Here is a 118,498-nt window from a genome sequence, read left to right as displayed (position 1 = left end):
ACTTTCTCTTTTAAATGACAACTCTTAAATAACAGTAAAATGACTCAAATGATTACCCTGAAGCTGCAAGGTTAAACATTTTATTCTAAAACTGTCCAACACTCTTGCTTGTTGATGTTAAGTCAAACCACATGTGTAGCGTCTTTTGAAGGCCTCACACAAATGAACACATAACATGGACACACGCACATACAATCATTACAGTACCAGTCTTCCTGTTGCCTCCTGTGAAAAGTGACGTTTCTAGGAAAGAGCACTGGTCCAAAACAAAGAAGGTGGAGTAGTAAACGCATTGTGCTCACTAATGAACATGAATATTCACAGGCCTCATTGACCCAAATGCATTAGTGATGATGTAATGGTTTCCCGACTGTGACCAATCAAAGGATGGGATGTCCGGGTCGTGGTGCTGCTGCCAGCCATTCAAACCAGCAGTGGGCTATCCACTCTCCATGACTGTCTAAAGTTTGGTTCAGTTTGGTTTGTGAAGGCAAATGTTCAATCCCAATTTGCCCTTAACTTTCCCACTCTTTCTCTCAGTCCCACCATTTTATCCAAGGGTGGTAGAGGTTACAAAAATGACATCACTCGTTCTCACGCTCTGTCTCTATCTAACCCCTCTCTTCCTCTGTGCTCTCCCTCCTCTAACCCTCCCATCCTCATGTTGTTCCCAGGGGCATTGTGGGCCTGTTGTTGATTTCCTGACCCAATTTCCCCCCCATGTGAATACAGTGGTACGTCCCAGGGACAAATCAAACACTAATTTGGAACTAGCGCTATTGGTGCTGTTCTTATTTGGGTGTTTGCTGTAACTAACCCTTTAAATCCCTAGAATCTCATACTAATATATTGGAAAATGAATGTCATTTCGATATTTCCGTGTTCTGATGGCAGTGGTTACCTCACCAGTCGTCCTTAAGCCATGTGTTTCATGAAATGTGTACAACTCATAGAACTGCATCATAACATTGTGTATATAAATCACAAGTAAAATGGAGAGGAAAATATGCTGCGGCCTAGCAGGGGGTGTAATGTCCTGTGATAATCTCTTTACAGTAATGTCCAGTTGATGTGGGAGTTAACTAGTGGCTGTTAATGGATGGTATTTGCAGTAATGTGTGTGCACGCGTGTGCGTGTGTGTGTGTGTTTAGTGAAAGTGTACAAGCACCCCCGACCTCTTAGCTTTCGCCCCAGCTGTGAGAGCAGGACACCAGGACACAGCCAGATGGTCCAATGGGACACTGGGGAAGGAGGGATCTGTGGAGGGATGGAGGGAGGAAGAGAGAAAATGAGAGTGAGAGAAGGAGGGGGGAAGGAGGGAGGGGGGGAAGGAGGGAGGGAGGGATTGAGACTGTTTTAATAGATGCTACGGCGCAGGGGGGAGTGAGGGGATGTGGTGGGCAGTCATCTGGCCGTGGGGAAAGAGAGAGCCTGAACAAAACCCACATGAGGGTATGAAGAACAATACAGACCTGCTAGCCTGACATTGCTCTCACATCCTGACACACACACACACACACATAAACTACACACACATAGAAGGATTAGGCTAATGACGTGTCAATATTTGATCCAGCGTGGATTTACCAGGCTTCACCATGGCTAAAACTGTGGAAAACACCAAATCTATAATCCGTGTGACAAACTAGGGTGAGTTGCCAGTCAATGATGCTACATTAACTTAACCCTTGTGTTCTCCTCGGGTCATTCTGACCCATCAGTCATTGTGACCCACCGTCGTTTGCAACAACTTTACCGCATACAAAAACAAAGTGAAGCATTTTCTTTTAACCGTTGGGCTGTCTCAGACCCCCCACATTGCGAAGGTTAAAATAAAAAAACATTTATTTGCTTTTTGTATTGGGTAAAATTGGGTAAACACAACAATGGTTCGTTATGAACCTTTTGGTCATATGACCCGAAGGCAGCACGAGGGTTAAGAGGTCTGCAGAATGGAATGGCCCTGGAGGCAAACGTTCTTGTTAAACATAAAATCAAAACTAAGAATGTAATTGGATGTGATTCATGAATAAAACGTTGTGAATGAGGATACCTGGCTGCCACCCCCTCCGAGAGCCATGCCATTCGTGATTGGTTCATTCTTCTTGTAAGTTATTGGTTTATATAGCCATCAAAGTAATTTCACTCCTCCAGAAATTATTCAATATGCACGCCCCTTTCTTGAAACCCCGCCTTGAGTCCGTATGTCTCTTTGGAGTTTGGGTGTTGTACCGACTGCCAATCAAAATCTTTCTTTTCGTAGCCACTCCCACTGCTTCTCTGTTGAGTGCGGTCGTTTGCGATGCTGCACCCCTCCCGAAGATTGACAGCTAATACCGCTTTCTCGTGGTGTGAGCGTGGAGAGTCGTGTTCGTAGTGAAATAAGAGAATTACCTCGCCTTTGTCGGATTTATTGTCGTACTTTTTAGGTTGTCTATCGGGGGGACAACATTTGGAAGTTGTATTTAAGGGCATGAAAGTAGAGAGAAGGCTTCAAAGAAAGTAACAAAGGAGGTATATCTATATTACATGGCTGCTGGGGATGGTGCCCAGCTGCCGGCGACAATAGCGGCCAGCCGGAGCGTGGAGAAGGCGCTCGAGGAGGCTGCTGCGAGCGGGGCTCTGAACTTGTCGAACCGTAAATTGAAGGAATTTCCCAGAACTGCCAGGAACCATGATTTATCAGATATTACTTATGCAGGTAAGTTGCTGTTTTTCTTCTTCTTTTGTTTCCCCAAACAATATGGTCAATTCAACACACAATAGCAGTCCACGAAGAAGCAAAATGGGCTGTCTTTTGTTTGTTGTCACCTGCTTTGCTTCCTCGAACGGTACATCCTGTGTTAACAGCTAGATACGGCATCTAGCTACACAGTTAAAACATCCATGAGCAGGTTCTGGCCTCCTCAACATATATTTTGTTTGAACATGTTCAACTAGGAAATGTACCTACAACTGAAACACAATATTTGATCAGTTTAATTATAATTGACAAACTTTGTTCTATCTTGTTTGTTTCCCGCAAGTTTTCGTCTTCTCTTCCTGTTAGTGACAGTCTTTGTTTTGTAAATTATTTCAGAGCATCTTGGCAACCCTTTTAGAAAGAAAAACATACTAGTTTAGTTTTTGTTGGAGTGACTGCGCATTATCAATACTATCTAGATGACAACCTTGCTGAGTTTTCGATAATTGTCTAAAATGGGCAGTATAATGCGTGCGGTTGAAAGTGTGGATTAGCAGAAGTAACTGGGCCTCGCTTTGTTGAAAGAGGATTAGCCAATCCAGGTTGTTGAAATCTATCTAGCTAGCAAGAGCTAGCTCTCGGTGATAATTATGACCATCTGCTAAAAGGTCCAAGCCCTGTTCTGGTGAGGACTGGAGAGCAGGCCTTGAAAACACACACATACACACAGACACACACACACACACACACAGCTGGCGCCCAAGCTGGCAAGCGGTACTGGATATTGAAGTGATTGATGCATCCAATTTCTCACGAAACACTATCTTGATGTGCAAATGTTTTTTTAAAGGGAGGTTAATCTCTGTATAAACCAAGAGAAAGTATGGCAAGCTGATATACTAACGTTTATTTTTGTTAATGGTGTTCAGAGTGCTTTCTGTCAACTCAACCACCTTTTTGATGTGAGATTGTTTACATTTAGTCATGGCAAAGCCTGTTCTACCTTTTGTCCACATACATTTGAGTCTGGGTGTCATCAGCGTGCATTTGAACCTGATAACATCCTGCTCCACTCTAAAGCATAGGCCTACCTTGTACGTGCACATTTAAGATACCAGCATACTTTCAGTTTCAATAAGTGTCTGCTTCTCCTGCACACACACACACACACACACACCACCTCCCTTTCCTGTCTCGTCGCACTATGGCACAGTGGTCCTGTCCTCATGTAAAAGCAGGAGTCGGCATCTTCTGGTTCAAACCGTTGTTTTGCTGCATGTGCAAGCTTGTAGGCCTACGTGTGTTCTGAAGCAAGACGACTTGGCTAATTTACCGAACCAACGAGAAATATGAGCGCTGTCCTGGCCTGTGCACCAGGTATGGCGTTCCCCCTGCGCAGGCGTCGTGCCAACATCTTTCCTTCTCGGATCCACAAAGCCATCGTTCCAACGGGACCTCAATGTGCATGATGGCTGCCATGGGCCTTCGAAGATGACAAAGTCCTACAAACCGTTTCAGATTTGATTAGCGAACACCTTAAGTGTTGAGCGATGGTGCCACCGTCTTTTGGAGCAACCTGCGGACATCTACAGAAAATTCACCGCCGGTTCCAAAGCTTTGACGTAGCAGAAATAGTGGAATCTGTCTTAAGCTGAATCTTGGCGTGAGGGGGAGAAAGCCCTATGGTATTTATGATAACAGTAGCTCTCTCTCCCTTCTCTGTCCCTCTCCCAGTGCTCTGTTCTGGAGGAACTTCCTGTCAGGAAGGTCAGAGGTTCACACACACACACACCCACACACACACACACACCCCCACACACACCCCTTGGCTCGACCGGAGAAGGCTTCTGCCAGTAAGCACAGTCGCGCCCCAGTGAACAAAGCCCAGCTGTGTGCATCCCTCCTGCCTTAGCCCCTCTCAAAACAGACCCCCAAAAACGACCACCACCGGGCTATGGCTGTTCAGTGGCATGCGGTGGGTTAATATAACCAAGACTAGGATGACATTGAAGAACAAAGAGGGGGAGGGGGAGGAATGATATTTAGGAAGCTTGTGGGGGGGGGGGGGGGGACACACAGTGTAGTTCTGAGTTATTTTCTGTTGTTGTTACTTTCCACTGTCTCCCCCACTGCACTGGGGACCATGTTGGTGCTGGGGGGAGGAGGGAGAAAGAGTGTGCGCAAAGTTAATAAATAAGCCTGCTTGTTTTTTTTTTTTTTTGCTTCTCAGACCTCCACTCATATGACCTCCTGGGGCGCTTGGAGACAAGAGCTTCTTGTTGAGAGAAAGGGGGGGAACAGGGAGAGAGTGAGGGGGGGGGGGACTGGGGAGCTAAGAGACACACCTCATACCACAACTAATCACCCTAGCAGCTGAGATATAAAATAATGAATGGGGGGGAGGGGGGTGGTGGCTTGGACGTCACTGCTTGCATTGTCATCCTGTTCCCGTAAAAGGGGTTTCATCACTTGAGCTGGAATCCCCTCTCTCTCTTCCCCCCTCACTTTCTCTTTGTTACCCCATTGCATTGTCTGAGTCATGCTTTTTATGTGTGTCTCTCTCTCTCTCTCTCTCTCTGTCTCTGTCTCTCTCTGTCTCTCTCTCTCTCTCCCCTCCTGTCCCCCGAGCCTGTCTGAGTCTGTAGTTCTCCACCTCTCTTACCCCCCCCCCTTCCTGCTCTGTCCTTCTCTCATTCGCTCCCTAACTGTCTCTATTTCCTTCGCCCATTCTCTCTCTTGTAGTTCTTACAATTATCTGTGCTTCTGTATACTATCTGTTCTATGTGCACGGCTATCTGTGCTGCCTAGGATTATCTGGACTACTATGCCTCTACAGTGTGGTCCTGTCTCGATGCACTGGCTCATGAGTTTTGACATTTTCCAATAAAATCAATCCTTTCGGTCAATCTGTCTCGTCCAAAGTGATGTCCTGTCTGCATGCTGGTGCTGGAGGGGAATCTAGGCTTTAGTCTGCCTGTAGTTGGCCTTCATTGAACTCCATTTGCATGCAATTCCAAATTAAGAGGGCCTGTATGTGATACTCTGTCTCTCTCTCTGTCTGTCTCTGTCTCTCTCTCATGATGTTTAAGTAGGTGTAAGTAAGTGTGTTTGCGTGTGTTTCATTTGAGAGACCAGACTGTTCTTGTGTTCCGGTTCCATGACTGCTGATAGCCCATACACACGGCAAGCTGTTGTCATGGGAACGTTGCCCACATGGAGGTGTGTGAACGCACATTAACATTCCAGGAGTTGTACAAACGCCTACAAGTAATGCTTCCCTGTCCAAAACAATTAAATTACTCTTAGCATTTCCCATCAGCGTGTTCACAGACAGCTCTTGAAAGGCTTGCTGGGTAGCAGTGGACTAGCGTAATGGCAAATTATGCAGATGGTGTTTTTAAAAGGTTGTGTGCATTTCCCTCGTCCAAATATTTCCTTTCAGCTTAGGCTTGTGTGAGTAATGATGATTCACCGCCCATTGAAATCAACTTGGTTAATAGGCCTCTATTTACTGTTGGCTGGGCAATGGGCAAACTAGAATATCTTAGTATGTTTTCTGGAAACATCTTCCTTATTGGAGGTTTCAATTGACCAAACTTTATTGATGACCCCAATAGGCGACTCAGAGTCCCTTCTAGAAGCAACGCTCACGTGATGTGTTTCTGTCTTGCCCTCTCTTTTCTATGTCACACCAGTGCCAGGACATTCTCCAGTCTCTCTGTCGCCATGGCCTTTGAAAGTGCTGTCACTTAGTCGAAGTTCTCCACTTTTCCCTCCCTCACCTAATTTGTTTTCCCAGTCCTGGCCTAAAACTTAACAAAATCGTGTGGTGTTCCAGACCCCACAGACTAGAAAGACTTTGTAATCCTGCTGGAGTTCAGCCCCCGTTTTTTCACTTCCTTTGAAAACTGGGATTCACTGGTTAAAACCATTTTGTAGCTTTTAATGATGTTGTGCAAGAGTCTCTGCTTGTTTTGAGCTTGCTGTGAACTCTGTGTGGTGTGTGTGTGTGTATGTGGGGGGGGTGCTCACTGTGTGTGTGTGTGTGGAGGGGGTGCTCACTGTGTGTGTGTGTGTGTGTGTGTGTGTGGAGGGGGTGCTCACTGTGTGTGTGTGTGTGTGTGTGTGTGTGTGTGTCTTGCATCATATACTCTGTGTGTGTCAGTTGTTTGCATCTGTTCTATGTCACTTTGAGTGCACGTGTGCGCGCATTCCGAGGCTGTGTGTGCGCGTGCGCATGCCTCGCTCTACTTGGAGCGAGGCCCCCCCCCCCCCCTCCACCCTCCTGCGGATGTGGTCGTGCTCGTTCTGTTTCTCACTCTCTCGCACACTTCTGCTTTCTCTGCTTCTTCCGAAGCCCGGTGCCACACACTCTGTCACCGTCTGCACTGTTCACTGTCTCTGTGAGGGCGTGGGTGTGGACAGGATTTCTACACTCACCCCCCCCCCCTTCCCTCTCTTCCCTCTCTCACACTCCCTCCCTCACTCCCTCTGTCTGTTTTTCTGGCTTCTCCCTCACCCGCCCTCTCTTCCTTCTCTGGCTCTCTCTCTCTCCCTCCCTCCCTCTAAGCCCTGTCGGTGTACTCTCTATCAGAGCAGATGGTGAAGGGAACCCCTCTTGTTCCCCTGGGAGAAATGAGGAAAAAGAGCAAGGGAAGGAGACCTGAGCACCGCAACAGCTTCTCCATTTCACTGTGAGCCTCAAAACCCCACAGAAAACACAGAGCGAGAGCCCACCGGCGTACCAAACGGCCTGCTACTTTAGCCGAGCTCATAAACATCCCCATAAAACCTCATCACTCCCTCTCTCAGCTTCTCTTGTGTGCTGTAGCCCAGCAGGGTTGCCAGGTTTGGAAAAAAGGTCACCACCCTCTGTTTGGCAACCAGAGATAATGGTGCACCCTGGGCTCCTCTGACTCACAACCAGAATTCAGGGTTGTCTGGCAACTGGCAGTCCAAACATGGCATTCTGACTGCTGTCTGGGCGTTGTACGTGTGCGTTGTGCGTGCGCGCGCGCGTGTGTGTGTGTGTCTAGGCCCGCACACCTCAGGGACTTTAGGAGAGTCAAAGGAACAGACAGTCTGTACTAGCTAGTCACAAACTTTTTGTGCTGACTCTCCGACATGTCATGAGCATAGGCTGTCACAAACGATGATGTGTGCTTGTGGGTTAGCCAACCCGGTTGTCACGTAATAACCCGTTAGTATCTTCCCATTCAAACACTGTCTGCTTCAACATAGCAGGTTGAGCAAAACAGCCAAACAACTTCCTCTAGTTTGGAGAGCCTGCTGCTGTACAGTTGATAAATGCAGTGACCTCACATTACCTTTTTCAGAATGTGTCAATACGCCCTATAATGTACATTCTCTTTACAAGCCTGTAGCCTCCATTATTGAGAGTGGATTACCAGCGTCCCTGCAGGCCTCTCAACTAACCATTAGGTAATAACCCTATCAGAGGGCCCGACCAGACGCCTGCCTGCGTTTGTCAGCGGCCCGCGTGTAGCGTTAGAAGAGCGTGTGTAAATAAGATAATGGCGTCAGTCGACCCCACGTCTGTTTGGTTGGCGAATAATGAAAGCGGGCTCTGCTCTCTCTGTGTGTGTGTGTGTGTCTGTCTTATGTAACAGAGAACCATTAGCTCCTGGGGTGTTGACTTTGGTGTGTCCAGATGGTTGATTCACTGGTCCCACTCTACATGAGGGAGTCTGCAGGGGGCCGGGCCTGGTCGGGCGAGAGACGGAGAGAGCATGTGTGTCGGTTGCGGAGAGCAAGGGTTGCATGTGTTTACGCGTGTCTGTGTGCCGTGTGTGTCCTTTGGTGTGTGTTGAGGGTGGAAGTGTGTGTGTGTGTGTGTGTGTGTGTGTGTGTGCGTGCGTGCCCCTGCCATAGCAGCCCCAGTGGCTTAGCCCAGTCAGACAGAACATTGAGGATTACAGGCTGCCACTGCCAGGATAATGAATTCACTTCAGTGTTCATCAAACCCCACCGATCCCTCACACTGGAACACTCTCTCTATAACTAGACTTGCATGGAAACTGAGGCAAGTTTCGGTGACCTTACAGTTTGGGCCGGCATCTGTTTTCCACTGAACCAGAACTTAACCCGCAAAGCTAAACCACGCCACTCCCATCGCAGACTGCCTAGGCTCTCCACAACAGTTTGTTGATTTGTAATGAAGTCACTCATTTCATCAGCCACCGCCGCCTCCCCCTTCAGTATATCTCGCCAAGCCAGTTGCTATAGCAATCAAAAGGACTTTTACACTTTCATTGAGTCATTCAGCAGACGCTCTTATCCAGAGCGACTTACAGTAAGTACAGGGACATTCCCCCCGAGGCAAGTAGGGTGCCTTGCCCAAGGACACAACATCATTTGGCACGGCGGGGAATCGATCCGGCAGCTTCTGATTACTAGCCCGACTCCCTCACCGCTCAGCCATCTGACTCCTAACTCTCCAGTTGCTATAGCGATCGAAAGGACTTTCACACTTTCCATGCAGACGTCCATCTGTTGGTCACATGCTCCTCTCCGGCGGCTGGAGCTCTGTTCTGGGGTGAAGCCCTCTCGGCCAGCGTGTGAGAGTTCACACATACAGCATGTGTTGACGACGAACGGGGCCAAATCCTGCTGGGTCTCTTTACTTCTATCTCTCTATATCCATCTCTGTTCTCTTGTGACTGTGGTGCTTTATGCTTGGGATCTTTGTGGAATATATCGTGCGTTAGAATGTTTTCTTTCTGCATGACACGCAGTTCCTCAAACTCGGATGTTCCTCAAACTCTTAACAGTTAAATGTGTACACTTGGACAAAAGTCACATGAGCAGTGGTGACTTCTCATCATCTGTCTGGCACACAGTGCTAGGAGCTAGGTCAGTTCCTGCTTCTCTCTCTCTGGTGTGGCGTGGCCAATCACCCTTTTGCATGGCAGAACTGAGGGCCTTTGCATATGGCAGCAAAAACAAGCCAAGGAGCGGAAGGAAGGAGGAAGGAGTGGTAAAGTTAAACAGGCGAAAGAGAGAAAGGGACTGAACAAATGAAGGGAAGGGGGAGGGTGATGTGGGGGAAGGAGAGGGGATGAAAGGGTAGAGAGGAGGAGGAGGAGGAGGAGGAGGGGTGCAGGTTTGCAAAGAGTTGGATGCCGAGGTTGCGGTTGTTTGGAAGGTTGAAATCCCCAAGCTTGACCCCGGCTGCCCCGTGACTGACGATCCAGTGAGGTCAAGCTGACTGGGGTTAGCTCAGCTCACCGCAGGGCCCCTGTCACCATGCGGGGATGGCTGGGCGACCGTGCACAATGAGACCACGCACACATGCTTGGAAAGGACCCACAGCTCACTGGGCTGAGGGCCACACGCAGCAGCCCCCGGTTCAGTTCCGGCTCTTTCCGCGTCTTGTCTTCTCCTCTCTTTCTCCCGTACACTTCCTGTCTGTGTGGTACTGTCGCTGTCCAAAAAGGCAAAAGAGACAAAATGACACGTGCTGGGGGTGTCACTTCACCCGCAGGTTCAGTATCATTCACATACACTCACTCACTCAAACACACACACAGATTCAAGGACATTTCCCCTGTGCAAATCGACTACTATGACTCACCAGCATGCATTTGCATACTCCTACGATAGGCTGATCACCTGAGTCTACCCCGTCCACACCGACCACGGCCTCACCACCTGAGGCACCTGCCATACACACTGACACACACTGACACACACTGAGTGTGTCACAATGCCGTCACACCGCCGGGACAGGAAGCTACAGCGCCACATCCTGTTTGGTAAAAGCACCTCGCATGGGGAGCTTTCTGAACGTCCGTGTTGTCGTTGGCAACGCTTGACACACGAGAGGTAAACACCAGCTGAGGAGATGGATCTCTCTTGTCACTCACTTGCACACACACACACACAATACACACGATACACACACACACGATACACACACACGCACACACACACTCGCTGTTGGAGAATAGGAGTCGGAGGAATCAAGTAGGTTTGGCAGAAGGGGATTTTTGAAATGACAGTGATTCTACATGATGATAGTCATCGCCCACCAGACGGCTTCAAGTCGTGGGGCGACTCCCCCCTAACGATCACCTATTAGCAGGGAAGCTTCGACACCCCCATTTTGTTTTGTGCAGCCATTTGTAAGACGGTCACTTAAGCCCGAGCGGTATCGTTTGATCTCCGTCGTGAAAGGGAAGCGGTGAGAAGGACTGTGGACTGGCAGCCCTCCCCCCCTCCGGCCTGAAGGATTCAGACCTGTCACCGACTGTGGAGTCATCCTCCTCCTCTCCCCGTTCTGTTGTGTTTGGGCAAGCCTAGCCTGTTGTGTTCTGCCCCTTTTTTCCTCCTCCTCCCTTTCTTTTTTCGGGCCTTTTGTCTGTGCCCTCGCACTGGCATTATCTCAGCTCTGTTGTTCAGTCCCTCCCTCCCTCCCTCCCTCCCTCCCTCCCTCCCTCCCTCCCTCCCTCCCTCCCTCCCTCCCTCCCTCCCTCCCTCCCTCCCTCCCTCCCTCCCTCCCTCCCTCCCTCCCTCCCTCCCTCCCAGATCCTTGCTCCTCCCCTCTTTCTCCCATCCCCCCCCCATGTCAAATAAGTACCTGATCTGTCTGTAAGTGTAACTCCCATACACTCAGACACACACACACTGATCCTCACTCCCGCAGTGAGGCCCTAGCTCTCCCCTTCTTCTTGGGTTTCAGGGTCGTGCTGAGGCCTGAGGAGTGTGAAGTTTCTTGGCGACGGGACGGAGAGTAAATCTCCCCCGATATGGACTCCAACACGGTTTCTGTTCTGGTCTATCATGACCAGGCCAGACACACACACACACACACACAGAGAGAGCTGAGCTGCACAGTGAGACTGGGAGAGTGAGTTCTTCAGCTCTGAGGCCTCTCGACGCACTAATCAGCTTTGAGTAATCATCCACCGGTCCGTTTGTGAGAGCAGAGCAGAGACACGAAGGTCTGAAAGTAGCAGGTGGGCTCTCTCTCTGTCTATCTCTCTCTGTCTCTCTCTCTCTGTCTCTGTCTCTCTGTCTCTGTCTCTCTCTCTCTGTCTCTCTCTCTGTCTCTCCCTCTCGTCATGAATCTCAGCTGCTGCGTGCTCCTCCAGCCCAGGTCCCGCAGCCTGTCTCTCCTCTCCAGTCCCAGAAGCAGCCCCACGCCGCTTCACAACCTTCCCTCCTTCCATTAGCGTTGTCGTACGCAGTCTTGCTGATACAGAAACTCACTCAGCGTTGTCATGCTTGAGAGGTGATGACACACACACAGGTGTGTGTGTGTGCGTGTGTGTGTGTGTGTGTGTGTGTGAGCCCTGGCCACGGGTTAACAGCCGCGCCAAGGGAGGGGAGGGTGTATTCGCCATGGCGACTAATTATCGCAAGAGCACCATAAGGGAGGGGAGTCCGGCTCTTCGTGCATGAGCAGCCCTGAGCCCGACAATCAACTCCACGGATGCCTGTCCATAATACCCCACGCTTAAAACACCTTCCTCAAATAGATTATCCGCTAATGTGCTTTGACAGCAAGGGGAAACTTCGTCCCAAACAAAGCGCCAGGCTATTAAAGAGGAACATGGGGGTTTTGAGAAGGCTTCAGCCGGATAAAGGCATCGAGGATTGTAGACGTGTGCGTGTCTTCCGACAACCAGCGTGCGAGTCATTAGCCCTCGGGTGTAGCCTTAGCATGTGGGCTGAAACGCCCCTCTTTCGCCCGTGATGTGCGATCGCTCGGGTTTGTTTCGCCTACATCTATGGGCCAGTTGAGGACGGTCCCGGGCTGGTTGTTTAAAGAGCGCAAGTTACCTCGGGCTCGGCGGCGTAGCCATCTGAACATGAGGGCTGTTTTGAAGCTGTAACTGGATCCCTGTGGTCTCGTTCTCTTATCTTCTCCCCTGAGGAATTCCACTGTTGTTTTGGTAACCCAACCTTGGTTGCGGTGTGTGTGTGTGTGTGTGTGGAAAGGGGGGGGGTGGGGGTGGAGGTTATAGGAGCTTCCAGGGACACATTCAGTGATGTCAGGTCCCTGGAATCCTTCAGTGTTCCCTACACACTGTAACCCCTCATTTAACACAGACGACTATGTCATTAGGTAATTGTGTAATTATCCCCTGTTGAATGAAACTCAATAAGAAAGATGATTATAGAAATGGCAATGGTTCAGGTTGTTCTGCATTATACAGGTAAGCAATAGGAGGGAGTTGTGTGTGTGAGTCCTTCTCTTGCTCGTTTGTCACCCTTTGTCTTAGAAGTTGCCAGATCAGCACGGTCACCATGGTTACCCATCGGGGGTCAGGAAAGGTCAGCTAAGCATCGAAGGTGCCTTTATGGATTTGTCTGTTCAGGCGTGAGGAGTTAAGCGCTAGCCAGTGGGACACGCATGTGTGCGTGCGTGCGTGTGTGTACGTCAAGATTAGCGGACGCCGGAGTGTGTTTGGCTCAGCTGAGTCACACCGATACTCAGTGACCAGCTCTTTCCATAGCCGGCTGTTCTGTTTTGGACACACTCGGAACAGATAAGCGATTCATTCCGTCTTACTAGGGAACTTGACTCTTGTCAATGTAGAGTCAATGTCTCCAGCTGGCTCCCATCCAGTCATGGATGACATCTGGGATTCCTTAAAGGAACGGTGTATTTCAGAAGTATCGATGGTTGTGCCGAACGTCGCAGTTCCTGTGTTGTTTAGGTCTTTCATTTTGGACGTTTCAGGCTCCGTGTGTGTGTGTGTGTGTGTTTGTTTTTGACGCAAAGACAAAGTGTGTTTCCAAACACTTCCTCGCCAAATCAACCAGGCGGACAAAAGAAGGCTGCCTCCGTATGAGAACTGGAGTCCTGGTCCAGGGATGGGGACTGAGAGGATGTGGGGGGAGGGGTTAAAGGAGAGGGGAGGGGTTAAAGAGGATGGGGGGGGAAGGGTAAAGGGGAGGGGAATGGAGAGGAATGAGGGAAGAGGAGTCGTCTTTTTGGCTGAAGGGAGAGAGCACACAGGATTACCCCCCACACAGCCACATACACACACACACAATCTATCCCTCCCTAACCCTTCGACCCATCATACACACCTCCCCTCATACCCTGTTCCATTGTTCAGCTAGCTCCCTCTGGCTACACGATAGGACAATGGAGCTGGGAAGACTGAGCCCATGGGCTCGTGTGCTACTGTACACACACCCTCTCTGCTTGCATAGCTACTGCAGACACACAAGCACACAAATCCCCATTGAATTCACACGCACACTTTCAAAATAAGTCCTTGCTAAGATATTTGAGATATGTTCCACACACTGACACAGTGTCCTCAGCTTCTGTGTGGACCACCAGAGCGCACACACCCAAACCCAAATTCAGGTTTTTGTTGGAATGTTGGCACACGCGCACTCTGTGCCGCTCTTTATCGGGGCATATGAACAGGGCATATGAACATTCTGCTGGCAGCAGAAGATAACGAAACACCTTTTTATTAAAGCCAGTAGCCCTGGAACACTCACACCCACAACACCAGACTACACCAAACCAGACTACACCAGACCAGACTACATTAGACTACACCAGACCAGACTGCACCAGACCAGACTGCACCAGACCAGACTGTACGCTCCACTTCACCACCACCATTCTAGTCCATCTGCTCCATCACCCACACTGCCTGGACGTCTGCAGCTATGTTTGCTGCGTATCGCTGGCGTCAAGAAGACAGAACAGAGGAAAAGGGTGTGTGTGTGTGGTTGGTGGATGAACGTGGAATTTCTCATTTTTTTGTCGTGGCTGCGTGCACGCACACGGATTCAGACACACAATCGCAGTCAACACACGCACACTCGCACGCCCTGTGTTGACGGGGTCAGGAGATATTTCTGGAGAGGGGACGAGATGCTAATTACAGGGCCTCCACGGAGCGCGCTCAGTGCGACCCGGGAATGCACCGCTGTCATTACAAGGAAAGGGGGGGAGACTTGCCACAGGGGAGGAGGGAGAGAGGGAGGGAGGGAGAGAGGGAGAGAGGGAAGTGCTGACAGAGGGAAAGAAGGAGAGGGGGAGGATGGAGCAGGCCGAGGGAAAAAAAGGGAAAAAAAAGGAAAGCCACGAAATGACATTAAAGGTGCAACGTGGTGCATGCATGAGAGTCATCAGTGTTGGAGTGGACTGGGGGAGGGGGAGAGGGAAAAGGGAAGGGCTCCGAAAAATAAAGAGAAAATAAGAAAGGTATAAAAGACAGGTAGAGGGAGAGAAAGGAGGCTGGCGATGGGGAAAGAGGAAAAGAGAGGATGGGAGGATGACCCGTGTGAACCTGAACATGTGTTCTTTCAGCAAGGTGGCCTAGATCAACCAGGAAATGATTCAAGACAAAGGGGGGGTTATTTATAGGAGAAACCTGGAACCGTCTGCGGTCGGAAATAGACTTGGTTCGGCTGGCCCGGATCTGTCTCTGTAATCTGTGTTTCTCTGAGCTCTTTTGTGTCTTTTTTTGGTCAGCGTTCATCGTTCCGTTTTTTTCTCCCTGCGTACACATTCATATTGTATGAGCGAACCGAAAACAACTGAGGGCCAAACTATGATTTTGACTGGCTGTGTGTGTGTGTGTGTGTGTGTGTGTGTGTGTGTGTGTGTGTGTGTGTGTGTGTGTGTGTGTGTGTGTGTGTGTGTGTGTGTGTGTGTGTGTGAGATGGAGAGAGAGACTGATACAGAGAGAAGCACAGAGAGAGAAAGACAGGTACAGAGAGACAGAGAGAAGCACAGAGAGAGAAAGACAGGTACAGAGAGACAGAGAGAAGCACAGAGAGAGAAAGACAGGTACAGAGAGACAGAGAGACAGAGAGACATGTCAGTACAAGCCTAGTGTGTGTGGCTGTGCTGTGTTTGCTCCACGCATGAGTCATCCATCCAGGACCCCAGGACAATGGAAGTGAATAATGACTGTGAGCTTTTGTCGCAATCCCCCTAATCGGATCCCTCGTACGCTACGCGACCGGTCGGATCACTTGTGCCTCAGCCGTGTGATCGGATGTGATGGTCTGACATGGTCGTCCCTGTGTTCCAGACCTTTCCAAGAACCGACTGTGCGAGCTGCCGGAGGAGCTGTGTCAGTTCATCTCCTTGGAGACGCTCAGCCTGTACCACAACTGTGCCCGCTCCCTCACCCCCAGCCTGGGGCACCTACAGGCCCTCACCTACCTCAACCTCAGGTAACACACACACACATGCTTACATACACACACGCACAGACAGCTGGTGTCACCTACAAGCCTTGACCTACCTCAATCTCAAGTAACACACACGCAAACACAAACGTGTGTCACCTACAAGCCCTCACCGACGCTAACCAAAGCTAACCTAAGCTGTGTGTGTGCGTCGTCCAGTCGTAACCTGCTCTCCAGCCTGCCTCCGTCGGTGTGTGACCTGCCCCTTCTGAGGGTGCTCATCGTCAGCAACAACAAGCTGTCCTCCCTGCCACCCTCCATACACACCCTCACACACCTCCGGCAGCTGGTACGTTCCCCTACACACACACACATGCCCACATGGTGGCTGTGCTCCGCCCCAGACCGACTGGTGTCAGGTTACGGGTGGAGTTGGGTTCTCCCCGGGCTCTGGATCCTCTTCTCTCTCTCTCTCCTCCACCCTCTCCCCCTGTGATCCTCTTCTCTCTCTCTCTCTCTCCTCCACCCTCTCCCCCTGTGATCCTCTTCTCTCTCTCTCTCCTCCACCCTCTCCCCCTGTGATCCTCTTCTCTCTCTCTCTCTCTTTCTCTCCTCCACCCTCTCCCCCTGTGATCCTCTTCTCTCTCTCTCTCTCTCTCCTCCACCCTCTCCCCCTGTGATCCTCTTCTCTCTCTCTCCTCCACCCTTTCCCCCTGTGATCCTCTTCTCTCTCTCTCCTCCACCCTCTCCCCCTGTCTTTCTCCCTCTCTCTGTACGTTTCCCTAACCCTATTTGAGGTTGTTTCTCTCGGTTTGACCTTTTTTGAAAACTTGCTTCCCCTCTTCTGTTGGTCTCACCCTTGATCCTCTTCTCCTTGACCCCCCCCCCCCCCCCCCCCCCCAGGATGTGAGCTGTAACGAGCTCCAGTCTTTGCCGGTGGAGCTGGGACAGCTGGAGTGTCTGAGAGACCTCAACCTGAGGAGGAACCAGCTGACCAAGCTGCCCCAAGGTACCCCCCCTACACACACACACACTGGACACACACACTGGACACACACACATACTACTCCACATCTGCACTTACACACACTATACACACATGTCCTATACACACCTGAACTCTCTCTCACACACACATACACATTTTGTACACACACCAGCACTCTCTTCAACTGTGACCCTGGAACGACCGCCCCCCCCCCAGCTGAAGCAGTATCCTGTCAGCCTGCAGCGACAGCCTTCCATTCGATCTGATTTCACTTCACACGGTCCAGTTTACAGTCCAGTAGCCGACAGTGCTCTCAACAGCCCGCTCAGCGACTTAAACCAACCCTTCTGTCGTCGTCGCCCCCTCCCCTCCCCGTCCCCCCAGAGCTGTCGGAGCTGCCGCTGGTGCGCCTCGACGTGTCGTGCAACCGCGTGTCCCACGTGCCCGTGTGCTACCGCCACCTGCGCCACCTGCAGAGCATCACCCTGGACAACAACCCGCTGCAGCAGCCGCCCGCCCAGATCTGCTCAAAGGGCAAGTACCACATCTTCAAGTACCTCAACATGGAGGCCTGCAAGCGGAGCCAGGAGGACATGGAGAGGGCCCTGCGGCCCACCGACTTCAAAAGCTGGTGAGAGACCAAGGGGGGGGAGATAGTGGAGGGCTGGCAGGAGGGATGGAGGGGGTGGGGGGGGGAAGGAGTCATGTATGGATTTATGAGGAGGGAAGGAAGGAAATGGTTGGATGGATGGGAGGATGTTCTTGGAAGGCGGAATAGAAAACTGGAATGGAAAGTTGTTTTGGAAAATTCCCTCCCCACCCCACTGGGCCTAGAACAGTGACGAGCAATTTAGTCTCTTTTTTTTTTGCAATGAAACTCACAGAGCAACAAGACCTTATCAGTTCTCAGAAAGAACCTCTCCTATGAGTGTGTGTGTGTAGTACTTGGTGTGTATTTCTAATGTGTATTTGTTCTTGATGTGCGTTTCCTGATGCGTGTGTGTGTGTGTCTGTCAGTCTGTCAGAGCAGGAGCTGTTTACAGGCCCGTATGGAGGTCTGGACTCTGGCTTCAACAGTGTGGACAGCGGAAGCAAGAGATGGTCAGGGAACGAGGTGAGTGTGTGTAGTGTGTTTGTGTGTGCCTGTTTGGGTGAGTGTCGTGTGTTTGTGTGTGTGTGCTTTGGTTGCTCTCAACTCTGCATATCTCTCCTGTAAGTGCTGTACGCCTGTCTCTGACGTCTTTCTCTCCCCTGCTTGCGTCACCAGTCTGCAGATGACTTCTCGGAGCGATCCGTCCGCTTGGCCGAGCTCACCAGAGACCACCGCAACCTGGAGGAGGAGGTGGAGGAGGAGGACTCCCCTCTGGAGCACCACGCAGGTGAGGGGCACACACACACACACACACACACACAAGCTTATATTAGATGTAATGAGGGCCTGTGTGCTTTCAAAGCTAGCTCACCAGGGTCATAAATCTCTCTCATATCCTCCCTGCCTCATCCTTTAATAAAGGGTGCACTGTTTGAATACACTCCCTAACATTCCTCTGTTATTGGACTGTCTGCAATATCTCCTCATTCTCTCTCTCTGTCTCTCTCTCCACTACCCTCTTCCTGTCTGTTTATCTCTCCCTCTTTTCTCTCCTACCGTCTCTCCCTTTCTTTCTGCGTTTGGCCTTCCTCCTCCTCTCTGACCTTGTCTTCCATTCTGCCGATCTCCTCCTCCCCCTCCGACCTTCTTCAACCCTCTCTCCTCCTCCCCCTCCGACCTTCTTCAACCCTCTCTCCTCCCCCTCCGACCTTCTCCATCCCTCTCTCCTCCCCCTCCGACCTTCTCCATCCCTCTCTCCTCCCCCTCCGCCCTTCTCCATCCCTCTCTCCTCCCCTCCGCCCTTCTCCATCCCTCTCTCCTCCCCCTCCAGTCAACGGCGAGGCGGAGCAGGTGGACTTCATCGACAGCAGTATGACGGAGGAGGAGGAGGGCAGGACGGCGCCGCCCACCCCGCCGCTCACAGCGCCCCCGCAGGTACGGAGGCCTCGCTCCAGTTTCAGGGTGTCTCACCGGCCCCCCATGTTTAAACACTGGGGGATTTCTGGTCCACTGGTCGAGTAAGTCGATGGCTTGACTTGCGTGCTCTGTTTTTGTTGTGCTTCCAGGAAAGGAACGAAAAGGGTCCGCCTTCCCCAACCGACTCTTCAATATGCAGGTGAGGCATGCGGGGGCACGGGCCACACATTCCAAAATGCAGCCTCAGCCAAAATGCCAGGGAGTGTTTGTGTGAGCGCCGTGCGCGTCGGTGCGGACCACCTGTCACTTCGCAGTTTCTGCGAGCGTTTCGGTTGGACGCTCAGCGGGTTTGGCGGTTGCGGCGTTCGAAACCATCAGCTCAAACACACACACACACACACACACTCCGAGTCTATGTCCAGTCAGTGCTGTAGAGTGGAAAAAGACACTTTGTTGGTTTTATGTACGTACACGATATACTGTGTCTCTCTCTCTCCCTCTATCACTCCCTCACCCGTCTGGGCAAGGTCAGATTCCTGGGTGTTTGAGGAGCTGGGAAAAGTCAACAGAGTGCAGTTCCCACTCCACACAGTGATCCGGTCCTCCACTGACGCCACCATAACCATGGAAAACATTTACTCGTATGCACTAACCCTACAGACTGCCACTCTGAACCTGCATGTGTAGCAACCGGGCTAGCACTCAAGTCTTCCAAACGTGTGGGGAGGGGGAGAGAATTGTTGTTTAACTGTTAACTTTGTGAACAGCTGTGTTTTCCAGCTACAGGCTATTCACATATGTCAACGCAAAGTAAACCAAACGCGTGTTCCTCTCCGCCTCCCCCCCTTCTCTTCTGGGCTCTGAACCCAGAACCTCCGTCTCCTGACCAATGGTCCATGTCGTGTCAGGCAGTGTGAAGGGCTCCTATTTCCAGACGCCTCGCGCGATCACATGACCGAAGCCCGCGGTCACGTGAGCGCACACCGCAGCCCCTGAGCGCTCACACACGATAGGTCTGGGGCGCCTCGCCGCGCCTCATGGTTCCCTGTTGGTGTAAAGCTGAATGGGAGCGATCTGGAGTTTGTTGACCCTGTACTCATGTTTCCCACACTGAGTCCCTTCCCTTTTAAGCAGATGAATGCCCCTGCGAACAGTCATCATTCATTTATATGAATAGGGATTGGTATAGGCCAGCATTCAAGCGTTTGACTGCACATCAAATTGATGTACAACGCGTCATTTTTTAAATCCTTTGCATTCTTCTCTCCTCCCATCTCTCCCTATCGCTTCACCTGTCTCTCTGTCTCTCTCTCTCTGTCTCTCTTTCTGTCTCTCTCTCCTGTCTCTCTGTCTCTCTCTCTCTGTCTCTCTCTCCTCTCTGTCTCTCCCTCCCTCCCAGGACCGCTGTGGAGATGGGGGCAGAGTCCCTGTTGTGGTCCAGCTCCTCCCCGTCCCCCTCCAGCCCCACCCTAGGAGAGGAGAGGAGGAAGCCAGGCACCCTGCTCATCTGGCAGGAGAGAGAGCGAGCCCAGCAGCAGCAGAGAGAGAGGGCCAAGGACAGCTGGTGAGGAAAGGGAGGGGCGACATCCTTGCAAGAGACAGGGTTCCGGCGAATAGCCTTCATGTAGAGTAAAGCAAGCTGGTGGCCCTACAGCGTGTGAGCCAGGGGGGATATTTGAGCAGAGGGGTTCACCTGGTGAACGAGAACACGGCCATGTTGGACACGGCAGTGGGCCCTGTGGCAGCTCTCTGTAGGAGCAGGGTTACTGGCAGCCCCCAGTGTTCGTGTCCCATATCTAACCAGAGGTTTCGAAACGTTTCAGTCTGAAGACGGCAGGCAAAACAGGAAGTCATGTGGCGACGCCGTCGCAGACAGGAAGCTGCACAGGGTAAGGCCATTTTACATCAGGAGGGATTCCAGCGAGAGAGGGAGAGATCCGAGGAGTGAAATGCTCCTAATGGATGTGAACCGTTCAGTGTTTATTTCCTTTCCCTGAGTGCTCTCCCTGGAAGATGAGACTGTGGGTGGAAGCTTTTAGTGACGGGGTTAGAGGTCCTGTGATGATCAATGTGCTGTCTTTGTCTCCATCTAGTGGTGGATCACCAGAGAACCACCACTCCCACAACGGCCTACGACAACGCTGTGCGGTGAGTCCCAGGAGTGCCCCGTGTGTGTGTGTGATGTATGTATGTTGATGATGTATGTCATGGATGCATTTTCTTCTTCTTCACAGAGTGCAGACCAGGTACCCTCTTTGGCTCATGGGCCTTTGATCCAGCGTTCGGTTAGCAGAGCAGGTAAAGCACACACACACACACACACACACACAGGCTGACCCACACTTCCCTGGATAGGAGTCAACACAGTGTTTTGTGTGTTTCTGTCAGACGTTCCGTGCACACCCAAAGCATCGTCTCCGCCCGGCCACGCCCACAAACCCAACAGCTTCCTGTTCCGGACTTCCTCCCGCTGCAGTGTCAAGACGTCTGGTACGCAGACAACCCCCCCCCCCCCACACACACGATGAATGTGTTGACTCATTGTTGTCCAGTTCCAGTACACAGCCTCTCTCTCTTCCTGTTAGGGTCTGTTCACAGTCTGCTGGAGGCTGGCCGGAGCGAGTCTCGCTCCGCGTTCCGGTCTCCCAGAGAAGAGAGACCGGACATCGTCCAGCTGCGCAAGGTACCGCCGGACGCCCCCCCCCCGCTCTGACGTACTCACCACCCTGTTGACGCGAGCCTCTGTGGTCGCTCTCTTGTGACCTCTCTCACTCTGAGACTGTGTGTATCTCTCCAGACTCTGGAGTCCAGGTTGAAGACCACCCTGCCTGAAGACCTGGGGGATGCCTTGTCCAATGGCACGATCCTGTGCCAGCTGGTCAATCAAGTGCGGCCGCGCGCCGTCTCAATCATCCACATCCCGTCTCCGGCAGTGGTGAGCCAATCACAGCCCCCAACACTTTTTTTATAACCAGTGATTGGTCATTGAGCATGGATGGATTCAACTTTTTTTCCCACCGTGGGTTGTGATGCGAGTGTGCACTGTTTCTCTTTACCTTCTCTCTCTCACCCCTTCTCTCTCTCTCTCTCTCTCCCCCCTCCTCCCCAGCCCAAGCTGAGCACCGCCAAGTGTCGCCTCAACATTGAGAACTTCCTTGCTGCCTGTCGGAAACTGGGGGTCCCGGAGGTAAGATCCATACCTCCCACGCCTTTCTCTCACTCGCTCTACCTTCGCCTTTTGTGTAACTGATTCCATCAGCAAGTCTGTGTGTTCCCTGCTGTTACCAGTCAGTCAACTACGTATGTTGTAATGTTGTCATGACGAGTGTTAACTGTCTTCTGTGTTCGAGCAGTTTTGGCGTTGTAACATGCTTTAAAGCTCATTGTTTGTCTCTCTTCTGCTATTTACTTTTCTTTCTCTCCATCCTTTTGTTCTCTACCATCTTGTTTCTTCTTTCTGCCCATTCTCACCCCCTCTCTCTCTATCCTCCCCTCTTTCACGCTCTCCTCGCCCCCCTCCAATCTGTTTCCCACTCACCCCCCCGCTCTCCTCTCCCCCCCCCCTCTCTCTCTCCATGTCCTCTCCCCCCCCTCTCTCTCTCCATGTCCTCTCCCCCCCCTCTCTCTCCCCATGTCCTCCCCCCCCCTCTCTCTCTCTGTCCTCTCTCCCCCCCCCCCCTCTCTCTCTCTCCATGTCCTCTCCCCCCCCTCTCTCTCTCTCCATGTCCTCTCCCCCCCCTCTCTCTCTCTATGTCCTCCCCCCCCCCTCTCTCTCCATGTCCTCTCCCCCCCCTCTCTCTCTCCCCCCCCCCCTCTCTCTCTCTCTCCCCCCCTCTCTCTCTCTCCATGTCCTCCCCCCCCCTCTCTCTCTCTCCATGTCCTCCCCCCCCCCTCTCTCTCTCTCCATGTCCTCCCCCCCCCTCTCTCTCTCTCCATGTCCTCCCCCCCCTCTCTCTCTCCATGTCCTCTCCCCCCCTCTCTCTCCATGTCCTCCCCCCCCCTCTCTCTCCATGTCCTCCCCCCCCCTCTCTCTCCATGTCCTCCCCCCCCCTCTCTCTCCATGTCCTCCCCCCCCCTCTCTCTCCATGTCTTCCCCCCCCCCTCTCTCCATGTCTTCCCCCCCCCCTCTCTCCATGTCCTCTTCCCCCCCCTCTCTCCATGTCCTCTTCCCCCCTCTCTCCATGTCCTCTCCCCCCCTCTCTCTCCATGTCCTCCCCCCCCCTCTCTCCATGTCCTCTCTCTCCATGTCCTCTCTCTCCATGTCCTCTCTCCCCCCCCCTCTCTCTCCATGTCCTCTCTCCCCCCCCCCCTCTCTCTCTCCATGTCCCCCCCCCACCTCTCTCAGATGGAGATGTGTGTGTGCTCTGACGTGTTGTTCTGTAAGCTGCCCGCCGTGCTGCGCTGCGTGGCCGCCCTGCTGGCCGTGCCTGTGGAGGCGGAGGGGACGGAGGGCCCCGGTAGAGCCCCCCTGGACCCCTGCGGCCACCCCTCCACCTCCTCGCTGCTCTCCACGGGCTTCCTGCTCTTCTACGGCCTGGCCATGGCCCTGCTCTACACCCTCTACTGCCACCTCACTGCGTAGACGGCAGTGTGTGTGTGTGTTTGCACACTGTCTGACATTAGCATACTGACTGACCCCTGATGTGAATCGGACCCCTGAATCTGAGGTTTAGACCCTCCCACCAACACACACACACTTGCAGCTGTTGAAGCATGTGGTATGCAGAGTCAGACACACACACAACTCAGTCCCTTCAGTCTACAGCTGCTCTCAGAACCGTGTGTGAGTACAGTACACGTAACCCACTCCGCCCACACAGCCCACATCACAGCACACTGTGTACTGATCCAACACAGCTGCTCTCCAAGGCCACAACACAGGGCAGGAGGACCTTAAACACAAACCACTTTGAAGTAGACGTGCCCTTTCAAGTATTCTACTCTCTTGGCACAGTCTAGGCACATAAATATACATTTAAGAGCCTCTTCTCTCCTTATATGGCAGTAAATGTAAAGGAATAGCATATGTATGTAAATGCCTCGATTGATAGGCATGGAGTCCTAACCATAAGGAAGTTCAATGGACTTCCCCCCCACGTCTGCCTTAGGCCAGCCTAGCCTTCAACACTGACGCACAGCATATCTTCATGCTCCACTCGCCTACAGAGGGACACCAAGCAGAAAAGAACTGTGAATGGGATTTAAAGCCCCCCCCACCCCACCCCAAGATACTGTAGTACGAACACGCATGTAAAGTTACCACAGTCAGGAACATGCATGCGTGTACAGACAGATTTTGTCACCCAAAGTAGCTACATGCAGGCCACATGCAGGCAGGTGATAAACCAGGTGCCTGTCGTTATCGACTGACAAACCACCACTAAAGACTTGTTCATTTGTCTGTCTGCAATGTTGACTATGACCAGTGGGGGGTGGTGTTGCACCACAGTCACCCCCCTGTATGTTGACGGTACAGGATCTTCATGAAGCTTAAGTGTGTATAGATTTGTGGCAAACCTCTTTTTGCTGTTGCTTTTTCTTTCTTCGGTCACTCCGGAGACCAGCGGCTTAACATGCTTTGTGTTTGTATAAATGTAAACAACAAATTAAGTTATTTGGGTTATTTTTATTTATTTTGATAAAGTTTTTGTTTTTCCCGCTACAGTGCTTGGGTGAAAGAAGTTTTCTTGCAGATTCCTTAAGCTAATACAAGTGAACAGGGTTAGTTTGCCTTTTAATGAACTGAATGGCTAATAACTTGAAACAAGGAGGCAACTCGTATACCACACACAGCTTTTTAAATTTCCAATCAATAAGCAATTGACTGGTAGTGTGTGAAATAGTAAACGCCCGATTGTCTTACCGTTTTGAAAGTTTCCCAGAAGCCACTTGGGATAGCACAGCTGGGGGAAGCATGCCCTTGGGAAATGGAGTTCTAGTGCATAATGAGGCCTCAGCTCGTTTGGCAGCACAGGTCGTGTCGTTGCTTCTGCTCTGGGGGAGAGAGAAGACGTTAGACACAGAGCAGGGTGAACCCTTGTCTTACACACTTCATTTGTATAAAAATTGGATTCTATTTTTGTAAGAAATGTACTGGATGTCGTTGGCGGTTTGCGCTAATTTCTTCCCCTATGTCCACACCTTTGTATTTGAGGTGTGTCTAAACACAGATTCTACCACTAGTGGTCATGACCCTCATAATACTTACACATGTTGACACTAGGGCTCTTTGACCTTCCATAGAGGCAGGAAAGAGCGGCCATCTTGTTGAGGTCAATGTCTGCTCACACCTATACTGTATTTAAAGAGTCACAGCCCTCGTCTATCTTGTCTGTTACACCAATTCAATGCATTTATCACTTACTCTGCTGTTGGCAATGAATTTGCAATAATGTTTCAACCAAAATGTACGTTTCATAGAAAAACAAATGTTTAAGAAAGATCCACATTTCCGCTTTAGAATGGCGTTCTCTTCTTAAGGGTGTAAACCGAATGGGAAGACTGTTGTATTTTGTAATATTTATACGATGCCTATGTATTTAATAAGACGACAAATTAGTTTATATAAGACAAATCTATATGTAAAGGTTTTTTCCCCCCCGTTGTAAAGAAATTATTAAAAAAAAGCAACATTGAACACGTTCAGTGCCCACGCCTGTCTTTTATGTCTGCTTTTGCTGCCATGTACGTTATCAATGGTTGTTCCCAAGCCTCGCTTCTCAAGCCCTCATCCCCTCAGCCTTGGGACAGCTTGCTGTAGCGCCCACCCAATGGAGAACAGACACGCATTCACACACTGGTCTGACTGAGGGGGGTGTGAGGTTGAGAAACACTGTTTGGAGCCAAAGAGCTCGTCACTATGCCTTCTGCTCTGCGCTTGAACTTTGCTGTGTCCCTCCAGTGGCACATTCTCCACAGTGTGACGGCTGTTCCTCCTGGGGGAAGGTGAGTACACCGTGGGGACCTGCTCAGGTGACTGACCTGGAGGCACCTTGCATGCTTACGTTGATGCTGAAGAAAACCTTTCTTCCCTTCTTTTACGTATTTTCTCTCCTCCCTTCCACAATGCATGGGGTCATGTATAGATGTTTTAGTATTGTGTGGAAGTACAGCAGCACCAAGTACAGCAATACTATACCTCAGTATGTGCTTATATTCTGAAGTCAACGATGACTTGCACAGGGATTTAAAGGGTTGCATGCTCACGTCACTAAATGTATAGCAGCATGAGTTTGTCTACTTAAATATGCCCTGATGATGTCCCAACTCTCCCCCCTCCCTCCCCCACCAGGATAACCTGTGTCCCCCCCAGCTGATCCTGGAGGAGGAGGGTTTGACTCGGATAGCCCAAACCGTCCAGGCCCTGGTGGAGCTCCCTGTGTCAGGACCCCGCCGATCCTCCCGCCAGGAGACCGCAGGGCTAACCCAACCACCGCCTGATCAAAACCCAACCACAACCCTATAGAAATCTAACTCTAGAGTTATCCAGGCAGCACCCAGTAGTGTTTATTTCCATGTATTGTTAAGTCATTTTTATGGTATTGTTCGAGTAACTTACTTTTTATAGCATCCAATGTGACTATGTACAGTGGCTGTACAATCATAGGCCTACAGCGATATTGACAGTGTCATTAAAACAGTGAGCTTCCATATCAAAAACAAAAACATGACATGAACAACTGCTTTTTGTAAAATTACATTTCCACTAGTCCACTAGTATTTTTTCAACATTTATCAATTGCAGCAATCAAGTCAACTACAATATCTGTAATTGTTATTCTTACGAGTGAAAAAATGAATTATTCATATCTATACTTAAATAGATGTAAATTAGGGGTGGGGGAAAAATCAATTCACGATTCAGTCTTCTAGCGGTTTACGTTGATTCACAAATTTCAAGCATGTAAGCATTTATTGAACCGAAATTAGATTAAAAAATTGTGAATTTTTAATGGAATTGTGAGGTACCAAACAATTCCCACCCCTAAGATGGTAAGCTGTACATTTCTGTTTAATATTTAATCGTGTTGCAGAAATAAATGCATCTATTCAAGAAAAGTCTACTTATCGTCACTGTTCGTGAACAAGTTCTTAGAAATCCTTCAGCAAACTTTCACTTGTTTTGCAAGTATGATAAGAAGGCAGAATATTCGGTTTTTCAGTTGCCATTAGGAGAAATTGTAGAAAGTATCTTGGCTCAGTGGCTCAGTATGTATACCACCATGCAGCCAAACACCATACCCCTGGTTCAAATCTTGCTCAAACCAATTGATAATTAATTTAACTGATATCAATTATGTAATATGTACAGTACCAGTCCAAAGTTTGTACAGATTTTCCCAAGTGTCCAAACTTTTGACTGGTACTGTACACACACACACACACACACACACACACACATGGTCTATGTGGGTTAAGAACAAGGTTTAAACCACAACCTGGGTTCAAAACCAGCACACAGCGCAGTCCCTGACTGTCCAGATCCCCTCTCCCAACTGTCCCATAGTGGAACCTTTCCTCCAGGACAGGCTCAAACAAGAGACTAAAAAGAAATGGACCTTTTATCAGTTTTATTTATAATAAGTCGAGTTCTATTTGTCGTAAAGCAAAAATGGAACTATAAGAAGATCCTTCAGCCAGATTTGAACACAAGACCACTCACACACTCCTTAACCACTGAGCTATCAGGGATCATAATCTCCACTCATCATTTAAATTAAACATTTAACCATCTAGTTGTTATCTGCAAAGTTGGGGTGTCAGAAAACTAGAAGAAAGCAGGGCTCCCCTGTTAGCTCACTGGCTTAGTGTGCATGCTCTGACAGCTGGGGCACTACTGCAACAGCCTGGGTTCAAATCCAGCCATCACCCTTTTCTGTTTTCTGCAAATCACATCAGCCTACAAAGCAGATACTATGAATATTTCATGTTATAATACATCTCATTCAAGTATTTTACATGTTTCCATTTTCCTATAAGCAAAGCCTCCTGTCAATAAAACAGAAACCGAACCAGTCCATGGATTAGTTACTGTTCATTAAAAGGGCACTGACTGACCATTCCCATGGAACTATTTTCTCCATATTTCAGAGGCTGGCTGAGTGGGTGCCTGCCTGCCAGGCATCCTCAGGTTACCTTTCCCTCACATTTCCCCCCTGATGAGACTCACAGAAAGAGAATAGTTCCACTGTATTAATCAGCCCTGGCTTTAATCAAGAACCAATTACCTCCGCCGCCTAATTGACTATCACGGTAATTGCTGCGCCACACTCCGATTGCAGAGCGGCCTGCCACCGCATCACCGACTAACGACACACACCCCACGGTGATGAGCACATGCGGCTGACCACACACACACACACACACACACTGTGAAAGGCCAGCATGTGTTGAGGACAAGCTATACAAATCGTCATTTGGCGAGGATCTCATACATGGTCTAATGGCCATACAAGCACTCATACAAGCACATATTTATGATTATACACGCTCACACACACAGAGCAGATCTGTCTAGGTCTATTCCCCTCACGTCAGGGCGTGAGCCCCCCCCCCCCCTTGGTGAGCCCCCCCAGGCCCCTCTCTAATGTGGCTTGAAGTCAAGGTTCTGTCTGACATTTATAAGCTATAATTGAAGCCCCAAAGGAACCTTGCCAACCCCCCCCCCCCCACACACACACACACACACTTTGCAGTCATGGAAACAGGCTGATTTGCTGATATCAAGGCGGTCGTCTGATTGGCTTGCAAGGCGCTTGGTCAAGTAAAGGGAGCACTCCATAGTTGGGGTGATGTGAATAACGATAAGGATGCTCTTTAATGGTTGCCACGGCGTGCCTGTTTGAAGGAGGCTGGGGCGTGAGGCATGTTTTTCAAACTCCTCAGTGTTTTAGAAGGTTAAGAGGTAAGTGGAGGGATATACAGAAACCTATGACTTAAGGTCAGTATTCACATACAATATGACAGAACTATGAAAGAGATTAGATGACACTGCATATCTCAAGTGCAAAATTATTTTGATTCCATAACCTACTATTATTATTTACTATACTTCAATTAAAATTAGTTAACAAAAGCAGATTCTTTCTCAGTGTTTTTAAAAATCATTTCAAACATTTTGTCTGGGCTTGGTCTGGTTAATGATGTCAGTGATTATACCTTACATCCTTGTGTGTGTGGCCTGGGGAGTACGTGTGTAGTAGGGAGGAACCCTTGCGTTGGCCTGACAGGCGTGGTGCCGCCATGTTGATCGTGTCCTGAGGTTCCTCTACCCATTGAACCGGGGGAGCGTAGGACCTGGGGGTGCAGGGGTTGAAGGGAGGCTGTCCACCAAAGCCTCCATCCAGAGCAGGGACAGAGAGTGGGTGGGTGTTACACACTGTACTTGACGTCTGCTAGCATCATAGTTCCCAGAACTTTTCTTTTAAAGTGCATTATTGGTCCTCCTACGGGTGCACTTGTGAGTAAGTGCACATTTGAGGGAACACAGTTCTATATTGATTTGCTCCTGTGCTCCCTCAAATACACACACTGTGCTCTTACCCCACCCAACAGCACCCACAGGCAGGCACACACCCACCATTAACGCCCTGGGTAGCCGATGAGGCTGGTGCACGTCATGGTGGGGGGCAGGGGGCCGATGGAAGTTGTTGTGGTAACGTGGGCCAAGACCACTGTCATTGGACCACTCCTGCTCTCTGTGGACGTGGGCGGGTCCTTCCTGTAGCATAGGTGGTGCTGAGGACCGAGGAAGACAAGCAACACCTCTAAATGTACGTGCTTTTGTGTTGTATAACCATTTGAACTGTTGGGCAAGAATGTGAAACTTATGAATGAAACTTATGAATGTGAAACTCAGATCTCACGGCGAAGGTAAACAGGTAGCATTTGTGTCGACAAGGAGTTACAAAGAATGACATCATACACAGGGAAACAAATCTACACATTTGTAGTTTTACATTTCCACCTCAGACACACTAAATGATCAATCTAATAATGGTAAGGTTTTACTGTCCATTTCTAGTCGTCATCACAAATATCCCTGTGCACTACGAGTATGCAAATGACCCCCTTAGTCCCTGGTTAGGGTCGAAAGAGGTGTCGGAAGATGGGCACCGGGCAGCAGTATTGACTAAATGCAGCTGCGTCTGTCATTGGCATGCTAATTCAAGACAGTTTTCAGGAGCTCTCAGAAGATTGTGAATCAGATATTGGTCCTGGTTTGTGGTGCTCTGCTGCTAGGCTAGCCGTGGCGTGTGAATGAGGGGGTGATTGCTTCTGTACACTCAAGCAATCACCAAACGGTTAGAGTGATTGCGGGTGCTTCTTATAAAAATTAAATAAAAAATAAAAGAAATTATATATATAAAAAAACCCTCAAAGGGGAAATCAAACTGTGTAAATATCTTGGATAGAGATGTAGCTAGTTTTGTGGTTTAGGAGAAAGAAATGGTGTGAAATGAGGCTAACTTTCTGTACCTTTGTAGCGGTGAGGTGCCGTGTGTGGAGAGGGGTATTGGCTCACCCCCCCAGAATGACGGGCCCTCATTCTGAGTCCACCCCTAGGGAGACAACAGAAGGGATCGCCGTCGACAGGCACACACAAGCAGTCAATCACCAACTGTTGTAGCACGTACGCAAGGAAAGGAGAAACAAAGCTAGGAGAGGAAAGGCTAGGAGGGGAGAGAGCAGGTCAGGAGAAGTGAGGAAAGGGATAAAGGACAAGATGGGAGGTGAAGGTGGGACAGACAGAAAATACCTGGCATGGTATTATACACGTGTTGTCATCAGGCCAGTGTTGTCTAACGTGGTTTTGCTTCCACTCTGGGTTCTGCCTGGGAATGCCTGAGTGAGCTGTTACCACACATTCACAGCACGATCACCCAGGTTGGCACCCATGGCAGAAACAACTCCCGCTCCCTTCACAACCAGTCAACCATTCGCACAACACTTACCACCTTCACCATGACCGGTCCAGCCACCTTCCAAATGCCGTTCGTTGTCGCCTCTTCCGCCATTCATTCAGTCACCTCTATACCACCGCCTCTGGAACCACCGCCTCTGGAACCTTCAAAACCTGAACTGACCCCCTTCCCTGCGGTTGCCTCCAGAGTCCAGGCTGTAAGGCCTGTAACCTCCACCCAGAGGACCCCCCTCACCCCGGGGCCTCTCCGCACCAAGGACCACGCCCCAGGCATTGGCCCATGTGACGCAGAAACAGGGAGGTTATGCGCCGGTGGGCCACAGCATCCCATTGGATCCCATTCTAGATCCACAACGACATACAAAAAGCTATTCCAACAGGAAAGCTTTTCAGAATAACATTCACATGTCCACATACAACTGGCCATAAAAGGAGGAGGTTGTATTTCATACAAATTCAAATGCCTCACATTTGCGCGGTTTTGCAGGTTTAGGCGGAACAGGAAGTGAAGGTCAAGCACATCCAAGTTGTAGGCCGCTGCTAAGGTGCCTGAGTAGAAGTTGGCTTCAATGACATTGTAGCGGAGTGTAGGCTATCTGGGGTGGAGATAAGTGGGGAACGGTAGATGAGGACAGGTGAATTAAATCCATAAGTTGCTGTTACACACTACCTGTATCGTAACATTTTGTTGTTTGTGACAACGCTTAAACCTGTAACCTTGAGTGCTAAACAGTTAATGACATGAGTCTGGCGTAGGTAAAAATCGTCTGCTTGATCAGAGCACCGACCCTAAAGTATGCGTATTCACTAGTCAGTAATTTATCTCTACTATAATATGGATTTAACCACCGACCTAGTAGGATATGTAAACTGATCACGCAGAGGCTCCGGTAAATTCCTTCAGAGCGTGGAGATCAACTGTAAGTGACTCAGAGGCCTTAAGTTAAAACCTACTCCAAAAGTCTATGTTTATAATCAGTTAGCCGCATCAACCAGACTAGATCAAAGTTTTCACCGCTGTAGCTCGATGCGTTTCATGGAGAACAAGTAACTTAAAACGCACAATAATAGTTTATTATCAAAATTTTAAGATAGTCAATACAATGATAATTAAATATCATCAAATCTAAAACATACCTTCAGAGCAATGGTTAACAAAGGTATTCACAATGAGGACTAGGCGCCTGACGCACCGGAGCTGTATCGTAAACAGAACTCAAAAGTGATTGGTAAAACCTTTTCCTATATACACCCAAACCTGACTAAAATGGGGACACCGTTCATATGACTGAAAAGTTGTCTAACGCATACAATTTCAAATTGGATCATTAAATCAAGGCTGCAGTAGACCAAGTGGTGCCCTTGCAAGACAAGGGAATATGTTAAACACATGTTGGTCTGCTGCAGGCACAAACTCTATAAAACCTGTACATGTTACAGTATTACAATTATTACTAGAATGTGATAAAATAAGAAACAAAATCATATCAAACATGACATTAAAAGCTGTTTAGAACGATATTTACAAGAATACAACTTTTAATGATAATTTCAGAGTCTTCCTCTGTCCACCTTCCTCTTCAACTATTGAGACCACCTCTCCAGAGGTGTGTCATTAAGGTGTGATTGTCATTTTAGCATTCATGCAAATCAACGACTGTCCCAAACGAGTGTCTGGGTGACCAGTGACAAAGGGGCTGCCAAAACAGCCCTACACGTCCAACATCTGTCTGACCTCACAAATGCACTTCTGGAAGAATGGTAAAAAATTCCCCAAAACACAGGCCTAAACCTTGTGGAAAGCCTTCCTGGAAGAGTTGAAGCTGCAAAAGCTGGGCCGACATCATATTAAATCCTATGGTTTGAGAATGGGATGTCACTCCCGTTCATATGCGTGCGGTGGACGAGCAAATATTTTTTGCAATATAGTGTACGATGACATGGAAAAAATCGATGTCGGTTTTAATGAGTCAGCAAAGATCTATTGAAAGGAGCAGATGGAAAAGTACTGCTCACACGCTCTACCCCATGGCTAATCCAGACATTCAATATTTATCCCCTTAGCTAGAGAATATTGTGGTGCAGAAACGAGTGGAGGGTATCTTATTTGATTCGCTCTTGATTTTCTCCAATCACGTCTTGCTAGCTGACTGTTATAAATCCCCATCCCATCCCATCCCCGCCTCCATCTTCACCCCCACCGCCATCTCCACCTGGTTGTGTGATTCCATTCACTCCCTCTACATAATTAATCACTTTCATCTCTCCTTCTCCCTTACTGTCAGAGGGAGGAAGGACCAAACTTTAATCAAGTCCAATAGAAACGAGTGGTGGCGGGGGAAAGATCTGCAAGGACAGCAAATGCAGTCAAATAAGCTGAGCTACATCTACGAAAAAAAAAAAAAAAAAATAAATAAATAAAACTTACTTCATCATGGAAATCAAACATTCACAGAAAACTTTAAAGACGGTGACTGACTAACTTTCGCAAAAATCTGTGGAGCTTAGATCTGTAGACTTCTAGTGTCTGCCGTCAGACATTCACTTACAGAAATATTTAGGCTTAATTTTTTTATTAATGTAATTTAATTACACATAGAATTTCCATTACAGTTTGAATTTACACAAACTAAAACTTAATGTGATTTTATTTGTCATTGTAATAAAACGTATTAGTTTGAAATGCATAAAAGCAGGTTTATGTTAATAAAGACTATTTGAAACGCATTATAGGAAGGTTAGAGAATAAACCATATTTATTCAAAATGGGTAAGATGCATGTACTTTTTATTAATAGCCGAAGGATTTTAAATCCCGTAAAATATGGGACACCAACAGAATGGATTAATTCATTTTCAATTCAATTTAACCATATTACATTTTATTTTAGGTACAATGTTTTGTTGGCTGTTAAAATAATTACTTGTATAGTACCCTACGTACAGTGCGAATTACAGGGGGGTTTGGGGGGGTCTGACCCCCCTAAAGGTCAAAAAAACAGGTCGGGGGGTTGGTACAGTTATATAGGCTTATCGTTCTTACCTGTAATCGTAATACTTTTACCATATTCATTCAATAACAGGTTGGCGATACACATGAAGTCAACAAATATTGACTTTTGAGGCCGAGAGAAAGAGGATTGAGTATTGCACTACAAGTCATTTTTTGATGAAGAAAAGAAAATCTACTGAGCTGTTGCTGAAGACTGCATCCAATAAACATGTGCATTTTTGAACAATGTAGTACCGTCTATATATGTACATCTGGTGACGGGGTGTAGCATGGGCCAACAATTCTGACCATGATTCGTCATTAGGCTCCTAACGATCACTGAAAAAGAGCTGCAGTTCCTGTGCAGAGACAGGAGAACCTAGCAGAACAACCATCTCTCCATCCTAACCATAGCCCACCTGAGAGGTCACGACAGCTAGCCAGACTCGTTAGATCAGAGAGGTATATTAACATCGCATCGTTTGAGTATCGTAAAAGTCGAGACTTCAGGACCCCGGGTTCTGGACTGGATAGAGTACTACAGAGATGGCGTTCTATCAGATTCTCCCATGTATGCACAGGAACACTGAACCCAACAGTCTCTTTTTAGTACAGGTTTACTGAGCAACACTAGTCCACTCCAATGGTAATACTTGGCTATAAAAATATAATTTGCATTCGCGCGGACCACAGCAGAATTAGCTAATAGTTAATCCTAAATTTGGAGCTGGCAAAAACCTACACATTTGTATGTATAATTTGAACAGTAGTTGCTGCGAATCTTTAGCTGAGGCAACATACTCTATAGACTATATGTTCCTATTTCACTGACGCCAGCCGCAAATTGGCCATCTCCTAGCTGAAGGTTCAAGCATGTGAGACTTAGCTATCAAACTAGACAAATGTTTGCAATCATGACGGATATACTGGATTTGATTATTCAAATTAGTGTAGTACGGTGTTAACTGCAGACGTAAAACATAAGTACGCACAGAGATTACTAGCAGATAAATTGGATGACTGCAGATAGTTTACCGTTACAAAGCAAAAGTCACGATCCTGGCAGCCAGCGCTGAGTGAGGTGAAATGGTGGAAAAGACAAACGGTCGGGAATGCGCAAATTCTGACGTAATTTCCACTAAAAACGATTTCACTTCCTGAAAATTGCATGTAGAACAATCGGGGTGTCCAAAACCGTCCTCGAGGGCCGCTGTCCTGCATGTTTGAGATGTTTCCCTGATCCAGTTCACCTGATTCTGATGAATGGTCCTTATAACAACCCATTTAATTGAATCAGGTGTGTTGGAGCAGGGAAACATCTAAAACATGCAGGACAGCGGCCCTCGAGGACCGGATTGGACACCCCTTAACCAATTGAATCTAGCTTGTTTCACAGCTAGTCATATTTAAAAAAAAATTGTAGGCCTATTGATTATGTTTAATATAGAAAAAAATAGACTTATGCTCATTCTAAGGAATTTTAATGAATATTTTCAGAACATTTCTATTTGAATAAAATCAAATAGATGTAAATAATTATAAAATAATCCATGGTTCATTTCTGTGAGTGCTCCTGTCGCTTTTGATTCTCACTCACATCAAAAATGATAAACAGACCGGCAGAGCAGAACTAAACAGAGTTGAGTAGAAAAGGTATGTAAGGGTGAAGTGCCAAACACCTACCTGGAGATGTCCCAGATACAGGAGTTGACGAGGATGACGTCAGGCTTGAGGCCGTGGCGGAGGTCTGACAGGATGCTCTGCATGAACGGTGATTAGATCAGGGTCAGGAAGTACAATCTGACCAGATGGTGATCCGACCAGTACTAGCGCACCTCCCAGTATTCTGTCCCGTTGGTAGGGCCATTGGTGCCCCCCTCCACCAAGCAATCTTGCTCAAAACAGACCTCCCCCTTGGCCACCAGGACAGAGAAAACAGAAAGGGAGAAAGGGTGAACAGAGGAAATGGTGACTCAATATTATTGCCTTCCTAGTATCCTTGCACATTGTGTGTGTGTGTCTTTGTGTGTGGTGTCATCTCGATCCCCCCCTCCTCCACAACCATCCATCACTATACAAATGTTGCAGTTGCTGGGAACTTATTAAAAGGGCCTACCTTGGACTTGTGCAGGGGTCAGGTACTTGTCCTTTTGAAGCAGCATGACAAGGTCTTTGTATCGAGCATTGCACTGGAACATCCACCCACGTGACCAAGCACACAGAATGTTAGCCTTGAGGATACGTCTTGACTAAATAAAATCAATGCATATAGCTACATCTTTACTGGCTTAATGCATACAATATGTTGGGATGCAGCCTATGAACAACAATAAAGCCACATCGAGGATCATGTTGGGGGGGGGGGGAGAGAAAACAATGCAATTTGCTTCTAGAAGTTCTAGCTAAGCGCATCTCACTTCCGCTAGCCTGTATACATCATCTACCACGTGGACAAACGAAGAAGCTTGTTCTCTAGCTAGTGTTTAAGTAGAAGTTGGCTGGTCTGTCTGTGCGTCACACCTTTCATGTGGGGGGGGGGGGGGGGGGGCATAGCTTTCTACTACAAGTTCTAGCTGAGTGCATCTCACTTCCGCTAGCCTGTGGCCGCATTTAACTTATATAAATCGTGTGAAATTGCGAGTTCGCAGATCGTTTCCATTTAATTTGAAAGATTAAATGATTTACCTTAAACTTCTCAAAACGTTTGAGCGATGTAGCCTATGCGAGTTTCCCACTCAAGCATATTACTTGCAACATTTCATTTAGTACTGCAGATGACCAAGCTAGCATAAGCTTCACGTATTTGTTACTACCACTAGAGGTCACTGTCACTTAACAGTACCCGACAAACGGTTGGCCAATAGATCAGGTTCAGAAGAATTTCGACTTCAGACTCAAAACCCATAGCCAAGGAGAAATGTCTCTATTGCTCTGTCCAAACCAACGCAAAAAACCAGTCTTCTCTAAAAACGTTGATAAATTATTAACCTCACTGCAATGGAACATTGAAGGTGATGCAGTAGAATAGAAATGAGAAAAATAAATGGGACCCCAGAGCTGTTTTCCTGCTACAGCTGATTCATCTATATCCCATTATGATTGAACCTGCCATATATTTACAGTAGATGGTGGGGGAAAAAACAACCTCTACCGCACCCAATAGTTACTTTCAATGACGAGTGATGATTCAAGTTCAACCCAAACTGCATCTCATCTTGTGTCTGTATAGCAGCCTGTTGTGTCGACTGTCTGTATCAGTCTTCCTGTGGAGAGGATGGCTGGAGAAAAGAGGCTACAGAACGAATTTATACACCTCCAAGTGGCCAACGTCGTCGGGGTGGAGGAGGTGGGGGCTATGATTTATAGACAGCCTCCGTGGAAAACCAGAGTGCATTTCATTTAGATCACGTCACGCGTCCGGCGCGGAATCCACCCTGCGGGGTTGTTTGAGCGCTACACGTCCTGGTAATGGGCTCGGAAAACGTCTGCATCGATATATCTCCCCGCGAGGCCGTTCTTCCTCCTTTGTCCGTTAACGCCGCCACTCCAGCCGCTCTCAGGGACACCTCTCCAAATACATTACTCACCAGAGATAAGTGTGCCCGGTTTGCAGATATCTCATTTTCATTCCGACCGGAGTCTATTGCCGGGACCGAGTAGCCTACAAAAGAATTTTCGTCCGGACCGGGCTAAAAGTAACATTAATGGGCAACTTCGTCTCATATCTCCCTCAATTTCCCATAGGCTACGTACACTCACACTGCATAGGCCTACTATACCCGACTGTCATAATTTAGGTCCAATTATTGGACTCCATAGTCGGAGAGTAAGCCCTTTACTGAAGTGATCCAGGTGAAGCTCAGGAGTCAAAGAGGTGCTCACTCAATGAACAGGCTAATCCATCTTTTAGTAGGCTGTACTACAGTGACAGTTAGTAGGCTATACTACAGTAACAGTTAGTAGGCTATACTACAGTGACAGTTAGTAGGCTATAGTAAACAGCAGGGCACATGGGTAAAGAATTGTGAACGTTAGTCCCCTGTAGCCCAATCATATAGTATAATATCCAGTATTTTTGTGAAGTGTTGTGAGAAGAGAACGTTCTTTTGGGATAATTACAACATGGTAGAAAGTGGAACTTAGCCAACGTCTCAACTCGGCCACCCCAGGACAAACACATTGGTTTATATTAACCTAATGAAAAACCATTTCCCCTCATTATGAGCTCGAGCAATTCTTGAATTTGTGCTTTGAAGGACCACTTATAAGACATACAACAGGTTGCCTATGGAGGAGCCACATGGTGCCTCACTAGTGCACTGCAGGGGCCCGGGTTCGATTCCAGACAGGTCATTTCCTGCATGCCCTCCCCTCTCTCTGTCCCCTACCTATGTGTCTCTATCTTAATAAAGCAGTAATGCCAATATACAATGGGAAAGGTTGACTTGGATGCTGTGTACATTTCATGAAGATGCCTCAAATCTGCATGCGAGATTTCCCTATTAAAAAGACGGTAGCCTTGGAGATAGATGTCGTTGAAGATTGAATGTAGTGTTGTGTGCTTGAATTTAAGATGATACAGTATCAGATGACTTTGGAGTGTTCAACCCTCTATCTTATCCCACAGCTGCTAAAATGTCTTGATAAATACCATATGTAGGCTATCAAATGAAAGATGTTGGCTGTTAGCTCTCTGAATGTTTTAGTAAGATGGAAATGTATAAGAACCACAGGGCAGTTTAGTAAAATGTGTTTTTTATGTAACAATTTAAAAGTCGTACACACAGCAAGAAACATTCAAATCAAATGAACATGAAGAGCCAGGGGTGCATTCAGGATTCAGCGTTGACTAAGCGCTCTACATTGTAAACAGCTTTGAAGAAAATGTTTGTAACACGGATTTCAAATTACTACTTGCGACAGTGCCTTTTTTTTTTAGAGATTAAAACTTCTTAATCTATCACTTTGTGCAAAAGTAAACATACCATATTTAAAACGTAAAACGTTTTAAGTAATTCAACGTATCGCATTCATACTGTCATACATAATTAAAAAAAATCTTTGAAACATTTATTCTCATTCTGAACACACCCCTGGGTTGATGAGACCTCTTTGGCACATGACATAAACTTTTCAAATAAAATAAAAAAAACAACAATAATAATAAAATAAAATAAATGCAAGCGTTCTATACACAGCGTGCGTAAACAAGATTGACAAACAATAAAAACTCAAATCAAGATTTTGGCAAAGTGACCACCCCACCCCGCCCCGCCCCCCAGCTATGCTGTAACATTTGATTCAGTCTGCAAATCCATGTCGTGCAAAACCTTGTCGTACTCTGGACGGAGGTCGAGGTTGTTTGTTTCAAGACGGACAGGGCTGACCCCTGGTTGGTTGTAGGACAGAGGTATGCATTACCCCAACCACCCCCATACGCCCAACACCACCTCTCCTTCTGCTCCCCTCCACCTCCCCTCATACCAGCCTCTCCATCAGGGTCTCTCTTTAGTGCAAATAGGCTGACTGATGCGCTGCTGCCGCCTGATAGGCTAACGGGACACTGCTGGTGCCTCTTCATTGGCTGAGACTCCCCGGGGTCATTTTCGGAAAGGTAACGAGGCTGTGTTTGGTTTCACTCCAGGGACTGGTCTGTGAACAGACAGACAGGGAGGGAAAACGTGTGTGAAGACGAGAGAGAGAGGGAGAGAGGGAGAGGGGGAGCGAGACGTTGCTGTTTATGACGCGCAGTCTGACTCTTAATTCCATCCAGTCCATCCTCACTGAACCAAACTATTCACAGGTAATAAGAAGGAGTGCATAACAGATCGATAATGGTCTACATTTACCATTGTGTCCCCCTGGGAGGATAGATGAATGGGACAGAGAGAGAGATAGATAGATTGATATATACTGTAGATAGAGAGAGAGAGAGAGAGAGAGAGAGAGAGAGAGAGAGAGAGAGAGAGAGAGAGGGAGGGATACAGTAAGAAACTGATCCAAATCTTCTCTCACTTCTCAAACCCACGTCAACAACCAAACCCAGGGTGCATCGCAACTACCTCCGTCACAAAAGTCCAGACGGCAAAATCAAACGGAGCGAGGCGCCGTTTCCTTTTATGTCCAAGAGAGGCAGGCCTCCTGCCACCTCATCACCGGCGCGTGGCCGGTTCTGTGAGCAGAACATCTGGGACGGCATGAAGCAAAAATTGATTGTCTAGGGCTGAGCTCAGAGACAGAGAGATCTGTGCTTGACAATGCCCATGCCGGCTTCTAAACCCTTCCTACCTGCCTGCGAGACATGCTGCTTATCTCGCACAACCCTAAGCTCTGAGAGACGAAGCTACACACACACACACACACAGACATTGACACACACACGAACACACACACCCCAATTCATCCAACCAACCACTCTCCTGGCTGTGACAGCTTTGCAAGCCGAGTTGAAAACAGAGTGAGGCGGTGAGATGGAGATATTGGAATCAGAGGAGGCTATATTTTTCAGTACTTACAACCCCCTCTACTTTTATTATGAAAGACTCGTAAAGAACATTGGAAGTGAGGGGGATTGGGTTGGAAAAACAACTTTAACAATAGCTACTTTATGAGCTTGAGTTTTCGTATTGCTTTTTCAAGATGGTATCAGGCAGGACAATGTTGGACTTGGGAGGTCAATTGAAAACCAAAACAGCAACGTTTGGAAATTTGGGGATTTTATTTGACCGGAAAAAATTGTTGATTTCATAAAACCCTGACCTCTGTTAGAAACAGTTATGCATATCGATCTGATAACCACTCATGTAGCCTCCAGTGTGTGTGTGTGTGTGTGTGTGTGTGTGTGAGTGTATGTGTCAAGACCCACCTGAGTGCTTTGAGAGGGGGAATAGCCGTGACCTTGCCCACTGGCTTGGGTCCGACTGTGGGAGGCATCATCACTAGCAGCCCATTGGAGGGTTTGGCGGGCCCCGCCCCTCGTGCTGGGCTCATGGGCAGAACTCCTCGGGGGGGGCTGAGGGGGAGGGGCCTCTGAGGCGGTGAGGGAGAGTGTCTGGGCTGGAGCTCTGACACCAGCTGGAAGAGAGAGAGAAATAGACATGCAGAGAAATGATAAGTAGAGAGAAACAGGGAAAGAGAATGTGTTCAAATTACAAAAAGGAAATGAAAAACAATCCCCCCCCCCCATCCAAATCCCCTGGTCTCCGTGCAGACCAAGAACACAGGAACGCAAGCACACTGGCAGTGGAACCTCTTCACCCTCTCTTACAATACCACTCAAGACGATACTAATCCCAGGGCTGGCAGTGCTGGGTTTGGCTGTGTTGTTACACCTCTGCCACTCTGCGTAGCTCCCAGGGAGAAACTAATTTTCACCCACAAACCCAGTGTGCAACATTGCACCCCAAGAAAACAAACCAAACAAATAAACATGATATACAGGATACTGCTTGTTCATCCGTCCCCGTTCCCCGTATTTAAATATACCTTAATAACATGGAGATGTACATGGTTTGAAAAGCTTGTGAATGATGCCAAGGCTGACAAGTCCGGAACTCACCAGTGGTGAGCGTGTCGGGTTGAGGGGGAGCGGCTTCTTGGGCGGAGTCAGTTTCTGAGGCATGCCGGGGGATTTGGGCGGGGCCGAGGGCGGCCTGCTGATGGGCAACGGCGGGCGGGGCACCTTGAAGTCCCGCGGCGTGCCGCGTGGCGAAGGGGAGGGCCTCAGGGGACGCACGATGTTGACCGGCTGGGCGCCATTGGGGATGGGGCCAGGGCGGAGAGGGAGGACCTCTTTACTGGTGTGAGGGAGCTGAGGAAGGAGGACACGGACGGATGAAACGAAAGAGTCGATAGTCAGTTCGTACTGAGGAGACGTGAGGCGTTGAGAGGAGAGGAGGGAGGATCAAGAGAGAGGAGAGGTGACAGAAAGCTATTACAGATGGTTAAGAATACGCAGGAGAAGAATAACTTAAGGTCACGATGCGCTGTTAGTGGGCTTTCGTCCGCCTGAGTTTGAGACGGCTGGAAGGCAAGGTCAGTCGTACAAGTCACCACAAACACACACACACACACTCACACACACTCACCCCCTTGTGACTGTGAGGTTTGTTTGCTGGCCCGACAACCTTGAGATGGAAGGCAGGGTTGAGATGTCCGTTCTTGCCCTTCTCAGCAGAGCTCTCCAGCCTGAGAGAGGGGTGAATAGGAATGCATGAAAGAGTATTCGGTCTGGTCAAACAATGAGACATCGACTAGACATAGCTCGCGTCGGCTCAATATTTGAAGGCCGTCTTGGTATTTCAGACATATTTTTCATCGTGATGAAGTCAGACGTCAGTTTGAGACCGCGTCCGCTGCCGATAGCACAATGCAGCCTGCTTAAACTTCTAGACACTTCCTTCTTTGAGAGAAGGAGATGGCGATAGTTTCTGGAAGGTTTAACTCTGCGTGTACATTTGAAGAGCTACAGTCTCACAACACGTGAGTACGCACACACACTCAATATCAAGGAAATGCTAAATGCCCCACACACACCATTACAGCACTGAACTGCAACTGAACTCAAATTGTCAGCCCAGAAAAGAAAATGAAAAAAAGAAATCCGGTGCAGCTGGTCCAGCTCAAAGCCCTTTAATCATCCAAACTATTAACTAGTCCGTCTTTCCCTTTGTATTTAAATATTCCCCTAGATTTTCTTCAGTCCTGTCTTTCCTTGGTCCAGCATCTATTTTCGCACCCCCCCCCCTTCTGTTTTCATTTAGAAGGTCAAGTGGCTGCCAAGGGCACTAGGGAATTAACTAGCTAACCGCCATTTTAGATGAGACCCAGTGTTTAGCCGAGTCTACACCCAGTAAAACAGCCTGTTTGGCTCGGTGTATTCACAGTAAAGCATGCTTTGCAGACAAAGCTATTTCCGAAGCTCTAACTTATTTTGGGTTATGACAACATTGCCTGTCTGTGTACTGTACACATCACTGATGTTAAGATAGAGCACCAGGCTTTTACAAGGGCTTGCTGTTTACACCAATAAAGGTGTGCCACGGGCAGATTTGACCTCCCTCCCTCCTTCTCTCCCTTCCAATTTACCCATTTGCTGCCTTTCTTTCTTTCTTTCTTTCTTCGTTACTTACTTCTCACATTAAGGATTCCCTCAGGCAAAGATGAAAAAAAAGAAGGATCCATTTGTGTTGGGAGCTGTACAACTGTATCAGGTCCAAAGGTTAGCATAGCTACCTGTTAGCCTTGTTCTTCTCCCTCTGGGAGAGCCACTTGTGGTACCAGGAGGACTTAATCTTGTAGCAGTAGAAAACCAATAGAACTCCAGGAAGCAGGACCAGGAAGGCAAACAGCAGACCCACCACCAAGCCCACTTGGCCTGGGGACGGGAGAGAGGAGAGGAGGGGGACGGGAAGGTGTTACGTTCATATACTTTTCATTTCATTCAAGAGAGAAAGAGAGAAAATTAGTCAAGACGGGCATTTCATTCACGGAGTACTTAGATAAAGGATAACTAGCATTATGCTAGTTTTGTTATCTATTACACAGAAGCTATTCAGAAAGACAGACTTGAAGGTGGATGAGTGAGTGAGTGAGTGAGTGAGAGAGTGAGAGAGAGTGAGTGAGTGAGTGGGACAGTAAGTGAGAGAGTGAGCACCTGCATGTGCACCTGTATGCCTGTGTGTGCACATGTGTTTGCGTGTGTGTGTTAAGGTCGACTCACTGTCGTACTGGACAGGCCCACTGTCCACACTGCCTCCCAACCCTGGCTTTTCACAGAAAGGTGGGGCCCACCCACGACTACAGTGACAGTTTCCATTGCTGTTACACACCTGTGGAAGAGAACACACACACACACATGTTGTGTCAGTACCTGATTTCCTCCCAAGTTAAACTGAGATGTCTGGCTAAATGCCAAACAAATTAAAATTGTTAAGTGCTTGTTTACAAACGGAACCAAGGTGTGGAAAATTCTGGATTTCTTTACTCTATGGACCAACACTGACATCCCGGAGTGAGAAATTTCTCACAAACTGTCTTTCTTTAACCCCAAATTGCATGATAGTGTTGCCAAATTTGGCAAATCAAAGATCTAAGTGTTGAAACTGCTTTGATTCGCCATCAAATCCTTCTGCAAGTGATTAACATTTTCCACCTGATTAGCATCTCCAGACGCCATGCTTCGCATTTGTTGTTTTCCCCTTCGATTATAAGAAGAGAAATGTGTCCATGCCTCAATGACACTGAGATCTACGGATCACATTAGTGAACATAATGGCTATTTACGCCTTATGAACATGTCATTAAAGAAGCAGAGTATCCATGAACCCCTGATAGTGGCATCATGTTGTTTATTTGCCTTCATTTGAACCTCTTTCTCTTTTCAATCTGGCAACTTTTGCCTGACAACGTGCTTTTTGAATATCTTTCATGCTTTTTTTGTTTTGTCTGAAAACTGAGCTGCACACAACGCCAGCAGAAACAACAGCTGCACGACACTGCAGCTCAGGGGTGACATGGTACCAACCGCCTGTTTTTTGAAATTTGTTTACATCCAACAGCCGCTCCCCCAAGCCACGGGATCAATACGAATCCAATGATAATGCAAATGAAAAGTCGGAAAAAGAGAGAGAGAGAGAGAGAGAGAGAGAGAGAGGGAGAGAAAAGGGAGGGTAGGGAGGCACAACTTTGCTTTAAATAATCCTTCCTCAGAGCCATTTCCATTTGCTGGCCTTTCGGAGCGAGAGAGCAAACAAAGGAAGACAAACAGAGAATTTTAAACGGGGTGGAGGGAGAGGGGATTAAAAGGAGGGGTGTATGTGTGTATGTGGTTTGTCTGTGGGCTAAGAAGGGGTTGGCAAAGGAGATTTGCAGTCCTAATCGAATGATAGTGCCAAGCTAATGGAACAACCCCAAACCCCCCCCCCCCTTCTCTCTCTCCTTAACAAGGGTAAATAGTTTCGTTTTTTTTATGACGAAACGGAAGAAGGAATGAAAGCAGGGAGAAATACGGAGAAAACAAAGATTTGCATCCGTATTCCATGCTCTTAACCTCGTAAGTCATTTCAAACATAACAGGTCGACAGGTTGTTAGAGGAGAGTGGGTTAGGGTTGGTGCCGATCTGGCTGAATGAATAAATCACTGCCCAACGTGGCCTTAAACCCAGTACCTAACTGCCAACACAAGACGGTGGATATTTATGTATTCATCTGTAATGACGACGACCATTGCCATCCTCCTCTGTCATGTAGCTGAGGGGGATAGAGGCTGGAAGTCCATCTACAATTCACTGAACTCCAGTCTCTTTATCACCCTCTCTATCAGAATATGTGTTATCAAAACAGTCGGTTAAGCACACACAAACAGCCGAGCTTGTTTATGGCCCTCATAAACACAGATATGATCCTCTCGGTTTGCTTCTGCCTCTGTTTTACCGCGGCAATCAATAAACAGTCACTCCAGGAGCTGTGCTCGAGTCATCTATTCTCTTTATTTGACAAGAGATGGGGTGACAATGCTGAATGCTCTACCTTCTGCCCAAGGACAGAAACTGACAATCCAACCCGAGCAGGAAAGAAGTAAGTGAGTTGCGTCTGACTGTCGGAGTGTGTGTGTGTGTGCTTACCCCATGCCTGTGACAGCGAGCAATGCAGGTCTCCAGGTGAGTGAACGAGGCATTTTGGCAACGGCGGTCTCGGCACACCTACAGGTACGGCAACACACACACACACAGATTTACGTACAGGTGAAACGAAAAACACAACAAAAGTTGTGTGCGTTCCGTCCTATGCATGCACCGTGTGTGCACAACCAAGCACGTGCGGTGGGAAGGAACACGTGTTGGGGTGCCTCGCTTCTTGCCTTGCCCTCGTCACACTTGGTGCCGGTCATGACCAGGCCCGGGTCGGGGAGGTCCCCCTGGCCGTCCTGGGTGGTGTAGACGTAGGTGCCCCGGCACTTCACCTCCATGCCGTCCGTCCGGATGGTGGTGTCGATGGACACGGCGTTGGTGCCCTTGGGCTTCTTGGCGGCACTTTGGCACTGGATCTTGCCGCACTTGGCATCGCTGTGGGCACCAAAAGCGCGCGCGCACACACACACGTCAAAAACGTTAGCGAGGACGCCCGTGGGTACACTCCATCTTAAGCATGCTGAACAAGGGAACAACACGAAGCCACCAAAAGAAGGGATTAGGAAATGGAATGAATTGAAAATCCGAGTTGAATACAGTAGATTATTGAAACAAGCTCTTGGATACGTGAGCAAGGCTTGTATATATGGCAGCTGGTCTATCCTCTACATCTTCTGATCCGGCAAGTCCGCCCCTAGAGTCCTTTATAATGGAGCTGGCTGACGGCATATCACGCACATACAGGACAGACGTCCACCTCCTTCAGCTCACTGCCTCATTAGCATAGCTAACATGCTAATTTGCCATTATTGATTGGCCATGGCGCCCCGCCATGAAAAACATCTCTAAAAGAGGAATTAAAGTCTGAGTCAAAGTCTGTGTGTGTGTGTGTGTGTGTGTCTGTGTGTGTGAGACAGAGATACCATGCGGGTTTGTTCGGCTACTTAACGAGGATGAAATGTTGAGAGTATGTTTGTGAGGGAAGCTGCTCTGGAGAGACTAAGTCAACAGTATTTCGTCTGAGTTCAAGTGTAACAAGACTGGCAATATGGAGAATATAAAATGAGGCAGTTCTAGAACATTTCAGCTGACTTGTTTGCGCCTGTGGTTAGGGTCGCACCTTTTCTCACACTTCATATAGTTGCCTTGAGAGTCCTTGCCACAGTTTCCAAAGGCATTCCCTGCTGCGTTGACATCCTGGAAGCAGGCATCGTGGGCAGGACTGGCACCTGAAGAAACCATCCGTTATGTAAATCATCTGGCGTTACCGTGGTAATCAATTCTCATTAAACATTCATGCTGTGGGTAATTCCAGTTCAGAGTTAAATTTAGAGCAAAAACTGCCAGATTTCAGTTTTAAGCAAAACTATAATTGGCAGTGAAAGGATATTTTGTAAAGGATCCGGTCAATAATAAAGTAAGTTCCTCTGAAGGTCCACCTTCTACATTTCAGTAGGGGACAGTAAACCCCCCTAATATGCCAACATCCACTGGTTTTGAAACAGGAACTAATAAGCACTGTTTATTTTAGTCAACTACAACCAGATGGATGGTCTGGCACAGGGGACCGTTCGGTTACTTTTCCAAAGACAGTCTTGATTGGCTTGGAGGCAGCCATGAACTTAGTCCAGTAATCCAGTTTGAAGGTGTCATTGTTATCCTGTCATGCATTATCCATGTAAATGAGCTGAGGCAGGATACTCAATGCTACCTACAGTATCATGTAAATGCAGGGGCAAAGGTCTTAAGATCCTTATCATTAATTATGCTAATAGTGTTCTGTGGAGGAGATATGAATCAAATGCCAGAGTTTCTCATGCTACTAATGTCAGAAGGTAGAGATGTGCGTCTGATACTAAGTCAGGTACTTGATTAAAGCATGTGACTAGGGTTATCAAGGAGCACACTGTATGCAGGGAGCAGGGTCAAGGGTTAGAGTGTGTACGGGAGAGGGTCTACATATAAGGGATACACGAACAAAACTCTATGACTTGACCGGTATTCAAATGCTCACCATAGCCCCATAGCTGTAGGCATTGCTGCTCGTGAGTGAGGCACATGCCGTTGTAGCAGTAGGCCAGCCCATACTGACAGGACGAGCCGTCCAGCAGATAAACGTTAGCGGGGCAGTAGGGAGAGCCACCCGTGCAGTACTCTGGCAGGTCGCACGCCCCCGCGGGCCCACGACACATGGTACCTGCCTGCTTCAACTGGACGGGAGGTGGACACAACCATTCACGGAAGGAGGGGTGAGAAAGTGAAGAAATGCTTGAGTGTGTTTACATGGTTACTGGGGCACTCTATTCGTGTAGCATTTCAGTAAATGAAGTGAAATGCAGCATAGGTGCCAAAATGCTTATGTAATTGCCAAATGAGTTATAGCAATGTGACAAGCGTACTTTAACGTCGCCTTGTTTACGGGTCCACAGATTGCATTGAAACACTAAATGGAGTCAGCTTTGGCTGACACAAATGTGTGTGTCTTACTTTACAGTCCTTGCAGCAGACACCGTGGGCACATTCTGCCTCCTCTTTCAGGGTGCAGTTGTTGGCATTGCAGCAGTTGTTGGTACACTCCTGTGCGTACGCACACACACACACACACACACACACACACACACACACACACACACACACGGAACACACAAGCACCCTCTTAGTAATCTTACTGCACACATTGTCTATGCAGCACGACCCTGTGCCCACACATACGAGCACCTGTTCCTCTCGCATCCACTGATGCCTCTCGCTCACAGACACACAGACAAACACACAGACACATTCACTGATGCCTCTCGCTCACAGACACACAGACACACACACAGACACACTCTCTGCTCAGATCATCGCTCCTCAACTCTCTCTACTTCTCTTCTCAACGGAGGGTGCTAGTTCACAGGTGGGAGTCGGCGTGACAGCGCCGAACGACACGTCAAAAGTTTCGCGAAGGTGGCGGTGGTGGTGGGGGGGGGGACAAAAAAAAGCATGCAATCGTACTCGTGTCAGACGAAGATGACAATGACATCTCCCGTTGCCATGGCGCCCCGGTCGGGCTCGAGCCCAGACACTCTGAACCGACGTGGAAGCCGGGGGAGACAAAGAGGATCAGGACCTGCAACCATGGGAAGGGGCCCGACACCGACTTAAGATGAGAGCTTTCCGTTACTATGGAGTTTGGAGGGGAGTTCATCATCGAGTGCCTTCTCTGTAAACAATATGGCTGTGACTTTTGACTCCTGCAGGCGAAGAGACAGCTACAGGACCGTTCCAAATGAGTTTGATTGGCACAGTGAGCTGGAAAGGTTACAAAGCTGTATATGGAACTCTCATACTCTTGTTTGCATGAAGCTGTCAATTCTCCTCCAGGACTGGTATAGCTTGGTGAGGAAAAAAACGACGAAACCTTGTCAGCGGCCATAATACTTAAACAGGTGGCTTGTTAGATGGAGGTTCTATCCTCGCTGTGTACCTGTCAGTTGTGGTTTGAGTGGAAGTCAAAACAACCTCTGCATAGCCGGTGATTTTGTCAGCTTGCAATTAGCTTCTCTTGTTTTTCAATCTGCGTTGCTGGCAATTGAACCAAATGTAATTTACCTAACCGCATGTCCACCAGGCGTGAACACCTCGATTGTCCCTCACAAGAGACGTCTTGCGGAATATCTTAGCGCTCCTAGATCTTTACACAAACAAAACCAACGGAAAAAAAAACACACCGATACACCGCCAGTGACCTGATGAGAAGTGACGCAGACTCGCTTCTTACCTCCGGTTCACCGCAGTCGCACTCCTCTCCGTCTTCCACAAAGCCGTTGCCGCAGCGCTTGCCCCCCACCAGGTCCTTCATGTTGGGCATGTTGAAGAGGCACATCCCCCCTCCCTTCTGGAAGTAGCTGTCAAGGTCCCGCTTGCTGCAGCGGCTGAACACTCGTGGAAACGGATGCCTGTAATCCCCCCCCAAAAAAATAATAAGGCTCATTACAGTTGGACCGACTACTGCGTCCATTTTGTGTCCTCGGCGGACATTTTGTGTCTTCCTTACCCTGTTGCGGCGGCCATGACACAGCCGCCCTGCTCGGCTGAGGCCTCCACACAGCAGCCCTCGTGATCGTGGCTCATGCCAAAGTTGTGGCCTATCTCGTGGGCCATCGTAGCAGCTGCACCAATTGGCAAATCCGAATGATCCTGTGGAAGCATCAAAAGATTCCAATCTCTTCATCACACACGAAAATAAAAAAGTTTTTCGGAGCGGAAATTCAGACCGACGGCCAACTTGGCAACCACATCAGGAGCCATATCTCCAGATATAGCTTTTTTTCTGGTCTAATGAGGTTCTTATCGCTACACTCGTACATCAGAGGCCAGCGTGCCTTGATGCTGTTATTCCTAACAGGACATCAGCCGTTCTCTTGATCTCCGGGTCTCTCGCCCGCTCGTGGCTATCCACCTGCGGCGAGCGCTGTTCAATCTACTAGGTTGTTTTTATCCCCGTGTGCGAGTGTGTGTGCGCGCGCGTGTGTGTGTGTGCGTGTCCATTCACCGCTGCTGTTGCAGGATGGCCACATTAGGATTCTCAACCCGGCCTTAGGACCTAGGAGAGCTCATCTAATAGAAGCCTATTAGAAGCTAATCAAGCGTGGTGCGGCTATCGATCTGCTTGGCCTTCGCATCCACCTCACCACAACACCCATTGAGAGATGGGTAGGATCCACATGAGGGGACACATTGACACACACACACCGAGATGCACAGATAATCAACAAAACACACACAGGCCGATACAATCAATCCTACACACACGCCCAAGTTCAACACGACACACGCAAACACCTCAAAACAGCTCGACAAACAACACACATACACTCGCCAAAACAAATGCAGACAATCAGCACCACAATCATCTCCGGTCCTGACATACCACATTGATGCCTCCAGAGTTTTCCAGGCTGCACATGCCTTCCAATGGCGCCATCCCGATGGTGGTCCCTTTGAAAATCACACCCCTATAACACACACACACACAAGTAGGCACGTAAACACACACGCGAAAAGAAAATCACTTAACCTTAATCTCCACCGTATTGATGTGCAGCGGCTAGCTTTGTGGTGGATTCACATTGATTGCAGATACAAGCGTCTTGTAAGACAGGCAGACAGACAGACAGACAGGCGATGGCGAGGCCCGGGCATCCAGACATTACTCTGACTGCTGCTCGTGTCTCTCGGTAACAGTTGTCACTTAGCTTTCCAAACCTAATCAAACACATTCCGAAAAAACACTTCAACAACACGGGCCCTCCAGAACCCCCAAACTAATTACAACAAACAGAGCCCCCCCTCCCCCCCCAATTTGGGCTTTACGGATGTGTTGGCAGGCAAGCTGCGAGTGTGCCGCCCCGGCGCACCGAGGCGTGTCCTTCCAATTACACCTCGCCGAGATCTTTAAGTTAATAAAACCGCCGTTTAGCTAATCGTTTTATCAATCTGTTCCCTAACGAAGTCTGAAATTGTTACCGAGGACGCTAAGAGACGTGCGCGTGTGTCGTTTGTGTACGCCGCCGCGCGTGCGGGTGGCGTTTTATGTGCGAGAGTCGTGCGCTTGGGTGTTTCGCGTCTGCGCACGCACTGACATGTGCATGCATCTGCGCCCGCGTGTGTGTGTGTGTGTGTGCGCACGCGTGTTCGTGACCCATCACTCACGTCAGCAGCTGGGCATTGTCATGCTTCTTGCGAGACTTGAGTTTCTGCCTCCACTGTAGGAAGGACCAGAGGGTGGCATTGGGCTCCTCGCTCACGATACACTGGTCCCGTTCTGTCCACACCTCCAGACCAATCAAAGGCACCCGGATGTTCAGAGCCCTGTAGAACTGAAACGCACGCAACAACAAAACACCCGCAAAAACACTCAGACGCAGTTCATCTCACAACCATGTGATCGCATATATGCGAGGCACGCCCGATTCTCATCTGTGGGCCGTCCCTTCTGCACAGCTCACTAACTGGATAGCACAATGGATTGCTCCTTTGATCTCATTTGAATCAGCTATGGTCCCTACTCATTAAGGAAACGCAGTCACACAAGACAATGTCAACGCCCGCCTCAACCTTTCTGTATTAGCCATGTCCTTCCTAGTTGGAAGCGATACTTTTATCAAATCAGGTCTCCGCGTATGACCAGACAAATAGTTTGAAGCGGATTGTTAAATATGTGTCATTTTCAATCACTTTCATAGGACATTCTCATAGCCGGGCCAAAGCGAAATAACTTGAACAGACAAAATAGATAGAAAGTGTAAAGTAGCTCATTCTAAATAGCAGAGACTTACTGGTACACTGGTAATTTTGTTGGGGCAGACTACCGCCCATGCTCTGACAGAATCTATTATGCTGACACTGTCAAGCACAGGTTTGTTTATGCCTTCGGAAACAGCATTCAAGACTTGCAAAATACAGCTGGCTTACCTTATCCACATAATTGGCAATTTCCATTATCCTCAGTTTGGTCTTTTGATAGTCCTTATTCTGTCGTTTATACTATATCAAAAAGAGAAAAGTGTGAGTAGCACATACTAACGTGCGGCACTGTTGTTGTCAGTAAATATAACGAAAACATTTCAACATTCAAATTAAAGTGTGCCCCCCCTTCCCCAACCACACCCTAATCAACCTTCATAATATCCTCCCAAAAATCAACAACAATGCATGGATAGGATGCTGTGGTCCGGTTGGTCACCATGCACTGTTACCATGGCGTCGTCGCAGCCAATGGTAGCTAGCTAGAGCAGGAAATAGCCCCTCATAAAGATAAAACTTCTCTCGCCAAAGCCCAGTGTCTGTTTAGGAGAAGGTAATGAGCTCTTCTGCCATTAAACCCAACGAGAAACTTCTTCTCATTAGAATGACAAATCCTTCCCTCTAGTCGTCGTATGCTTGCCTACACAGCTACATTATTATCAGGCTGCTCTCCTCTCCCACGCGCTGCCCTGAGTTTAAGTGTGGAGGAAGCCAATTAGACTGCAAGCGATAATTGTTCGCATTGTTTTGCATTCAATTTTGACTGATGCTTCCATGGCTGCTTGACGTCATTGGATGAATGCGAGACGCCCCAGCTGCGCACGCTAAACAACGCACACGCACACCAAGAGCAGTTAGCAGGGATTGTTGGCTCACCAGTGTGCTGTCTGCAACAATGTAGAGCTCCATGTACTTGGTGGTCCCCCAGGCATTCCTCCTAACCTGGAGAAGTCAGACACAAGGGCGGGAGAGAACACAGCAAGGCCAATAGGTTACCGCTCTATTTGGGATACTGGACACATGATTGGACGTTTACAACATCACAGTTCCTGTCGCTCTGTGACCACCGGCCAGCCGATCATCGAATCATTTCAACGTTGTTATAAACAACAAGGTTATAAACCATGGTATCAGGCAACTTCTGGCAAATCTGGTACCAGTAGAAACAGCCATATTTGTCTGAAACCCTGTGAGTTTTTGTGCAACTCTTCAACATTCATCCGTATCTTTCCATCATTAATTTTCCGCTTTGCTAATACTTGATTTCAGCTATTAGGTAGAGGCTTTGTGGTTATTAAAAATCATTGATTTATGTGTTGAGGCATTGCAGCCAGAACGGGTCTAGACTGAAGACCAATATCGTGGAGCAGCAGGGATGCAGGACCCCCTGCTGCTCCACACACACACACACACACACACACACACTCTCTCTCTCTCTCTCTCTCTCTCTCTCTCTCTCTCTCACACACACACACACACACTCACAGTTTGATTCAACTGTTTATTTGGGAAGCACAGAGTGGTCTGAGGGCGGTGTGTGTCTATTGCTGGTATTTCAGCATAACATCCCAGGATTCATGGCAGGCAGCTCAGGGAATAGGGAAGGAAAGTAGTAGAGCCACGTTAAGACGTAGAGGAGGAGAGAGGGTAGGGAAAGACAAACAACTGGGAGGAGTCAATGGAGGTTGGGCCAAACTGTTTGGAGACTGAGAGATGGTGTGAGTGAGAGAAATGGAGAGGAAGAGAGAGACGGGGAGAGAGAGAGAGAGAGAGAGAGAGAGAGAGAGAGAGAGAGAATGGCTCTCTTGGGCGTCCATGTCTAGACAGCTAAGGCCAGAATGACCCACTAAGGGGACATGTTCAGCATTCATGGCAACACTGGAGCAAATTGGTCGTCTGTTTAGACCTTTCTTCCCCCTCTACTGAGACACGCTAACACAGCACCACAAGGGACAGAGACAGACAAGGGCCATGGTGACCAAGCAAGCCCCATCATTAATCTAGCTTTCAGTCAGCACAGAGACGATTGTGTGCTCTAAAATGGCACTAAGAGAAATCCAATATTGCGTTTGTACCCATATGACAAAAAGATGTTCATTTCCTCTGCAGGAGAGAATACACTCGTCGAGTGTGTGTGTGTGTGTGTGTGTGTGTGTGTGTGTGTGTGTATGTGCTGTACGCACGTGTTTGAGGAAAAAATGCTTGCCGTGTATGTGTGTTTTGTGTTGGAGTGTGAGAGCGAGGGGGGTTTAGTCAATAGCTATGTAATCATCTACGGCAAAAAGGGAATTATTACTCTGTCCATCACCACGGAGGTATAAATGAATCACACAAAGAACACCCGTCTCTTTGAGAGTATGATACCAGAAAACAGCCAGTCTCACAGCAAAGAGACAGTCGTTCAGTCATTGTGTTCCTTAAATGCCATATAAGGCATCTGTGAGCCACTGACACCTCATTATTGTTATAAAAAGGTACATCTTATAACTCTAATCAATCCGTTTGAGAACCGGCAAGGTATCCACCGTGCCGTTAGTATGAGTGATGTGCTTGCGGATAATTCCATTGGAATGTGTGATGTCTTCCTTCTCTCTATGCAAATACCCCAAAACATTCTTTCTTGCATCTCAGTTTGTGAAGCTCTCTGATGCGTCAGCACTGCCACTAGGAAGCCTACCATCTGTCAGACTCAAAGAAAACATGAACTTCTGCACCCACACATTGTCTTCCAGAAGAAAAGAAAAACATCTGTGTTGTTTTCTAATAAACCCAATCTTCTAACGTCGTCATCCATTTTGTTGTTGTTATAAATGCCATGGCTACAAATCCTTTTCATGCAGTTGGAAGACTTTGACTGTGTGTTGTGACTGAGGAGGGTTGATGTGTTCCAGATGGGTTTGACAGCTCACCCTTTGATGCAAAGGCTTGAGAAGGCTGGAGATGAGGTCGCGAGGGCGTCCCGTCTGGTGACCGTGTCCGCAGCTCCCGCCCGTGCCAGGGAGCTGCTCTGCACTGGAGAGCGAGTGGTGGAGAGAATCCAGCCCTCCGATTGGCTCAAGGTAGTACGTGTCGTTCCAGTTCAGGGATATCAGGCCCCTGTTTATTTGGATGAGGAGAGACGACAAGGATGAGACCATTCGACAGGTACGGGGTGTAAAAGGAGAAGAGGCCACGAGAAATCTCCTCGTGGGGGTCATTTGTTCCGCCTCTGATCAACGGATTCTTGAAGAAATACCAGAGCGCGGAACAGACATCAAACATTTCACGCATTCTATTAAAAAGTAAGTGACGTTAACATCCAGAGACGTACCCGAGAAACCCCCCCCCCCCTTGTCAAAAGTCAGGGCCAGTCTCCCAACCCTGTACTGGTCACGGGCCAGCAGGGGGCGCTGGCCCGTGGGGACACACAGGGGACACACAGGGCCTGGGAGTAGCTTCCTTGGCGCTTCTAACCACCTCTATTAAACGCTCCCCTCCTATGGTGGAGCAGGAGGAGAGCCAGGCCCAGAGGATATGAGGCTGTAAAAGGCAATTTAGTGACAAAGGGACTCGCTCTCCATCAGGCACCGTCACGAAGGCTATCCAAGCTGTCGGCGCGTGTGTGCTGTGTACGTGTGTGTCTGTCTGGGTGCCCTTTTTAACATCCACCTCACGCATTTAAGTGTGTGCTATGTGTTATACACACAAACACAAAAACACACACACACAGTCATTCGGGCAGGGAGGATGCTAACGACTCCTGGCTCTCTTTCTGACCTCAGTAGTCGGATAATTGGACGAGAGTGGTTGGAGCTTCACTTAGCCCATCCGTAATTGTGGGAATGCACTCAGTCATCAGGCTCAGTTGGAGGGAAACGTTAAAACAGAGAGTCGTCCAGAGCTACCTTTAAAGACCACTCCCCTATAAACCCAAGGGTCAAACGGTTATATTGAGAGTTGTTAAACACGACCAACTCCGTTCATTACGGGTACTTTGAAAACTCGGAGAATCAGCCCCGATGGAACTCTTTTTTTACACTTATTATTGATGTTTAAAATGACTTGAATGAAAAGCCGTGACCTTTTTTATTGAACCATTAAGCCGAGTCCTGGTCAGTGCGCTCTGAAGAGTTCAACACATGGGCACTGTGGACTGAGGTCCATTAAGGCCCATCTAATGTGTCTCGTCTTCAGAGCCCTTTGTGTGAGCTGATTTTGATTCTACCTCAGTATTCGCCACACACGTATTTGCTACAGACCAGGAACAAGTGTGCTATGAAACAACATGGCCGTGCCCATGTCGGCATTAGCACAGGGAAGGAACCGAACATCCATGCTTTTATTGGAAATGTGGCTGTAAACACAGGTTTGTAGTTGTAGTTGTGGTGGAAGGTTCTGGCACTGTGCTGTGACTGAATTTCATCCAGTGGTGATAAAATAACACTGTTGCTTATTAGCATGTGCACCAGAGTGAAACCTGATTCGGGAGGTGCACACTCAGGAACAGTAAATACACAGCAGCAACCAGAGTACCAGTCAGCGACGGAACATTCCGAACCAAAAGAAAACACTTTGACCCAGAATTGTCCTGCTGTTGCTCTCTAGAAAACAAGCTTTTTTCTACAGGGTGACCCTGCGATGAATGCGGTCTTAACCTCAACAGTCTCCACAGCATACGACCTAGAGAAATAGCTGACATTATTATGGATGTGTGCAAGCCAGCTTATTCCGGGTTGCTGTCAACAAAAGGGATTTGATTTAGATGGGATTAAGCTCGGTTGTAACAGTCTGCCGACCTCGAGTAACATTTTCATTTGGTTGAATTACAGTCTTTGATCTGTCCTCATGCCTTGCTTCCCCCCGATGGCTATCATTGAGGACCATCTCTCAGTATCTCCTCAATGAGATGCAAAACAAGAGCCTCAATGATCAACCGCTTTGGTGGATGTGGAGGACAGTGAGAGAGGAATACAGGATATCAGGGACAAATAAGGAAGTTCAATTAATAGTTCTCATGGGAGAAACTTAAACACCCATATCGGTGCAGATTCGCTGAGCAGGCTTTAGGAATTAATTTCAAATGTTAAAACTTTGGGTCTTCAACTGGATCAAATTCATGAATATTTTTTATTCGGGTGTACCTCTCTCTGTGGCCGTGGTATTCTTGCCATGAGAGTGCACCCATTTCAAAGCATTTGATATGCGAGACTCTACATTAAATTTGGTTCTGAGGCTGTGAAAAGACTTTTAAACTGCCAACTGTCTCAGAAAAGATTTGAGGAATTGAATTAATGAGTAACTTGCCTAGTGGCTCCCCAAAATCCCCTGTGTATCGTAAATGCCCAGAGAGCTATGATGATTTCAGGTTCAATTCTTTGTTATTAGAAGACTCAGTTCACTATTCCTATCATGCAGTGTTAAACAGTGTTTGAAAACTAACAGTGTAGTTATTTCGGTGGGGCGTCACGATTCATGAATAGCTACATAACTGCACTTCCTAGGACAGTGACACAGACATCCCTATTGGTCATTGCTAGAACCTGTTCTCACGTACCTCACTCCTGAGCAGGTGCTGAGGGCCACCCAGGAGTCTGTGTGTCCCCTCACACGGCCATGGTAGAAGCAGTGATCCTGGGAGAGAGAGAAAGAGACAGAGAGAGAGACAGAGAGAGAGACAGAGACAGAGACAGAGAGAGAGAGAGAGAGAGAGAGAGAGAGAAAGAAACAGAAAGAGAGAGAGAGCCAGAGGGAGACAGAGAGAGACAGAGGCCGACGGAGGCAGGGGTGTGGGATCAAACAGAGAGAGACAGAGAGATGAGGCGGGAGAGAGAACGAGAGAGAGATCAATATATTTTTAAATCTCATTCCACGGCTTCCATACAAACACTTGACAATGTTTATGCACCCCAGTTCCTACAGTGCATCTCATTAATGAATGGCTCCATCCAGGCGATCAATATGACAGAGATGCAAGTAGGGGCCTTATACGCCAGCCATGTAAAAAACAACGTTTCATCGCCGCACGGCAGTTTCCCAAGATGCCTGTTGTCCAATCTTCAACAAATTGGTCCAGGGCGATCGATAATAACACATAATGCCCCCCTTGAGTGTGATTGTGTTTCAGTGTTGGCTGGAGATCCACCGTCACATCCCCGGCTCAACGTTTGCTGGAATGTTCCGACTCTGACGATGGGGTTTAGTGCAGATTGACTGTTGGATGATGGGTGGAGGCGAAAAGTTTGATAAGCACCGGCTGACCGCGACGTATGTGTCAAGGGTTATTTTAGTGTTGGGAGCAACACTGCTTTTCTGTGCAATCAAGGTTATTAAAATCTCTTTGTGCCTCTGTTACCATAGAGATCTTAACGTTCTTCTGACGTGCAAAGTCGCTGTACAGCTTGTACATTGCCTAGGTTTCGGTTTCCTGTTACAAATTTTCAGGATCGTAGAGGCACTGGCCCTTTAACAGAAAATCTGTTGAGTGAATCGTGAACATTCATACCCACTTTAATACATTCAGCTCAGACTGAGCTGGACTGCAAGTCCACAGAATAATTCAATAAGTATCGGAGCTCATATTTCCAAAGCATCCCTTTTCCGTAGTATGTTTATATGCATGTTTATTGAACTCAATGTTAATTTCTGTTTAACTTGTTCTCTTTGTCAGAAAACTAACTCCACGTTCCCTTTGAACAGGTGTAGGCCAAACAGGAAACCATGACACTGTGCCCAGGACGTGATGTCACAATGGTCAGGGAACAATGGCCCTTATTTGAGTTGTGATGTTTTTCAGCATCCCCAGACACATACAGAGATCCAAGCGTGGTGGAATTAATGCTCCAATTCATTTTTCTGAGCGGTCTTAAATTGTGCATAAATGACAATTCTCGACTATTTAAAAGACTCTGTCAGACCATCAGACCGTGAAATGAGCTCATTTATTTGAACAGCAGAGGCGATGGGGTACACTCATGCATGGCGAACATACAAATCAATTGTCAGTGAAAAAGTTCTCTGCCAATCTACGGCCCCTGTATTATTCTCATTCACAAATGCACATCCACACACATCAACACACATACCGTCACCCAGAATACAGTACCTGTGTTGCAGGTGTGAGAAAGAAAGGACTTGCCATCTGTGAAGGCATATGTATACAGTCATCAGATGCAGATAAACCACTGAGGCTTCTGCACAAACAAACTGAGGCCATGTTATCCCTTTCAGAGCACCCGTTGTGTTAACTTGAAAGGAAAAGGACAAGGTGGATTGTGCAAATTGGGTTTTGCAATTTCTGTGCTCTGTGTGGAAGAAAACTTCAATTTCTATTTTGTGTCGTGTTTGCATGTAGAGAGGTCTGCAGAGTTGTGGTCTACAAGTTTCATGCTACGTTTCTTGTGACCACAGGGGAAAGAGCAGTGGCCATGTCTCAGAATCCAGGAGACGACAATGAGAGACCCAGCAGGGGATTCAAAACCGAGGGGGAATTGCTTTTTCGAAAAACGCAGGCTTGTCATGCTTGTCGGTAACCCTTTTTTTTTTCTTCATACACTTAGACATCGTTTTACAGAATGTGTCGTACCAAATGTCTCCCTTGCAGTGACACACAAAGAAAAGGAAACACTGTGTGATTTTCTGCTCATTTGCATATCCACCAAATCGGCTGTCAAATTACGAAGGCAGCCACTGTTGCTCAATTTAAATATTGGGCAATTGTTTGGAACTAATGTTCTGTTAGGAGACAGGGCACTAACTATTTAGCCATTTTTATGTATAAAGTGTTGTAAAAATTCGCAACCCTATTATCCAATCAAATTCTCTATTTATTTCAAGACTCAAACAATCTAATCCATAATCTAGGGCACCAATTCAAAAAAATATATGGACAGTACATATAGAGTTTGTATTGGGCAGGCTAAGTAACACATGGGAGTACCTAGGATATACATTGTTTATAATGTCCTTTTTCCTTTTTGATACACTCCACTTATAAATAGCTCAAGCTGGGTATTGAACTTGTCATCCAAATAGTTATTTAAAGTGGTGGGTCACCTCCAGTTAACATGCATTAACCCCTAAACCCAGACGCCATTTAAAAAGCCTTATCTTTTGTTTAGCGATTCCCTGGTGGTTATGTTGGGTTTGGGATGAACCCTGACCACAACCACCAGAGTCAGGCTGTCCCAGGTCTAGACCACTCAGACCACTCACTCTCTCTCTGTCTCTCTCTGTCTCTCTCTGTCTCTCTCTGTCTCTCTCTGTCTCTCTCTGTCTCTCTGTGTCTCTCTGTGTCTCTCTGTGTCTCTCTGTGTCTCTCTGTGTCTCTCTCGCACAAGCAATTTTATGTTAATGAGTCCAATGGTTCCTTTTTAGGCTCGATAAAGATCAAAAGGTCAGGCGTTTAGTGAAGCTCCCCTACACTGCGTCCTTTTCTTATGTGTGTTTTGTCCATCTCTCTTTTCTCTCCATTTCCTCTTTCCTCTTCTTCCATAGAAGCGTCATGATGGCCTCAATCTTTACCTTGGCTTTTCATCACACCAGACCATCAACACATTCATCCAGTGATTGGACGACAGAGATTCTTTCATAGATATTGGCTGATGCTGGTGGCTGACCACGTGAGAGACCTAGCAAGGCAATCAATGTCAGGCCTGTGGTCCCCATTATCCGTGACCACAACATTGAATGGGGAGCCTGCACACAAGTGTGTGTGTGTGTGGCGCCATCTTCAGTATGTGTGCTTGTGAAAACAGTGTGTCTGCGTGCGTGTGTTTCTGAAGATTGAGTGTGTACAAACAGATACAGTGTGTGCCACTATGTGTGTGAAGATGCCTTTGGACGAGTGAATGTACTGTGAGCGTGGACAGCATGTGGTACTGTGTGTGCATGTGTACTGTGTGTGCGTGAATGCTTTTTTACAAGTTTGCGCGTGTGCGTTTGATTCGCTCAGTCAGAACTTGAAAGGGACGTCTGTTCCCCCACCTGAAGCGTCCTCCACTGGTGACTGATGCTTCCAAGAGGGGGCCCCGGCCCTTCAGGCTGTCAGTGTAGCCTTTCATATCCTCCCCAAACAGGCTAACATCTCCAGCTTTGACAGCAAGCTCAGGCCTACAGACCTGGGCATCCCAGCAGCATGTACAACTTGCCACCAACAGCAGCAGTACAGGCATTGCTCCTTTATGCAATCGCTCGTGTCACTGTGAAAGTGTGCCCCTGCCTTTCGTCGTGACAAAGTCAAAAAAAAAAGTAATAATCTTCCCTTATGAATTATACAGATGCAAAACATACCCGTATTGCAACAGTCTTTTTTTCCTCCATAATTCTGGTTTGCTTTCGTTTTCTTTCTTCTTTTTTTTTGCTTATTCTGTGTATTCCTCAATTTGTGAGATGTCAAATTCCGACAAACGTTTCACTTTCTAACCAATGCAGACTCAGCTAAAAGTGGAGTTAAGCCACACAATAGGTTACCACCTATACGAGTCTGTGATAAGTTCTATTGTTAACTGGAGAAATTACATACTGATTGCACACGACCTGGCAAGGCTTTCAAAAAAGCTACATTTCCCTGCCAATCACTTCAATTCAGGAAGAGAATATTTCACACAGTCATTACCTTCATTTCTATCCCTTGTATTGTGCAAGTATTCATAGTTAGGGCAAATGTAGTGTTAATCAGCAATGATGACAAAAATATGACAAAATTCAAAGATGTGATAAAAAAACGACTTTTTGGGAGGGGACACAACTTTTTGTTTATGCTAATCTGGAGAGGTGTACATATTGCACATACACACAAATACACATGCAGGTTGCATGTCCTTTGGTGGTTGTGTGCACGTGAGTGTGTGTGTGTGTTCTTGCCAATGTGCGTACAATATACATTTGCATCAGTATGTATACAGCATGCATGTGAGTACTGATAGTGTGTGTGTGTCATGTGGACTTGGCATGTGAGAGTAGCTGTGTTCGACTTCATGCAGCGCTGGAGGTGCCGACAGCCGGCTGCAGCCGTAGAACGCCATTGGCTGCTTCGAGTCAGCTGGGCGCCGGCGCTGCATGAAGTCGAACGCACCTATTGTCTAGGGAATAATCACATGACATGATCACATGATGTGATCACATGGCGTGATCACATGGCCTGATCACATGACCTGCACCCGCAGCCTCAGGGCTGTGAGGAGAGAATGAGTTTGAGGGTCAAGTGGGAGTGAGAGCGGGAGAAAACCAGAGAAGAAGACAAGAGTACAGAAAAATAAAGAAATAAATGGTGCCAGCGAGGGGAAACGGGGGAAGACCTGGAGGGGTGAAAGAATGAAAGAGAACATCAGAGAAAGAAAAGGAACATGGGAGTTGGAGGAGGAGAATGGGGAGGGGGGGGAGGAGAATGGGGAGGGGGGAGGAGGAGAGTTAGGGAGAGATTAAGTGAGACTCACAGTGTAATTGGTGGCCACAGTCACTGGCTGCCCATCTTCAGTGTAGTGGGTCTCTGTGAAGTCAGCACCAAGCAGGTCCCTGAGAGACAGACAGAAATAGCGAGAGTGAGAGAGAGCGAGAGAGAGCAAGACAGAATGAGAGAGAGAGAGAGAGAGAAGAGGAGACATTAAAAGGATTGAGAGTAATAAAAATGACGACCACCACAGTAACTTCTTCTATTTGTGGAACACCTCAGTCAGTAACAAATCTCTCCATCAGGACAAAAACATGGACTACACCTCATAACCTTATCACAGTCTCTTTCTCTATTATGCCGACAGCAGGGAACTTCAGAGCTTGAAACTATCTACGTTTTTAAAATGTTTGCTTCAAAGTGAAGACACGGTACAAAGCTGCACAGCTAATCACAACCTCATTCTGGGGGCCGTTTCCCCTTTTGAAGAAGAGAGAGCATTCTATCATCACTGTGAGGGATCGGCACATTTGATTTGGGGGGGGGGGGGGGTATCGGTACAATCTACTCAATTAAACACTGGATCGGGGGGCTTTGAAGGCCTTTTATCTTGATAGACACACATTGATGAAGGGGACACGTAGAGGGAGGCAGAGAGAAGAACAGGGAGGGAGGGATGACAGATTCAGACGTCTGAATCCTTCCCCCGTAATCTCATCATCTGAGATGGATCCGACAGTTGCACGTCTCACAGCCGGCCAAAACTTTTAACAGGCGTGTTCCTGCGAATCTTTTTTCCCTCGCTGTTCTATTGAAAGACCGCCAAAAGAACTGGGAAGGGAAAGATAAGGTGGAGTGTGTGTGTGTGTGTGTGTGTGTGTGGGGGGGGGGGGGGGGGGGAGGTCGCGGGCAAAGAGCACATCCATCTTCGTCTGTGAAAGGTCACCGAACAACTAAGATTCATGGGTCCATTTAGGACCACCGGAGAAATAGGTGACATTTGCCATCGTTGATGACAAAGGACCCAGATGTCAGGAGGTCCCAGCAGTGTCACTTGGATGTCATCAGTACTGTTTGTCAATACGGCTGTGTGGACCTGACGGGCTCCATGTGGCCTCCATGCTCCAGACTCCACGCCATTGAGAATCGTTAACAGCCCTTGGACCAATACCAGAGTTTCCTTCCCCACCCCCCCACCCCCACCACAGGGACACACAGCGAGACACAAGCGTAAAAAGATGCACACAATCTGAACTTGGCTCTAGTAGGCAAGTTTGCATTATGCAAGATCGAGAGGACACATTTTTCAGAGAGTTCATAACAGAGCTCTTGCTCTTCATATAATTCTCTGAATTTTCTTCCAGCTCGCTTTCTGGTGGGTTATTTGAGCCATTTTCTTCTCGGAGAAACATATGTTGATTACTTTCCTTCACGCGATAGTCCATTGAAGCATTCAAGAATGTAGAAAAATTTAAAGGGGGAATGTATAATTCACGTCAGACTATTATTGTCATGGGTGATGTAAAAGCTGGTCGACATCCATGCGATTTTGTCTTGAACACAAATGTGGGAGAACACGATGTCTGAGGGAAAACATTTGAGTGAAAAACAATATCAAACTACCTTACTTGAGAAGAGACCTTTTAGTGGATCTGCTGCACTAGGCTAGCCTATCCTTGTCAAGCCTGAGTAAGAAGTACTGAGGCCAAAGACCTTCCGTTGATGCCATCCTCAGCTTCGATGAATACAGTCAGATGCAACTTGATGAGTTTTTCAACCAGAGCTTCACCGAGCAGTAAGGCATTGGCATTTCAGGAAGGGGGATATAGATACCAGTTATCTATGGGGTTGATCCAGACTTTTCTATACTGTGAAAGAAAGAAAGAGAGAAGAAAAAAAGAGAAAGAATGATAAAAGGAGAAGGAAAGCCAGGATGGTATCATTGACAGTACATATGTGGCATTAGGCTTCCTCTTCCTGGGAAAACACACTCCTCAGAAATAGGATGCTAATTTCCAAGCCTCTCAAGTGGGTAAAATAAGGGAGATAATTGATTTCAGGACTCATCGCTGACAAAAAGCACCACCTATATGTGACTTAAATTGCGCCCTCCCACAACTGTGTACTCCTTACACTTTACATTTCAATCCCTGTAGCGCCCTTACTTGACAAAAGACCTTTAGTGAACCTGGTGCCCAAGGCTAATCGTTGTCTAGGCTGGGTGAGAAGCACTGAGGCCGAATGGTTTCCGTTGAACACCCAATCCTGCTGTTTTCCAAATGAGGAAGGCTCACGGAGAAAGGCAGCGGACAACACAATCTGTTTTGCACTCCTCTTCTGTCTCAATTAACGCCTGAGGCAAGTGTTTGGGGGAAAAAAAACATTTAAAAAAAAACATTTAAAAAATGGTGGGGTTTGGTAGATAGGTAGAGTGAGCTGAGAAATGGTCACCTGTGTATAAGTGAAAAAAAATCACCAGTTGTTTTTGGTGGGGGTTCGAGTACAGCAACCCATTTGTTTGAGCACTTATCCCCGTCTTCCACAGGCTACAAACTGTGCCAGCTAACATTATGATTTTCAAGTACGGTGGGGTTTCACAATGATTCCCACCCACACCCGCTAGGAACGGCTAACGTCAATGAATAATGCTCATTAAAAAGACTAGCGGCGAGCATGTCTCCCCTAACACCACTGTGCTGAATGCTAATACCAATCACACAGCCACAATCAGGCTTTTTTTTCTCTCTGTGGTAGTTTCAGTAGCCAAGAATACTTGGAGTTAGAGCTAGCTTTAATCTGGCTGATCATCATTTGTGCTAATGAGGAGGCCTAGTGAGAGATGTTGGACACAGAGCTGGATGGGAGTGTTTTGCGTGTAATCTCTTCTCCCTGTCACAGAGAGAGAGAGAGAGACAGAGACAGAGAGAGAGAGAGGGACCCCGAAAGAAGAGCCCAAGCCCACCAGGACTAAGTAAGGAAACCTGTGGACAACCTTGTTTATAGCCTGCAATGCTACATCAGCTCTGTGTCTCTGTGAGGAGAGACGCACAGCTGCAGGTGTGACAGCACAAATACTCCCCCAAGTACAATCACAACACGGAACATTCTATTTTCAGTCGTCGGTAACGTATTCACAGCATTTCATTGGAAGCAGTACAGGAAGGGTGTGTGACAACCAAACCCTGAAGACAAACCAAGAAATCCAACTGCCAACTGAATAAAATACACACAAATAATCTTCCTACAGCCGCTGTCTTTGTGTGGTTGGAAGAGGAGGGAAGAACCAGACAGACATTGCGGATTCGCAAATCCAAGCTGACAAACAGGTTTCATGGTCAAACATCATATTTACTTATGAAAAGGTTACTGTGTCTGGACAGTCCATATCCTTCGCTGAATAATGGCGTTAACGCCAAGTTCATGAAAAACATCTTGGAGGCTTGTCTGTGCAAACAAGTAAACCGCCCTGGCATTTCCATGTGTCGGCCTCCCTTGAGCTAATAATATAACAATGTGTCTCCAACAGTTTGAGCTCAACTGTGCCATCCCTGCTATCACGCGGACAATTAACAAAACAAGTCCTGGAGGTGTGAATGCTTGCAGGCACAGTTTGTATGTGTTTATACTAGTGCTGTCAGTTTAACAAGTTATTGACGGCGTTAACGCAAAGCCATTTTAACGGCGTAAATCTTTTTATCGCGCAATTAACGTTATTTTTGGCCAAGCCAAAAACTTTTTTGTTTTTTCACATGCTGTTGCAGCAACTACTCATGGTAGAAAAACTACAACACCACACCGGATCTAACTAGACCGGAAACACACGCTTGTTTGGGCTTGCGAGTCGGCTAAAGAGTAGTAGGCTAACGTTAGCTTTTGAGTGGATGGTGAGCGCGAGACGCCAAAATGGATGCCAACAAAATTCGGAATAGAAAATTTACTTTTAAAAAGTTGCCCAATGGTTCCATTGACAAGACCAAATTGATGTGTGTGTTTTGTTGTTGTAAACTGAGCTATCATCGCAGCACGTCCAGTCTGAAATACCACTTGATGGCCAAGCACACAGCTGATGGGAATTCTCCGCCCCCTTGTCAAAGCCAGGCAATTGCAATGTTGTTTTCAATAAAAAAATACATTTGCACTAAGCAATCCGATCCACTTTTCCATGTTGACAAAAAAATATATAAAAAAATAATGGGACAAAAAGAAATCAATGGACATTGAAAATAGATAAAAATGTGCGATTAATTGCGATTAATCGCGAGTTTATCTATGACATTAATGCGATTAATTGTGATTAAATATTTTAATTGTTTGACAGCACTAGTTTATACTAGTGCAGTGCCCATTTGAATGAAACACTTTCGTAATCTAGCAAACAGGGTGGATCTCAGAGCCTATCCTGCCGTACGGAAGGATACAATTCTGGAATGATCCATGGCTCCATCGCTTTGTGCAGCTCAACATGGCAGCAAAGGCGTTCATATTTATTTATTGCAAACTGCTCATGCAAATAACTACCCACCCTGCATGTGAGCGACACATCTGCATCCGACAACAGAAAACCACTGTGGTGCAGAAAGGTAACCGAAAAACCCTCACGATCGACGATAGCAGGGCATGAAGAAGAAGCAAGAACCAAAGTTGGTTAAACCCTCCGGCTCTTTAACCAACATCCACACATGATGTGTTTGGCAGTTGTGCTTCTCTTGGTTACCCGAGGTGCTTGTATACCAGACACGCTTAGCACCTTTCATGTTTACTGAAAGACATCTAGGCCTGGTGTTGAATATAAATCTCAGTTTCTAATTGGTTTCAGGTTTTTTTTTCCACTTTGGGTTGGCCAGCCTTGCAAAAGTGTTGAAATCATTTCTGGGACCATTACTTGACATTACATTACTTTCACAGAATATAGGCCACAGGAGTCAATGTGCTCCACTCACTGATGTGATAAATCAATTAATTTTGACTATTACAGTCAGCCAAGGAATAAAGCCTCAAAACTTACTTCACTAAAAGCAATCCAGGAAATATCTCTAGGTCCAATCAGGGTTGATCTATCACTGCAAGGTGATGTACAAAACAATTTGTTATTTTTTAAAGGCCTTTCCTTTCTTTTTTGAACGCGTACTAAACACTTTCAAAACTTTGCCTTTCATTCTTGAAAGCGAATGAGTCGTTGACCTTGTGGGAAAAAGTCCCATCTTCTTTACCGCGAACGCAAGCTGAGGCAGCAACAAGCAGCTTCGCCATAGCAACGACACAGCACTTTCAGGGATGGGATGGAGGGAGGGACGAGGGAAGGAACAGCAGCACAGGGGCCTGATGGAGATCGTGGTCACCACGTCCTCTCCTCTATGTGTGCTCCATCTCAAGTGTTTGCACTCTCTCGTCACTGGGGTGTCTGGTTTCCAAACACACCAGTGAGTCATAATGCTGGTTGACAGGATTTTAAGGAGTGTTTTTTGGGGACTGGGTTATTTAGAGTGGTGGAAAGTAGGGCTGTTAATCAGAGCTTTCTGCAGAGTCGGTTAGGAGTTTTAGGGTAGAAGTTATAACTGGGTCAACTGTGTGATATATTACAGACACAGATACACGCATGCACAAATTCTCACCGAAAAACAAATGAGAGGAAGTTATCATTCCAAAAACATCCAGCGCCTGTCTTGACCCCAGAACAATGAGCCAGCACAGCCTGCTGCTAAGCTGCTAGGTTTGTCATGGATGACATGGGGCCAAGAGCCCAACACATAGCTGCTAAATAGAGACTGGATGACCCACTGCCCCGCTGACAAGAAAGACACTTACACAAAACATCCAAATGCCCTTCCCCCCCTTCACATACAATTTAAGTATTTCCATATGTGGGCCATTACCTCATACAACTGACTCAAACTCTGACAGACCTGACACCCCCCCACCCTGCACACACACACACACACACACACACTCCCCCTTCTCTGCTCACAGAGGTCCAGACACGGCAGGAAGTTTCGAGTATAAAAATACTCTTTCGGTGACAGTCTTTCTCTCTCACTACTGCAGTTCCTCTGCTGCCCTTTGCAACCCACACCTGGCAGGCTGACACACACACACACACACGCACGCTCACCAGGAACACGCCTGCAGCCTTTGGATTGAGCTGACAACCGTGTGGGACATCTGGGAAAGGTAAACATTTAGCTATCATTTGACTCTTATCGCTGGTTAAAGACAGCCAAACGGCCATCCCCACGACATCACTAGTTCTGCATATAGGAAGTATGTCAGGACATAATACCATTTTTAAGACATATTCAAATCAACGGAATGATTTTGAGAGCGCCGTCACAGATACAAACAACGAACAGTGACATCATCACACAACCAAACAAAGCCCCCTAGCAACGTAGACAAAGAAAACCCATATCTCAGCCCCCTCCAATTGAAAACGTCTGTGCGTGAATCATTTGGATGGTGTGTGCGGATCTTGTGTATTGTTTGTCCTCGACACAGATGTACACTGGAGTAAAGGGCTCTGAAAGGGGACATTCATCACTCTGGCGAACAAGGTCAGACTGCATCCCTCACTGGGAGTGAGGTGATAAGACAACAGCAGATAACAGAAGGTGGCTTCAGCACAGGTTAGCCCAAAGCTATTTTAACCAACTGGACCCCCCCTTCCTAGACCCCTCCCCCCCCCACTCCTAGACCCCTCCCCCCCCCCCTTCCTAGACCGACGCGATAACAAAGATTACAATGCTTACAGAGTGTGTGTGTGCGCGCGCATGTGAGTGGGTGATTGTGTGTCTGTGTGAGCGTGGGTGAGCGCATGTGTGGACGCAGGCGTGTGTGTGTGTGTGTGTATGGGGGGGAGTTAAGAGGTAGATGCAGCCTGTGGAAAACATCAGCGGCGAAGCTAGCCCCGGCTAATGCAATTATCAGTGTGCCCCTCCATCCTCTGCAGGGCATCTGCGACAGCAGAGCTGGAGTCTGGGAGAGGGGCGGGGGGGAGGGAACGCATCGGAACAGCCCAATGGACTTAATGAAGGAAACAGAAGACCATTATTCTACACAGGCAACAAGATTTCCGCCAGACACACTGGCGGCTCCTATGGGCCATGTGACTGTGCGGAGCCCTGGGAAAGAAGCACCAAAAAGGTTCCCTCGCAGAACGCTGCGCTTTGCAACAAATCAGCATTCCCAACAAGCCGGTCAGAGTTCGAGATTCACCTGACAGCCACCGTCACACATTCCCCCCACCCACTGACAGCCAATCAGAGAGCTGACCTGACAAGCCACCTCGCGCCCAGCATCGACCGCCTGTCAACACGCTGCGGTCACACTCCCAGTCCGGTGAAAACGTGCACACACACACACACACACACACACTCTCCAAACACTGCAGAATTAACCGCACACACACTAATTGGCCACTGTGCACGTTCGCAGCCTGTCTTGACCCGTCACCCTACATCCAACTACGAGCCTCTCTGTGGTTTAGACTGGCTTGTTCGTCAGTTTGATGAATACTAGGCCTTCTTACCCTACTTGGGGGGGGGGAAATAATGAGCTTTCGGTTGCCTGCAACACATTGGATGTCGTACCTGTAAATGAATGAAGTCGGCACATATACTCCAATATTTGGTCTTGAGAAACAGAAAAGGTAGCGAGCCCTGGTGAGGCCTCGCTGCAGCGATCCATCACAGGCCTGGCCTCGGTCACTGACACCAAGTCCAGCAGGCTGGCCCGACCGACGTCTCGGTTGACGTTGCAAGGAAGTCTTTAGGGAGTAGAAGCATGCCAAGGACAGCTAGGGGATCATTCAGTGTGTGTGTGTGTGTGTGTGTGTGTGTGTGTATGCGTGATGTCTGAAGACGGGATGAGAACTGCAGGGGGCCACAGGCTCACACTGAAACCCCTCCATCCCTCCCTCCCTCCTCACAGCTATGTTTTGGAGAAGCTTTTCCATGTTTAGCCTCTCCTTCACCTCCTCTATGGACCGTTTATTACTTCTCTCGCTCCTTTCCTCATGTTGGGTCATCTGGGCAGACAGACAGACAGACAGACCTCGACCAGGAGCAGGACAACACTCTCTCATCTTCCTCCGCAGAGACAACCTCCCTGGATTAGGCCAGGTTACTGCGGATTACAGCAGATTTCCAGAACAAAGCTAGCCATCGATCCGGATCCCCAATTAAACCCTGTCCTCCCCCGCACGACCCCTCCCCTCCCCCGGCCCAACTCAAACAAACTCATTCGCCCGGATATCGATCTGCCTTCCGTGATAATGAAATTACTCAGAGCTGAGAGGGAGTCAAAAAAAAAAAAACTCAACTACTTCCCCAAACTACCACTCTCAGAGGTCTTAAACAAGCACTTAAGGTTATTTCGAAGCAGGCACGCTAGCCAGTCATCATTATGTGTAAATGTGTCATGTATATTTCCTACTGACATACAGCTATATGTATGATCCCTGAGGGGCGGAGAACATAATCAAGGCAAAAAGCACTCCATTAGCATAAACAGAGTTTACATTTAATCTAACTCGCAACAGAAATTTGAAATTAAAATTAAACGGCGTCTTTAAAATGTGCTCCACTCTTGTGTAAGTTTAACTTGGTTGATGTGTGTATTTGTCTTTGTGTGTGTCTGTGTGTCGTGTGTGTGTGTGCGTGCGCGTGCGCGTGTGTGTGTGTGTGTGTGTGTGTGTGTGTGTGTGTGTGTGTGTGTGTGTGTGTGTGTGTGTGTGTGTGTGTGTGTGTGCGCGTGTGTGTGTGTGTGCGTGCGTGCGTGCGTGCGTGTGTGTGTGTGTGTGTGTGTGCCTTCTGAACCCCCCTGAGGTTAGTAGACACAGAGATGGAGATGTAAGCGTAAGCGGGAGAAGCAAAACCAAATTAATTGAATGATACGGCCAATTGTTTTGATGATGCCAACATTAATATTTGATGGCTACCCTGTTGGTACTGCTTTAATAATGGATCACATTTCCATAGCACTCCCCCCTCGGCATAGAAAAAAACGACTCTCTCTCAAATGCAAAAACTATGAGAGAAAGGGAGAGCAGAAGTGGAGAGAGTCTCTTTCCAACACCAGAAGCATTGGCAACCCGTGGCAACCTGTTGACCTTGCAAGAGGTGGGGGTCACCAGAGTCAAACCTCGCCTATCCCATGCTTTTCCTATACTTTCTATACCCTAAGGGGTCTCTAAACACTATGTGCTGCTCTCTCCCCCGACTTTATCAGAATCAGAATCAGAATGGGATTTATTCGTCATGAAAGTTTGCACAGACAAGGAATTTGCTTTGGCAGGAAGGTGCATACAGTAAACATATAGGAATCTTAAATTTAAATATGTGGTCTAACTATACTAAGGATACATAAACTAGCAGTACTAAGTGGAATACAATTAAAATAAAATAGAATATACAATAAAGTAGAATATAAGTTGCCAATTTACAATATAAAATACAATATAAAATACAAATATTACAGGAGTTGAGTGTAGTGCAAAAAGTAAAGGACATTCAGTCAGTGTGAGCTTTGGCCTTGTTGATGAAGCCAACAGCGGAAGGGAAGAAACTGTTTGTATGGCGTGAGGTTTTGCTCCTGATGGACCGCAGCCTTCTGCCAGAGGGGAGGGACTGAAACAGGGAATGTCCAGGGTGGGACGAGTCAGCCACAATCTTCTTCACCCGTCTCACGGTCCTTTATACAACTCAACTGGCAGTCAACCAGTCAACCAGTCAGACAAGTCAGTCACACAGTCAACTGTCAGACAGACAGACAGACAGACGGACGGACAGACTGAAACAGACACATAATCAAGCAATCAGACAGACAAGTCAGTCAGACAGTCAGTCGGGCAGCAGATTCGGTTTGCCAGGCTACTTGTTTGCCGAGTCGTGTGTGTGTGTATAGAGCCAGTCATGCACTGTGTCTGGGCATGAGGGGTTCAGACTTGCTCTGATCTTACGTCAGCTGGCATTCCTCCCATGATAAACCCCCCCCCCCCCCCCCCCCGTCACATACTGAATCTATTCTAAGGATCTCTGTTGGAGTCGACCACACCCCCCGTCCCATTTATTACCCCCCTCCCCCACGCCCCTCATCTGGTTCAGTTCCACAGACGTCGGAGAGAGAATGGAAGCCCATTAATACTGTTTTTTGTTTTACTACATGGTTCCCAGTTTCCCTGCAATGGCTGTCCAGTTCCCCCAGGACCCCTTCCTACAGTTCTCTGGAATTCTGCAGCCCTCTGTCTTGCTCTCTCTCTGTCCTCCCTCTCTCTCTCCTGACCTACATTCTGGAGGCCAGACTAAACGTTGAGGTTGCATTCAGGGTCCGCACAGGGTTAAAATAAACATAGGACATGCCAAATGAAGTCTTGTGTGACTGACCGAGGTCTCAGAAACACAGTCAGGTCGAACACGGTCACCCAAAGACTCTTCGACCTTCCGTCTCCAGTCTCACGCTGTCTCTTTCATCCATCTCTTTTTTTTCATCCCTCGCTTCTCCCCAACACCTTCTTTGTCCTTTCCCGTCCATCATCACCAACACCTCACTGCCTGTGTGTGTCTGTGTGTGTGTCTGTGTGTGTGTGTGTCTGTGGCTAATCTCTGTCGCCATGCGCTGTCCTGCAAGCTCGACTTGACCTTGGAAGTTCAGTTGTTTTGTACAGCGCCGGCAAGCTTTTCTCCCGGCATCTCACATGTCACTCCGTCTCTTCTCATGGTCTCGCTTTGTCGTTCGGCGGCTCCTCTGGTTTCCCTCACTTCTGCGACTCTGAGTCATCAGAGACCTTCACCTCGCAAGCCTGTGTCTTCACATCTTCCCATCAACCCATTACTGCCACTGATACATGATTCATCCCTCATTTCAATTCCAAAAGGAGCACTCGTATGGTTTCAGTTAGGGAAGCAGGGAGAGAGAGCGTGTGCGTATCGGGCCGACATTTTTCTCTCTCTCTCCCTCTTTCTCTCGCAGGCGTACGAGCATGTTAAGTTCCGTCACCTTGTGAGTCGTGGCACGTCTCCAGATGAATGTGGGAATGAGAGGGAGATGGGGGGGAAAGAGTCAGAGCTCAGTTGGCCTTGATGTTATCAGAAGGGCACAACCTCCACAAGCTCCTCCACCGATCCCTGCTATGTTGGCTGCTAATCCTGATGAGTAAATAACCAAATCTGTGGAGCGTGTGTTACAATTTCCATTCTCCATTGTACGGCTGGCGTTCACAAAATACTTTTTGAACTGATAACAGGCTAATACAACTAGCACTCCATACTGATGAACACACACTAATTTCCACTCAGACTTCCTTACTGCTTTTGCTTTGTGTACTTTCTCACTTTGGAATAAGGAATAAGGTGACCTCCTGGCTATTGCGCTGTTGCAGGTCAGCAGACCAGATTTTGCAGGACAATGCGGGACACGAAGGAGAGAAAATGTGAAAGGTGGTCACCCTGCTAAGGAATTTATAAACCAATGACCGAGTTGACCATCGAGTTCTAGATTGAACAATAAAACAACCTTTGGTGGAATACTGGACTTACTGTATCACACCCAGGGCTATCTTTTCAATCTTTAATAAGCTATGCTAAGATGTCCACACTGCACTGCTAAGCGTGGGGGAAACCTTAAAATCCTGTACAGCAGAATGGATGTGGGCCTCAGATTGTCACAGAGAGACAACATGGACTAGCACAGAGGAAATCAGTTTGAGACCCCTCAAAAAGATAGTGACTGAAAGAGAGGAAATAGGAAACAGAGTTCTGTAGTTTCCCTCCCTCCCTCCCTCCCTCCCTCCCTCCCTCCCTCCCTCCCTCCCTCCCTCCCTCCCTCCCTCCCTCCCTCCCTCCCTCCCTCCCTCCCTCCCTCCCTCCCTCCCTCCCTCCCTCCCTCCCTCCCTCCCTCCCTCCCTCCCTCCCTCCCTCCCTCCCTCCCTCCCTCCCTCCCTCCCTCCCTCCCTCCCTCCCTCCCTCCCTCCCTCCCTCCCTCCCTCCCTCCCTCCCTCCCTCCCTCCCTCCCTCCCTCCCTCCCTCCCTCCCTGGTTAAACGTGAGACGCCTCTTCTCTCCAGCCTACCTGTCGCTCAATCTCTAGCTCAATCTTCCCTCGGCAAATCTCTGCCCGATCGTTCCTCGCTCAGCCGGCCACTTTCTCCCCCCCCCCCGCCTCCCCCCCCCCGTACAGTGATGCACGTCAGCATGTGATAACTCCTCTCTCTTCCCACACATTCAGTCTTCCTGCGTCTCTTAAGTAACGCTTCTCACTCCATCTCCGTCACTCAGGGCTTCTGGGTCCCGGGAAGGAAAGACAAATACACGTGGAAGAGAGAGAATAGGAGGTACTAGAGGACGGCAAGGGAGAGAGACAGAGAGAGAGAGAGAGAGAGAGAGAGAGAGAGAGAGAGAGAGAGAGAGAGAGAGAGAGAGAGAGAGAGACATAGAGACATAGAGAGAGAGACAGAGAGAGAGAGACAGAGAGACAGAGAGACAGAGAGACAGAGAGACAGAGAGACAGAGAGACAGACAGAGAGAGAGACAGAGAGACAGAGAGAGAGAGAGACAGAGAGAGAGAGAGACAGAGAGAGAGAGAGAGACAGAGAGGTCTGATCTTGACAATATAATGGACACCTACTGGTTCCGTTCCACTTGTAGCACCAGCTCCTGGTCATTGGATGTCAGGACTATCTCTCCTCTTTCTGGGTGCTCTCCCTAGATAGAAACAGGCAAGAGAGACAGAAAGACCGGTTATAGAGAGGATGAAGTTCCCTTCACAGAAGGTGTGTGTGAAGGGGATTGAAGAAAAACATTTTGGGGGTTAGACCTTTGCATCAACTTATTTTGAACAGCAGAGTTAAAGGATCCCATCTTCATACCCAAAGTAAAAACATGTTTTGTTAAAAATGTATTTTTCGGTGGGTTCCGAACAGTAGGCTATTGAGAAAACGTTTTAATGAGTTTTCAAGTACGAAAAATCTCACTTTAAACATTTCATGTAACAAAGACAGCTTAGACAAAAGCCCCAATTCATAATGCCACCAAAACATCACTCAAAAACAGTCTCCAAGTGAGATTCCTAAGACACAGACAGCTTAGAAATCACCCAGCTGTAACAGCATAAACAGGTTTGGCCCTCCCCTGATTTAAAGTACGTACAAATACAGTACCACTTCACTTTGCATCTGACGAGTTCACAGAACATCTCAAAAACTGTTATTTTTTTCCCATTGCAGAGAGCAACAGTTCCATTTAAACCATTCCATTTGTTGTGTGAACAGTGTGAACAGTGTGTGTGTGTGTGTGTGTGTGTGACCGCAAGCAGGGAGGCCGGCTTGACTGACAGGACCAACTGTTCTGAAGGTGCATAAAGAGGAAGGGAGCTTTCATGTAAAGTGTCTCCCCTTTCTTGAGGCGTCAATGAGACCAAACGCCGGTGAACATTCGAGTATTCACTCGTGTCAAAATGGAGGCACTCCAGTCGGAGGAACTCCACTCAGCGGTGAATAAACGTGGTGCGAGTCAGTGAAAGGTTGAGGTAAAGACGTGAGAGAGGTGGGTGTAATCAGAGAGGGATGGATGCAGAAAGAGGGGAGCTTGAAGCGTTGATGACAGTCATTCAGAAAAGCTCAAGACAGGAAGCTGCTTCCGATAGAGACAGGAAAGAGAGATGGAGAAACACAGAAAGGACTTTCTTCAGACTAATCAGACTAACTTTGAGCCGGCATGCAAAATTGTGCCCTGAAACACCCTCTCAGCCCTTGGAGGACCCATGACTGAAAAACAATTGGACCTCTCTCTCTCGCTGTTACTTTCTAGAACATTCCTAGAACATTATCTGCTAGAACAACGCCACTCAGCATTCCAACCCCATTAATGCAATCTGCTGATGACACAGAGTGCACGCTCTCACACGCAGCATTAGTCTCGTCTTCAGAGCCGATAAGGCACCAGACGTTTCAAAAGAGCACATGATGTGTTATTCCATCATAAAGACAAGGAGAAAGGAAAAGAGAGAGAAAGAGAGAAAGGACATAAGACAGTGAGAGGATACGAAAAGAGAAAACGGGGGGATGGGGGGGGAGGGGCAGTGAAAGGTGAGAAGGAAATAGATTGGTGAGAGGAGAGAGAAGGGGAAGGGAGAGAAAGATTAAGTAGGAAAGATATCGAGTGAGAGAGGAGAGGGCTGAGAGGGTGAGACGAGAGGTCGGAAGGGGGAGAGAGAGAGGGGGACCGAGAGGGCTGGAGAGAAAGAGAACTGGAGCCCATCAATTCACACGGAGGTAGGGAGCGAGTGGCAAAGATAAGTCCAGGGAAAAGAGCTAAAGAGAAGTGGGCGGGGCTTGACAAGAAGACTATAAGCCTCTCCTTCCAGGAAGCTTAGGGAGGAACTAAGAGCTGATCATCAGAATGGAGCAGAGATGGGAGGAAGAGAGAAATTAGGCAGCAAGAGGAAGTAAACAAGATGAGGAGAGGGGAAAGGAGGAGCCATGGATAAAAGAGAAAACATGGGAGAAGAGAGGAGGGAGGGAGGGAGGGAGGGAGGGAGGCAGGGAGGGAGGGAGGGAGGGAGGGAGGGAGGGAGGGAGGGAGGGAGGGAGGGAGGGAGGGAGGGAGGGAGGGAGGGAGGGAGGGAGGGAGGGAGGGAGGGAGGGAGGGAGGGAGGGAGGGAGGGAGGGAGGGAGGGAGGGAGGGAGGGAGGGAGGGAGGGAGACTGGTGTCCATGCATGAGGGATTCGACCAGGGGTGGCCTGCTTGCGTCAGTGGAGCAGAGCTCACATGGCACACTGAGGGAAGGGGAGCTGCTTATTGCATGGATCAAAGCCCCCTTCATACGCGACAGCAGATGATGAAGGAGCAAGATCTGGGCCCTGATATCCTCTCTCGCTCCCTTGCTCTGTCTCTCCGTTTCTCTATCTTTCCATCTCCCTTACAGTCTCTGTCTCCCCATCTCTCGCCTTTCTCTATCTCTCTTATCTCTCTCTCTCTCTTTATTTCCCTTCCCCTCTCAAGTCCCATCTCCCTCACTCTCCTCTTTTTGTGGACATTGTCTGACCATCTCTGAAAGGTGTTTTGGTGAGAGAGTGTATGATGACAAATCTCAAATAGGCCCCATTTCATAGATTAAAGACACGTGTCAGAGGGATCCCTGTAAGGGAGAGAGAGAGAGAGAGACAGAGAGAGACAGAGAGAGACAGAGAGAGAGAGAGAGAGACAGAGAGAGACAGAGACAGAGACAGAGACAGAGACAGAGAGAGAGAGAGAGAGAGAGAGAGAGAGAGAGAGAGAGAGAGAGAGAGAAAGAGAGAGAGAGGTGTTTAAGCTTCTCTACAAAGGGGCTGGATGGAGGAAAAGTGGCTTTAATTCTCTCACGCCCTTACACAAAAACAGGAACACCCATACACTAATTGTCCTCCTCAGTTGAAAATGGAAAATACTGGGAATTTGTAAATAGAACCTTTCAGGCTTGTGTAAGATTAGCAATAACCCATCATACATTCACCAACAGTGCCCTAATCTTATCTCCAAAAGCACTGCTGTGTGTTCATGCCAATATACTAGCCAGGGTTTGTTACTGGCAAGTTGGGAACCAAAAGTAAAACTACACTCACACAAATTAAACTCGCTGGCAGAAAAAAAAGACCAATAATTGAACTGTGATGAAAAGGTATAATGACGCTTTTTACCCCTGGCTCCACTATTTCTATATCTGTACGAGGGGAGAAACTAGGCCATATGATAGTTGGAGAAAGGATGCAGTCTCCAGTGTGATATCCCTCCCTCTCTCCCAGCTCTGGCAAAGTGGAGAGAGGAGAAGGGAGGAGAGAAGGTGTAAGTGGATGGGCCTCTGAGCGACCAATCACTTGTGAGCCCCTGAGTGTCTGAAGCAGAGAGCACAGAAGGATGAGGGGTTGAAGGAGGAGAGGGGAAGAGGTTATGATGGAGATGGAGGAGGGAAGGGAGGAGGATGAGGAGGGAAGGTGTGTGTGGAAGAGAAAAAGCAGTGTTCTGAATCATTGCTACCTTCCGGCAAGAGATAGCTGTGAATGTGTGTGTGTACGTGTGTGTGTGTGTGTGTGTGTGTGTGTGGTTAAATGACACGAAGAGCCTCTATAATTAATCTACGTCAAGTGTGTGTCAGAGCGACTAAAATTAAACAAGTCTTTTCTGAGAGGCAGAGGAGAGGAGCGTGGAGAGGTGGGAGGATAGACCGGGGTTCTGATTACCCCCCCATGCTATGGCAGAGAGGGAGTCAACATCCCCCCCACAGAGCCCAAAAAGATTGAAGCTCAATTTTTTATAACATTCCCATCAATCCATTTTCGCTCAAAGAACACCAGTTAGGTTTTTTTTTAACGGTGAAAATAAACTCAGTCTAAGATAACCTTTCAATGACTGTCAGTAAAATGGTTTCAACCATAAGCAGTTTGACAGACCATTAATGGCTTTCCACACGTTACACTCATTTTCATGGTAACAGTAACCGCTTGCCGAACCAGAAAACACTCGCAACTTACAGCAAACTCATAGCAACATCTCCCCAGGGTGAAGTTTCCCCATGTTCTAGTTTACTGTGAAAGTTAGCAGGCCGATTTTCTTCTCGTTTCTGGTTTCTGGGTACTATCTCCATTAATGACGGACTGCAAGCTGTGATACCACCTGACGCTCAGACGGACATGCTATCTGATAGGATACGTCTCTGAGCGCACACAGCTCATCTCTCCGCGCACACAGAGCCTCATTTATAGCTTGAAAAGACAGTCGAAAAGACAGTGCAACACAACAGAAAAAAACAATGCGTTTATTATTAAATCATACTTTGTCGCAAAGAAGGTATTTTGAGAAGCTTAAAATACAAGTTAATGCGATTACACGGTCGGCTATTTTGGCTGCGGGTGAAAAAACTAAAACAGTTAGTTGTCAAAGCGCTCTCAATTTTTTCTACACCAACCCTGAGGAGAGACGTAATGGACGGCTGGTTCCCGTCGATAGAACTGCAGCGCTCCATGCACAGATGGCTTATGTGGTGCAACACCTGAGGTTTGCACTTCCACGTATCGACGGGAAAATAGGTTGTTCATCAGCATAAGCAATGAATATTAATTTGCCACCAGTTCCTCTCCCCTCCTACCCCCCCCCCCCCCCAACCCTCTTGAAATAAATGTGACAGCAGAGGTGTTTTCAAGTCCCCTTCGCGCCGAGGTCGATGGCGTGGCACAAAGGGGAAGTGTCTCTGTTAGGAGACTGTGGGAGCTGGAGGCCGTTTATCGTAAATACATCCCCTGACTGATCTCTCTGTCACCCAGAGTGATCACAGCGGCAAGACTATCTGTCTCCAGAAACTTTGGACATATGACAGTCTTATGATAAGTCTCTTGAGCACCTATACACAAAAAGGAGAAAGAATGCGTTTGACCATTATCCAATTCATCATTTTCTTTAAAGAGAGCAGAGAGGGGGACAGACAGAGAAAGACAGATATGTATTTGTTTCTTGGGTGATTCATGGGAAGGAGAGAGAGAGAGTGTCTCACCCCCCAGTGTACAAAGGCCTTAAGCTGAAGGATGAACTGTCAGCACATGCCACCACCTGCTGCGGCACACTGCTACTCAGTGCCCATAGGGGCTTTCACACACACACACACACACACACACCATATTGTGACCCATGTAACCCACATTTATGTGCAAGCACGCGTTTCAAGGAATTCACTGACCTTCAGCTCACAGATGGACTTTTTTTTTACCACATCATTGTCTACTCTACATTGCCATAAGACACAGTACTTTCACATCATCATATAAATATCTAACCCAATGACTAGATGTTGCTTTATACAGGGTCTTCCTTGTCGAGTCATATTTGACGGATGGACTGGGGACAACATTACACTCCCAACACCACAAATTCCGTGAGGTTTAAAGAAAAAATAAAAAAAGAGCAACATTTATTTCTCACAGAAATATTCGGCTTTGGTCTCAAGTCACCCACTGTGAGCATTTCATTGAGCGTCTTCGCAGCATGGTATCTCTATGAGAACAGAAATCTCTATGTTACCATGCTAATGGTTTTAGCAATGGGAGGGAGAGAATGACATTTCATCCCAACCCCAAAAACCTGTAAATAACCCAGCAATTAGAAACAGTGCGAGAAAGAGAGAGAGAGACCGAGAGAGAGAGACCGAGAGAGAGAGGGGGGGGGGGGGGGGGGGGGGCTGGTTCCTCCACAGCATGGGGACCTCTGAAGTTCCTCTCAAGGAGCTAGTTAGCTGCGATCCAGAGCAGTGAGGATGCTGGGTAATCTACAAGAAGCCACCGTCCACGTTAAGGGACACCAAGCTCAGATGAGGGCACCCTCCCCTTGGGATGCCTCTGTGGTTGGTGTGCGTCTCCTCTACGGGGCTTCTATAGAAAAAACTCTCGTTAAGTATCGCTATTTTCCTTTGTATGTTCATTTTTGAAATGGAAAGTCTCTCTCTCTCTCTTTCTTTCGTACTCTCTCATTCTCTCAGTCTGGAGCGGCATACTTCATCACTGCAGCGTGTGGAGGGTTTGGAAATGGACATGGCTGGATGGATGACTGTTGGCTGATGAGACTAAATGGTGCTCCCCCTCTCTCTCTCTCTCCCTCTCCCCCTCTCTCTCTCTCTCTCTCTCTCTCTCTCTCTCTCTCTCTCTCTCTCTCTCTCTCTCTCTCTCTCTCTCTCTCTCTCTCTCTCTCTCTCTCTCTCTCTCTCTCTCTCTCTCTCTCTCTCTCTCTCTCTCTCTCTCTCTCTCTCTCTCTCTCTCTCTCTCTCTCTCTCTCTCTCTCTCTCTCTCTCTCTCTCTCTCTCTCTCTCTCTCTCTCTCTCTCTCTCTCTCTCTCTCTCTCTCTCTCTCTCTCTCTCTCTCTCTCTCTCTCTCCCTCCCCTGCCTCCTTTATCTGTTTGGCGAACTGCTCCTGTGTTTACTTTATGAATATTCACCCGAAGTGAGATGAGTGCCACAAACACTTGACTGATGAGGAGTGGACTCCTAAGCACAGTTACAGACAGACACACACACACACACACACACACAGAAATAAAACAACAAAGTAAGTATGAGAGATGCTGAGTGCATGTTAGCGCGAGCCACAGTAAGTCACCATACTTATGAATAACCATCGAAGCCCCTCGCTCACAGACTCGCTTTAATCAAAGGCGTATCCATTACCGGGTTGAGTTCCATCGGCCCGTTTCCCTGGCGCATATACGCATTATCGATCCGTTGGGTGATCTCCGCTTCTAAAACAGTGCATTAAAAATGACACTGGCTAACATCAGCACAACTCCCAGAAGGGAGTAAATAGCCTTCTCGGTATCCGGACCCATTGATCCACTCATCAAAGTAAATGTGAGGCCATCCACGCCATGGCGTTGACACATTACCTCCTCCCTCTAATGGCCCCTGGGTGTTTGTGTGAGCGCCGAGATACGACATCACACGAGGAAGGGGGCGGGCTTCGGTGCGGTTGTGTCATCTACTGGTCCGTTTACTCCCCCGCTGGTCAATGGATTTGGTAATGGCCTATTTAGAGTCCAAGTTCACGGTAGAAACGTTTCGAGTCGGTGAGAAAGTTTTAGAACCTAGAACTGGGGCACGACACTGCAAATTTCTCCAAACATTTACGAGCAGGAAATACGCCGCACGATTCTCTGTTAGGAGCCGGTTAGCCACTCTGTTCATTTAGCAGACGCAATTCATTTATCAATAACTAGTGCCATGAGTTCTGTGGTCAGGTAGCCTTTGTGGCACTACAACGTGTCCTATTTCTCCCTCTCTGGACTCCCTGTCACTGACCAGACTCTGCCTGTGAGTCAGAGATGAAAAAGCAGTGTTCACGTTAGCCTTTGAAAGCCCTGAAACCTGCCCCGGTGGAGCGGAATAAAAACCAGTGAAAAGGGTCGCAGAGAGGGTGTTCAATCCCTCAATCCCAAAGAAAACGAGAGAGTGTGTGTGTGTGTGTGTGTGTGTGTGTTGGGGGGGTGGGCAAAGTAGATTGAGACAGACGAAACCTCCCCCTCCTCCCCATGAAATGAGGGCTTTAAGAACAGGGACGGGTCAAAGACGGTTCCACCACCTCCAATTCATCCCTCCATCTTCTTCAATGGCAAACAAGTTCACAGGTGAGCCTCTCCACTTTCATCTCCAAATGAGTCGCCGGAGGGGAGTTAAAAAGAGAGATGGAAGGATGGGGGGGCTGGTGGAGGGGAAGAGTCTCTCCCCTGTGGAAAGGGAGGGGGGTTGGGGGTTGTGTGTACATGCGTTATTGTGATGGTGATAATGGTGAGGGGGGGGGGGGGGGTCTAGCAAAAGCTAATAACGAATGGTGCTAAAAGGTACAAGGCGTGTGTAATCGCCCAATTGGTGGGTGCAGATCACAGGCACTGACATCTACAGCGAGGGGAGGAGAGGCACTTGGCTGGATGGTTAGACATGTGACAGGCTGTAACTCTCTTTCCCTCGCTCTCTTCCTCCCTCCCGGAGTGAAGTGTTTGCCCACAAGACTGACCATTTTAATTGTACTTGAGTGAATGTCTGATGAGCACAAACCCCTCAATTATACTACTTCTCTCGGTCATGAACAGACACACACATTTTTACATTTAATCATTTTAGCAGACGCTCTTATCCAGAGCGACTTACAGTAAGTACAGGGACATTCCCCCCGAAGGCAAGTAAGGTGAAGTGCCTTGCCCAAGGACACACCGTCATTTGGCACTGCGGGGAATCGATCCGGCAACCTTCTGATTACTAGCCCGACTCCCTCACGCTCAGCCATAGTATAGATTTCCATTTGCGAGTTAGTCTTGACCTGACTTCTATACTGACTCTGCAAAAGGATATGATTATGCACAAAATCTAGTCGAAGCAGAGAAAAATGTCTGTTATTATGTTTTGACCACATAACTGCTTGTCTGCCTTCCCAGAAATCCCTCAGAAATCCCAAGATTCTCCAGCACGTCAATTCAAAACCAAGTTGAAGTCCAGCCTGACACATGGTCACCAAATAATGAATATAATTATGCTTTTGTCTCCATCCTAAGTGAATTGAAAAACGACAAACGATGCGAGTGTCTAAACTGATTTAGCCAAGGGCACTGACATAGAGAAGGGCAAACCTATCGACTATAAAATGACAACGAAAACAACATGGGTACATTGTATCGTTGAGAAGCCAAACTTGAGTATTCAGTGTTTATGTCCAGGAATGAATTGATTGCGACCTCATGATGGTGACGAACCAATGGCTGTTAAACAGGACAACAACCTCCCCTTTGTCTGGCCTCAGCTATCCAACGGCAACACCATTCGTGTCTGCAGTCCACATGATGCTAAATAACGCGATGCTACTCGGTGAACTAGCAAACACGTTGCCATTACCGTACGCACTGAATAAATAAGGCAATTTCAGCGAGAAGAGAGGAGACTAGTTTTGTGGTCTATTCGGCAGGACTCTATTAGGATTGGGCTGTTCATTACTGTTCTATCGCCAAGCATCCCCTGCCTCCAACTCTGACCCGCAGTGGTTGCACAAAGATCCATTCATCGCAAGGACTAAGGAGGGACAGCGGGAAAGAGACTAAGAGGTATGTTTAGAGAAAGGAGAGAGAGATGGAGAGACAAGCCAAGGACTTTTAGTGACTGTAAGGAGAGAAGGGTGAGAAAAACTAAAGAGGAATAGAAAGAGAGATAGAGAGAGATACTCAGGAGGAGTACAGAAACAGAGAGCAATTCTGCCAGACAATATTAGCTCTGACTTATTGACAGTGTCCATGCATACAGCACTGTAGAGCACTATCTATAAACGACCCTGTTTCGCAAGCCATTCCCCCTCTCAATCACTTAACCATTCATACAATCCCATACAAAAGCCATCTACAACGGCCAACACATTGCTGAGCATTCCATCCTTTACAGTTAATAAACCATAGACTAAAGAAAGGAGGAATAAAATGTTTTTTTTTTTTTTTATCATAGCGCTGCGCCGCTATGTCTGGAGTGCAAATGCATCTTTCTCTAATGCTAATGGCCTGTTTGGGTATTCTCAGTCTTGGGCGGACTTTCGGACAACTTCAAGCGGAGCGAAATATTGTTCCAGGCTTTCTTCCCTCCTTTTTTCTCTTCTACTCTCCATCCCTTTATTTCTCTGCCTTGGACGCCTAACAGGGGAGAAACCAGCAGGTGGCTTGCCAGGATCTGGCCTTCATTAATGTGGTGTTTTTGTATATATTGAAGCGGCACTACCCAGAAAGTGGGTCAGAGGGACTTTAATATTAATGATAATAATCAATCATATCCACAGGCTGCTGACTCACGTCAGGTGGTGCCTGACAAATGAGATAAAAATTAAAAAACTTGCACTGAAACTGTACCTCGAGAGGATGGAGAGGAGGAGAACCAATTTTTCTAATAGGCTGGGGTGGAAGAGGCATCCATCTTGGAGGGCTTCTGAGGGCCTCTCATGAAACCTTGCACGTCTCCTGGGCGTCTGAGCTGGACGTCGTTGCTTTCATACAAAAACACTGAGTTTCTTCAGACGAGACAGAGACAGAGAGACACAGACAGAGAGAGAGAGAGAGAGAGAGAGAGAGAGAGAGAGAGAGAGAGAGAGAGAGAGAGACAGAGACAGAGACAGAGAGAGAGAGAGAGAGAGAGACAGAGAGAGAGAGAGAGAGAGAGACACAGACAGAGAGAGAGAGACAGAGACAGAGAGACAGAGAGACAGAGAGAGAGAGAGAGAGAGAGAGGGCAGGATGAGCAAGAGTCAAGAAAGAAAGACCCCCTCAAAAGCAAATTAGAAGGGAAGCAAAATGAGAAACGTCATGACTCTCACTTCCCTATCGTGTCCATGTCATTCTAATGGGAGCCACATTTAGGAAAGCAAAGCTGGAACAAATAGCGGGCTGGTTAACTCCTCAACTCTCTTTTTAACTACGTCTGTTCATTCTGTCTTTCTGTGTCTTTGCCTCAATCCTGTTCCCCCCCCCCCTTGATGTGAGCCAAATCACTGGACTCCCTCTCTCCTACCATGGAGTGGCTGGACCCACAATGACAGTGATTCACTGTGAGCTCAAGGAATAAAGGTTTAATGTGCTTCATGCACAGGAGGGACAGACAGTTCACACCCCTGCAAGGACTCTTATCAACAGAGTTAAAAGTCTCTCCTTTTTTGGGACAAGAGCCATATAAGAAATCCACACACAAATCCAATCAGAATTTTTTGGGGGTGATCACGTTTCAATGGAAACATCCCTCACACACACACACACACACACACACACACACACACACACACACACACACACACACACACACACACACACACACACACACACACACACACACACACACACACACACACAAAAAAACATTTTCAGGAAAGCATTCAAGACCAGAAAGGTATAGAGAGACGACTGATAAACAACAAACAAAGACCAATGGCAGTCACCCCAACTACCCAGCCACCCCCTCTGCACCACCCCAACCATCGTGCTAGGACATCTTTTCCGTTGGCAGAAAAGAGTGTGCCCGCCCACGGTGCCCCCCCGGAGGTTCCCCCCGCTGCGTCCGTCGTGATGAGGTGGCACTATAGCCGGGCATGACTAGGACGGACGCACGCGGAGAGGTCCTGATTCGATATGTGCCGTCTGTGAGCCGCTCTTCATCCAACACTCGGCTTGAGGCCACGAGGGAAGGACAGAGAGATGGAGCCGTGGAAACAAAATTGAAAGAAAAGAAAAAAGAAAAAGGAAAAAGAAAGGGGGAAGGGTTAGATGTTGAGGAAACGGAGGGGACATACAGTAGACACGGAATGAACCGGGTGGAACGCTCATATGCTTTCCACACAATCAGAAATGCTCATATAAATCCAAATATAGATTCTAAAAAGGGTCTGGAGTCAAACATCCTCACAAAAAGTTTAAGCTAGCGTTTCAATCATTTTTGCGTGCTCTTTTAAGACAAACAGGCAGACTAGAACACACAAAGAACAGGGTGGGGACAGAAATGGGAGTGAAATATTTAGGGCACAAAGGCCCAACAGTAATGTGTTTAATGGGAGTTGAAGTTTAATCACCCAGCGATGGGAGGCAGGTGCTGTGTTTTAATTAAACCCCTCTCTCATACACACACACACGTGCGCACACACATTCATCCGCTCACACACAGACACACACACACAGCCATTCATCCTGTCACACTCGCGCACGCGCACACGCACACACGCACACACACACACAGTGTTGGCCTTGATGGAGGGGCTTTGTTCAGGAAGAGCTGTCTAATTTACTGGCTGCTGAACGAATGAGACACAAGCCCGCTCTCGTCTCCCCGGGGCTGTGGCCTTGGCCGTGTCACCCCGGCCTGACTGTTAATGCTACAGTTTTGTATGGAGCACACAGACAAGGAGTCACAAGTGTCTGTATGCAACACATGTCCTTTGTGAGGAGGGGGGGGTGGGGGGTGAGTGTGTGTGTGTGTGTGTGGGGGGGGGGGGTCTGAGCATGTGTCGCTATTGCTCGTCTGTGTCTGTGACGAGGACTGCAACGTATCCACTCAAAACACAAAACATTGAATCCTCGGCGGCACGCGAGATTCGCAGAGAGAAGAGGGAGCCGTCTGGGGAGAGGGAGCCGTCTGAGGAGAGGGAGCCGTCTGAGGAGAGGAAGCCGTCTGAGGAGAGGGAGCCGTCTGAGGAGAGGGAGCCGTCTGAGGAGAGGGAGCCGTCTGAAAAGACCGCGTCACCGTCCGTTTGGTGTCCGGGGGAGCGAGCTGTTGCTGTCATGACAGGTCGAAAACATCGTCCTTTGTGCGTTTCAAACAGAGATTGTGGGGGCCGATTTGTCGCATTGCTGGAAGCACTGAGCCCCTCAAACCTCTCTAATCCCCTCAACAGACCTCCAGCCTCGGCCGAGGGAGGAGGGGAGAAGACCGAGGAAAAGGGGGAGATGAGAGGAGGACAGAATGACAAGGAGGTGGAGCGAAGGCCCTCTCTTCCCTCTCTAAGTGAAAAAACGGACCCCCTTCCTACTTCACTCCTTTTCCCTCCTCCCTTCTCTTCCCCTTGCTCCCATAAGTGGGCTGGAAGAGAGGAAGAGAGAGAAGGAGAAAGAGAGAAGAGAGTCTGTGAAGCGGTGATAGAAAACACGTGCAAGGAGATACAGGAAGGCAGAAGAATAAAAACGAAGAGAAGTCACTGAATATCAACTATGAAAGGACTAAAACCTGGCATGCACGCACACATAATACCCTTCCAAAACCATCAACCATGAGTCACCATCGCATAATAGCATCTAGTGTAGAGCTCCACCCCCCCCCTCTCTTCTTTGCTACAGGTGCAGAATCCCCCCCCCCCCCCCCACTACAGGTGCAGGATAAAGCAACACGCTCTGACAGCAATGACCCCCCCCCCCCCACCCACCCCCCAGCCACTCACCATGACAACCGTTAACGGGCGTACGCTGCTCGATTAGATAACTACCGTATCCTTTTATGTTTCTCGTCGTCTCACCTGCCTGCTCGTGGAGAGGAACCTGCCAGTAGGCACTGAGTTTCATTTAGCACTCTTATGGAAATCTGCACTTGTTTCAGAAACGGTTAGCTGTTACAGTCCTGAAAGAACACCGAGTCCAACTTGTACAGCCATGAGCTGAAAGCATACCATGGGAACATTCTCAGGGCTTCAGGAGTGTTCGTGGGAGAAACCAGACTCAAGAGTGTACTAGGAAGTACACCTGGAAGGGCGTACTTCTATTTTTGTATCCTTTACCCTAAGTGATTGGCCCATCTCAACACCATAACACTTAAGGTGTGTCAGGTCATAAATCACACAGCTTCCTCTGGTGGTTAAAAGTGAGTCGTTTGATGGTGCTGGCTGATATCCACCACCAATCACATCTGCTGGAACGGCTACACAAATAACAGGAAATCCCTCCCCCTCAACTGTGGATCCACGGTTAAGTTAACCGTTGTCTTGGTATAGTCACAGGCCAGTAAAAAAAAAAATGAAAAAAAATGAAAAAAAGACACAAAAAGGCAATACTGAAAATATGTACTGCACAGGAACATAATGTCAACATATGGAAAAGTACACACTGCCTTTAGAACTGACACGCACACACACTGTCTGGCAATAAAAGGGTTTTCATCTGTTCCTCCCTCATGGCTCCCTGCCAGTATTGAAAGACAAATCCTCTTCGTCTCAGCGGGACGATCTATGTAGGGTTCTGAGTATCCGCTCCAACTCTCAGACCAGCACAAGTTTGACTTTCTGACTCTTTGCCAAAAGTCGATAAGATCTGATGCCCTATTCATTTCTAGCAGCCGCGCTCAACTCTTCTCACTTAATTTAATAGATTGTCAAACTGCTTCCTGTCAGACACTTCATTCTATTGCTCTACACACATTCTTAAAACACACACACACAAGCAAAGCCCCATACATACTTGCATGATGCGACACACACACACACGCACACACACACACACACACACACACACAAACACAGTGTCTCGGTCACACACACTCACTTTGAAATTGAAATGAAAGCACCATTATCAATCTTTATCTAATGGCTGGGAGCCAGAGTTATTGTAATTACCTTTAACTCTGTTTGCTATGAGAAAGGGGCGGGCAGCTCTCTACATTATTCTTCTTTTTCTTCTTTCTTACCCTGCTGATACACACGCACGCACGCACACACGCACACACACTAAATATCACCAAAACAGTACAAATAGAAATCGATTGCAATTCATTCAAAACCCTTCGGGGGTCTCCTTCTCATTCTCCATCATTGCTGTGAAGGACATAGTTTGAATTAAAGAAAGGAACACAAAAGGTTCTGTACAGGACTGGCACATTGGAAAATCTGGCTGAGCAGCTAAGCAGATCCGGAGTGGTGCCACTCCTCTAACCAGAAACAGGCCACCGTGGTCCGACAGACTCTGAAGGAAGTCAGAAAAAAACGCCCTTCGATCCTCCTCCTACATCTGTTAAATGCTCGTTTCCTAATCTCTCTTTCCGGCTTTCGTTGAGAGAATGAGATTAAACCCAGGCTAGAGGGCCAAGTCCCAACACATCCCAGCCAAAGATAACTACATGAAGCCAGTACACTTTATACTGTCAGTGCAGAGCTTAGCCAAGGAAGTTTGAACAGTAGAGGTTCAATGTGACACCCTGGCTCTCAATCCGGACAGTTTTTGGCAGAATTCGAACTCCATTAGCAGCCAAATTTCAACACCTAGGCTGCAAATTCTAATTAGGAAAACGCAATTTCAGAAAGCCAGTTGAGGAGCCAAGGCGGCTGGCGAACTGTAATCGGTGAGAATCAACAGCTCATATTCAGCGTACTGGCCGGAGCCAAGGAAGAGAGGAAGACGACGTTGTTCTTGGAAGGGAGGGAGGCCCAGGGAGGCGCGAGGATCCTGGGAAGCTGCTCCCTAAAAGGGGGTTGGCAGGGAACAGCTGAGTCTCATGTCGCTCTACTTCGGAACAGCATTCGGTCTCCTCTGACGCTCTCCCCACAGCTGTCAGCCCTGCTTAGAATCACCTGGGCAGATCAGGGGGACAGGAGCGAGGTGGGAGGTGCAGGGGAGAGAGGTGGCACAAAAGAGATCAGTGAGAGAGAGGAGAGAGGTGGAGGGGAGACAGGTGGCACAGGAGAGATCAGTGAGAGAGAGGAGAGAGGTGGAGGGGAGAGATCAGTGAGAGAGAGGAGAGAGGTGCAGGGGAGACAGGTGGCACAGGAGAGATCAGTGAGAGAGAGGTGGAAGGGAGAGGGGAGAGAGGTAGGGGAGAGACCACCCCCCTCGTTTCCATATTGATAGCCTTTGAACATGTCTGTTCATCGACAACAAACTTCAATTTAACGGTTAGGAGCTAAATAGATAGATCTCCCAGGACTGGTGCTGGTGAAAAGGGGGTTTTGATTTTTTGTTAGATACCCGCAGCGGGCTGAAGAGAGAGAGGAATATTTAGATGCGTGTGTGAAGTGTAGCTGCGTGTGTGTGGTTCTGTCTGACAGTTTGTGTACACACAGCTGGTATGGGTGGGTTTGTGTGCTTTAAAATAAAGTAAGAAATGTGCCCACAACACCTGTTTGAAGGCAGACGGCCCCCCTGCTCCTCCAATCTCTCCAGTGATTGAGTCGTCTTCTCTTGGTGCGTCTTGAAATACCACCCCCCCCCCCCCCCCACCAACCCCTCCACCCCCCCCAGCCAGACGCACAACTCTCTTTGTCGAGATGTCTATTTGCGCCCAACTGTACATGTGATCAAAGAATTTGGGTGGATTTGAGCAGCTCGTGGCAGACTCGTCTGAGTGCTACACAGTCACAGGGAAAAGACAGTGCTGTGATCAGAGGACGACACAGACAAACACGGCCGACAAATCCGTTGCTCCCTCTCACAGCCCAAACACATCAGTTAACGCCTCTCTCTCCCCTCCTTCAAGAATAACTCCAAATGTATAATTTACAATCCTTTTATCGAAGGTACGTTGACGTTGTCTTTTTTTGAGCGACGGAGAATTAATGTTGACATACTAAATCACTATAATTGCCTATAAAAGCCCACATTTTGTCTGTAAAAGGATTGCAATGCCAGGGGAGTGTTTCGCAGAGGCTAAAATGATATTCTTGCCACAACACTACTTTGAATGTTGTGGCAAAGCACATCTTATCAGATATAATTAGCTTAGTGCCACATGCAAATAGCAGGGGTGCGTGCTTGTCCCAGGTTTAAGCCCTCGATTTCTTACCCTCTTTAAAGTAAGAGAAGAATCTCACGTCTTTAAAGATGAGGCCGATAAAGTCTGTTTCCTGAGGTGTCGTGTATATGTTTGTATACCGAAGGCAACTTCCCCCGTCTCAATCGTGACCTGGCAACAGACTTCTGTAAGATCCCCACTTCAGATCTCCAAACCTTCACAGATTGTCAGACTGGAGAACATACGGTGCCGTGTATGTGTGTGTGTGTGTGTATCACCCGTCCCCCTCAGGAGCGCTACGATAATCAATCTGATCCGATATGCCGCTCGCCAAGGGTCCTGGATCCTGATTGGACGGGCCCAGCTGCAGCAGAGGCTCCTGGGAGCAGCCAGCTGTGGTTACCTCATCTTCTAGGTGTCTCGTGTCCGGAAGGGAGCCCACCAACCACCATGACAACAAGTCCAGGGCCCAGTCACATGGTCGTGCTCAACACTGGCTGGTCGGGCGTTGCAGGGATGGATGGAGATGCATGTTCCTGAGGTTGCCATGGAAGGATCTGGTTTGCTGATGAGCAATGAGGAACTCACCCGCTTCCACGCCTGAACAAACTACCCACCATGACTTCATTTCAAATTATACAACAAGGTACTTCTAACCTCAAAATCTGATAGTTTGACAGACATTTCAGATAGCATTTGATGTTGTGTATTCTTTAAACATTCAGTCTGTAGCACCAAAAATCTAAGCTTAAACAAGTGGGTGCTTACATGTGTCCTGGGTATAAATGGAGACTCTGGTATAGGAATCACAAATGTCCATGTAAAAAGATATGAAGAAAAAGCTCTGCATCATTCCGAGCTGGAAAATACACATTTCCCAAAGAAAATGTTTGTCTGATATGGAAACATTTAAGAGCCTCAGTAAACGGTTGGCTGTATCGAGATATAAAGCATGAAAGAAAAGGAAAGCAAGGTGAATCGAGTGAGATGAAGAAACTATTTTGCAATGGAGGATCCAGATGGCCTTGGCAGATGGACGATGACCGCTTCCTTCAAAAACAAGTTGCTCAATTTGCTGAAAATGACTCAACGTTTAAATCCATTTGTGTGTGTGTGTGTGTGTGTGTGTTTAGAGCTTTATTTCGTAAACAAGACTGCCTCAGCTGTAACAAACTGCTGGGCAAGATCACACTGAACGAGAAACAGTCAACACCCGGCACAGCACAGGAGCAGAGGGAATGATCCTTTCACACACACACACACACACACGCACCATAGAGCACACACACACACCATAGAGCACACACAAACACACACACAGCACATACAGTTGTTTTGATCAGTCAATTAATACACAAAGCACAGAATCCCTGGTCATAACCCTCGCAAAAATAATTCAGACTGCGGCTTCTCCCCTTCTCACTCAGCTACATCCTGCATCTCAGAGAAACAGCAGAAACCAGAAGTGGCGGAAACAAACCTTTACTATAGGCCCAACTGGCCCAGAGCCAACTCATTGTACCAAATGCATTCAGGTGTATAATACACAGTCTGTCATCTCACATGCAGTCCAACATATTTGGACAGAAAGGCCATTGTGGAGGATGCTGTGTAGTTGCTATTCCAACCACACAGCATTTGCAAAGACTCCCATTGTGATTGACAGGCTTGTTTGTGTTGACAGTAGGATAAAGATTGCATTGTGTCATTTTGATTCGGTTGATGTCATAATGAAGGATCTGTCCGGCGCGACTAGATTTCCATCACATTTGGGGGGGGGGGGGGGGGGGACGACACAGACGCACACCAGTACACGCCCATACACACACGCCCACTCACTGCCGTCTTCAGAACCTGACCCAGGACACTTGGGAAGAGAAGCTAAAGGAAGAGGAAGTGACGGGAGGAGGGGGCAGCGGGAACCAAATGTAACCAGACTTCCTTTTCCTCTCGCTCTTTTCTATCCCTCTTTATCTCTCTCCATTTGTTCCAGATGTTCCCTCAAGGGCGTGTCAATTCCTAAGAAGGAGGCATTCCTCCCCACAGTCCCCGTTTAGTCCCTGATGGATTGAGGACGGCTTGGAAGCACACTGACACGCACGCAAGCCGCGAGTGCGTCTACGCAGATAGCGCCTCAATGTTGAGATGGCACGACATATCAAGTTCAAGTCTTTCATTGTCAGATGCACAGAACAACACAGGGTCAGACTGGGCACTGAAATTCTTAGGACAAGACAACGCAAAGCAACCTGGCATATTATAAGTGCACAGATACACATATGCAAACACGGACTGACAGAAAGACATACAGTACAAATAAACAGGAACACACACACACACACGTGTGCACTCTCTCTCATTCCAATTGTCCTTTGTCTCTCTCACGCACACATACACACACACACACATGCACACACACGTGTAGGCCGTGAATCGAAAGGCCAGAGACGCGCTTGGTGTTTGTCCCTGGCTTGGGAACCACAAGTCACCTTTGGTTAGATTCTCAGGGAGATAATTGACTCGTTAATATCTGACTCCAATTTTTGACAATGTGCACAAGTGCGTTACCTGTAACCTTGAGCGCTAAACAGTTAATGACATGAAACTCTGACGTAGGTAAAAATCGTCTGCTTGATCAGAGCACCGACCCTAAAGTATGCGTGTTCACTAAACAGTCGTTTATCTCTACTATAATATGGATTTTAACCATAGTAGACCTAGTAGGATATGTAATCGATCACTCAGAGGCTCCGGTAAATTCCTTCGGAGCGTGGAGATCCACTGTAAGTGACTCAGAGGCCTTAAGTTAAAACCTACTCCAAAAGTCTATGTTTATAATCAGTTAGCCGCATCAACCAGACTAGATCAAAGTTTTCACCGTCGTAGCTTGATAGATACGTTTCAAGGAGAACAAGTAACTTTAAAATGCACACATTAATAGTTTATTATCTAAATAGCAAGATAATCAATACAATGATAATGAAATATCATCAAGTACAAAACATACCTTCAGAGCAATGGTTAACGAAGGTATTCACAATGAGGACTAGGCGCCTAACGCACCGGAGCTGTATCGTAAACAGAACTCGAAGTGATTGGTAAAAACTTCTTCCTATATACACCCAAACCTGACTAAAATGGGGACACCGGTCATGTGACAGAAAAGTTGTAGAACGCATACAAATTCAAATTGGATCATTAATCAAGACTGCAGTAGACCAAGTGGTGCCCTTGCAAGACAAGGGAATATGTTAAACATATGTTGGTCTGCTGCAGGCACAAACTCTGTAAACCCTGTACATGTACATGTTACAGTGTTAAAATTATTACTAGAATGTAACACACAAAATAAGAAACAAAAGCATATCAAACATGACATTTAAAGCTGTTTAGAACCTTATTTTCAAGAACACAACTTTTAATGATAATTTCAGAGTCTTCCTCTGTCCACCTTCCTCTTCAACTGTTGAGACCACCTCTCCAGAGGTGTGTCATCAAGGTGTGATTGTCATTTTAGCATTCATGCAAATCAACAACTGTCCCAGACGAGTGTCTGGGTGACCAGTGACAAAGGGGCTGCCAAAACAGCCCTACAGTTTCCCCCTTTTGTTCCCATGGAACACAGAAAAGTTCAGGGGAACACAAATTAAAGTAGTGACCATGGCTGTTTGGAGAAAATTAATGAGATGCTTGAAAATAGCAACACTTGAACAAGGTACACAAGCAGTAATGTGTTACATGTACAAATAACATAACTTGAAGTCTCATGACAGCAAGAAGGAGTGGTATAAAAAAATAAAATAAAATAATAATAATAATAAAAAAAAGACATTACCCTTAACAGTCATATAGCCGGTAATATGGTCCCACTTAATAATTTGGTCTTTAACAATGACGCCCAGGGAGCGTATGGTAGTGGAATTTGGAAAAACTTGGTTGGGGTGTATAAATTAAAAAGTCACATAAAAACCAATACAACCTTCACATTCATTATTGTCATACATCATTACAGTGGACAATTACTCAGCGTAATGAATATGTTTCATGTTGGTGGAGTTGAACCACCTGTTTGGGTCTAACAAGGATCATTATCATGTCACCTTCAGTGAAGAGTGTCTCGGACCCTGGGTCAAATACATACTTCCCAACTCGCAGTACAAGGCCTTCAACCACTGTAACGAGAGCATTGTGCTGTAAATGTGGTGTCAACTCCCTGTCTGATGTCCAGAGTTCTTTCTGATACTCTTTCAGATCCACAGGGGCGGTCTTGATCGCATTGACATGTGTGGGCAAAGGTATGTTTCGATGCCAGAGTTGGCTTTTCAAAGCTGTTAGTTTACCAAGTTGATCAACGATGTGGTCGTTTTTGTCTTTGGCCCATAGGTTTTCGTGCCTAAGCATTAGCATTTGAACAGGGTCTGGAATGGAAAGTGACACAACACTGGCTTTGTTTGAGGAGGAGCCTCTCCTTGTGGTTTTGTCTGTCATGATTTCAATTTGCCTCTCTGGGCAATCTATAACAAAACCATGTTTCTGGTCCACACCATGTTTCATGTCCATACCCATAACTGTTCCCTCGCTATTGTTAGGTAAATACCAAAATGGTTCGTTGATCACAACTGGACCTAAGTCCAAACGTGCGTTTTTTGTGCGAGTTGCAGTCATTTTTGTATCGCCTATACCAACTATTTCCATTGTCTCGCTAGTTAGGGGTATAGGAATGTCTGTGCGGGAGCAAGCGGTACCAGTATCTACGAGCATATCACATAACCGGCCTCCGAGGTTGGCTCTAACTTTGATACGGTCCCCACTGTTAATCACGCTCCCTATTGAAATGGAGGCCACGCACCCCTATTGCGGACTTATATGCATTTTGTCATTGCTGATCTCATGCATCCTTATCTCATGCATCCTTTTGGTTAGTTGCGATATGGTTTTCCTAATATAGAGCATTTCATCCGACTCAACTCTATTCTCTTTTGGCGCAGACGGCTTACTAGGCGTGTAATTTAGTTCTCGTCTATAGTTAGGTTTGTTTTGCAGTTTAAAACAATCTTCAGTTTTATGTCCTGGTCTTTTACAATAATTGCATGAAGGAAGGTTAACTTCAGACCGAGTAGGCTTGTAAGTCCTCACTGTTTGTTGCCCTTCAGTTACCCAGTTAGTGGCTGCAACCCGTCCCTGCATGTTAATCTGGCACCGTTCCATGTCTGTTACCCATCTAACAATGGCGTCAAATGTATTTTGAGGTGGGCCTGACCCGACTGCGATTGCCTTTTGGACGTGAGGTCCTGCATTTTCTTTTAGAAGCTGAAGTAACACTGCATTGTCGTGGTCTGGGTTATTGATTCCAGAATATTCATTAAACACGGTCCATAAACGCCTAGCAAATGTTTCAAACGGTTCTTCGCTTTCCTGTTTTAGGTTAAGTATCATGCCCCATGCGGTGTGTGTTGGCCCTCTAACTGCAATAAGAGCCTTTTTTAACCGTTCTAAAACGTCGCTGTCCTCCTCGAATGCTCTTTTATTCATGATCGTACCATCAGTTAATTCTGGCGAAAGTTTGCATTTTAGCTCTCTTGGGATTGTGACCATAACAATTTGCCATACATCGCGCAATTCAAGGTTGAACGTGTTAGTCTGAGCTATTAGAGCGTGCCAATACGGTTCAAAAGGTTCCTTACGAGGTAGATCGCCTATAACGTTTTTGTGTGCGTTACATTCATCACAAGTTAGTGTACGACTGACTGTTGTTCGTGTATCATTTGGCCCAACTATGGTTTTGATCACAGATACCTGAGCCGAATTATCAAAGGTTGTCTGTTTCTCGAGTGATCTAGTACGCATTGGGCTACGATCGCGAACATTAGAGGCATGGCTAGTTGTCTGTTTCTTGACTGATTTAGTAGGCCTACGCATTGGGCTACGATCGCGAACATTCGAGGCAAGACTAGGCTGTTCACTGACTTCCCGTTCCTCGACATGTCTGCCCCTGGCCCTTCTGACTGCGGTGATTGCTGAAGCTATATCATCGTTGGAACTGTCCTGTTCACGGCGTATAGAATCCAAAATAGATTGTTTCAGCGAGGCTACCGGAAAACCTACATTGTTGCAACATTCTTCCAGCTTAGTTTTATAGCCCTTGTCGTTTTGGAGCTGATTCTGCAGCTCGGTTATCTCTTTGTGGAATGCAATACTTTGCCTAGCCCACGTTTGCTTGTCATAATCAAATCCTTCAACTTTTAGTCGTAGTTTTTGCATTTCGACAGAGCGTGCTGTTTCTAGCTGTAGAATATTTGTCAAAGTAGTTTGAATCCTATCGACAGTTTGGCACATATTACGATGCATTAAGTATCCCAGGGCAGACTTTATCTTTAGTTTTTCGAACGTGGGTTTTTTGTCAAGTTTACAGCCCGTTTCCGCAAACCACTTCATGAGTGTATCATTATCCGCAGAATAAATGTGATGACCTTTTTCGGTTAAACGGACTAGCGTTTTGTGCACACTGAGTGACCATAAGTTTAGGAAGGTGTCTTGTCCCTGTCCTACACTCATACTGTCATGTCCCTGAAAAACCATGTTCTTTGTCCTTGAGATGGAATAAAATGGAAAACAACAATACTAAACAGAAATTTCTATACGTATCCTGAGTATCCCTCAATCCTTTGCTGATAGGAATTGTAGAAATATGCTTACCCCAGGAGAGACAACATAGAAAATACAATAATCCAATTAATTCCCAGTTCCGTTGATTCCGGAGCCAGCTCACAGGATCACGTCGCAAGGGTACACCAAATTGTAGGCCGTGAATCGAAAGGCCAGAGACGCGCTTGGTGTTTGTCCCTGGCTTGGGAACCACAAGTCACCTTTGGTTAGATTCTCAGGGAGATAATTGACTCGTTAATATCTGACTCCAATTTTTGACAATGTGCACAAGTGCGTTACCTGTAACCTTGAGCGCTAAACAGTTAATGACATGAAACTCTGACGTAGGTAAAAATCGTCTGCTTGATCAGAGCACCGACCCTAAAGTATGCGTGTTCACTAAACAGTCGTTTATCTCTACTATAATATGGATTTTAACCATAGTAGACCTAGTAGGATATGTAATCGATCACTCAGAGGCTCCGGTAAATTCCTTCGGAGCGTGGAGATCCACTGTAAGTGACTCAGAGGCCTTAAGTTAAAACCTACTCCAAAAGTCTATGTTTATAATCAGTTAGCCGCATCAACCAGACTAGATCAAAGTTTTCACCGTCGTAGCTTGATAGATACGTTTCAAGGAGAACAAGTAACTTTAAAATGCACACATTAATAGTTTATTATCTAAATAGCAAGATAATCAATACAATGATAATGAAATATCATCAAGTACAAAACATACCTTCAGAGCAATGGTTAACGAAGGTATTCACAATGAGGACTAGGCGCCTAACGCACCGGAGCTGTATCGTAAACAGAACTCGAAGTGATTGGTAAAAACTTCTTCCTATATACACCCAAACCTGACTAAAATGGGGACACCGGTCATGTGACAGAAAAGTTGTCGAACGCATACAAATTCAAATTGGATCATTAATCAAGACTGCAGTAGACCAAGTGGTGCCCTTGCAAGACAAGGGAATATGTTAAACATATGTTGGTCTGCTGCAGGCACAAACTCTGTAAACCCTGTACATGTACATGTTACAGTGTTAAAATTATTACTAGAATGTAACACACAAAATAAGAAACAAAAGCATATCAAACATGACATTTAAAGCTGTTTAGAACCTTATTTTCAAGAACACAACTTTTAATGATAATTTCAGAGTCTTCCTCTGTCCACCTTCCTCTTCAACTGTTGAGACCACCTCTCCAGAGGTGTGTCATCAAGGTGTGATTGTCATTTTAGCATTCATGCAAATCAACAACTGTCCCAGACGAGTGTCTGGGTGACCAGTGACAAAGGGGCTGCCAAAACAGCCCTACACACGCACACATTGACAAACAGTCTGGGGCCAGTGTATATGCCAGCAGTGATTGCCAGGAGGACCAGTCTTGACATTTCGGGGTCTTCGCATTTCATTCTCAGCCCGAGACCACGGGGGGAAACGTAGCGAGCCGCCATTAAAAGGCCAAGGATTGTGGAGATGGCGAGGGCTCGGAGCCCAAAGTAGGAACGCATCTGCCGGGGGGCCTTCCCATGCCGCTCCACCTCTGACCTTTCCCTCCTCAGTGATCCTCAGGAGCCCAAGTCTCGCAGGTTTACAAGACGGAGATGTGGAGATGTGGAGATGTAGAGATGTGGAGATGTGGAGATGTGGAGATGTGGAGATGTAGAGATGTAGAGATGTGGAGATGTGGAGATGTAGAGATGTAGAGATGTGGAGATGTGGAGATGTAGAGATGTAGAGATGTAGAGATGTAGAGATGTAGAGATGTGGAGATGTGGAGATGTGGAGATGTGGAGATGTGGAGATGTGGAGATGTGGAGATGTAGAGATGTAGAGATGTGGAGATGTGGAGATGTGGAGATGTGGAGATGTAGAGATGTAGAGATGTAGAGATGTAGAGATGTAGAGATGTGGAGATGTGGAGATGTAGAGATGTAGAGATGTGTGTTGACTCAGAGACTGACAGCCCCAGAGCTCCATCCTCTCAGAACTAGCATGGAAGACCAATCACCAGCGCAGAGACACAACCCATGTCAATTACGGCTCCCCCCCCAAGATTGTTTTCTCCTCTCTCTCTGTCTCTCTCTGTCTCTCTCTGTCTCTCTCTGTCTCTCTCTGTCTCTCTCTGTCTCTCTCTGTCTCTGTCTCTCTCAATACCTTCTCCATTTCTCCTTCGCAACCCATTCTCCCGTTCTCTTGCACGTTCTCTCGCTCTCTCTAGGATCACTGAATGATTGTTTGTGTGCGTAGGGACGTCTGCAGAGCCAAAGGAGACATTCTTCACATGAGTCAATTAGGCCGAGGCTTCAGACGAGCTGGGACAGAAAGCCAGGGAACAGCAGATGTGCTGAGGCGGACAGAGGAAGCTCTATTAGAACTGACCTTATCCTGGAGTGGCATTTGTTGACAGACACACGCACACACACACACACAGGCATACAACGTATACACATACAGGACACGTAGAGCATAGTGCAGGCACATAACACAGTGCGTCTCAAGAGGGTACAACGCACAAAAGGTATTCCATGTAATAGCACTTGAAGGAGAGTACCTTCAAAGGGTATCTCTTCAAAGGAAACTTTAGGGGTTTTATGTAAAGAAAGAAAACTTCTAGTCTTGGGAAAGGTCAAACCGTGTCACTGCATACAGAACTGTTGGTATTGAGAAGGCAACTAGTCACGCAAAAAAATCTCAATGATTTGATGCTTTCAAAAAGTGATTCGCTCTGTATTGTTCCAAAGTTGACAAATCCTTTTTCCATGTGTGTGATTGTGAACGTTTGCAATCACATGTTTGTGTATCCCCATGTGTCAGCTACACCTGTGCATGTGTGTGTGTGCGCGGGTCATCTGGTGCCCTGCAGCCAGGCTTGACCGCGGGTCCATGCAGCAGCAGATCTTGCCAGGGTGAACGTTAGCAAGACCAGCACCGTGGCGGCCTTGTTTATGGGGGTGAGAGACGGCCGGGTACGCAGAGAGATAATCCAATCAGGAAGAAGATGAAGGAGGGCATAGCTCAGGGAGAGAGGACAATAGCAAGGAGAAAGTGAGCACCTCGTTTCCTTGAACGCTTTTCGCTTTTCCGAACGAAGAATGACGTAGGAGATATGCGGACATTAAAAGCACGGTGAATAAGCTACACGAAGACTGGACAGAAGAGTGGAAGGTTGAGGGCAGGAGGAGGAGAAAACAACAAGAGGGAGAGAGCACCTTGTTTCCTTGAACTACGTTTTTTAAGCAAGAATGATAAAGACATGCAGACTGTAAATGAACATGTTAGATATTGAATACTGTGGCTATGAAATAACAGATGTTTATATTTCTGTAAAACTTTCACCTCAGACCACATCTCTGACTAATATTATACTAGTCGTGACTTACTATGTTAAAGGGGTTTCTAAAAACAAACATAGGTATTGGGAACAAATTAAAAAAATGCTGGGTAGACATCTATCCTTCAAACTCCATTAAAATCAACAACAACCACCAAATGAAAGATGCGTACAACCTTGGAGTTCCTTATTAAATCCAAATCGTCTCTCTCCTCCCGATGTGATCTCTCATTTAGCTCTCCATCCCTCGTCCCCCTCCTTTGCGCTGACGCCAGCAAAAGAGAGCTTGCGTCGATATCCCCTCGTTAGCATGCAAGCTGGTGCCAACTCCTCGCCATATGCAGATGAGGATGAGGGGGAGAATGTGATCCGGCACTCGCATGCACTGAGGTGTGTAAAAGAAAAAAGGGCAAGGGCAGCGGTGGAGGGTGGGCTGGGGGATGACGGCAGAAGTCCGATGAGCATCGGTACTAGCCTAGGAGTAGCCTAAGACTGGCCTCGGACAAGCCCAGAACTAGCCTAAAACTAGCCTTAGACTAGCAGGTTCCTGACGCTCTACATTCACGTAGGATCCGGGTTGGTGTCACAATGTTGGTGAGACGATGTTGGTGAGACGACGTTGGTGAAACGACGTTGGTGAGACAATGTTGGTGAGACAATGTTGGTGAGACGGGTCGACTCGAGATAAAAACGTGTGGCGGACATGTGGGTCTCTAGCTTAGTTGCGATGAGTTGCAACTCGTTTTTCCCTCTGATGTGAGGAGACCTGGGGGGCTGCTTGAGGGAGAAGGGGGAGTAGCAGCTGACTTCTCTGCGCTGGGAAGGCCGTGCCTAAGGGTCTGGCTGTCACTCTCTTCTTCTATCCCTCTCTTTCTTCCTCCCTCGCTCCCTCGCCAGCTTTTCCTCTCGACCCGCTTCTTTTCTCTCACCCGTCTTTCCCCGTAGCCCTGTCTTAGCCCATCTCTTCTTCATTTTCTCTGACCTCTACCGCCCTTCTTCCTCTTCCTCTCCCCCTTACACTCTTATCCCCTTCCCTCCCTCCCTCCCTCCCTCCCCAACACACACACACACAAACACACACTCTGTGTTCTGAGCCAAGCAGGGACATCTGCTAGTGTGGCACGGGGCTCGGTGTCATCTCTGCATGACTGGCAAGATGACCCAGGCCCTGTCAGAGACGCCATAGTAGACACAACAAAGGCCTTGTCATTGCCCCTCCTCCTCACACGCACACTTCCCTTCAGCGGGGACAGATACTGGACATAGCACTCACATAGTTGGTACGGTTGTTTTGAACATGTTTACGTAGACGAGAAGAGATTTGTTTCTTGGGGCTGGCTTTGAATAAACAGAATGTTTCACCTACACAAAGGCACCAAAACCTTTTGTAATGTGCTTTCCACTGGATTCTCATGTTAGTATCTCATAACAACAGTGTCAAGGTAGGTTGTCTTCAGAACAAAAACAGAACTTCAGAATAAAACAGTTGTCTGTGATGACTAAGAAGAAATTTAATAAGTTAAAAAAGATGATTTACCATGCAAGCACACAATAAAAAGATGATCTACTGTAGTTTGAAATAACCAGATTTAGTCAAATGTTTAGAGACAGCTTCAACCCACAGTGCAGAGAATGGCAAACATCCCCACCATATTTGAAATAACATAACAGTGACAAACACATCCAAACTCTTCAGCAATGGTGACCTTGCAAAGGCATCCAGAACAACAGAACAAACAATCATTTTGTGTCAGAATTCTATGACAGAAACTCAGACTCCTGATGGTCATTTACAGGACTTTGACACACACACACACACACGCACACACACACACACACACACACAGACTGCCAAACAGGCCATGTCAGATATTCAACTTACTGCCAGTAACTGTTTCCTGGGGCAGACAGCCGACCAGATGACAAGAGAACTCTTGTTCTGGAGGGACAGTTTTATGAACAGGCTGAACCAGACATCAAACCTCCAAACATTCATCTCCTGCTTTCTGCTGATGAAAACGGGAGGCTAAAGCACAGCCTTTTTGGGCAAATGAGCTGATGTAGCGTGGAACACCTCTTCCCTCATCACTTTCCTAAAGGGCACATAGTCTTTTATGATCACCAAGCATTCCGCCCACGGCTATATCGTACGTGTGTGTTATGTGTGTGCGTGCCGTAGATGGTGTAGGAGGTACAAAGCCAAAGCTCTGGAAAAGAGGGCAGAGATTGGCTTTACATGAATATAACCACACACACACACACACACAGGCATTCATTTCGCCATATCAGACTGCAAAAAAACCCAGGTGTTCTGAACAGGCGTGGGGGTCTCCTCCTCGCGACCGCCGTCAAAGGGACCAAACACCCGACAGGAGAACAGCAAGAGAATACCGGAGAAACATCTGGCGAATGTGTGTGTGTGTGTGTGTGGGGGGGGGGGGGGGGGGGGGGGGGGGGGGGGGGGAACACGGATAGAAAGTCACATCGTTGAGGGCGGCAATGATGGAATGTCTGACCTGCGTCGCCGTGGCAGCGTCCCTGCGGCCCCGCCCGTGAGAGAGCCAGCGAGCCGTCACCGTCGACCCGCCGAGGACTCCTGTCAGGAAGAGAGAACTCTGTTTCAATTCACTCGATTCAATTCCCAAAACACTTGTTGGAAATTGAGCTTTTTCCAGGCCACCACAACACAGGTTAGCACGGTCTGGGAGGAGGGAGGGAGGGAGGGGGGCAAGTGAACATGTTGGGTCATTTCTCTCGAGGCGCTGGTCACACACACGTGCTTCCCATGCCTCGCAGGTGCCAAACTAGCTCAGCTCAAGCCCAGGTGTTTTGTTTCACATCTGCATTTGGAGGGACAGGGGGCAGGTGGGTGAAATCTGGGGTTTTTATCTAAGAAGTCATTGGAAGCTTTCATTCACAAACAGTCATTTACTAGAAATCGGTGAGCGCGTCCAGCTTAGGGGTTCATTGCTTCAGTATCATCCATGCAATCAAACAAGAGCACAAATGAATTAGTCCCCCATTCAAGAGGACCTTAACGAGGACCCTGGGAAAACAAAGAGAAACACCATTTAATCAAACGCTCCAAATGCATGAGTGCTTCCAGGCCTCACACTCTTTGTTGTATTCCTCACACTCAAAAGTCAGTCCGATTGGCGTCGACAAGGTGGTGCGTTGACTGCGCACCACCATCAACACGATGTGCAGATGGATCAACACCCGCCTGTCAGTTGACAAAACACTCGCCTGTCAGTTGACAAAACACCCGCCTGTCAGTTGACAAAACACCCGCCTGTCAGTTGACAAAACACCCGCCTGTCAGTTCACAAAACACGGCTCTGTAAGTGGGATTGAAATACAGATGATTTACATGTCCGCTTCGTCTTCCAGTGTGTCTAAGTCTTACCTCACAACATACTTGAGACAGAAACGCTCGAGAAAGTAAGTGACGTAAGAGCTTAAAAGGGCTTTGATGACAGCGTGACTTTTTTCCCCCTATTGATGACAATCCACTGAAGCTCAGGGAATCGAGATGCAACAACTCTAAGCACATTGACGCAGACGCAAAAAGGTTTATCACGTGGAAGAGTTCAAGCCTCTCTCCTCTGTGTGAAACTGAACAACAGAAGAAGCTTGCTGGTGGGAGTGTATGTGTATGTGTACCTTTAACCAGTCTGCCAGGAAACGAGACAAAGAAATTAACATTTTTTGTTTGACTTTTCCAAGTCAATGAGGGGAATGAATGGTCAGCAACAGAGGATCATGGGAGCAATTGCTAGAGGCTGAAGTGGCGTCCAGCACATTCTACAGTGTCTCTTGCGAGTGCTTTTGCGAATTTACTGTACTAGTTACGTGCCTGTGGTATGTACTGTAGACTGTGACTGGTTTCTAGTTCTTCTAATTAGACACAATGTGTTTTCGTTTCGTACATTTCCCATGCCTGTGATGCAACGGATGGAACTTTTTAGGCCTAATTACTAAAAACTGCGAAAACAAGATGTCACTCGGGGCACTGCATGTGCTTGTATTCAGGACGAGACACCTGTCGACCTGCAAACTTCATTCAGCGACCCGCTATTCAACAACAAACAATGGAGATACATACAGACACACACACACACGCATATTCTCTGAATTATGGTTCGATTTATTTGTGTGTGTGTGAAGATAGGAATCCCCTTGCAGTTTCTGCTCGGTGTCCTAGTCCCGTCACCACCTCCTCCACATCCAATCAGACAAGGTGTCTTACAGTAAACAACCCTCAGGCAGACAGGTCAGGAAGTAAGTGTGTAATCAATGGTTCAGCATCGCAATCAATGGGAAAAGATCTACATTGCACTGGCTGATCGATACAGAGGGGGGGGGAACAGTCCTGATGTCAATTCAAAAACATGGGTAAAGAGAGAGAGAGAGAGAGAGAGAGAAAGACAGAGAGAGAGAGAGAGACAGAGAGAGAGAGAGAGAGAGAGAGAGAGAGAGAGAGAGAGAAAGGGGGGAGAGAGAGAGAGCAGTAGAAGACCACAGGAAACTAGCGTAGTACAGTAACTCATGAATACTGTGGCATTGTCTTCAATTACAATACATTTGAACCCAACCAATACCTGTAAAACACTCTCTCAATCATCGGCATTCGGTGGCGTAATCTATTTGGCCTTTTAGCCGTTACTGTGGCGGTGGGAGGCGTTCGGAAAAAAGCCAGCTTGTGATCAACAACACCCAGTGAGCGGTGGTGGCGCAGTGGCCCCGGGTTGGTTTTTTTCACACCAGTGTGTTGGCAGCCCCACCTCCCCGTGCTCTCTAAGAGCTTGTTGCCATGTGCACCTTTGCAAGTCCCCATTAGATGCTTCTCATTGTATTGGCTCTGTTGTCCCTCCGGCATAGGCAAATAACAACGTAGCGATTCCTCACAGAGGATTGGCAACCTACACTGCGCGCACTACGTCATGCCCTGTGATTCTGGGATATCAAAATGCCCTCGGCCACACACGCGGCGACTTTGACTTTTGAAAATACGATTCCGGTAATCCGGTTACCTTAGGGCAGACAGAGATCAACTGTTTCCCTCCGGGTTAAGGTCAGCAATTACCAAGTGATGGGAGTGAAAGAGATCCATAAAATGTCAGCGCTGTTGCAAGGCGGTACCTGCTCCTGGGTAGAGTTGACAGGAAATGTTCCGATGACATTTGAGTCTTCAGAATGAGGGGCCAGAGAAGTAATGACTTGAACAGGGCAGAAGAATGTCATGGAGCGCCCTTCTGGTTGAGTGAGTGAGTGGAGGAGCGTCCAAGCTTGTTTTCCCTCGCCCCCCACCCCCACCCCCCCATGTGAGGATCCCTGACCTGTCGAAAAATCATCTGGAACTTCAACGCCTCCCTCCCGTCTATTCCTCCCTCTGTTGTCTTCCTATAGATAAAAAAAACATCCCAAAACTCTGTCTACCGTGTAATAGTATTACCAGCCTCCGAGCAAATCTGGAAAAATTGCGCTATCATAGCTTCCATTTTGGGACCTTATGAAATGTGCACTAATGGAAAATATGTTTTATTGATTTTGAATGAGACTGACTAAGCGCGCCTCTCAAATCTGTTTCATTTCTCGAAGGCAGCATTTGGAGGGAGTGGGGTTACAGATACATTGGTTTGCAAGGGTTTCTTACCGCTGAGGAAGCTAAAATTCTCTAAATGTATTACCTTACAGTTGCCTTCTTTATTCGTTTTACACTCTGTATATTAAACATTCTAAAATTGGTTGTTCCCATCCTTGATTGTGATTGGCTATATCGCGTTCCATGCCGTTGTAAAATCCAGCATAACCTTACAGGTTGTCCTCATAACATTCTTTAACATTCCATACTACTGCGCATCGAATATTTCAGATTAAAAAACACGGCAAAGGTGTCTATCTGGCTGTTGTGTGGCAACGATTTATGTAGGAACTATACTTTGTAGTGGCGGAAGAATGACGGTTTATTATAAAACTATTTTGACCCTAATTGTTTTTATTTATGAAACCACATCAAATATTTGTACTAAGAGTTTTAGAAAAGCAATAAGCCACAAGAGACCGTGTTTTGCGCTGATTTTAGAACAGGTAAGGGTTTTTTTGGCACTCTGCTTCGCGTCGTGCCTAACAACTCCCCTTACCTGTTCTAAAATCAGCGCAAAACACGGCCTCTTGGGGCTTATTGCTTAAACTTGTACTCAGTGAGTGGTTTCAAAACTCCCCAACTAAGACAGGGTCCCTCAAAGCATAACGGTACATGATATCATCAAATGGATCATTCCAGAACCAACTAGAAGACAGAAGAATTGACTAGGTTTGGGGCAAACCTACCCTGTGTAGCCTACAAAAAAAAAAAAGAAAAGTGAACTGTACTGTGCCAGACTCGACAAATGCCACCCTGGTCCTGAGTCTCCATCATTAAGGCATCTTCTCTGGAAAAACCATTAAGGCCGGCTAATGGCCTCAGCAGAGGCATTAGAGGGTGGAGTGAGGGGCGGGTGGCTGGCTTCTTCATCGCACCGTTCCCCTCCGAAGTGATTGACGGCGGCTAGACGAGGCTCCGCGGCGTTAATGAACGCCAGGCGGACGCGACACCCTACCTCGCAGTCAACAAATCACAGCTGTCAGCCTTTCCCCTAGCCTGGCTGCACTACTTTCAAAAGAAGCCCCAGTGAAGCTTTTCAATTACACTTTTGCTGTGTGTGTGTGTGTGTGTGTGTGTGTGTGTGTGTGTGTGTGTGTGAGTACGTGGGAGTCAGTGAGCATTTGATAAGCTTCTCTTCTCCTTCGGCAGGGATAGAATGAAGGGGAGAGGCGGATGGAGGAGGATGCAGAGAGGCACACGGATGAGAGCAGGCCAATTCCTGTATCCAATATCCTATAACCCAAAACCCTGTTTCCCAGTTTAAATAAGAGCTCATTGGATACACTGTCTTATCCACCAGCTCAAACGCCAACCTCAAGGCATCCTCTTGTAGAGAGAGAGAGAGAGAGAGACAGAGAGAGAGAGAGACAGAGAGAGAGACAGAGAGACAGAGAGACAGAGAGAGAGAGACAGAGAGAGAAAGAGAGAGAGAGAGAGAGAGAGAGAGAGAGAGAGAGAGAGAGAGAGAGACTACAGTAAATGATCTTTAAATGCTCCCTTTCATGTCTGGGTTTGCCCTTATTCCTGTCTCCTGTCTCGGTTGTTACTGTTAGTACAGCTGGATATCTTCACGTCTCTGTGTATGAGGGGGGAAAGGCAGCACGTCAGGAACCATTTCTAACCATTTCACACATGTACAACTTCTCCAGTCACTTTCAGACTCGAGCTTGGTGGATTAGGTCGAGAAGGTATAGGAAGTGTAAACGGTCCAAAATGTTTACGAGTGTAGTAATGCAGCAGTCAATTAGCCTGTCTTTTTTTTACCATCACTGACTTGAAAAGTCCGGGGCTGCACAGAAACAAACATCCTTAAGGACTTGATGGTAAGTGGGGAAAAAAGTACTTTTGTTTTAACACTGAGCAGGAGAATATAAATATTCTTCATTAAATCAACCCGCATTAGTAGAATAAAACCCCACATCCTCAATCCCTAGAAGGTAATAACAACTTCCCATAATTAAAAACATTACCAAAAACTGGTTTTCCCCTAGTAAATACATTGACTGTACTTTTGGCTCCAAGCACACCTTAGACCCAAGGGAGGGATTAAGGAAACAATGGTGCTGATGGAGCAGAGGAATCTCTACTTTCTCACACCCTCTCTCCTCCCATCCTGCTGAACCTCTATTCCTTACCACGCCGACAGCGAGAGGAAGAGAGATGATGACAAAAGCGAAGTGAACTATAAAACAAACAAAATGGAGTGCTTCTGTTGTATTTTTTTGGCGGTGAGGTCGGCATGGTCGACCCCGCAGAGATGAATGAACAGGAAAGGATGCGTGTCGTGTCATTCTGCAACCTTGCGACTGTTGTCACTCCTATGTCCTTCCAGAGAACTGTTAAAACACTGGTCATTGCCGGTGACAAACAGACTATAGCAACACAGTTTGGACTCCTAACCTGATAAAAGGTCATGTAGGTTCTCTGCTGGTGTTCACCCTTGAATTAACATATGCCCTTGAGAGAAGGAAGTGGTAGACAATTAGTGGACGTGGAAGTTCCTTTACATTCATGCCACTGCAATGCAAATAATACATTTCCATCTAACGACCAGTTACAAATATAGAAAATCTTACAAAGATGAGTCACTCGTTTCCTGAAAAAACCTTACTGCTCGATCAAGTGCAAGTCATCAAACGCAACAACCTTCAACCAGCACCAGAGACATTTTCAGATCCTCTTCAGGAGACCATCTAGAACCTTCCTGGCATGAAGCTAGCACAGTGGCTACAGACTCTTATGAAGTCATTTTGCAATCCTAAAATGACACAAACTCACACTGACTCTCTAGGGGGCTTAGTTTATATGATCCCAGCTAGATCCCCTTTAATCAACTTTAATAAACAGGAGGGATGAATCCAAGCTGTGCTTTGCTACATGGGACACGAGGCTTAATGGAAACTTAATGGTACTGGGATTGTCATAAGCTACAATGTGTCAGTGTCAAGAAACTCTGAATCCATGGCAACTGCATAATAACATAATTAACACCTGGTAATAGGCTATCCATTACCACAACAGTTTATCATTACCAAGAAAATATTGAATCCATTAAACAACTAACCACTAGGTAATACTAATTACCAGTATATGATAAGTAGCTGTCCAGAAAAAGAATGTAAGCTAAACATGCATACAGCTTTTGCAACCATGTTTCTATTCAGGGTTACATTTTCGGTTGCATTTTGAGAAGCTTCTCAGCGGATGTCAAACTAACAGTGCTGTCCGAAAGAGTAGACCTGCTAGGCCAACCTTGTTTCCTTTGACAGAATGGACTTGGACAGCCAGCACTGTAAAGGCAACATCTAGTTTTAGATGTTCTGACTCTGAAATGGGCCAACAGACCACCTGCTCCACAGCATGCACAACACCATGTGCCCTGAAGACAGCACTGGGCCATATGTGACTGTGAAGCCAGCGGGTATGTTGCCAGAGCAAAGGTACCCAGGAAGGGAGATACACATAAGGTAGTGTAGCCTAGCCTCTCTCTCTTTCTCTGTTTGCTTTCCTCTCCATCTCTCTCACACGTACACACTGCAACACAACCTTCTCTCCGACGTACACTCCACTCTCTCACACACGCAAATGCACACTCACACATAAATCCCTCCCTCTTCATCTATCTCCATCTACCGGGCCTAGGGGAGGCTCCAAAAAACTTTGTGAGCGGGTGAGAGAGGAGAATCACATAAGGCTTGAAAACACTTATCGTTTGCCCAGCCAGCTGTCGTTGCCGGGTTTCCAGGGGCAACAATAAGAGAGGTGATCTATATCTGACGGGTCCTCTGGTGGGCCGAGAGAATGGTGGGCGTGTGAGGAAGAGAAGGATAAAGAGAGAGAGAGATAAAGAGAAAATAGACAATGACATAAAAGGGACATCAGACGGAGCTCTTCATCTCATTATGCGATGAACACACAAAATAATAATCGACATGTGATCGGGATGACATGGGATGATAATAAGTCATTGGAATCCTTTAAAATAAAGACTATTAACGTCTATTAACTATTAAGATTATTAACTTTCAAATAAAGACTATTAACATCTATTAACTATTAAGATTATTAACTTTCAAATAAAGACTATTAACATCTATTAACTATTAAGATTATTAACTTTTAAATAAAGACTATTAACATCTATTAACTATTAAGATTATTAACTTTAAAATAAAGACTATTAACATCTATTAACTATTAAGATTATTAACTTTTAAATAAAGACTATTAACATCTATTAACTATTACAATTATTAACTTTCAAATAAAGTCTATTAACGTCGAACAATTCGTAGCTCCATTTTTATATCTGATAACGTGTTTCCCTCGCAGTTTTAGTTCATCGAGTAACCTTTTTTTTAATTTTTTTTTATTGAGTTTTCAATATGCATTCCTGGTAATGATGCATTTTTTCCTGTTTACACTGCACATCGCACACTGTGCTTCTTCCACACCATGCATTCCGACACCTTTCCCCAGTGTTTCATCCCTCCCTCCCTCCCCCCCCCCCCCCTCTCCCCCTTCTCTCTTGGGGGCATATGCCCAGCACACAGGGAAAGAAACCTGTGATCGCACAGCCAGGCTCCCAGGGAAGGAGCGTCGGTTTGAATGGCAAGTGATGCCAACCCTTGTATGCTTCACCCCCAGTCTCTGTGAACTTGGAAAAGGGGAGGCACCGGGGGTGAAGGGAGGGAGTGGGGGGAAGGCGGCAGGCGGGGGGGTTGGGGGGGGGGAGTGAGTGAGCATGATATCCCACCTCCCTGAGGGCGTGAATCTCCCATCAGCCTCTCTCGAGTCTCCCTCTCGGGCTTGGCTGTGTATCACAGCGAACAAATGAGGACGCTTGGAACTGGCAGGATCTGCTCCGGTTCTAATGTCAGCATGACGGTGGCTTGGCTGACCTCTCTCCTCCATTTCATCCTCTCACGTCAACCAAATCTCGGACGAGATTTGTCTCTTCCTCCTCCTCCTCCTCCTTCCTTTTCTTTCGCAACAGGTTCATCTTCTACTCTTTCTTCACAGACTCTCCCTCGTGTCCTTCTGGACACATTGCATCCTCATCCCTCACCTCCCAAGCTGATGTTCCATCCCTCCATCCCACCTCCTGTCATCGTTCCACAGGACCCAAGTGCTAAACCTCTTCACGGAAAGTGTGCGGTGAGAGAGTGGGATTCTCTGGAGTGACGGTCCTTAACTAGACCATCTTGAACCAATGGAACTTTTTCCTCGCAGCCCATGGGATGAGAAGAGTGCTTGCCAAGCCATGCATGTCTGTGTACGTATGTGTGTGTGTATCCAGATCAAAATGCCTGAATAGGTTTTGGAGCGATATAGAGAACTCACTGCAATAAAGAACCTTTTGCGATCTGAAGAAGCTGGGGTCGGGGCATGAATAAGAGCATGGCTTTGTTCCCAATTTTGACAGTTGGAAAGAACAAAAAAAAAAGGATTGATGGAGAGTTTGACCTCCCAAGCCACTTAAAGGTTACATAACTCAATAATCGTTTCAATAGCAAATGACACTCACTCCTTCATAAAAGGTTTCGCAATTATCTGTTGTGTAATACACCCTTATTCTTTCGAGTGGATATAAACTTTCCTCAAATGGAGCAAATACTAAACTAGGGCGGCAAGCACACAGACAAGCAGGAGAGGAACGCACTAGATAGCCTAGCTATCTGAAATAGAGTGCACTGTTGAACCCCCCTACACAGTGTGGCCGTGCCACGCATATACACAGTGCTAGTGAAATGAATAATGACTCTGAAAGACACCCACACAATCAAACAAAACAGGCCTCTTCTTCCCCTGGGCGACCCTGAATAAAAACCACGTAGGGTTGTTTCGGAATATTCCGGAACAAACCTCTGAGAGGATGACCCGCGGCGTCAACTCGGCAGGGCTTTCGCTGGGGAGGCTAGTCGAGAACCAAGGCCGACCAGGAAGTGATCTCTAATGGTAGCCTATCTGAAGTGTGGTGCAGACTATAATAGTCCACGCTCCGGCTCCGTCACGCCTCTGTCCTCCCTCGTTGGAAACACAACCTACGCTCTCCAGACTCCTCCTCCCTTTACGGATTCCACCAGCCTTGGAGTGGTCCAGTCAGTCATACACAGTCAGTCATTCAGTCCAGTCAGTCATACACAGTCAGTCATTCGGTCCAGTCAGTCATACACAGTCAGTCATTCGGTCCAGTCAGTCATACACAGTCAATCATTCAGTCCAGTCAGTCATACACAGTCAGTCATTCAGTCCAGTCAGTCATACACAGTCAGTAATTCGGTCCAGTCAGTCATACACAGTCAGTCATTCAGTCCAGGCCGTCATACACAGTCAGTCATTCAGTCCAGTCAGTCATACACAGTCAGTCATTCGGTCCAGTCAGTCATACACAGTCAGTCATTCAGTCTAGGCCGTCATACACAGTCAGTCATTCAGTCCAGGCAGTCACACACAGTCAGTCATTCAGTCCAGTCAGTCACACACAGTCAGTCATTCAGTCCAGGCCGTCACACACAGTCAGTCATTCAGTCCAGTCAGTCATTCAGTCCAGGCCGTTTCACGCCGCAGAGCATGTGGAGGGCAGACGGCGCTGTGTCCCCGACGAACGGATCGCCGCGCTTCTGAAAATGTGCTGCGTTTCGGGGCAGATGTTTTGTGGTGGAAAACTGCTGATCTGAGATCTGTCTGCAACCCAGCTATTGCATTATACAGAAATCCACTGCTTTAATATATGTGTACTATGCAAAATGTGAGATACAAGTGAAGGAACAACGTAATTGGCCCCAGAGTGAACCTTGTCCCAAACAGAGTGAGATGGAGAACTCTTAGAATATGACCCACAGAACCGACTAATAGTACTCCAGGAAAAGTTGACTGACTTTGACAGATTCCTACAGCACATTTGAACACAGTGGGCCAGATTAGCTTGTCCAATCAGTGTGGACAGTGTTGATAAAACTAGAAATGGGAAAGGGGAAGGAAATTACGTCCTAATGGTTATGGCAGCCTCAAAATTCTTTGAAAGGGTCGGGTGTAACACTACTGATATTGATGGCATCTGAGATCTCTTGTTTCAAATGCATTAGTTGTGGCAAGAGAGATGGGGGGGGGGGGGGAATGAAATTGAGTTTGCGAATGTCCCAGGAAAAACAAATCCCTCTCGCTCCCTCAGATGTGTTTGTTATGTGAGATATAGAAGACTATGTTAGTTTTGTGCGATTAAATCACTCTCTCATCTCTCCCTCAAAATTGTAGGACATGATTTCTATTAGCTTTCCTCCAGGACGTGTCAATGGTTAGATTGTTTTGGCTCATGTTGAGACGGTTTTAAAGGGAATGTTACTTCAAACTTCTTCAGAAGATGAACTGAAACAAAACAATTCTCCATATTTTATCACTGCAAATGATGTCCCATAGTCATCCTCTCAGGTACCCACTTCTTTCTTATCATAAGTTGAGGTCATAACAGCATGATCTTGGGCAGATCACACATAGGCTAGGATAGTTTACTTTATGACCTGTTAGTAAGTAAAGATGCTATCCATTACATCTGTAACTGACCTATTAAAGTACAACCAAGGATTATGTGATACCCTGAGTTAGTGTTTCTGAATTTCTACATCACTCCACATCAACTAACGTCAACCCACTGTTGAGGCCCTATGTTTTGTCTGTCCTTTTTATTTATTTATAGAGACATGGGGACATAAACTGAGGATAACAACATGCTTTCCCTCCTTTATTTAATTACACTTCATGATAAATTCCCGGGGTATTTAATAGTGCACCACCTCAAGCCAAATAATTAAATAAGGTTTAGTGTCTTGGCACCAGCAATTTCCGTTATTTGCGTAACTAGCCATACATCTATAATTTACAACCAAATTAAACCATTTCACGCACTGACCGTCATGTGTTGAGAATAATGTTGGCACGGCCAAAAGTATGTACATATAGCTTAGACGGCCTTCTCCAATGCTCTTCCTTTTAAGGCCATTCGAAAAGCAATAGCTGGCACAAGAAAGTTTGACTGATCAAATTACACTACATTGTTTAGCCAAGGCTAGAATAGAAAACACAAAGCCTCGATGGGCTAATGTCAGCGTCTAGTTATTTGTAACATCATATCAACACACATCTCGTGTTGCTACAAGCAACTGGTGAAAAAAGAGGGGGGAGAGAACTTTTATGACTGAAGGCGTGCGCGGCTCTTTTCTGTTACCTTGCTCTCTGGTGTCTCCGCTCGCCCTCTCCAGAATGCCATTCAGCAGCAGGAAAGACAACATGAGAAGCAGACGTCCACAATGTGCCGCTGAAATTTGGCCATTTTTCTGCCTGTGTTTGCTGTACATCCCTGTAGTCCTTGTTACCGATATCTGTCCTCCCTTTCCTCGCTCTCACCGATTCCCCCTCGCCCTCTTCTTCTATATCGGCTCAAAAGAAAACAAGGACTGGATCACGAGAGCAGGCAAGCCCAACCCATTTCTAGTAGAAGCACAGGCTGGCCCGATAACTGAAAACGAATAGGGCTTGCGTTTAGGTACTTCCCACATTTATTGAAAGCAAAAATTATATAACAGCCCCAACCCTGACCTGGAGACCTGTTCATCAACGCGGTAATGCCCCGAAGAAAACATTGGTGGAAGGCTTTATGGGCATGCTTGAAAGTTTTAGGTTGCACAATGCCTCAGACTGGTATCACACCACACTATCCCAGTCCTACTCCCACTTTAATGTCTATGAATTATTTGTGAACAATTTGCATAAATTCAGTCAAATGAGATTAAAAATGAATAATGCATATGGAAGTGTTGGAAGTGGTGCCATTTCCAATCCAATTCCCATTTACAAACCTTTAAAGATCCATATTGAGACTTGGAGAGAGAGAGACAGAGAGAGTACCTTACCAAGCACAGCAGCTAGATCAAGGTATCCAATGCCTACAGCGCCATCAATGGAACATTTAACTCAAAAACAGATATTTATAAACACCCTTGGAGAGCTTCTTTGCAATTATTTTGCAGATGTTATGGCTGAACATCTAAAAGGTAGGAGTACAAATAGTTGGAAATAAGATAGTAGCTCTCCCTTTAATGTTACCAAAATGATTTATCTTAAATAAATCTTAATCATAGCTGTTTTAGTTTTTACAAATCCCCTTTCTCAAACAATGGTAAAAATAAAGTAGCAGCTTTAACTAGGATATATACCCCCCTTTCCACCATGTGTCTTCCTTATGATAACAAGACCATTCTACGACCTTTCCACTCCTTCCCTCCTCTGTGTTCAACATCAGACAACATCAGTAAGATTGAATTGAAATGAGAAACCTCTCCAAACACAAGATTATTGTCTTTTTTTGCCACCCCAAACCATCTCGGGAAGACAAAATGAAACCCACTGCCCAATGCACTCCAAAAAGCGATCTGTTTCTCCAGAGTATTAAGATCATGTGCCAGCCAGCTGCTAAACCCCATTATGTCCATGCCTGCTAGCACTTGGAGAGCGTACGCCAGCCAGGAAGGTGGCCAAAACCATTGTTCTCCTCTTCCCCCTTCTGACAGACCAATGTGGCCCAGACACACTCATATGCTCTCTGACTTTGGAATTACAGACAGCCCAGCTTTTGGACTTCCCGCTGGAGGGATGAAGCGGATTTAATTCACCTCATCTGGAAAATGTCTTCCGTGCCACCCCACCACCCCAGTGATTCCTGATCCTACTTAGAGGGAGGACGGACGCTGCAGTCGTCCCTTTCAGCGGCTGCATGGTTGGTTGGGCTTTTTGTGTGCTGTTGGCCGACTTCATTTTCTGATATTGTTGCAACCACTTGTTTCCTAGAAAGGTCAAGAGCTTAGACAAACAGATGGGCACGGCCATTGTACCATATACAAAGCATGGGGAGAAAAGGTCAGTGGTCCAGACCCAGACCTTAGAGGAGACATCAAGGGCCTCTATTCTGTTCGTCTGTATGTAACGCCTGCCCAATCTCCTTTCACAGAAACAAACACCACTAACACTTACAATCGAACGTTTGCACTCTGAGAGGATACTTTTGGTGCCGACTTCTCCCTCAGTCTGGAAAATGGAAAAGCCAGTCTTCATCCTGAACAGAATTGAGCTGTCTTGCTTCCCTTTGTGGCAGACGGAGGTTGTGGTATTCAGTCAACGTCATGATTAAAATCACGGAGAGCTTGAGGAGACCTAGAGAAATGAGACGTTTTTCTTTTTAAATGTGCAATTGACTTCAGACACCCATTTATTTTTCTTCTTCTTCTTCTTCTCCTTCTTCTTCTTCTTCTTCTTCTTCAACTCCCCCTCTCTCTCTCACCCTCCCATTTCTTCTTCTTCTTCTTCTTCTTCTTCTTCAACTCCCCCTCTCTCTCTCACCCTCCCATTTCTTCTTCTTCTTCTTCTTCTTCTTCTTCTTCTCCTCCTCCAACTCCACCCCCCCCCTCTCTCTCTCTCTCCCACCTCAACCTCTCTTGTTGACACCAAACGTTATCCCTTCATACAACAGCCTGATTTGTATTGATCGACCATATTGGGGTTAGAAATGTGGTAGAGTGGATAGAGTCCAAAGAAAACAAATCCCACATAGATGCTACACATATTGCAGTCAATCTGCCATGATCACGATGACTTCATCTTTATATGAGCTGGTAATCTTTGTAAACCCCAGTATTAAAGAATGCTCCTGAGCATTGAAATTAATAATAGGATTTCTCTGAGGCGTCATTTCCTTTATTTGCCAATGGTGGATTATCATGGAAGTTGGCCTTTTCATTATTCTGTCTCTATCCATTTGTTTTTTTGTTCGAGGACTGACATTAAACACTGACTCATCATTGCTGGAATGGCCTGCTCTCTCGCTTGTTGCCTGTGCTCTCTCTCTCTCTGTGCTGCCACTATTATGAAGCATACTCGATCGATCACTCATCAGTGCAGCAAGATCTCTAACCCCCCTTTACCTTCCCACCCTATCTCCCCCTTTGACGCTATTCAATTTTTTATATCAAAGGCCTGGTAGGGAACCCTACGACACAAATGTTCTACCTAGCTTTGGTTGCAAACCGAAGCGAGACTTGACGCCAAAAATAACCCTGGCTCCTGCTGTTCAGCTTGTTGTCGAGAGAACATCTCAGTGCCATAAATATATTTTATATAAAGTCTTAGTGTGTCGATAAAGGATGATTCCCAGCAGTCATTTCATTACCTGTTTAGATTAGATATTTACTGTCAAATGTGAAGGATCTCGGTTTTGCAAACTAATTATTTGAGGATTGTCAATACACATTATTACACCCTAAATAACCATTTCCATACACATGTTCTTGTGTTGGGAGAAATGACAAAGAACATGGAGGATAAGTTGGATATACTCTGAATTCAAAGTCAAGCCAAAAGTTAGGCCAAAATATTACAGAAAATGTTTATTGGGCACTTAAGGAGAGGAGCAGAACTGTTTTGAAACAGAAAACCATGGCAAAGGGAACTGTTCTTAGGTCTAATTAAAATACTGGAGAAGGCCCCCCTTTATCTTCACCCAAGTAGTTTCATCAGAAATGTCCTGTATTGTTTTTGTCCTTTCATCTTCTGTTTTGAGTATAAAGTCAACTATAATGTCTCTATAGAAACATGTTCCTACTCTGCAGCACATAACAAAGAGCAAAGTAGAGGCCTTGAGCTACTCTCTCAGTGGCATGCAACTGCTGTGGAGCAAGCTGCAGTTGCCAACTCCCCAAACAACAACAACCAACAAACAACAACAAAAACATCCCCTTGAAATATGGAGCGCTATGCTCTACTATGAAAAAAAGCATATTTACAAAAGTGGGGAAAAAATGCCGGGGAACGGTTGAGCTAGAATGCGACGCAGTTCATTACAGAGTGTAACTGGGAAGGAATAATAAATTGACGTAGCCTCAGAGTAGGCCTGTGGGGTTGAGAGAGAGCCTCTATCTGTAAGAACAATGCAGCTCAAAGCTGGTTAGTCAAACGCAAGATAAGTGGCAGCCGGTTCCCTTTGTGTCCTCAAGCTGTTTTCGAGGAGATACACAAAAGCACCACTCTGCACCCCTATCGAATTGAAGGGGGATAGAGCCAGAGGAAGGGGATGATGTGGGTTTCTGAT

The 118,498-nt window shown here is 47.2% G+C and overlaps 2 protein-coding genes and 2 long non-coding RNA genes across 7 annotated transcripts; 1 reads left to right on the top strand and 3 right to left on the bottom strand.

The window, feature by feature from the left end:
• The first annotated feature begins 2,300 nt into the window (after nucleotides 1-2,300).
• lrch4 (leucine-rich repeats and calponin homology (CH) domain containing 4) lies at nucleotides 2,301-26,875 on the top strand. 3 transcript variants are annotated; one of them, XM_084691612.1, is made up of 18 exons: nucleotides 2,301-2,702; nucleotides 15,722-15,866; nucleotides 16,041-16,170; nucleotides 16,725-16,830; nucleotides 17,194-17,440; nucleotides 17,827-17,923; nucleotides 18,077-18,188; nucleotides 18,732-18,835; nucleotides 18,967-19,016; nucleotides 20,217-20,381; nucleotides 20,641-20,706; nucleotides 20,911-20,965; nucleotides 21,052-21,115; nucleotides 21,206-21,307; nucleotides 21,403-21,500; nucleotides 21,615-21,752; nucleotides 21,927-22,004; nucleotides 26,109-26,875. In XM_084691612.1, exons 1-18 carry the CDS (start codon nucleotides 2,531-2,533, stop codon nucleotides 26,280-26,282), a joined length of 2,103 nt encoding a protein of 700 aa, XP_084547738.1. In that variant the 5' UTR covers nucleotides 2,301-2,530; the 3' UTR covers nucleotides 26,283-26,875. The 3 variants fall into 3 exon arrangements, with proteins under 3 accessions (XP_084547738.1, XP_084547737.1, XP_084547739.1); XM_084691611.1 differs by lacking the exon at nucleotides 26,109-26,875 and adding an exon at nucleotides 23,163-25,454; XM_084691613.1 differs by lacking the exons at nucleotides 20,641-20,706; nucleotides 26,109-26,875 and adding an exon at nucleotides 23,163-25,454.
• Nucleotides 26,876-28,505: 1,630 nt separating this feature from the next.
• On the bottom strand, nucleotides 28,506-32,871 carry LOC146222093 (uncharacterized). The gene is made up of 3 exons (XR_014746763.1): nucleotides 30,296-32,871; nucleotides 29,397-29,554; nucleotides 28,506-29,153 (listed from the first exon to the last, which is right to left on the bottom strand). It is a non-coding gene; the product is annotated as an uncharacterized LOC146222093 (long non-coding RNA).
• Nucleotides 32,872-35,325: 2,454 nt separating this feature from the next.
• LOC146222092 (uncharacterized) lies at nucleotides 35,326-36,531 on the bottom strand. Its single transcript, XR_014746680.1, has 3 exons — nucleotides 36,417-36,531; nucleotides 35,848-35,920; nucleotides 35,326-35,644 (listed from the first exon to the last, which is right to left on the bottom strand). It is a non-coding gene; the product is annotated as an uncharacterized LOC146222092 (long non-coding RNA).
• A 1,938-nt stretch (nucleotides 36,532-38,469) lies between these two features.
• Nucleotides 38,470-114,796, bottom strand: adam19a (ADAM metallopeptidase domain 19a). Of its 2 annotated transcripts, XM_084691682.1 has the most exons (23): nucleotides 114,587-114,796; nucleotides 103,232-103,311; nucleotides 74,633-74,709; nucleotides 62,065-62,143; nucleotides 57,186-57,262; nucleotides 54,562-54,748; nucleotides 52,529-52,594; nucleotides 51,821-51,892; nucleotides 51,059-51,225; nucleotides 50,277-50,361; nucleotides 49,401-49,543; nucleotides 49,125-49,302; nucleotides 47,849-47,938; nucleotides 47,376-47,571; nucleotides 46,482-46,590; nucleotides 45,592-45,796; nucleotides 45,356-45,433; nucleotides 43,453-43,561; nucleotides 42,966-43,107; nucleotides 41,819-41,918; nucleotides 41,290-41,541; nucleotides 40,597-40,805; nucleotides 38,470-39,383 (listed from the first exon to the last, which is right to left on the bottom strand). In XM_084691682.1, the coding sequence occupies exons 1-23, from the start codon at nucleotides 114,714-114,716 to the stop codon at nucleotides 39,332-39,334; spliced, it is 2,883 nt and encodes a 960-aa protein (XP_084547808.1). In that variant the 5' UTR covers nucleotides 114,717-114,796; the 3' UTR covers nucleotides 38,470-39,331. The 2 variants fall into 2 exon arrangements, with proteins under 2 accessions (XP_084547808.1, XP_084547809.1); XM_084691683.1 differs by lacking the exons at nucleotides 103,232-103,311; nucleotides 114,587-114,796 and adding an exon at nucleotides 84,392-84,555.
• Between the last annotated feature and the right edge of the window lie 3,702 nt (nucleotides 114,797-118,498).

The sequence above is a fragment of the Hypomesus nipponensis genome, chromosome 25 (genome assembly GCF_054491055.1).
Source record: "Hypomesus nipponensis isolate SF chromosome 25, ASM5449105v1, whole genome shotgun sequence".
NCBI classification, from domain to species: Eukaryota; Metazoa; Chordata; class Actinopteri; order Osmeriformes; family Osmeridae; genus Hypomesus; species Hypomesus nipponensis.
The sequence above is the reverse complement of the archived record's forward strand: the minus strand, read 5'-3'. Positions and strand labels throughout refer to the sequence as shown.

Excerpts from the sequence above, each read along its gene's own strand:
- lrch4 (XM_084691611.1), top strand. The coding sequence starts at position 2,531 with ATGGCTGCTGGGGATGGTGCCCAGCTGCCGGCGACAATAGCGGCCAGC. Across the intron at positions 16,831-17,193 it reads GCTGACCAAGCTGCCCCAAG|AGCTGTCGGAGCTGCCGCTG; the intron begins GTACCCCCCCTA and ends CCGTCCCCCCAG. Across the intron at positions 21,753-21,926 it reads ACATCCCGTCTCCGGCAGTG|CCCAAGCTGAGCACCGCCAA; the intron begins GTGAGCCAATCA and ends CCTCCTCCCCAG.
- adam19a (XM_084691682.1), bottom strand. The coding sequence starts at position 114,716 with ATGTACAGCAAACACAGGCAGAAAAATGGCCAAATTTCAGCGGCACAT. Across the intron at positions 74,710-103,231 it reads ACGCTGCCACGGCGACGCAG|GGAGAGCACCCAGAAAGAGG; the intron begins GTCAGACATTCC and ends GTTTCTATCTAG. Across the intron at positions 57,263-62,064 it reads CTGTGGCCACCAATTACACT|GATCACTGCTTCTACCATGG; the intron begins GTGAGTCTCACT and ends TCTCTCTCCCAG.